The sequence below is a fragment of the Macrotis lagotis genome, chromosome X, assembly GCF_037893015.1.
Source record: "Macrotis lagotis isolate mMagLag1 chromosome X, bilby.v1.9.chrom.fasta, whole genome shotgun sequence".
Taxonomy (NCBI): domain Eukaryota; kingdom Metazoa; phylum Chordata; class Mammalia; order Peramelemorphia; family Peramelidae; genus Macrotis; species Macrotis lagotis.
In genome coordinates, this window is record NC_133666.1 from 485,832,840 (window position 1) to 485,977,018 (window position 144,179).

The window sequence follows — 144,179 nt, forward strand, 5'->3', positions numbered from 1 at the left end:
TTATTTTGGATTTTAAACCATTGTTCCCTCAGCATTTATCTTTTAGTATCCATTCCTTCATGGGATCCAGATTCTTCCTTCTCAAGGAATAGTATAAGGGTATGGGGATTCTCAAAATGAAACAATCTATTTTTATGAACAATCAATTATGGCCTCTATGCTTTGTGATCTATTCCCTGTTCTCCCTGAAACTCTACCTTCAGTATTTCTTTTCTATTTGGAGCTATTTTATTCACATAAGGGAGTCAATGTGGCACATACTTGAGAGGTATGGCCCAGCATTGGGAACTTTTAGCAAATTATTTAATTTCCTTAGGTTTCAGTTTCCTCATATGCAAAAGATGAGGTTGAATTAAATTTAGGATTTTTAAAGTCATAAAAATTTTACATATCTTAAAAATTAAATCACACCTTCACTTTGAATTTTCAGTGATTGTTATAAAACAATTTAATATACCAAACCATTGTACACATCATTGTATACATCATTATCAAATAGGGACACACATCTCCCCACCAAATAACATTTGAAATGTATATGTGTGATGGAAATAAAGGAAAATCTATATAAATTTGTAACTAATGATCCAAATTATGGAGAGGAGAAGAGTCTTCAAACAACAATTATATGAATATGAATAAATATTCAAGTATATTAATAAAATTAACTTTTCCACTTAAATATGATTGCCACAATTCATTATCATATGGAGATTCTCAAAGCCCATCCCACCTGATTTGAAAGGCTGGAAAGGGTTCTGTATCTTTCTGGTTGAGTCTAGAAGAGGTCCTCTACCAGAGAGTTGGTTAACATGTGATTAATTCTTTTCTCTTACAACAACTCAATGATGATTGTAGCAAATTGGCAACAATTGTGTCAAAAAAACTGTGACCTTATAAAGTGTTGAACTAAGTAAATATTAGAGGTGTTAGACTGGATATTGAGGTCGTAGGAAATGTAGTAAAAATTCTTTCTTTATATATATATATATATATATATATATATATATATATAAATATATATAATTCTGGATCTGGTTAATAATAAAACCTTGTAATAATACTCTACCAGTTGTTAACAATACTTTTAGATATCACCTGACAGAGCGACCAATGTATATTGATTGTAATGCATAATAGACCAGTAAATGTTCAGCATACATATTATTCTATTTTCCTCAAACTATATTATTGACTATTATTGCAATATGAGAGAACTGAAGATAGGCATAAAAAAAGTACAGGGATGTAAACAAATAGCTAAATCAATGAACTGGCATGAATGACCCACCACTAAATTTAAGCCTACAATTTTAAAATTCTAGATTGGAAATGAAGGAAAGAACAAACCAAAATTTCTGCTCATAGAAAATACTAAATAGTAAAAATAGAGAAAGAAAAAATTGTGAGAAGTCTTTCAGAGATTGTGTAATAAATGACTTTTAGGTTTTGAAGTTAGCCAAAAAAAAACCTTATTTGACTAATAATGTGGTTGAAAAAAGCTACCAATACCCCAGGAGAAGAACCAAAACAACAAAAATGAGCAAAAAAACTAAAAGAGTGCTCACTATAGTAAACTACTTTACAGACAAAGATGATAATAATGCCATATCAAAAGTAGAAATCAATAAAAAATCACAGGAAAAGTCTCAAAACAGTTTGCGAATTCAAAAGTTCATAGAAGATCTTCAAAAAGAATTTAAAAATCAAAGAAGAGAGGAAGAAATAAAATGGAAAAAAAGAAATGAGAGTCATGCAGGAAAATTATGAAAAATTGACTAGAGAATTCAACTCCTTTGAAAAGAAAACACAAAAAGGTAATTGAAGAAAATAAAATCCTAAAAATTAGAATTGAACAAATAGAAACCAATGAATCTATAAGATGACATAATTCCATTAGACAGAATAAAACTCTTGGAGAAATTGAAGAAAACATAAAGTACCTTTTAGGAAAAACAAACGACCTGGAAAATAAATCCAGGAAAGATAATCAATGAATCATCAGACTACTAGAAAGTCTAGATCAAAAAAGAACCTGGAAAACAAAATGCAGGAAATTATTAGTGCAAACTGTCCAAATCTGCTAAAACAAGAAGACTATATAACCATTGAAAGAATACACAGAACCCCTTTGGAAAGAGACCCCAGAATAAAAACCCCAATGGCTGTTATAGTCAAATTCCAGAAATCTCAAATAAAGGAGGAAATACTACAAACTGCAAAAAAGGAAACAATTTAAACACAAAGGAAACACAATCAGACTCATATAGGACCTATCAGCCCCAACATTGAAGGACCAGAAGATCTGGAATACCATATATCAGAGGGCAATGAATGTGGAATTGCAACCAAGAATTTACCACCCTGCAAAATTCAACATCTACTGTCAGGAAAAAAGATGAATGTTCAATGAAATAGAGGACTTTTAGAATTTCCTTACACAAAGACCAGAACTAAACAGAGAATTCAATCAGCAAATATACAGCTCAAGAGATTCATAAAATGATAAAGAAAATGGGAAAGAAAAAAGCAAACAAAACAAAACAAATGTTAATCAAGACCATCAAATTGTATACAATCCTAAAAGGGTAGATAAAACACTTCTAACTCTTGATAATTTTACTTCTCTTAGGATAATTAAAGGGTCAAATATAATTGAAGAGATTGGATTTAGAAGATATGGAAATAGTTATTGGATTTTGTCTCTCCATTGGAGAGGTCCAAGTTGACATCACTATGTTTGAGACAAAAAGCCCTGATAAAAAACAAAGGTGTTAACTCCAAACTTAAGTGTCTTTCCTTTGACCTACTTTAATTCTGTTGTGCTCTTGATGAGGGCATCATAAACTGGGCAGTCCTGACTCAGTGTCTCCCATGGTTTTCAATCATTTGCAAAGTTCTCAAGTGAGACCTTCAGACCCTCCCAGTACTTAGAGCCCTTTAAGATTCTCGTAATTGGGGCAGCTAGGTGGCACAGTGGATAGACCACCAGTCCTGGAGTCAGGTGGACCTGAGTTCAAATCCAGTCTCAGACACAATAATTACCTGGCTGGAGTGACCTTGAGCAAGTCACTTAATCACACTGCCTTGCAAAAACTAAAAAAAAAAATTCTTATTATTAATTAAATCAGGGTTTGGGTTAATCCTTTCTTCACCTTAAGAAGGGGTTAAGTACCCTGGGTGAGGAGGTGGGTGGAAAAATGTGAGAGAAAATACTCCCTCCCAGGGAAGAGATCCAAATAGTTCAAAAAATTATTTGACTTTGGATGATACTTTGGTTCATGAGGATTGTGTGTGTGTGTCCTTGCAAGCTACTTGAAAAGGGGTCAAGGAAAAAAAATTATTATAATTTAATGTAAATCAGGACTCTTGAAAAGTGTACTTCTAATGAGACAGAAGAAGTAAGGGTACTTAGTGACTTTGAGGCAATGCTGCTTATCAAAGAATCAAGCAATCAATCAATCAGTGACAGTACTTTGATAATACTTGAGCTTATCAAGTATCAATTGATAAAATGATTAATCAATTGATTAAGGTGTGATTGATGATACATAATTAATAATACCTGAGTGATAAACAACACCAGGTAATGCAGCACAAAGATTTTTAATTTTGGAGGGAAAGAGGGTAAGATGTGAATACTAAGTAAATTCTATTCAATAGATTTGGCCCAGAGAGGGAATAAAAATTCATTCCAACTTATTTTCCAACTTTACATTTATAAATATATAGATATAGATATAGGTAGATAGATAGATAGATCATATATATATGTATATATATATATATATATATATATGATACATTCAACTTATATTCCAACTTTATATTTCTAAATGCTTTTGTAAAAATCTATCCTATACTACAAAGAAGTGGGAGGGGGTAAGGGGAAGGGAAAGACAAAGGAAGAAGGGACTGATAGAAGGGAATGTAGAGGTATAAGTGAAAATAAACTGAAAATTAAATTTTAAAAGAAAAGTAAAAAGGGGAAATGGAGAAAACCTTTGGTGAGGAGGAATAAGAGGAAAGGAAAGAGAAAAATTCAAAGGGGAAACATAGCCAGTAGAGAAAATACAAAATTACTAATCTTAACTGTAAATGTGAATGGAATGAACTAGCCCCTAAAACAGACACAGATAGCAGAAAGGATTAAAGACCAGAATCCTACAATATGTTGTTTACAAGAAACACATTTGAAGCAGAGAGATACAGACAGGGTAAAGATAAAAGAATGGAGCAAAATATGCTATGCTTCAGCTAAAATAAAAAAATCAGGGGTAGTGATCCTGATCTCAGATAAAGCAAAGTCTAAAATTGATCTCATTAAAAGGGATAAGGAAGGAAACTATATATTCTTAAAAGGCACCATAGGTAATGAAGCTATATCATTATTAAAGGTATATGCACCTAGTGGTATAGTATTCAGATTCCTAGAGGAAAAGTTGAGTAAATAACAAGGAGACATAGGCAGCAAAACTTTAATAATGGGGGACCTCAACCTCCCTCTTTCAGAACTAGATAAATATAACCACAAAATAAACTAGAAGGAAGTTAAGAAGGTGAATGAAATCTTAGAAAACTTAGATATGATAGACCTCTAGAGAAAACTTAATGGGGATAGAAAAGAATATACCTTTTTCTCATGGTACCTATACCAAAACTGGCCATGTCCTTGGGCATAAAAACTTTTTAATCAAATACAGAAAGGCAGAAATGATAAATACATACTTCTCAGACCATGATGCAATAAAAATTACTTGTAATAAAGGGTCATAGAAAGAGAAACTAAAAACTAATTGGAAACTAAAAAACTTAATTTGAAGTAATGATCGTATCAAATAACAAATCATAGAAATAATCGATAATTATATCCAAGAAAATGATGATGATGAGACATCATACCAAAATTTATGGTATGCAACCATAGTAATTTTGAGGGAAAACTATATTTCTAAATGCTTATATAAATAAAATAGAAAAACAAAAAAAAGAAGAAAATCATGTCTCCCATCACTCAGTCCTCAGCTTCCAGAAAAGTAAAAACATAAAGTTAGGCCTGATAACAGATAAGATCCCTGGTACAGTTTCAGTTTTTTGGTAATATTTTCTCTCCTTGCCACTTAGTCTTTTGAATTTCAATTCTAGGGCTATCAGATTTTACCTGAGTTTAAAAGTGTTGCCTAACTAATTGAAAGTAGCAGTATCTGACCAGGTACAACTACAGTGTCCCCAAAGTCTTAATGTTTAAGACTTGTTTTAAAAAGTTTAAAACTATTAGAGTTTAAAATCACACTACAACTTTTGACCTATCCTGATGGTGAAAAAAAAAATTGTACAATATGTTATGAAAAAGCAAAAACTTGTATATACCAGAACCATGGATATTTTGTTGTCTCCATGTTGAAAATGACTTCCATAGTTTCAATCTCTATTCTCTTCTCCAGTCTAGGTATTCCTGGGTATTTAATCATGAAGGTAATTATGTGTTTTATGTCTTTTTAGTGGTGATCAAATTTACTATATTCAAATATCTTTCCAGGTTAAGTTTTTCCTGAAATAATGCTGCTCTTTACATTGTTTTTCACTAAAATAGAATATCATGAAAATTGGGGATATTGTAGGACACAGCAAGAGAGAAGATTTTGAAAATGAGGAAAGTGTTAGGAAATTGTAAAAGGATGAACTAATGTGTAATAAAAACATTGAAATAATTAGCCAACAATAGTATTTTTAGATTTGTTTGATGTGTTATATAAATGACATATTTAATTTATATCATATTTATATATTTATATGTTTATATTTTAACTATTATTCTTAAATTATTTATATATTATATTTTGTAATTATATATTATTTTATATAATCAAAATAGAAATATTTAAATATTTGTTGAATAGAACAAAAAGTACTATGGAACCAGATTCTGAATGAATAATGATGCAACCTATTTATTCAAAGGGGATTTACAGAGCACCTAATATAGTCCTACTATACTAGACTATGAGAAATGAAACCTTTTTTTAATCTTTTAAGAGACTAATTATTGAATTTTCAAGCAATAATTTGAAGTTTACAATAAGAGGGGGAGTTAAAGAGTAACTAAATAGGCAGCCTTGGTGTCAGGAGGACTTGGGTTTAAATTCTACATCTGACGTATTCTGGATTTGTAACTGTGGGCAAGTTTGCCTAAATTTTCCTAAATTTCTTTAAACTGTAAGCTACAGAAAGTTTCTGAGTTGCATCAAGGAAGGGAATTTCCACCAAGAGATTGGTGAAATCACAGGTCCCAACCAAAATGTCTAAGAATTAGTGCATAATTTAAAAAATAATAAGCATTTCAAAGATTTTAACATGTGTTATTTTAGTTAATTATTCCATGCCAAAAACATGTAGAAAAAATAAATCAATGTTAATCAATGTAATTAAATGTGCTATCAATAATACTTCTGGGGAGGGCATAACACAAATTATTATAGTTTAAGGAGACTTTATTCCATAAATTATTTTTTTCTGAACAAAATAATGGCAAATTTCAACTGATTATGAAATAACATTATTAGGATTTCATTAGTAATGAGAATTTTTTCTTAATAAGGTTCTACTTACTGAACTCAAATGTTTTTTCTAAGGATTGCCTTTTTTTGAATAAGTTGTAGTAATAAGAGTATCTATATTCAGGAGAGTCTAGAACTAGACGTTTAATCATAGAATAGTCAAACCTTTCCATTTCATTGTTGGAACATTTTTAAATATGTCATGGAGTTGAGGTTTAAATATGTCAAGGAGTAAGACTGAAGAATGTATCTGAATACTGAATTATGAAAGGTTGTTCAAAGGTAATCTTTGCTTACTCTCCCATCCCCTAAAAAAAACAACATGGTGGGGTAAGCTATAACAGGAGAAAGAATGAAGAATTTAAGTGAGGAAGGAGAGTGATTTTATTTTTTAAGACAAATCTTAATTCTCAGTTCCCTTTCTAACATGAAGTTTTATTTATATAATAGGACTTGAAACCTCAGTACTACCTATAGATTAATAAGAAACTACCTGTAGAAAAAGAAGAAATGGGTAGCTTACTAGGAAAGCTTTTGGGTTCAATGTGTAAAAATTATGGACTAAGCTATAGTAAGCAATTCAAAAGTTGATAATTTTAATGTCAACTTTATCATTAATTCTTTTGAAAGATCTAACAGTTACCCAAGGTTTTCAACTGAGAAATTGTGATTTACTAAGTTATCTCAAAGGATTATAATTTTATAATGTTATTATTATATTATATTATATTCCTTCATTTATTTTTTCATTCATTCCATCTATTCTTTAAGTACTTTTTGAGTATTTATATATGCTAGACATAGCTGAAATGCTTTTAAAAAGAATGAATTTTAATAAAATTAAGATGTTGAAATTATGTATTACTCTACCAAAAATAAGTTGTTTCTCATAGCAGTCAATATTAACAAAGAAGCATCTATGGAACAATTGAAAGTATATTCAACTTGGAGTCAGATATTTGTTTAAATCCTGGCTTAGTCATTTACTATCCTTGTGCCTGTGTTGGAACTTCAGCCTCTGCATCTCTAGAATAGGAACAATAATATTTGTACTATCCATTTCACAGGATTGTTGTGAGAAAAGACATTTGAAAACTTTAAGGATAAAGTTGAAAGAAAATTTTCATCACTGTCACCCCACTCTACCTTGATTTAAATTAATACATGTAATCCATTCTGTTTGCTAATTAAGAGTTTAGAGTTATTATGATTGGACTCTCAATTTTTTTTTACCTCCCTAAAATAGTAGAGGAGGGAACCATAAAGTCCTAAAGGGTTATGTATTCCCTAGGCTTTTAAAAAAACAAATTATTGTAATTTTCTTTAATAAATATTCTATTTGTTTTAATAAATGTTCTTTAATAATGTTCTATTATAATTTGCATTAATAAATGTTCTGTGAAAATGAGAAAATTATGTTTTGTGATTATGACTCCAACTGATAAAGGAGAGAGGGAGTTAGAAAGAGAAAGATGGGAGGAGTAAGAGGGAGAAAGCTCCAATGAATAATGATATATATCAGTGAAATATATTTAGTGGAATGTTGTCTGCAGAAGTAGGAAGCTGAAAGTCAAGATCCTTCTGATTATATTATTATTTAAATGAAATAAATTAATTTTATTCCAGTTTTTAGGAAATGACCAAAAAATTAGTTATCTTACAATTAAGTGGAGCAGTTAGGTAGTGCAGTAGATAGAACACTGGCCCTGGAGTCAGGAAGACCTGAATACAAATCCTGCCTCAGATACTTAATAATTAATTAGCTCTGTGACCTTGGGTAAGTCACTTGACTCCATTGCCTTACAAAACCTGAAAAAAATGCAAACAATTAAGTACCGTGCTTATTCAATTGATTAATTGAGAAATTCAGTTAATTCAGAAATTTTCCTGTGTAGGAATAATGTTTTGTTAACCCTAATTTTTTGGTGACAGTACTTCTTTCAAAAATTCAGATGCAACCTCCCCTGACACTTTGAAAAGAGAATTCATGATTTGCTATGACTAAAAAGAAATTTACCACATAGTGGTCATCTTTCTGGAGATGAAACTCAGAAAATAGACGAAGGGTTTTAAGGCTCTTCCTGGAAGTCATATAGGAGTTTGAGTTTTCTTTTCAAACCCTTTAAGAATCCAGGGTCAGTTCCATGCCATGTTGCATAATAAGAAGCCTTTGGTTAAGATTAAAAAATAAATTCGAAGAAAATCAAACAGACTCATACTTTGTTCTAAGCATCATGAAAATGGTTTAAGCAGAGACCTTTTTTTTAATCTAAAATATCCCAAAAGGGCTTCATTCTTTATTGAAATATTTAGAAATTTAATAGAAAAAAAGAAAAAAGAAAAAGAGCATCAATGAAAATGTTTCTTTTAAATACACAGAAGAGAGAAGAAGTAAGTTCAGGAGACAGAGCAGTAAGGTAATTTTGTTGCTACCATGTTAAATTTAATATATCCTTTAAAATCTATAGATAAGTTCATAGCTTCACATACAACCTTCTTTTCTGTAATTATTTGCAAGTTGTAAAAACATATAAATTAAGTTCTGTATTGGTCTTGTCCAGCTACTCTTCCCAATTTCAACTTCTTGAGCACCATTTCCATGTGCACTGACTAATGGACTGACTAATGAGGTATTAGAGTCCAAATGTGGTAGTTTCATAATCCTTGATTATAAAATAGATTAGTATAAAAATGCTATGAGCTGTCTCATTTTTTATTTTATTTGTTATCTTTCCCATTTTCCTATAAATTCCTATAAATTCATGATAAAAACTCTTGTGATGGTCTGGCTTACTTGACTATCATGTCAATCTTTCTTCAGACTGGTTTTCCTCTCCAATGTTCATCATTGTTTTTTGTGAAGTGATGTTGCTTATAATTTTCCACCGTCTTCCTTCAAAATATTTTGCTATTAATTTTTAAACTGGTTTTTGCTTGGCAGTTATATCTCTTGATTTGGAAAAGAAAAGTCTTTGTTAGGTAAACTTATTCTTTAGTCTCTTTGTTATGATAATTAGTTTAAATTACATTAGTTATCTTTTGTAAAACATCATGAAGATTCTTGTCTTTCTTTCCTTTACAAAGAAAATTAAAAGACAATCCCTGATCTCTAGGAGCTTACAGTTAAATTAACTATGTACAAACAGGCCTTATGCATGATAAGTTACAACTATTAAACAGAGAGAAGGCATTAAGAAGAATTAGGAGGGATCAGGAAACGTTTCTTGTAATAGGTGGGATTTTAATTGGGGCTTAAAGGAAGTATGAAGTGTCTTTATCATTTCTTTCAACTTGATGTAGATATTGACTGTAAGTGATGTCTGATAAGAAATGTGATGTGACTCAAGTAAAGGGGTTCAATTTTCTTAATTTTAAAACTAAAGTTTTGAACTGGAGGGCATCTAGGTGGCACAGTAGATAGAACAAGGGCCCTGGAGTCAAGAGGACCTGAGTTCAAATTCTGCCTCACACACTTCACAATTGCCTAATTGTGTGTCTTTGGGCAAGTCACTTAACCCCATTGCCTTAAATAAATAAAATTTTTAAAAAAGTGTTTAACTAAATGATCTTTAAATTCCTTTTTAGCACTTCCAATCATGCATGAGATTTCTGTAATGTGCCACTAAAGAAACAACTTCTTAGTTTAATAATAGTTGATATTTATATAATGTCACAAGACTTATAAAGCATTTTACATACATACTCAAAATGACCTTAGATTACAGATGAAGCAACTGACACTTCATTAGGAGATCTGCTTATAAAATTAGTGATGATGTTTGTCCATTCTCAAAGAAGACTGTGACATTAGAGAAGTGATGTCATGACAAGGATGTGAATTGGATTTGAGTGAGGGGATGCTGTGCTAAGTCAGCAACCTCACTTTTTCCTCCAAAGTCATGTGGGTTCAGGGACCAGATACAAATCAGGACAACTTCAAATGACCCTGAACATGAGACAATCAGGGTTAAATGATTTGCCCAAGATCCCACAGTTAGTCAAGTGTCAAGTGTCTGAAGTTGGATTTGAACTCGGATCCTCCTGACTCCAGAGTCGGTGCTCTATTCAGTGCTTTCTATTAGAAATAGTAAATATTGAAGCAGTTAAGCCCATGTCTGCCTTGATTACAAGACCAACAGCTTTTCCAAACAACATTCTGCATCTCAGTAAAAGCATTATTCTCATGTAATAGTCACAACTTAAACAAGGACTCTTGATTATGTTTCCATAAGAAAAAATGCAACATTAAATCTCAGTCTCTACTAATAAATGGGAGGACTTAACTTTTCTTTCTTTTTTTTCTTTCCAGAAAATTAATTTGTAAGGATTAAATAAAGAGTTAAGAAATTGGATCAAAGAAGACAGGAATCTTTTTTGAAATCAGAATGTGGAACAATTTGCCAGATTCTGATTAGAAAAATTCATTCATCCATTTGTTCATTCATTCATCAAATATATACTGAACACTTGCTATGTAAGAAACAACATGTTTGGCATCTGAGAGTTTCAAAAATAGATACGGGCATATTTACTTTGTTGATGGGGCTTGTTTTGTAGAAGAGAGGATATGTAGAAAATAACTACAGTGTAGTATGGAAAAATAAAACAGAAGATGCATAAAGTGATGTGTTAATCTAAAGGAGGAAGGTATTTCTTCTTACAAGGAGGAAAGGCGAAAGTTTTTTGGGAAAGAGTATATTTCTACTTGAAGAAAGAGTGGAATGGGCAGGTGGACTTGGTAATAGAGCAAAGGACTGACTGCACCTTACTTGATTCCAAGCTTGCTTTGTAATAGAGATTGTACTTGATTCTCAGCCCATAGTGAATGCTTGGGTACAAACAGCTCTGATTGTACTGTTCATTCTCTGATATATATAAAGTTACAAATTTCTCTAATGCAATAATGGCATCATGCCTGGGCTATGGTGTTTAAATAATAAGAAGAATAATTACAATAATAACTCATTTATACAGTGTGTTCAGGTTTACAGAGTACTTGTTAAAAAACATAAATTCTTGAACATTAAAATATGACATCTAAGATATGACAATTTTTAAAAAATTTTAGATTGATGTCTTATTCTTGATGAATATAGAGATATGATTTTTGAACATTTTGAAAGTTTTTTACTTAAATTTTAATCTTATAGATTGATTGTATGCTTAGGACTAGATAGATTCAAGATGTTATTTATCTGTTCACTTGAGTCAAGATTTGAAAATTTTAACTCTTCCCCTACTTTTGACAATAAGATCTGGTATGTGTATTATCTCTCAGATGTTTTTGACCAGTAACATAAGGAATTCAATATGTCATGGGGTATAAGATTGTCTGGAATTAAAAATATATGCACGTATAAACATTTTTTAAATTAACTATTTTATACTCCATGTGGCCACTTATTTTTCCTACTGAACTGAGAATCATAGTAGTAACAGCTGCCATTTGCTTTTTCTTTGCAAATGAGACAATGAATTTTTTTTTTTTGCTGAGAAGGATAAACAGTAATTGAAATCAGGTTAAGCCTATATCTATAATACTTTACTTTTTCTGTTAATTTTTTTATTGAATGAATGTAGACATGAAGGTCATAAAACTTAAATGGGTTTTTAAGCATTGGATGACAAAATCAGTATCCAAAAAGACCTCTTCAGCAGACAAGTCAAATCTGGGGGGGGGGGGGGGCGTAACAACGACTTAATTTACCAGAAAGAAATGTAAAGATGGTTAATAGTGAGGAAAACATGTGAATGGTGGTTGAGAGAATTATTCTTGTCATCTATTTTGCTATTGTGCTCCATCTGGTAAAAAAAAAAAATTACATCTGAAGGGGCTCATGAGCTATGGTTTTAAGTGGATATTGACAATTTAAATATATGCCATCATATTCATCAAACATAGAATAATTTTAGGTGCACCTATATGGGGGGGGGGGGCACAAGTACTATATGAAAATGAAGAAACCCAGAAAGGTTAAGTGATTTGCTCAATGAGACAAAATTAGTATGTAGCATAGCCAGAATGTCAGGTGTCACAAGATAATGAATGACTAATAATAATGTCATACCTCCCATATTAATTCTTATAGAAGCCAAAGTACCAAGGTAAAGGAATGAAATTCCTGATCAGCTATCAGTTAATTGGTAAGGCATTTGAAGTTTAGGTAAGAACTTCTCAGTATTACTGAAGCACACCTCCACAAAAGGCCAACTAGGTAGGAGGATTCTATATATTAAGAAGATTCCCATTTGGATGAACTACAAATTCTTTTAGGAAGAAATTCTAAGACACTGATTCCATCTATTCTTGACACTATTGTTTAGCCTATCCAAAGGGGAATGGTTCCATATAAGACATTAACGCCTTTGAATCATGGCAACCCTTTGCTGTGACATTTCTCCTTTGTTTGTAGTATAGAGTTCCAGGGAGCTTAGAGATGAGCAGAATAAAAGATTAGACATTTGAAAAGATAAAGGGAGGTCTTTCTCATTTCAGTAGGAACTTTCTATGTGTTCTGAAGTTAGAAATAGATATTTTTCACTACATATAATCCAGGAACTTCTACTTTCATCAAATGTTATTCAGTAATCATTTCTTAAATACCTACTATACACAAGATGCAGAGGATATAAAGATGAAAACCAATCCAGCCCTAGACTTCATAGAATTTATAATCTAATAAGATGATTGATATATGCAAAATAAATATGATGTAAAATAAATTGAATGAATGAATGAATGAATGAACAAAGAAGTAGATAGTGAGTTCTTAATATGTTCAAAGTACTGGGAATATAAATACAAGATAGTTTTTTATTCTAAAGGAACTTACATTATAGAATTATATGTCTTACATATATTTACACATAGAATTTTATAATTTAGAGTTGTGAAGGTCCTATCAAGTTCAATCCCTCATTTTATAGAAAAGAAAATAAAGGGTGAGAGGAAAAATAACCTGGGTAAGAACTCAGCTAGTATGAGGTAGAATCTGAATAAAGGGCTGACTCCCAAGTAAAGCATGCTAACTACTGTTCCACCTAATTAATAAGGAAAACAACACATAAAGGACATTTCTACTGCAATTTAGATGAAAAGGACCAATGATTGTAGGATACAGTGAAAAAGTTATTGGTAATAACAATAATAATAATAATAATAATTAACATTTCTATAGTCCTCAGTAGGTTCCAGGTATTGTGCTAAATGCTTTATTAATATTATACCATTTGATCCCCACCATAATCCTGCTATTCCATTTTACAGAGTTGGAAACTGTGGCAAACACATTAAGTAACTCACCTATGAGCATACAGTTAATGTCTGAGCCCAGCTTTGAGCTTGTCTTCCTGATTCTAAGCCCAAAACTCTATTCACTCACTTTAAAAAATTATACCTGCTTCTACTATTGGATCATTTGATAGTAGCAAAGATTTTGGTATCAAGTGCTTTATTTTGCAATTTTCTTTTTCAACCTGGCTACAGCTACTGAAAAGGCAACTGCAGAGACAGTTTGCTGGGTTTCATTCTTACTTTGAATGATGGTTGGCACGGTGGGTCAATGAAGGCTTTTTTAAGGATGAGGGATGGTGTTTGTATTGGACTCCCAGTTCTACTGTAAAGTTAAAAAACTATGCCTGGGAGATTTCATACATTCAGTCTGGAATACTACCCCCAACCCAGAATCTATATTGCTCTGAATCTCAAACATCTCACATTGTACCTATAAATTTATATTTATAAAAATTCTCATTGAAGCAAATCAATCCTTTTTAATCCTAAAGAGTTTTCTATTCCATTGTTCGCAATGACTGTTTCAAATCTTTTCTTCTTTTCTTTATTATCCCAAAGTGTACCCTCCCTTATAAAGGAGATAATTTCATCTACTTTATTCAAAAAATCAAGTGTCCTCTTTTCCTTATCTATCAACTCACATACCTCTTGATATTATTATTATTTATATCATTGATATTCCCTGTTTTACTCCACTCTCTTATGAAGAAGTAGCTTTTCTCTTTACTAAAACTAACCTCTCCTCATGTACCCTTGATTCTATTCCTTCCAATCTTCTCTAGCAGATTGTTCCCAAATCATTTTTCCTCTCTCTAATCTTCGGTCTCTTCCTATCTACTGGTTTCTTCCATGTCTGCAAACATTCCCAAGTCTTTCTCCATCTCCAAAAACTTTTCATTTAAATTCCATCATTCCTGCTAGTTACCATCCTTTATCCTCACTTTTTCAGCCAAACTTAGCTTCTACTTCCCTCTTGTTATTCTCTCTTTTTTATATTTTTAACATTTTACTTGTTTTCCAATTAAATACAATAGTAATATGTACCCATCATTTTTTGCAAGGCTCTGAATTCTACAATTTCCCCCCTCCTCCCTTCCCCCGCCCAAGAAAGTTATCTGACAGTTTTTTCCTACATTGTTTCCATGCCATACATTGATGTAAATTGAATGTTATAAGAATAAGCATAACCCCCCCCAAGAAAATGAGAAACCTCAAGGATAGAAAGAGAGAGAGAAAAAATTTGTACTTCAGTCTGTGTTCGGATTTCAATGGCTCTGTCTCTGAGGTGAGTTGCTTTCTTGATCTTAAATCCACCAGAGAAGTTGCTTCAATATTTTTCCCTCAGTTGCTATTACTAGCTGTACCTCCACTCTATTTCTCTCCACTCTTATTTATTCTATTCTCTCTTTCTTTCATCCTGGCCCTGTCCAAAATTGTGTTGAATCTGAATACCTTCTCCCTCAATCTTCCCTCTCTTGTATCACTTATTTCCTCTCTTCCCTCCCCTCATTCCTCCTTATCCCATCCCCTTCTTCTCATTTTTCTCTAGGGTAAGATAGATTTCCTCACCCTATTAAGTGTGTATGTTAATTCCTCTCTGAGCCATTTCTGATGAGAATAAAGGCTCATTCATCCCCCCTTACCTTCCCCCTTTCCACTACATTGAAAAAAACTTTTTCTTGACTCTTATGTGATTTTATTAGTTTCTTCTTCCCTTCTTTCCCTTACTCCCAGTACTTACCTTTATCACCCACTGACTTCACCTTTTTACTATATTATACCATTATATTCCTCTCAATGTCCTGTCTATATATGCTCCTTCTAACAGCTCTTATAAATGAGAAAGTTCATATGAATTATCAATGTCTTCTTCTCAGGCAGGAATACAAACAGTTCAATATCATCAAGTTCCTCATAGTTAGTCCCTCTCTTCCACTCCCTCTATGGTTCACCGGAGTCCAGAACTTGGAGATCAAACTATCTGTTCAACTCTTGTCATCTCAATAGGAAAGACTGAAAGTCTCCTGTTTCATTGAAAGTCCATCTTTTCTCCTGAAAGAGGATGTTCAATTTTGCTGGGTAGTTTTATTCTCGGCCGGAATATAATATTCCAATCCCTATGAGCCCTTAATGTGGATATTGCTAGATCCTGTGTAATCCTGACTATGGAGCCTTGATAGTTGACTTGTTTGTTTCTGGCAGCTTTTAGAATTTTCTCTTTGATTTGGGAGTTTTTGAATTTTGCTATAATATTCCTGGAAGTTTTTCTTTTGGGATCTCTTTTAGGAGGTGATTATGAATTCTCTCAATTTCTATTTTACCCTCAGCTTCTAGGATCTCAGGGCAATTTTGCTGTATTATTTCTTGAAAAATGAAGTCTAGGCTCCTCTCCTGATTGTGGCTTTCAGATAGCCCAATTAATTTTCAAATTATTTCTTCTGGATCTCTTTTCAAGGTTGGTTGTTGCTCCAATGAGATATTTCACATTTTCTTTGAATTTTTTACTTTTTTTGGCAGAGTTTTATTTCTTCCTGATTTTTTGCAAAGTCATCACCTTCCTTTAGTTCCATTTTGCATTTGAAGGAGTTACCTTCTTCAGAGAGCTTTTTTATCTCCTTTCCCAGCCGGCTAATTCTGCTTTTTAAGGTATTCTTCTCCTAATTTACCTTTTGTTTTTCTTTTTCCATTAGGCCTAAACTGGTTTTTAACATATTATTTTCTTCATTTTTTTTTGTGTATTTTCACCAAGCTTTTGATTTGGTTTAATGATTTTTCTACATCACTCTCATTTCTCCTCCCAATTTTGCTCCACCTCCCTTAATTGTTTTTCAAAGTCTTTTTTTTTTTTGAGCTTCTCCATAGTCTGAGCCCATTTTTTATTTCTCTTGGAGGTTTTGGATACAGAAGCTTTGATTTTGTCATCATCTGAATATGTGTTTTGATCTTCCATGGGACTAAAGTAATTCTCTATGGTCAGATTCTTCTTTTTCTGTTGTTTACTCGTTTCCTCAACCCAAAACTAATTTACAGAACTTCCAAGGTTTTGGGTTTTTTTTTGGGGGGGGGACACCCCACTGGGACCTTTATTCCTCCAAGGTCTTATGCTCTTTTGCCTGTGCTTTGATATGTAGATGAGCCCCACATTTCCTCTACCCTGGGGTTATAAGGAGGGATCCAGCTATCTTAGTATGGAAGCCCAAACTGCAATATCTGAGTGTAGGCAAACAGCAGAGTTCTACAGCAGGGAGAGCAGAAAAATCTCTGCAGTCTTCCCTGACCCTTTATGGTCTCTGGGGGTGCAGGCTGCTTTCTCCAGATTCTCACTGCAGGTTCTGTGGCCGGGTGCTCCCTCACTCCACACTCATTCTGGTGGAGCAGAGTTCTCTCCCCACCCCTTTAAGCTGTTGCCAGTGATCTCTAGTCTGCACTGGGCTGGTCTGGGCTGGTATGGGCTGCACTGCAGCTTTTTTTTCCAACCCCACTCCTGGTGAAACATACCTTTCCTACGGAACTTCTAAGTTATCTTGGACTGGGAAAATGTATCACTCAATCTTTTTGTGGGTTCTGCCTCTCTAAATTTTGGCTAGATCCACCCTTTGTTTTTTTTTGGTTTGGGGGGGGGTTGGAGTTCTCAGGAAGCTGCCTTCACACTGCCATCTTGGCTCCACCACCCCCCACCCTGTTATTCTCTTCCAAATCATTTACAATCTTTCTTCGAAATTCATCATTAAACTGAAACTTCTTTTTCTTCAAACTTACTAGTGATCCCAATTGCTCATACTTCTTGACCTTTCAATAACATTTGACTTTTGGCTACCCTTTCCTCCTGGATACTCTCTCTTCTCTTGGTTTTTTCAGTATTCTCCTGGTTTCTTCTTTTTTACCTGATTAGTCCATCTCAGATTCCTAAATTCATTCATCATCCATGTCATGCTTCCTAACTGTAAATATAGCCCAAGGTTCTATCCTAATCCCTTCTTTTGTTATCTCTGCAATGTTTCCCTTGTGGATTTCATCAACTCCCATGGTTTCTACTCTATTTGGATAATTTTCATGTCTATAGATACAGTTTTAGCTTCTTTCCTGAATTTTAATCCCTCAGCACTAGCTTTTAATTGGACATTTGAGACTGGATATCAACTCGGCATCTAAAGAATATGGAAAACAGATCATTATCTCACACTTCCTACCTCCATCCAGCCTTCTTCTGAACTTCCTTATTTCTTTGGACTGTAACACCATTCTTTCAGTCACTCAGGTTTTTGAAAACTTGATATCATCCTTAGCCTCCTCATACTGATTTACTCACTAAGGTGCTAAATTTTGTAATTTCTACTTCAAGATTATGTCTTATATAACCCCTTCTTATTACTCCCATAGTCACCTCTCTTAGTTTAGACCCCTAATCATTTCTTGTTTGGCTGGAGCAGTAGCCTCCTATTTGAAGAATCTCCCCTCTTCAATCCACACAATCTTTGAAGTGATTTTCCTAAAGTACAGGTGTGACCATGTCATCATCTTTCAGTAAATTCCAATGGCTTCCCAATACTTACAGGATCAAAAATCAACTCTTCTTTTTGACATTTAAATCCTATAACAACTAAGACCATTTTAAGTTTTCAAGTCTTCCTATTAGTCTTCACCCCACCCCACCCCACCATGTGTGTGGCCCGACACACACACACACACACACACACACACACACACACACACACACACACTTCACACACTTCTATCCCAAATTCTGCTTGAGCCATAATAAGCTTATTCTTCTGCCCACACAACAATATTTCTGTACACTTTCTGTCCTCTCACTATTTGGTACATCCTCCCTTCTCACCTTTGATTTTAGAAATACCTAATTTGCTTCCAAACTTACCTTTCTTGGTACTCCTAGTTGCTAATGCAGTTCCTTATGAAACTACTTTGTAATCATCTTTAAATATTATGTATATATTCATATATGTTGTTTCCCTCATTAAAATTTAATATTATTTAGGATAGTACTTTTCCACCTTTTTTTTAGCATCCCCAGGGTTTATCATAGTGTCTGGCACAGGATAAGTGTTTAATAATGATGTCTACCATCTTCAGCTTGCCACTGTCATGCTTCACTTGAAACCCCAGCCAACCCCACTGCCAATCCTGTACTTTATTCCCTTTTTTTTCTAGTTATGGAATCATTATCAAATCAGTATTGCCATTTACTACTGGAAAAAGTATGTCAATCCACTCCACTATGGTTACATTCAGAATTCCTGATCCAAGTAAAATATCCTTTCCTAAGTATAACCTTATTTATGTTTTCTTTCAGTATTTGGATTTTAAATTCACTAAGGATTGAAACTATCTTGACTTTTGTATTAACAGTACTTAGCCCTTTGTTTAAAACATAGTAAAAACTAATAAATGCTTTTTTTATTCATTTGAGATTGTAGAAAATGAATCAATAAACTGGAGATTAGACTAGTAGGGGAGATAATTATGGAAGCAGTCTGCTACAGGAGATAGGAAATGATAGGGTTATGTTAAGGAAGATGTCCTTGATGAGGAAGTTAACTTCATTAGAGCATGGCAAAGAGGAAGGAATGTAGCTTCACTGGGTGAATAATGGTGTTTAAAAAAAAAAGACAGGCTTTTTGTGGTAGGAGCAGCTTGAGATCCTCTTAAGTACTTCCTAATTTCTCAAATGCAATTGAGGTAATTTTCTTTTTTCTATTCAATTTTAGGCTCTGCTTATTGTCCTGAGATACCTGCCTAAGATATTTGATGGTAGACTAACTCAATTGGCTGTCCATCTAGCCACATGTCACAATCTGGACAATTATTATACTTTATGAAAAATTCTTTTTCCTGTGTGGATTTCTAAATCAATCTCTTTTGAGTGACTATGGATCTTATTGGGGGAAGTTCTATGGTATTCTGAATTTAAAGGAAATCTGCAGAATATCATCTGCAAACGAGAGCAATGAGAATGCTTTGGTATCAGGGAATTCCTCTTCAATTTGTGTTAGGTATGCAATAGGACATCTTCCAAGAGTTCAGTACTTTTTAACAAAATTTTCTTTAATTTATTTACACATTACTAAAATATTCTTGTTGTAAAAGTAAACATAATGCCCCTCCCCCACAAAAATATAAAACCTCATGAGAAATAAAGTGAAAGAAAGAGGAAAAAAATGTGTTTCAGTCTATGTTCTGATACCATTGGGTCTGTCTCTGGTGGATCACATTCTTTATCATAAGTCCATCAAAGAAGTTACTTCCATATTTTTCCACAGTTGCTGTTGTTGATTATAATTCCCTCCATCCATTCCTCCCCACTACCATCTGTTATATTTTCTCTCTCCTTTCACTCTGTCCCTCTTCAAAAATGTGCTGTGGGGTAGCAAGTGGTACAACAGAGAGAGCAGCAGCCCTGGGGTCAAGAAGCCCCAAGCTTACATCTCACCCCCAGGGACCCAGCAACCACCCTGCCCTGTGGTGCCAGACAGGCCACCCAATCGCACCACCTTGCAAAAAAGTAAAAAAGAAAATGTGTTATATCTGGCTATCTTCTCCTATGATTTATCCTCTCCTCTATCACTGACATCCCCCCATCCCCCATCTCTCCATTTTCTTGTAGATTTCTATACCCTATTGAGTATGTGTGCTATTTTCTCTCTGCACCATTTCTGATGAGAATGAAGGTTCCCTTGTTCTCCCTGACCTTCCTCCCTTCCATACCATTTCAAAAGCTATTTCTTGACTCTTTTACATGAAATGTCTTACCTATTCTACCTCTCCTTTTCCTTATTCCCAGTACATTTACCTTTCCCTATTGACTCCATTCTTACAATATATTATACCTTCAAATTCAACTCTCTCTTGTGCCTTATCTATAAAAGCTCCTTCTACCTATTCTATTAAATGAGAAGGTTCATATGAGTATTATCAATATCATCTTCCTGTGTAGGAATACACGAAGTTCACCATCAGCAAATCCCTCATAATTTACCCTTCTTGTCCACCCTCCAGTACTTGAAGATCAAACTTTCTGTTCAGCTCTGGTTATTTCAACAGAAACATCTGAAATTCCCATTTCATTGAAAGTCCATTTTTCCCTTGGAATAGGATGTTCAGTTTTGTTGGGTAGTTAATTGTTGGGTAGTTGCATTCCAAGCTCTTTTGCCATCCAGAATATTATATTCCAAGCCCTATGAGCCCTTAATGTAATTGCTGCCAAGTCCTGTGGATCCTGACTATAGTTCTACAATATTTGAATTGTTTCCTTCTGGTTACTTGTAATATTTTTTTTTCACTTGGGAGTTCTGGAACTTGGCTATAATATTCCTGGGGATTGGTTTTTTTTTTTTGGATCTCTTTCCAGGGAAGATTGGTGGGTTCTTTCAATTTCTATTTTGCCCTCTGTTTTTAGGATATCAGGGCAATTTTCCTATAGAAATTCTTTAAAAATAAGGTCAAGGTTCTTTTCCTGATCATGACTTTAAGGTAGCCCAATAATTGTTAAATTAACTCTTCTGGATCTGTTTTCCAAGTCAGTTGTTTTTTTAATGAGATAGTTCATATTTTCTTCTATTTTTTCATTCTTTGGGGGTTGAATAATTAATTGTGTCTTGATTTCTTGCAAAGTCATCAATTTATTTTAGCTCCATTCTACATTTGAAGGATTTATTTTCCTCAGAGAACTTTCTTATCTCCTTTTCCAGCTGGTCAATCCTGCTTTTTAAAGCATTCTTCTCCTCATTAACTTTTTGAACTGTTTTATCCATTTGACCTAAATTGATTTTTAATATATTATTTTCTTCAGCATTTTTTTGGATCACCTTGACTTAGCTGCTGACTTGGTTTTCATGTTTTTCCTGCATCTTTCCCATTTCTCTTCCCAATTTTTCTTCTACCTCCCTTACTTGATTTTCAATTTTTTTTTGAGCTCTATCATAGCCTGAGCCCAACTTCTATATTTTTTGGATGCAGAAGTTTACATTATCTCATCTTCAGAGGGACCAAACTAATTGTCTATGGTCATGTTCCTTTTTTTACCTGTTTACTCATTTCCTCAGTCTGTGCCTGGTTTTTGGGGTGCTACCTGAACTTTTGAGTATTATTGGGACACCCCTGCAAGGACCTCATTTCCTTCAAGCTCTTTTTGGGAGGCTCTGACTGCTCTCCTGGTCAGTGAATGACCACTGCCCTGGGGCTGTGAGGAAGATCCCTGCTCTATTGGGGCCGTAGACTGAGACCAGGGTCTGAATATGGTCAAAGTCTCAGAGTCCTGTCCCAGGGACAGAGGAGAGAACTCAACAATCTCCCTCCACCCCATTACCTTTCTTTGGCTGAGCTCTCTGGAAGCAGCTGCCTGGTGGCTCCCTGCTGGGCGACTCCTCAGGCCTACTTTTGTTTCCTGGGATCTGGGCTGCACTGAGGGCTGCAGCCACACTGAGGAGGGTCAGGCTGGCCTGGGTTTCATGCTTGCTCTGGCAGAGGTCTCTCTGTTGATCTTCCAAGTTGTGCTTGGTGCTCTCTGGGGTGGCAGGTCAGGAAATTGTTTCTGCTGTCAGGACCCGGGGCTCCCAGGGACCCAGGCGCCCTTCCCAGAAGGCTGAAGCTCCTTCCCTCTAGTGCTCTGTTACCCCTTCAACCTGGTGGAACAGAGCCTTCCCATTATTTTCCAGGTTACCTTGGGCTGGAGAATTGCCTCACTGGATCTTTCTGTGGGTTCTCTCACTTGAAAATTTAGTTAGAGTCATAATTTTAAGGTTTTTGAAATATTTTGAAGAGAGCACCTAAGAAAGGCTGTTCTGCTGCCATCTTGGCTCCACCTCCAAATATGGTGCTTTGATTGTAGTTTGTCTCTCTGTTTTTCTGCCTTGTTTAACAGGATTATTGAACAAAGCTATCTCTGTGATTACTTCTAACAAATAATCATGTAGGATCTTAGCATATGTATGGGAAATACTTTAGTGGAGGTAAAGGCAACATTTTTCTCTAAAAAACTAACTAACTAAATAAAAATTGGAAGATCTTGTATTCATTATTAGTCTTAGTCAGTGATATAAATATTGTTTGCTGTAGAAAATTCACTGAATTTACTATCCCCTCTTATATTTCTATTAAGGATACCCTCCTCAAAAAGATTTTAGTGAGGTGAGAGTATAAGCCAGTAAGCAGTAATTGGTAGATATGTAGTATAGGGTAGTGATGTCCATTTAAGAAGAGAACCCACTAAACTGTACATAAGGATCCTGTGGACAGCATATTTAGTTTGAAAATAATTTTTTATTACATTGCAATTATCTTTATTTTAATATAATTTATCTTAATAAATTTTTTTTTAGGATTTTTGCAAGGCAAATGGGGTTAAGTGGCTTGCCCAAGGCCACACAGCTAGGTAATTATTAAGTGTTTGAGACCGGATTTGAACCCAGGTAGTCCTGACTCCAGGGCCGGTGCTTTATCCACTGTACCACCTAGCTGCCCCTTAATATAATTTTTTAAAAATATTATTTATTTTTAATATTCTTTCCTTTTTAAATTTTGAGTTCCAAATTCTCTCCCTTCCTCTCATTCCCTTCTGCACAGACTGAGAAGGTAAACAATATATCAATTATAAAAGTGAAATCACATGCAAAATATACTTCATATCAGTAATATTTTTAAAGCAAGAAAAAATAAAGAAAATTATACTTCAATTCAGTTTGTCAGTTCTCTCTCTGGTGGTGAAAGGCATTTTTTTAAATCATGGAATTGTCTTGTATCACTGTATTGAACAGAATAATCAAGTTTTTCATAGATGATAATCATTACAACATTACTATTACTCTGCACAATGATCTACTGGTTTTTCTCACTTCACTTTCTATCAGTTCATATAGATGTTGCCATGTTTTTCTAAAATGCTTGCCTTGTCATTTCTCACAGCTCAATAATACTAGGTTACAATCATGTGCTGGAACTTGTTAATCATTCCCCAATTAATGAATATTCTCTTGGTTTTTAATTCTTTACCACCACAAAAAGAGCTACTAGAAATGTTTTTGTACATATAGGTCCTTTTCCTTTTATCTCTTTGTGATATGATCTAATAGGGGTATTAATAGATCAAAGGATATGCACAGTTTAAAAGCCCTTTGGTTCTAGTTCCAAATTGTTCTCCAGAAGTGGTTGGATCAGTTCACTACTCCAGCAACAATCCATTAGGTTACCTATTTTTCACTCATCTCTCCTAGCATTTGTCACTTCTGTTGGGTATGAGTTGGTCTTATATGTATATGAGATTATGGACAGCTTCAATTTCTTCTCCTAAAAACTGGCTATTTGTAACCTTTGATTATATACCAATTGGAAAATGGCTCTTATTCTTATAAATTTGACTCAGTTCTATAATCAGTATATATTTGAGAAATAAGACTTTTATAAGAACATTGCTTTAAAAAAAATTTATATTGCTTCATTGTCTATGATACTTTTTAGCAAAATGTAGTTTTCCTGATTGTTTCTTTTAATTAAATTTATTTTTGTACTTACTTTCCTGACTGCTGCCCCTGCCTTTTTTTAGTTCAGTTGAAGGATATTAGATTTTGCACTACCCATTTACTTTAGTGGGTCTTTCTAAATACTATATTGTTGAATTCTGTTTTCTAATCCATTCTCCTATCTACTTCTGTTTTATGGGGGAGCTCATCCCATTCATATTGACAATTATGACCACTGTGCTATTCCTTCCATCACATTTTCTTCTCTTTCTTCTTCTTCTGTTTTTATCCTGTCCCTTCTCAAAAGTCTCTTTACTTCTAAGTGCTTCCTTCCCTAATCTGTCCTTCCTTCTATCATTCCTCAGCCCCTTTCTCTTATTTCTTTCCCCTCCAATTTCCCCAATTGGCTAAGTAATATATTTTTTTAATACAGTTGAGTATGTGTGTGTGTCTGTATAGTTCCCCCCCATCTTTGAACCACTTTCAAATGAGAGTGAAGTTCAAGCACTGTCTATCCCTGCTCTCCCATTATCCACTTTAATGTAAAGGTTCTTTCTTGTATACCTCTTTTAAATAAAAATTTCTTCATTCTAGCTCTCTTGTTCCACTTCTTTCAGTTCCTCCTTCCTTTTTTACTCCTTCCTTTTTTCTTATTTTTATAAAATATTTTATTTTTCATAGGTTATATGTAAAAACAAATTTGAATATTCACTTTTAAAACTTTGAATTGAATTTTCTCCCTTCTTCCCACCTCACTTCCCTAATGAGAAAGTGAGTTATTTGATATCTGTTAAAAATGTGTAGTGATGCAAAACATTTCCATAATAGTCATGTTGTAAAAGTAAACATAGACCCATACCCTCCAAAAAAAAGATGCCTCAAGAAAAATAAAGCTTAAAAAATATGTTCCAATTTATATTCAGCTGTTTCTCTGGGGATGGATAATTTTCTTTTCTTTTTTTAAGTTTTTTCAAGGCTAATGGGGTTAAGTGACTTGCCCAAGGCCACACAGCTAAGTAATTATTAAGTGTTTGAGGCTGTATTTGAACACTCAGGTACTTCTGACTCCAGGGCGGGTCCTCTATCCACTGCATCACCTAGCCACCTCATGAAAGATAGATTTCTATACCCAAATAAGCCTATGTGTTATTCTCTTTCGGAGTCAATTTCAATGAGAGTAAAGTTCGCTAACTTCATTTCACCCTTCTTCCACTCTACTGCAAAATCTCTTATGTGAAATAACATACCCCATTTCACCTCCCCCTTTCCCTTTTCCCCAGCATGTTCCTTTCTTATTCTGTAACTTCAATGAAATATATATATATATGTATATATAAATTTTAATATATTATCCCTTCATTTTCAACTCCTTTCTGTGCCCTATCTATATATATTACTTCCAACTGCCCTAAGAAATGAAAAAAGTTCTTTTGAGTTATCAGTATCATCTTCCTTAGTAGAAATATAAGCAATTCAACATCCTTAAGTCCCTTATGATTTATCTTTCCTTTTTTTAATGCTTCACATAAATCTTTTATTTGAAGATCAAATTTTCTGGTCATTTCATTAGGAAAATTTGAAATTCCCCTATTTCTTTGAATAGTCATCTTTTCCCCTGAAAAAGTATGCTCAACTTTGCTGGGTAGTTGATTCTTGGTTATTATCCAACCTCTTTTGCCTTCCAGAATATCATATTCCAAGCTGCATGATTCTTAATGTAGAAGCTGCTAAATTTTGTGCTAGCCTGACTGTGGCTCCACAATAACTGAATTCTTTCTTTCTGGCTGCTTGCAATATTTTCTCCCTGACCTGGGAGCTTTGAAAGTTGGCTATAATATTGCTGCAGTTTTTAATTGGGGATCTCTTTGAGGAAGTGATCAGCAGATTCTTTCAATTTCTATTTTAACCCTGGTTCTAGAATATCAGGACAGGTTTTCTTGATAACTTCTTGAGAGATGATGTCTAGGATATATTTTTTTTTGATCCTGGCTTTCAAGGAATCCAATAATTTTAAAATTATCTCTTCTGGATCTATTTGCCAGGTCAATTGTTTATCTAATGAGATATTTCACATTTTCTTTTAGTTTTCCATTCTTCTGGCTTTGTTCTATTGTTTCTTGATTTCTCATAGTCATTGACTTCCCTTTGTTCAAGTCTACATTTTAAAGAATTATTTTCTTCAGTGAGCTTTTATATCTCCTTTCCATTTAGTCAATTCTGCTTTTTTTTTTTAAAGGCATTCTTCTTTGCATTGGCTTTTTGAACCTCTTTTTCTAATTTGCCCACTCTGGCTTTTAATGTATCATTTTCTTTAGTATTTTTTTTGTGTGTCTTCTTCACTAAACTGCTGTCTTGGTTTTCATGATTTTCCCACATTTCTCTTATTTCTATTCTCAATTTTTTTTTCTGCCTTCCATACTTGATTTTCAAAATCTTTTTGAGCTCTTCCATGGCCTGAGACCTATTCATATTTTTCTTAGAGACTTTGTAATCTTCTTCTGAGTGTGTGTTTTGATCTTCCTTATCATGATAGTAAATTTTTATGGAAAGATTATTTTCTTCTGTTGTTTGCTCATTTTTCCAGCCTATTGATTCATTTTAACTTTTTTGTTAAGGTAGAGTTCTGCTTCCTGCGTGGAGGATGCACTCTCCCAAACTTTTTGGGTTTTATTTTCAGAGATACTTCAAGTTTTCAGTTCTTCCAAGGTGGTATGATCTAAGGAGAGGTATTTACTACTCTCCTGGCCTGTGCTCTGGTCTGTCGATAACTATAAGCACTCCCTTCTACCTTTGAATTGTGAGATGAGTCCTTGCTTCCCTGCTTCAGCAAGTTACTGCTCCTTCCTGGGTCTGTGATCCAGTCTGAGTATGGATAAAGGAATCTCTATTCCTGCTTCAGTAACAAAGGGACCTTGGCAATCTTCTGACCCTCTAAACATCTGTTGATAGTTGCTGCTTCTACTGATTCAATGGTTCCCAAGGACAGCTCCTGGTCCACTGATTCTGCATCTGCTGAGGCCTACTACATTCTTATCCTGGCAACAAATTTTTCCTGTTGACTTTCCAAGTTGTCTTTTGTAATCTCTGGGCTGAGAGGTCTGGAAACCACCACCACTACCACTGACCTAGTTACCCTGCTGCCTGTTCCTGAATTGCCCACACTGCACAGCATTCCTCTCTTATCCTGGTGTAATAGAGTCCCTTCATTTTTTTTTTAGAAGAACATTCAAGCATGATCAACTCATAGTCATACCTCCTCTTTATATAAACTTCCTTTAACTTCCCTTAATAATGATAAAGTTCTTAGGAATTACATTTACCATCTTCTCATGTAGGAATGTAAAATTTAATTTTATCAGAGACCTTATATTTTATATTTGCCTTTTTTATGCTTCCTTTGAGTCTTGTGTTTGAATGTCAAATTTTCTATTCAGCTCTGGACTTTTTATGTTTGAAAGTTCTCCATTTCTTTAAATATGCATTTTTTTAACTGTGAAGTATTAATACTGTTTTTCTGGGTGTATTATTCCTGATTATAAAAATTGTTCCTTTGTCTTCTACAGTATCACAATCTAAGATCATTATTCCTTTAAACTGGAAGCTATAACATCTTGTATAGCCCTAACTATGGCTCCACAATATTTGAATTGTTTCTTTCTGATTGTTTGCAGCATTTTCTCTTCCTAGGAGGTTTTTATTTTGCTATCTCTTTCAGGAACTGAATAATTCCATTTTAGTCTTTGGATCTAAGACTTGGGGAAAGTTTTCTTGAAAAAATTTTCAAATAAAACTATCTGGGTTGCCCATTTCCTTTATAAAAATTCTTTTGGCTCCATGTGATTGCTTCTTGATGTTTCACAGAGTCAGCTTCTACTTGCTCAATTCTAATTTTTAAGGAGTTATTTTATTCACTAATACTCTGTGCCTCTTTTCCCATTTGGTCAATTCTGTTTTTTTAAAGTATTATTTCCTTTGGTGAATTTTTGTCTTTTTTTTTTAACATTTGGCAAATTCTGATTTTTTGCATTATTTTTGGTACTTTGTGTTTCTTTTGTCAAGTTATTCTTTTCATAATTTTCTTAGACCACTTTTATTTCTCTTCCCAATTTTTCCTCTACAACTTATTTCTTTCTTGAAGTCTTCCAGGAAATATTGTTGGACTTGGGTTCAATTAGCATTTTTCTTTGAGGTTTTTTTTTGCAGCTGTTGTCACATTTTTGTCATTTTTCTGAATTTGTTTTGAGAAATATGTTGTAAAGTGAGTTGCAAACCTTAAAGTGTTATGAAGATAATGTTATCAGTTTTTATTCTGTCTTTTGAAATTTGTATCAATTTTTTTCACAGCACATTGCCTATATCCTTGCATTTATTTCCTTATATCATAATAGTGAATTTCTTCCTTCCTACATTCTCTTTCCTCTTAATCCTTTTATCTTTGTAATTCAAGCACTTTAATTAGTGGGTCTCCAATGCTTGATTTATGTTTGTTGGATTGAGTTGAATGTTCCTTGTTATTTCAATCACATATCAAAGGCCTTTATCCTAGGCACTTAATCCTCTTCCAAAAGTCTGGAAAGGTCAACACAATATAAGTATGGTAGTTGTTATAATATTTACTAGTCATTTCAGCAATTTCTATAATCATCACTCTCTATTCCATCCTGTAGTTCCTCATTCTATTGGGAGTAGAGAATGAAGTTTGCAAGAAATGGAAAGAAAAGACTATCACTCTGTTTAATCTTTCAAACAGATCCTAATCAACAAATTATAATAACAGGTATTGGTTTATCACTAAATTAAATCAATGTCCAACCTTTAAGTGAAAAATAGTGACTAAGGTTTATTTGAAAACACCAATCATTACTAAAAGGGACAGTGATCAATTTAATGATTCAGAGAAATCTGTTTGCTTAGTGGTGGTCCAATCAAATTAATTCTATATAAATTACTTAGTGTGGTTTACAAACACTGATTTAAAGGTTTATCTCTTTTATAATTTTAAACATCATTATATTTTCAGAGTACTCTGCACTATTGGTTTATTAAGCAAGAATAAATTAGACAATTTAAAAAATTACCAACTCCAGTACAAATGCCTCATTTTATACAATCATTAGTATTTTACATAATCTCAATTCCAATAGAAATGCCTCATTTTATACAATCATTAATGTTTTACATAATCTCAAGCCATTCGAGTAAATATAAAAATCAATAATTCCTCAAGATAAATTTGAACAATTCATTTTTCATTTCTTTAATTAGAACCGTAATATCATCTTATTTATTCTTATCGACACCTCACAAAAAGAGACCAATGGAGATTTGCCATGACTGTATACATACTAGGAGTTCCCAGAAGAAATAGATGAACAGTTAAGAAAAGAAAGAAGAAAATAAATAACAAAAACATTAGGAAAAAAATCTATTGTTACCCTTGTGGAGGGTTGATCATTATTTAAATGGCTCTTAACTACTAAATTAACGGTAAGTGTAAGGGAAAAGGCTGGGTACATAAAGATCAAGCACCCGCAGAAGCAAAAGGGCCTCTATTCTGGGGCAGGGGCCGAGTGAAGTTTACAATTGTGATTCAGTCAGGGGATGGGGCGACATCCATCTGTAAAAGTGTTTTCCTATAGAGCTCTTCCAAAATAGCAAAACAAAGCAATAATACACGGGGCAGGAGAAATCAGTAAATTTGCTTCAACCAGGAAACTAAGAAAAACTACGAACTAAGCTCCCGGGGTGGGGAAAGCCTCTTTGAGCAGTGGCAGCCCGTTTCGCAAAGTACACAGTGTGCAAGTTGTCTTGCTCTCCCGCTCCTCCTCGCTTAGCCTTCTCTCCCGACCCAGGCGGTCCGTCCTGCCCGCCGCAGCCCGAGCAGGTTCACACGCCGGCCGCCGGGGCTCGGGGCTGGGCAGCGGCCGCCTCCGGGGGAGTCTGGGCAAGGTGCGCCGACCTTGGCCCCGCCGGCCCGGGTGGCTCCCGGCGGCTGGAGGTGAGGGGAAAGGGCGCGGCAGGTGAGGCAGGAAGGAAGTTGGAGCTGGCAGATGGGCCGAGGAGGACTTTTCCCCTTTCTCGGTGGAGCTGAGAGTAAATCCAAGAGCGGAGAGTGGCCGGAGGTAAGCAGTAGGAGAGGATAAGGACGGCTACCCAGGGGGCTGGGGGCCTCGCGCGCGAGGCGGGCCGCTCCCGGCTGGCCTCGAGGAAGGGGCCGGCGCTTGGCTCCCCCGCTCCCCGCGCCCTCCCCGGCGGCCGGGCCGCGCGCGCCTCCCCCCGGCCGGGGCCGTCCTCTTCCTCGTCCCCGGGCCGCGTGCCCGTGAGTGCTCGCGCCCCGCCGTGGGAGGCGGCTGCGGGCTGCCTGCCTGCGTGCCCCCCGCGCCCCTCGGGAGCGGAGGACGAGGGCCGGGAGGAGAGGAGGAGGAGCGGCGGCGGCGGCGGCGGCAGCTCGGGGCGCGGAGCCGGAGCAGGGAGCCGGGCCCCGGAGCCGGGCCCCGCCGCAGGGTGAGTGTCCTCCGCGCGACTGCAGGAGCGGGGCCGGGAGGGCCGCCGGCCGCCGCCGAGGGTGGGCCGGGGCCAGGGCGGGCCGCGGGTCGGGAGGGCCACCCCGAGCCTCGGCCCTGCCCCGGGCGGCCCGCCGCTTCCGCCGTTTGTTCGGGGCTCGCCCCCTTCCTGCCGGGCTCTCCCCGAGGCCGCCCGCGGGGCCCGGCCCGGCCCGGCCCGGCCCGCCGCCGCCGCCTTTGTGGCCGGCGCGTGTGGGTCTGCGCGTGGCCCGCAGGGCCCTAGGAGAGGCCGGGGCCTCGGTGCGGCCTCCGGGCCGGAGCGGGCGCCGCGGAGCCCGGGCGGAGAGGCTGCGAGCGAGGGGGAGCCGGAGGAGAAGGGGCAAACTCCGGGGTCCCCGCGCCCCCCCCGCCGCCGCCCCATTCCCGGGGGGCCCGGGGAGCTGCGCAAAGTGGACTGTAGGGAGGTCTCCGCGCGCCTCCCCCCGCACCTGCCCCCCATCTCACGAGACGCCCCCGCCCTCCCCATCTCCCTTGCCTCGGGGGGACTGACGCCCCCCATGACACACACCCACTGGAGCCACTTTGTGGATCCTGTTCCTAGTGCCCAGGTGGAACTGGCTGGGGAGGCGGCCCTGACCACGCCGACCCATTCCCCCCCCAGGCCCCCGAGGGCACCGGCCCGGCCTCTGGAGCCCGGCTAGCTGAGGGGAGCCGCGGCGGAGGCCCCCCGGGCGGCGCTAAAGTTTGTTTTATTATCCCATGTGTACTTGAAATGTTGATGAAGGACTTGGTACCTGTGTGTATACCAACCAGCGCTGTTAGGCCCTCTGTCAAATCAGTGTTCCTCTTACCCTCTGATAGGATCTAAGAGAAGAGGAAGCACAAGTTAGTTGGGCAGAGCTGTAAGAAAAAGTGAACTATCATCCATCCGTGGAGTCTTAGGCAGAGACTTAGAGATAATTAGCACCTATTCGCAAAGGGAGAGTCCATTTATTGTGCTGTGTTGTTGTATTTATTATTTAGGGTGCTTCTTGGTTGTCTTAGCTTCCTTTATAGCCATAAGTGACATCAGAACAGTACCAGGTTTTAAAATATTTATAACTCAGAAAACCAGTTTCCTAGTTTCACTTGCAGATTTAGCTTTCAACTACTGGTATTTGTTAGATTCAGTCACATTGCCAAACCTGGCATCTTGCCCTCAACCCTTTCCTACTAGCACCTTCATCCTAATCCTTTCTTTGCCGCTGAAACTAGGATCTCATTGTTAGATTCGTTGTCACGCTGAGTCATCAAAACATGTTGTGATCATAAGGGGAAAGTTGACAAAGTTGATAGATTACTGTGATTTCATTCTATTTAAGAGTACTTCTTTTACTCGCTCATACTCCATAGAGCTGATAAGAAATACTTACCTATATTTTAGCATCTGAGACAAAATGCATCCGCCCTTTAAATACTTGAACAGGCTTTTAGAATAGGTATAGTGATTCCTAGCAGATCCCATCTATTATGATGAGCCTGAGGCAGAGGAGCTAAGGATATCTGGAAATTACTTTCCACCTTATCAGTAGGTATTAAGACTAACTTTTTCAGTCGACTAGGACTGACCCACACCCAGGAAGCAAATACATGGCTAGATTGCTATTGATTAAATCCAAAGAAGTGTGGGATGCATGCTTCAGGAATCCCTAACTTTTCTTCTCCTGAGGAGCTATTTCTTAACTGAAGGTCTTTCTGGAGGAGGAGGAGATAACATAAGAGGAAGTGCTGCCTACATTTCAGTAAACCAGGAATGAGGAAGGTGGAATAGGTGGAAACTGCTTTTTATGCCTCCTATGGAGTAATAACATTTTTGATGGCATAGTGAACCACTAGGGTCACCCTTTTCTACAGCCAGGGCAGGAGCAGGGGTGGGGAAGGAGTCTTATAATACTTGCTCAAGATTGACCAGTTGGAGATAATCTGCTTTATGATGGTATATGTAGGTTATTCTCCTCTACCTCACCCTCCTTTCCCCACCTTCCCACTTTTTCTTCTTTTTTTTTAGTTTTTTTTGGCAAGGCAGTGGGGTTAAGTGACTTGCCTAAGGTCACACAGCTAGGCAATCATTAAGTGTCTGAGGCTGGATTTGAACTCAGGTTCTCCTGACTCCAGGGCCGGTGGCACTATTCACTGTGTCACCTGACTGCCCCCTACTGTTTCTCTATGCTATACATTTTGCTTTAGAATTTGAGAAGAAATATCTTCAATCAGATATTTATTTGAAGAGTTATTTTTTTTAATATAGCAGTATTAAGGTACTTAGGTTATGTAACACCAGCTATACATACATTTTCTATCAGGATCTTTTTAGGTAAATAGGGAGAATATTATTTCCAGGAACAGGAAACTGAAGCTAAGAGAGGTTAAGTGGACTGTCTAAGTTTATGTCTCTCTATGCAGCTAATGGTACAGTGAGTATATAAGTCCTCTAGTCTTGGAAACTCGAAGACCAGAGTTCAAAATGGTCTTAAGACACTTATTAGCTTCACAGTACCTCCCTCCCAGGTCTTTGTGAGGCTCATTTTTGTTGGGACTGCCTCTTTGTGACCCTGTTGGAGTTATATCTGAGCAGTTTGTCATTTCCTTTTCATTTTACAAGTGAGAAAACTGAGGCCATCCAGGTTAAGTGACTTGCCCAGGATCACACAGCTAGTAAGTGAATCTGCATTTGAACTCTAGAATATGAGTCTTCCTGTTTCCAGGTCCTGGCACTCCAGGATCCACCTAGCTAGATCATATGAGATAGTACTCTTAGCCCAGTGTTTGGCACATTGGAAGTGCTACATAAAAGTTAGCTACTTTTAGAAGCAGCAGTAGTAGTAGATGTTATTATCAGAGTCAGGGTTTGAACTGAGGCTTATAATAGTCCTCTTTCTACCCTGCTGGACTGCCTATGTGTTTTGGAAGATAAAAATTAGAACTTTCTACCTTTTCAAAAATCTTTTTGAATTTCCTTATTCTCAGAGAAAAGTAAAACAGTGTTACTACCATGCTACATATGAGAAAATTAGTTTTTCATAAGTGTATTCAAGTTGGCATGTTATTTTGCTCAGTTCAATCTTTAATGTATCAACATAATAACAATAGTAAAAAATTATATATGTATACATTCTTTGAAAAAAACTAAAGTGTTTTAGTTTGCAAAGAGTTTGGGAAAATTTTTCCACAGTGTTTATTTAGGAATATTTGAAAGTGAGATATTTGTAAAGTGGTTAGTATAGTCAGAAACATAATAAATGCTTGCTCTCTTCCCTTCCCTCCTTCCTATTAAGGAATTGGCAATATTCTTGCTATATTAATCCAATTTGTAATAAGTTGTTGTAAATAAGAAATAATAAGGTATTGACTAGCCAAGAGAAGAAGCTTAAACTTCTAATAATGAACATTTATTTGGTATTTTTGCAGTTTATAGAATGATTTCTTCACAGTGCAGTGCAAATCAAGGTAGTCAACTGACCTGCAGCTAATACTTTACTCTCCATTTTGCTGCTCTCTGAATGGAGAAGAGAAGTATGTGGGGCAGCGTATCTATTTCAGATTGCCCATCTTTCTGTATTGTCTTAACCCCTCCCCTATAAATACATATGTCATTCAGCCATTTTTAAATTGTATCCAATTCTTCATGGTTTTCTTGGCAAAGATATTGGTATGGTTTGTCATTCCTTCTCCAGTTCATTTTACAGATGAGGAAACTGAGAGAAACAGGATTAAATGGCTTGGCCAGGGTCACCTAGGTGTTTAAGTATCTGAGGCCTGATTTGAACTTGGGTCTTCCTGACTCTAGGCCCTGTGCTTTATCTAGTGTGCAGTCTAACTGCCCTTTCAGTTTGTGTCTTTGTGTGTGTGTGTGTGTGTGTGTGTGTGTGTGTGTGTGTGTGTGTGTGTCGGTGTAGGTGATGTGCCTATATACACATTTTTTTTTTAAAGGGAGCTAGGTTGGACTTGTTTTTGCAATTAACTTAAGGGAAACTTTCTCACATCAACAGCTTATTTTGGTTATTCCCTTTGAATTATAAGAGAACTAGGGATTGGGTATCTTGGTTTGTAATCACAAGTGGAATTATCATGAACATTTTGAAAGATTTACTTCATTTAGTTGCCTAAAACGATGGGTAGTAGAGGTAGGTAGTAGAGGTCTGAAAAGACACATTTTACTTTGAACTCATTTCATGTTCTTTATTGTTAGACAAAACAAAAAAAAGTTGGGACGATTTTAAAATAAGTAGTTTTTATGAGTATTTGTATTCTTCAGAATTTAGCTCTTAGACTCAGTGTTTTTATATCAGTGTTTCTATTATATTACAATTAGACGTTCTTATCTAGTGCTTTATTTTTTTTTTTTTAGGTTTTTGCAAGGCAGACAGGGTTAAGGGGCTTGCCCAAGGCCACACAGCTAGGTAATTAAGTGTCTGAGACCAGATTTGAACCCAGATACTCCTGACTCCAGGGCCAGTGCTTTATCCAATAGCCACCTAGCCACCCCTTATCTAGGGCTTTTAAGATTTCACTTTCCATGTAAAATGTCATAGGGTTTTTTTTTCATAGAGTTGACCATGAGTGTTTGGGTAGTTTTGAGTTTTTGTTGGTTTATCTGAGTCTAAGGGGTCCTAGTGATAGCTAATGAAGCCAAAGTTATCTCCATAAGGATAGTTAGTTTAATCTCAGTTATATAGAACCCCATCCTGAAGGTTATGGTATCTTGGGTAGCCATGAATTTATCAACAAGATAAAAATCAACCCCCTCTATTGCCTCCCCTTCCTCTTCCCTCCTCCAAATCCTTCATAACTAAGGAAATACAATTGAGCTCAAAACTTCTAGAAGGTAGCCAAGAGAAGTCTGAAGACTGGAAATGAGCACTTTAACTGATTGTACCAATAATAATTTATCCTTTTTTGTGTGAAAGCTAAGATGACAAGTATAAGCTGCAGAAGGCAGAAGATAAGAGATAAGGAAATATGGGGAAAGGCAGGATATAGCTGCAGACAGCAAGAAGGCTGGTGAAAGCAGCATAGGCTGTATATGAATATGACTTTGGGGGACATTTCCAATAGCAAAGAAGACAACAACACAGAGAAGATGGACGAATTCTGAGGTTTGAGGATAGAGGTTGGAGTTGACCAATAGCCTCCTCCATTTAGTAATCTTTAGGACATAATTTATCAGACTGAAGGTAAACTAGCCAAGACAATTTATTTAGCTGTTTGTAGTGATGTTCATTGTACTCTATAATTTAGTGATAAACTCAGGAATTATCTTTACTTTATATTGTTTATGTTCTATTACTATGGGGAGACAGGAAAATTGTCACATACTTGAAACATTTCCTTTAAAAAAATAGGAATGAATTTAGAATGTAGGAGATAATACCCTAAGCTACACAGCTGTATATTCCTTGATAACTTTATAATAGGAGTCTAGTGCCATTTTCATATGAACATGGACATTTCATTTAATTATTCTAGTTTTTTCCTTATTACCTAGGCTACTTTTAGAAACTCATGATTTAGAGTGGTGTTTCTTAGCTTTTGAACCACAATGAATTATTACCCCTCCATACTTTTTAGTTTTGTTTTTTTTTTTTGCTGTCAAGGGTACTGTACTTCTTGAAACTATGTGCACCTCTTCCTCCTCTTCACTCCCTAGATTTCTTCTTTCACCCTGGTTCTCAGTACTCTCCCTTGGCTTCTATCAGTACTCTCAGTTTACTGGAGGACTGAAAGATAAACCAAAAAATCTCCTTCCACCTCCTCTTTTTTTATAGAGACTTCAAAGTATTAGCTACATTTTCATTTGCCTGTAGCAGCTTTGCCATCATATCCCTTAGGCTGGCATTCCTCTTCTCTTCCGCCATCCCCTTTAACTTCCTTTTATGTATTGTCTTGTCCGTTATATTGTAAGCTTCTTGAGGTCAGGAATTGCCTTTCTTATTTGTTTCTCCAGTGCTTGGAATCCTGCCTGGTACATAGCAGTTGCCCATTTTGTAACCCATATGCAAGACTCTGCAGGAAGAGAGGAGACCTGGAGTAGATAATTTTGATATTTTGCTGTCTTACCATGTGATCTGGGTTGGGAAATGCTGATTTAGAGGAAATGAATAGCAAGTAATGTTGCACATAGTAGATTTTTCAATAAGGGTAGAGTTGACTTAAATAGTGTACATTAGGGGTGGCTAGGTGGCGTAGTGGATAAAGCACCGGCCCTGGAGTCAGGAGTACCTGGGTTCAAATCCTGTCTCAGACACTTAATAATTACCTAACTGTGTGGCCTTGGGCAAGCCACTTAAGCCCGTTTGCCTTGCAAAAACCTAAAAAAAGAAATAGTGTACATTGGAGAGAATGCTGGCGCTATCACTTATTTAAATCCTGCCTCTGATAACCTATTTTGTGACTAGTTTCCTCATTTGTAAAATGAGTGGGTTGACTCCAGATTGGTGATCCTATGAACCTATCTTTGATACAAAAATCTCAATTTTTGATGCCCTTGAAAGTCTTTCATGTGTGGGTGAAGGGAGGCACTACACATATCTCTGTACTCCCTTAGAAGTATACTACAGTGAAGTTACATAAGTGATTATGGATAGGGGTGCAGTAAAATTCATTTCTTTGGCTGCAGCATTTCAGTGACAAGCTAAAAATATATACTAGTTTTTTTTTAGGAAGACTTCCATCAATTTAGTTTCATTCATTCAGCAAACATTTGTATCAGCACTTGTCACGTGCCAGTGTTGAGAAACAAAGGTAAAAGAAATGTCTTCTAGGGCACTTATGTTTTGTTGGGGGCGGCATTAATGAAAAGTTGAGTAGTTATGGTCATTAAAATTAATCCTCAGAGATCCTCTAGTCCCTGGGTTCTTTAACCTGGTATTTCATGAACTTTTTTTTTTTTTTAATATTTTTATAACTGCAATTCAATGTGTAATGGGTTTCCATTTAAAACCATTATTCTGAAAAGGGATCCATAACTGTCATCAGACTGCCATGGTGAAGATGGAGGGGAAGTTCTGGTTTAATCTAGCCCCATTATTTTACAGAAGAAACTGAGTCCTAGAGAAGAAGAGAAATCACCTGTTTAATCTTAAACAGTGAATTTCTAGTAGAGGAAGGCTTAGAACTCAGGCTTGGAACTCCTACCTTAGTTCTCAATATTTCCTAGTCCTTTGTTCTCTATCATGATCCTTATGTATTTAATATTACATTTTCCATTAATAGTTTCATTCATTCAAAAAAGATTTAAGGGTCTCTGCTATTTGAAGAACACTTTAGTCAACTGCTTTGGAAAATGCAAAATTTAGATTTCTGGATCATAGATTTAGAACTAGAATGGACTACAGATGTCAGTTCATTTGTTTTATTTTACATTTTAATTCTAGTATTTGAGAGGGAGGACAGTATATCAGAATAAATAATCTTCCTTTAAGTGAAGACTTGGATTCAGGTCCAACTTTTGCCACATGAGTTTTGTGAGATTAAGCAAGTTACTTAATTTCTCTATGTGTTACATCACTCTCTTAAGGCTTTACATTTCTTGAACAAATGTAGATCTGCATTAGTAGGAGGAGTTTGCTCAAGAAGAAACCTAAAGAAGATTTTTAGAGTTTGGCCCTAGAACCCTAGGGGTACCCATGATTCTTTCAAGGGATCCATGGTGTTGAAATTATATTTGCCTAATAAAAAACAAAGATATTTTCATTTCTAATATTGTAAATCTTGATGGATATTAGTTTTGGGGAGATAGTTCCTCAGTAATTTTTAGGAGAGAAAATGGTTCTGAGACAAAAGTTTGGGAAGCTGTCCTAAAGCAATGAAATTAAAAATTCAAACCCTCTAACCATAGGCTGTTTGGAAAATTATTTTTTTCGTAGTTTTATTCTAAGAAATTTTTTTCTTTCTAATTCCTAAAGTGGTAGCTAGGTGGCGCAGTGGATAGAACACTGGTCTTGGAGTCAGGAATTTGGGAGTTCTAATCCAGCTTCAGACACTTGGCATTTACTGTGTGACCTTGGACAAGTCACTTAATCCTGATTGCCTCCCATTCAGGACCATCTCCAGTCATCCTGATTCATATCTGGCCAGTGGATCCAGATGATTCTGAAGGAGAAAATGAGACTGGTGACTTAGCCCAGCACCTCCTCACTCAAATCCAATTCATGTGCTTGTCATGGCATCACCCCACTGATGTCATAATATTTGGGAACAAAGGACAAACATCATCATCATCATCATCACATGTAGTTATGGTATGATATATGCTATCTGACTATTGCAATAAAATACTATACAACTTCAGCATTAGGAAAAAATTTGTATTCTTGAAAGGAGAATAGACAATAACAATTAGAATTTTGTGTTATTTTGCATAATTTACCTCTTTTAGTTTTATTTTTAGTTACATTGAGGGAGTTTTACATCAGGAATTCCCTTAACTATTGAAATCATAGGTTCAGTCCGTTCTCCCCAACCTTCCCCCTCTCCCCAATTTCTTTTTTCTTTTTCAAATTAAAGTAAGAAAGTTAACATAAAAATCAGCATAGCTTTTCTGAAACTCTAAGGAACTTTGTTTTGCCTAATTCATAAATTCTGAGATATCCCTTCCATTGCATATGTATGTACTAGCACTAATTCATAATGATACAAGAAAATTTTGTTTCAGACTTGGGAAAATTTTATAAGATTTTCTTTATTAGTCTGTCCCTCCCTCTATGGGTCTCAATCCTCTCCAGCTGAGCAAAAAAAAAAGTTTGAAAATGAAGTCCTTAATAAACAGCTTGCATAGTCTAGAAAAAATAAATTTCCACATTGTCTAAGCTGAAGTGTGTGTGTGTATTTTATATATATATATATATATATATATATATATATATATATATATATATATATATGTATATATATATATATATTTGCATTTTTAAATTCATCATCTATCAGATAGTGACTGGTGTGTGTTTCATTCTCATTCTTTTGGATCTGTTTGCCATCATGTTGATCAGAGTTCTTATGAAGTCTTGCAAGGTTGTTTTTCTCTATGCTGTAGTTAATTATAAAAATTATTCTCCTAGTTTTGCTCACTTTGCCTTTCATCTATTCACAAAAATCTCCCCAATTTTTTCCTGAAACTGCCTAATTTCAGTATTTATTATGGCACAATATATTCTGTTAAATAAATACACCAGTTTATTGATACATTCTTCATTAGGGAACTCCTGTAGTTTCCAATTTTGGCCACCATGAAAAGAGGTTCTTTAAATATTTTTGTGCATATAGATCCTTTTCCTCTGAATTGAAGAATATGCATATCATAGTTAATTTTTGGTTATAGTTTCAGATTACTTTTTTAGAATGACTGTTCCATTTCATAACTTCATTATGAGTGCAGTACCATACCTGTTTTCTTATAGTCCTTCCAACATTTATTACTTTCATCTTTTGTCTTCTTTTGGCAATCTGATAGATTTCAGGTAGAAATTGTTTTAAGTTCCATTTTTCTAGTGATTTAGAACTTTATAAAAATGTGAATGTTGATAGCTTGAATTTCTTTCTTTAAAAAATATCTTTATTTTTATATTTGAAATGGAGTGAAATTGAGGCACGGAAAATATTAAATGATTTGCCTAAGGTCACATAACTAACTGGGATTGATCCAGAATTAGGTTTCAATCTCTTAAATCTCTTTTGGTTGGTTGCTTTTCTTCTCTTTTCCCCCCTTAGGATCTCTGATAAGAGATTGGTATCTGAACTGTATAAAAAGTTAACATCTCTATGCATGTGATATCTATATCTATACCTATCTATATCTATATCTATATATCTATATCTATATATGTGTGTGTGTGTGTGTGTGTGTGTGTGACATACACACACAGATGTATATGACTAACAGTCATACCCAAGTAGATAAGTGGTCAAAAGATATGAACAATTACTTCCGAAAAGAAAGATTCAAAAGTTTTCACAGCCACATGAGAGAAAGCTCCCAAAATCACTAATAAGAAAAATGAAAATTGATTCAACTCACTTTACATTCTGTAAATTGGCAAAAATGACAAAAATGTTGGAAGAGTTGTACAGAGATACACATACTTGGTACATTTTTGGTCGAACTCTGACTTAGGATAATCATTTTGGAAAGTAGTTTACTTTTTGACCCTGTGATTCCATTTTAGAGCTTTTACTCCAAGAAATTCATTGAACAGAAGGCCCCTTATGCAGCACCAAAGCAATAATTGTAGTAGCCCTTTTTGTGACAGTAAAGTATCAGAAACAGATTAAATGCCCTTTGATTGGGGAATGGCTAAACAAATTATAATGCTTATGTGCAATAGTAGAACATTATTCTGTAGTATGTAAGAAATGATGCAATTCATGAATTCAGAGAACTATAGGAAGATATGTAGGGAGGAGGATGGGAGATCCATTGGTGTTGTGCATTGATTGCATGTTTTTAGACTTTCAGTATATTGATTAGCGGTGATTTTTAAAAATCTTTTTTGTCTTTTACTGTTTGTCATATGGGATTGCTCTTAGGAAGAGAGGGGGAAGGTTATAGGGAAACGCAATATGAAGTAAGAAACAAAAGACATGAAGTTAAAAAGTAGTGCTGGGCTAAAGCCAAGGTGATGACTTTGAAGTCAGAAGACTTTTATTATTTTGGAGGCAAATTGTTCTAGACTTTTTTACTTTAATGTATGGACTGTAACAGAAATCAGGAATTGTGTTTTATTATTTTACTTGATGGGGACTCTAGGTTCCTTAGCTTCCAAGGTATGACTTCTATAAAAAGTGGGAGGAAATCTTCAGTGAGCTTTCATTATAGGACTTCCCTATCCTCCTTCATATTATTTAAAAGTAAATTATTTCTTTATTCTTTATCTTTTCTTGAAGCCATTAGATGAGAACATGGTTAGTCAACAATTTTAATATTTTCTCCATCTTAAATAGCAGCCTTTTCATTGTTTCCTTTCCTATATCCATGCCATCTTAATATTCTGAGTGAGCTATGATCTTATCAATTCTTGAATTCCTTTCTTTTCTTTTTGCAAGGCATTGGGGTGACACAGCTAGGTAATTAAGTGTCTGAGGCTGGATTTGAACTCAGGTACTCCTGACTCCAGGTCTGGTGCTGTATCCACTGCGCCACCTAGCCACCCCTTTGTCCACTTCGCCACCTAGCCAACCCTTTGAATTCCTTTCAAAGACGCAAATCACAATCCATGCTTGTGGTTGAAGTCTTACTCACTTTTTTCCCACAGTGCAAGAGAATCACTGTAGTCCTTTAACTTTTTATCTGTCATTCTTCATTCTTTCCATCTTGTCATCTCTTTTTGACATTTTTCTTAAATTGTTTTTCTTTAAACTATGTATAAGATGATTTGGTATAATCTTATTTAAGCACACCTAAATATGAAAACAAAAGGCAAATAAATTAGAGAATGATAATTTCATTTATAAATGAATTTGTACAGTATTCTTATAATTTTCTCATCCTTTTTACAGGAATATTTGCATTGTAATAATGGATTTGTGATTCATCACGTGGGTATCTTCTTTAATAATTTATAACATATATATATATATCTCCACTCTATATCATATACATATTCTATACATTCTCATTTTATGTCCTCCCATAAATTTGCCATTGAAATCCTCCCTTAGAGTGCTGAGGAGTTTCTTGATTTGGTTATATGATCAACCCATCTTTTTTTATTGTGCTTTTTGAATATGATCCTTTATCTCACTTCTTCTAGTTACTTCCTTGTTTGTAATGTGGTAGTATCTGTTCATGCCAAATGTGCACCTTTACATTACCTTGAGCTTCAAGACTTTGAAGCTTATAGTTTTATATGATTCAGGTATATGACATTTCTGCAAGGATATACATGAAGAATATTATTTTGTTTCAAGAAGACTGGAATCACAAAAGACCTTTGCAAGTTTCTCAAGGCAGATTTTTTTTTTCTGGATTGCTTTTGGGAGAGAGATATAGAGCATTGTGAAAAACCCTTTGAAAAATCTCATATACAATTTATTTCCTTTTAATTTAACTTTTAGGTTTTATATATGTATTTTTAATATTATTTAGTTATAGAACATTAGAGTTTAGATGGGACCTTTGAAATCATCTATCTCATTTTTGTGGAAAAAAAGGCTCAAGAAAAATATAAATTATTTGCTCAAGTTCACACAGCAAATTTTGAAATTAGAACTCCTCTTAGTCAATTGCTTTTTCTCTTGTATTTATTCTTTTTATAAAATTTTCCCATCATCAACTTTTTTTCACTCTAAGACTATTTGGAAGGTTTACTACCATTTTTTTAAGCACATTTTGTAGACTGTCTAGAAAAATTTAAAGACCTTTTAACTTTATTACCTTTTATTCACATAGTTTCATTGTTCTTCCTCCATCTCTGCTTATTATTTATAGTTTTTTTGAATGAGAAGGACCAGTTCTCCTGTTGGTGAAGTACCTTTTAAAAATAAGACTACTTAATTACCATTTTAAATCCCAATGAATGATTTTAACCAGTTGGACAGAGAGATACACAGAGAGGAGACAGCAGGACTTATTGCTGAAAAGTACCATACTTCTCAGACTTGAATTGAGGATCAAAAAAATGGTAGGGAACTTTTCTTTGTCAGTCACTTACAGTATGACTTTTCTCATGTGAAATGAAGAAGACAAAAATGATTTTCTATAAGTTTAATATTTCTACTATTGTAATGGGAAGAGCACTGGGCTTTTTTTTTCCCTCAGGGTTTTTATAAAGTGAACTCTTTGCAAACAATATAAATTTGTTCACAAAGTAATAATTATGACCATGATAATACTTCTGAACTCATACTTGTTTCACTGAGGAATTGAAAGTCGGAGAACTTTTATAAACTTGCTGTTCTTTTCATTCCAATAAAGTGATTAAGGTTCCAGGAACGGGAACATTTTCCTTCACTTTCCTTCCCTAGAAAAGTGAAATTTCAGCAGTTATAATAGTAATAGAAACTTACAGTCATCTTAAAACTTTGCAATTGCAAATCATTTTGCATGTATTATTTCATTTTATTCCTACAATAACCATCTGAAGTAGATAAGAATCATTATTATTTACATATTAAATAAATAAACAGAAGTTAAGTGATTTGCCACAGTCTTACTTATTCAGATGAATCAAGTCATTTGACTTCAGATTCATATGAAGAGGCATAGTTGTTGAGGTTTTATTTTATTTTTATTTTATTCAGCTAGTCACCTTTTTATCTCACTCCTTTGACCTGCACTGTTTCCCACTTTGGCCAGTTGGCTCCTTCTTAGGCAGCCTGGTGGCCTCCTGTTTCTTAGAGATGACCACATGGGTCATCTTATAGCCACTGGTCCAGCTGTGGTTTAGTTTCTGCTCAGAACTCCTGAGAATTCATAAACAAGCTCAGCTTCCCTGGTAGCAGGGATTGTAATAGGTGTTTGCTACTATGCCTGTCTTTTAATCTTGATGGAATTATGTCTGAAGATAAACTAAAACGAATCTGACTATGGAATCATATGATGCTATTTAGGAAATAATTGGAAAATTTTAGAGCTTCTGTTCATTGAAGAAGTAGCAGGTAAATTTGATAAAACAAAACACTACATTCACTTTTTAAAAAATATCTCATGTATTTCTTTCCCTTAATCCTATTTCCTTATACCAAAAATGACTCATCCATAAACATGTTTAACACAAATGTACAATGTTGACCTGACTCTTTGCTGCTGAGGGGAGGGGAGTGGGAAGGAAGGGTGGAAGGAAAATTTGTAACTTAAAACTATGCATATGCATATGGATGAACGTTGAAAAACTTTCATGACATGAATTTGGAAAAATAAAAATATCAATTAAAAAAGATAAATTTGAAAAGAGAATGCATATTGTCATAAAGATTAACGATTAAGACAAAATTCAGTACCATTTTATTACATTTTCCCCTATTTTAAAAATACCCAATAACTGCATTGGAGCTTAAAGGCTTGCACAGTGTTCCACATTTTTATTTCATGTTTCTCACAACTACTCTATGAAAGTATTAACTTAGGCTAGGAGAAGTTTAGTGATTTGGCTTAGGATTTCACAACTAATGTTTTTCTTAAGGAGGATTTGGACTTGGGTTTTCCTGATTCCCCAAGTCCAACACTGTGGCGACTTGATGCCTATTTTTTTAGCATCGTTTTGAGTTTTACCATATATTTCTGCATCGTTTACTGTAGAGTAATTCTGTTAGCCTACTTTCATTTTCATTTATTTGGGTGGGTGGATTGATAATATAAACAACTATGTGTGAATTAATCTTAAGTAGAATTTATTTTTATATTTTTAGGTATTTTTGCAAGGCAATGGGGTTAAGTGGCTTGCCCAAGGCCACATGGCTAGATAATTATTAAGTGTCTGAGGCCAGATTTGAACTCAGGTACTCCTGACTCCAGGGCTGGTGCTCTATCCACTACGCTACCTAGCCGCCCCCTTCAATAGAATTTATAAAAGAATCATGGAGAGCCACCCAGTTAGAGTGGATGAAATCAGAAAGACTTGAGTTCCAGTCCTTCTTCAGAGACTTACTAAGTTGTGTAACTTTGTGAAAGTCACTTTAGCTTCTTTGAGCCACGGTTTCTTTATCTATAAAATGGGGTTGATAATACCTACTTAATGGGGTTTTTGTGATTTGCAAAACCCTTCTTTAAATATTAAGAGCACTGTATAGATGTGAGCTGTTATTCTTTTGGTTTCTAGATGTAAAAGCCAAATGATTATTTTGTTGGACAGTTAGTGACATATTGCCAGAAACCTTTCTCTGCTCTGGTCAAAGGAAAGGCAAAAGACAGTCCCTGCTTTCAGGGATTTCACAATATAAAAGGGAAGTACCATGTAACTGAATATTTACAAAAAAAGCTATATGCCAGATAAAAAGGAAGTAATTAATAGAGGGAAGACATTAGAATTAAGAGGGATTGGGACAGGCTTCCCAGAGGGTAGGGTCTTATCTGGGACTTTACAGAGAATCCAAAAAAGTGGAAATAAGGAAGAACATTGCCAAAATCACTAGAAATGAGGCTATTGCATGTAACAAGATTTAGAAAGTTAGGGAGTTAAGATTATATTAAATGTCAGAAGATTTTATTTTATTTTTTTTAAAGAAAGATTTTATTTGTTTTGAGTTTTACAATTTTCCCCCTAGTCTTGCTTCCCTCCCCCATTGATCTAAGGTGAATGTGATGAGAGAGAAATCATATCCTTAAGGAAGAAAAATAAAGTATAAGAGATAACAAAATATATAATAAGATACATAATATTATACATAATATTATATAATTACATAAAATAATATATTACATAATATGTAATATTATTCATAATATTATACATAATAAGATGGCTATTTTACCCCCTACATTGAAGGTAATAGTCTTTGTTCAAACTCTACAACTCTTTCTCTGGATACAGATGGTATTCTCCATTGCAGATACCCTAATATTGTCCCTGATGGAATAAGCAAGTCCGTCAAGGTTGATCATTATCCCCATGTTGCCATTAGGGTATACAGTGTTTTTGTGGTTCATCTCACTCAGCATCAGTTCATGCAAATCCTTCCAGGCTTCCCTGAATTCCCATCCCTCCTGGTTTCTAATAGAACAATAGTGTTCCATCACAGACATATAGCATAGTTTGTTAAGCCATTCCCCAATTGAAGGACATTCACTTAATTTCCAATTCTTTGCCACCTCAAACAGGGCTGTTATGAATAAATTTGTATAAGTGATCGGAGGATTTTATATTTGATTCTCAAGGGGTGATAAGGAGTTATTGGAATTTATTGAATGGGGAGTGGAACTAGTGTTCATGGTAATATGGTCAGACTTGAGCTTTAGGATTACTTTTGCATGACTGAATCACACTGCGCTGACTGAAGTGAGGAGAGATTTGTTGCAGACAAATTGACCAGCAAAATATTTTCATATTCTAGGAGAGAAGAGATATGGGCTTTGCCATGGTGGTGGCAATGTTAGAAAGAGGAGAGGGACTTTATTAGACAAAATTGATAGGACTTGGACACAGATTAGAAATGGGAGGGTGATAGAAATTGAAGAGTAAAGGATCATATCTAGGTTGTGAGCCTGGTTAACTGGGTGAATTGTGGTATTAGAGAAATTAGGAGGAGGCGCAGATTTAGAGGGGAAATTATTGAGCTCAATTTTGCATATGTTGAGTTTAATATATATAGTGGACATTCAATTTGAGATATCCTATTAGGCAGTTGGGAGATAAAGACTGGAGGTTGGTAGAGAAGTAAGGACTGGATGGGTAGATTTCTTGAAAATCATCACCATAGAGGAAATAATTGAATCTATGGAAGCTGATGAGATCACCAAGTGAATTAGAGGAAGAAAAGAAGAGTACCCAGAACAGTGTTTTTGTAGGACACATTTGGCTAATATCTAGTAGCTGGATGAAGATTCAATAAAAGAAAACAGAGATGGAGTGTGAGATAGGTAGAGAAACTGAACCTGAAAAGAGTAGTATCATCATAGACAAAGGAGAAGAGAATATCAGGGATAAGAAGATGATTGGCAGTTTCAAGAGCTGCAGAGAGCTCCAGAAGGATGAGATTTGAGAAAAACACATTAGATTTGGCAATTAAGAGATCATTAAAGACTTTGGAGAGAGCAGTTTCAATTGAATGAGGTTGATATTAAATTCTTTTCATATTAGAAATACTTATACATAAAGTCTTAAATGTTTCATAGCATTTTCTCATCATATTTTATTCTTTCACCTTATTTTATTCTCTCAACCCCATTTGTCAATATTGAGAAATAAATTAGGTTAAACAGCTTGGTCTAAAGAAGAGAGATTTACATATTCTGTCTGTAAAAGAAAGTTGGAATTTCCAGAAATACCACTTATCTCTACTTTTCAAAGGGAAATGGATGCTTGACTTAGTCCTATCCTGTATCAATTAACACCAAGAAAACACAGATTCTACATCACTTAGCACCACAACCATCCATATATGGAACCATCAGTTGCTGCAAATGGAGAAGTTTTGAATGCTGTGAATAAGTTCAATTATTTTGGGATTGATTTCTAGGGATTGATAATGAAGTTGGCACATACATTTCCAGAGCTAGCGCAGTGTTTGGGAGACTGAAGGAAAGTATGGAAGAAAAGAGGTATTAGACTGCCTACCAAACTAAAAGTCCACAAAGCCATTATGCAAACCTCACTGATGTATACCTGAAACTTGAGTCAAATCTGGTTTCAGCCACTTACTAGCTGTGTGACCCTGGGCAAGTTGTTTAACTCTGTTTGCCTTAGTTTCCTCATCTGTCAGATGAACTGGAGGAGGAAATGACAAATTACTCCGGTATCTTTGCCAAGAAAACTCTAAAAGGGGCCATGAAAAGTCACACAGGACTGAAAAACAACTTAACAAATAACTGGTGAAAGACTACATCTATTATTATTATTATTATTATTATTATTATTATTATTATTTTCAGAAGAAACTGAATTCTGGTTTGTTATAGGGTTAATTAGTTGAATTAGATTAAAATTATGTTCCTGACTCTTGTGCTTAAACACTATTCCACATTTTTTTCTTTTTAATGATGAAATTCACATACCCTGGCTTTATATCTACTAAGAAAAATTATAATTATAGAAGTTGATTTCAAAAACTAAAGCAGGCCTGACATTTTCTTTTTTGTTATCAAATATTTTATCATTGGGTAATGAAATGTAGAATTAGATCTGGTATTTGATGTAATTCTAACTGAATTCGGAGATTTCCCATAAGTCTTAGAGCAGTATATGTTATTACTGATGATACTGAAAGAAGTATCAGGATATTAAGATGCCCCCTCAGTAGCTGATTTGACTGAAATTTTTCCAACTAGGTAAAAGGAGTAAGAGCTATCCCTGAGGGAGATCTTTGCCATGAGGACCTAGCCAAAATAAAGCCTTTCATATAATAATAATTAACCAAATAGATATTTAATTCATCAAACATTAAATACCAATTATATGCAAGGACCTGAGATACAGAAATGAAAAGTGAACAATCCCTGTTATAAAAGGAAGAAGATTTTGCTTTGTTATTATTAAAAGAGTACGAGGAATCCATTTGAAGTATAAACTAGAAAGGAACCAAATTATGAAGGACTTTAAATGCCAATTGAAAAAGTATATATATTTTATTTGTTAATTGTGAAGCCACTCAAGTTTATTTGAGTCTGGTATTGAATTTTCCAGACCTGTACATTAAGGATATTTGATATTGAGCAATGTGAAGGCCAAATTGGAGGAGTAAGAGTCTGTTAGGAGGCTATTATTGCTGTTGTGAATAGTAGTGAATGAACACCTGAACTCCAAAACATTATCAATGGGAGTGGAAAAGAGAGGAACATTCTATGGAGGTAGAGCAGGTGACAGAAAAAGCATTTATTCTTTGTGCTAAGACCTGTAGTTACACAGCAATATTGTGCACTGTTGTACTTTGATCAACTGTGAATAACTTAGGTATGCTCAGCAATACAGTGATCCATGACAGTTCTGAAGAACTTATGATGAAAAATGCTTCTCATCTCAAACTGAGTCTGGATGCATATTGAAGTATGCTTTTTTAAAACTGTCTTTATTATTCTAAGTTTTTTTTATTCTGCATTTTCTTTTGCAACATGGCTAATATGAAAATATTTGAATGACTGTACATGTATGAAATAGTTTGTCTTAAGGAGGAAGGAGGACGTAAGAAAAAGAATTTGGAACTCAAAATTTTAAAATGTTAAAAAAATACTGTTTACATCTAAGTGAGAAAAATTCATTTTTAAAAGAGCCATGATAACAGATAAAAGCAAATTACTTTCCCCAAGGAACTTATATTCAAATAAGGGAAGACAACACATAAAGGGGAACCAGAGCTGGAAATGGGTAGGAATTCAAATTGCAGTAGGTTGGAGGAGGGGGGTAGTCAGATAGCAAATAAAATGGTTTGGAAATGGTTAAAAAGTGACTTTTGTGACAGGGAGAATGGAGCTGCCACCCACAGAAATGTTAAGTCAATTCTGAGAGAAGGAAGAGATGAGTTCAGTTTGTGGTGTGTAGGATATAGATTTGAAAATGACTAGACTGTAGTTGCAAATATGAATGAGATAAGAGAGCTACGAAAAACTGTGGGTGTGACTCTCTTTCAAACTTGGGAAATGTTGCATAGTTTATACAATAAAATATTCTTAGGCTGTTATAGTGTGGAATAAAGATTGAAAACAATGTGTTTTCATTTTGAAAAATTGTACCCTTTTCAATTGATGGTGATAATGATGTTTGTCCTTTGTTCTTGAAGAAGACAATGATATCAGGGAGGTGATGTCATGAGAAGCTCGTGAATTGGATTTGAGTGAGGGATACTGTGCTAAGTCACCAGCTTCATGTTCTCCTCCAGAGACATCTGGGTCCAGTGACCAGATATGGATCAGGATGACTTCTGATGGCCCTGAATGTGAGACAGTTTGCCCAAGGATACACAGCTGGTACATGACAAGTGTCTGAGGCAGGATTTGAACTCAGGTCCTCTTGACTCCATGGCTAGTGATCTGTCCACAGTACCAGATAAAGTAGTTTTAATTTTAGTCAAATCCCATGTGCATTCTGGGACGTACATTAAATGTACCATACGATTAAAAGTGTTTAGTAATGATTGTGAGATTACAGTTGAACTTTGAGGGTATTTTCCAAGCATAGTTTGAGATTATGTACAGAGATATGTCAGGAAATCTTAAGAATGATTATTTATATTTGATTGGGTTCAGCAAAACCAAGGAAAGAAATACCTGCGGTTTAGTTTATTTCTGTTTCATAAAATATTTTACTTAAATGTGATATGTTGGATGACATGAAAATTTCTAGGTGAAAAGTATTATTCAGTCTATTTGGAGAATTTTTCAAAATTGAGAGGCAGCCCAATAATAATAAATCTTTATATCAAAGATGACTTTTTTCGGAGGGAATACTCAGATAAATGAAGAGAAACTCTACATGTAGGATTGATCTTTAAACAAAAAAAATGAATAGAACACTGACTCTAAAGTCTATAAGATAGTACTTCAACTTCTTTCTCTACCACCTATTAGGCATGTGATCATGTGAGCAAGTCACTTAAACTCTCAGGACCCCAAGGAACGTTCTAAAACTATAAATGATCATTAAGATATTGATCTGTATTCCTGGAAGGTATTTTCATACATTGTCCCCCACATTGATGAGGTTAAAGATTTCTAACCTCTCAACCCCCACACTCCTGATAGAGATGTCTGTATTTCTTTTTCAAATATTTGTATTATTGTAGTTTATTTAGAATAATTGAAAACTGTTATGTTGTTATGCAATTTTTCCATCTTTTATACTTTATTTTTCTTCCTTAAGGACATGATTTCTCTCTCATCACATTCAACTTAGATCAGTGTATACCATGGAAACAATGTAATTGTGTGGGGGTTGGGGGGAGGGGAAGTAAGATTGGGGGGAAATTATAAAACTCTAAAAATGTTTCTTTAAAAAAAGAATAATTGAATTTTTTTTCTATACTCTGTACTACAGATACACCTTTTTGTTTTGTTTTGTTTTGTTTTTGCAAGGCAGTGGGTAAAGTAACTTGCCCAAAGTCACACAGCTAGGTGATTATTAAATGTCTGAGGTTGGATTTAAACTCAGGTCCTCCTGACTCCAGGACCAAGTGCTCTATCCATTGTGCCACCCAGATGCCCGCACCTTGTAGCATTGGTAATTCTGTTCATTATTCTGTACACAATTGTATTTATGTACCATGTTATTCTTTGTAGATAACATATCAGGAAGAAGAACCCTAGATATTTTAGCACATTTCACATAGTAGACAAAGGAATGAGGTAGAACTTAGATGAAACAGTCATCTAAAAAGAGTCATTACACAAAGCATACATAAAACCAGTCTTTCAACTTTGTAGTCATCTGTTCTGCAAAACTCATGTTTTAAACATTTATTAAATATTTTCTGTTTATGTGGAAACTATTGTGTATCCTTCAAAGACAAAAAAAAAAAAGAAAGAATCTTTCCTCAAGGAGCTTATGTTTTACCACAAACACAGGACTCAATCTCTAGTTATGATTTCTAGACTTAGTGACCTGAAGAATATTTTTAGCTACTTGGTAGCCAGTATTTCAGACAAATCTTCTCTACCCACAGTGTCACAGTCAAGACACTCACTCAGCCTCTAAATCTAAGTTTTATATTGCCCCCCCCATTTCTATTGCCCTACAAATGATAGCTTAACCCAGCAACAATAAAATAGTAATGATAATAACAAGAATGGTGCTGTTAACTAGCATTTCAGTGGTGCTTTAAGGTTACAAAGTGCTTTATTATCTCATTTTATCCTAGTAACAACCCCTTGAAGTAGATGCTGTTGTTATGCTATTTTTAGTGTTCCCATTTTACAAATGAGGAATCGTAGATATACAGGATTAATTGTCAGCTCCCCCCCACCCCATCACAATGCTAGTGTCTTCACTATGGGACCAGCACTGTATCAATACCAGTCAGTAACACATACATTTAATTGAATTCTCAAAAACTAAATAAATACCCAGATTCCATCAAGGGAAAAATTTTCTGGCAATTAAATATGTGTAAACATGCATATAAAGAGAATAAATAATCTTTAAAAGTTTCTTTGCTATGTGCATGTCACTTGAACCCTGTGCTTGTTATACCAAAGCACTTATCTACTATTTCTAGTCCTAATTTTACCTCCCAGGAAATATAAGTTGTTACCTGCATCTGGTATTTTGTAGATTTAATGTTCTGGTAGTACAAATACATTAGCTACTTATCTGATCCAGATAACTAACTCCATTTCTTTTGGTGTACAATTTGTTCCTTAGGATTTTTTCAAAAAAAGCCATGTTTTGTCAACCATTACTACATCTGGAAGTCAAAGTGTTTATTAAGCTCTTACTTATGGACAAGGCATAGTACTAAGTTCTGTGAACACAAAACAAAGCCTCCCCTCGAGGAGCTCTCTGTTTGCAAATCCCATTCCCTTAAAGGTAGTCCTAATTCTGTGAAGAGAGGAATAAAGTAGTTTATAGTATTACTAGGATTATATTATAAAGGATTTATAGTATAACTTGGAAAATGTATTCCCTAGCTCTTTACTTTTTTCTTACTTAATATTACATAAATGCAGTAAAGTTTGTTGATATTTTAATTGATGGATCTCTTCACAGATTTTTTCACTTTTCAGGAAGAGTATAATTTATAAACTTAATATTTTTCCCTCAGATGTTACAATTTCTATATGGGAATTAAATATAGGAATTATGTATTAAATAGATAATATTAAATATATAATTAAATATAGGAATTTTAAAAATTAAATAAGAAAATTTGTGCTTTGAAGACACATTTTCTGTCAGTACTAATCAAGATAGCCACTTAAATGAAAATTTTTTCATTTGCCTTTTATATATGTTTGAGATATGTATAAATTCAGACTTTTAAATTAGAAAAGCATTAAAAGTCTTGATTACATTAGAAGTCTTGATTAGCACAAGACACTAACCCTATTAAAAAGACACTATATTTCTACAAAATATACAAACAAAAACACAATTTAAGCTATTTCAAATAACCTTTTGATGCTCTGAAAAAGCAAGGAATAAAGTTCATGATGAAAGTCCTAATAGAGAACATTGTATCATTTTAATATCTAGTATTCTAGAAACAGCCCATTTTATTTCTTGATAAATATTTGCTCATACTACATATGAATTCTGAATCAGAAAGTGAATAATTCCTCAATAGTTACTTAATCTATTATTAAATTGTGAGTGTGTGTCTGCCTACATGGAGAACTAGACTTAATTTATTAATATGTGTAAGTTGTAGGAGAAGTAGGGGAAATAAATACATTTTAGTCATTTAGGTCACAATGCAGATAGTTATCAACAGATCTTTTTTTTTTTAATTACACTAACCTCTAATAGTTGTTTGTGAAGTACCACTGCAAAAGTTTCCATTTACTCCTACGGCTGATCCTAGCCAAAAGTGTCAAGTCCTCAAGTTTTATGTTTTTGTTTTGCTTTCATCCTTCTGTCATTCACTAACAAGCACAAAATACTTTGTACCTGATGATGATGTTTGTCCTTCATTCTCAAGAGGACCATGATGTCAGGGAGGTGATGCCGTGACACACACATGAATTGTCTTTTTGAGTAAGGGGATGCTGTGCTAAGTCACCAGCCTCATTTTTTCCTCCAGAGCCATCTGGGGCCAGTGGCCAGATATGGATCAGGACACCTGGAAATGGTCCTGGGTACAAGGCAACTAGGGTTAAGTGACTTGCCCAGGGGCACAGATCTAGTAAGTGTCAAATATATGAGACTATCTATCCACTGCATCACCACCCATTATCTATTCTTCATTTGGAACCACCTTCCCCCATTTCCTACTTCACTGGGATCACATGACTGCCTAGGGATTTACTGTCATTATTACTTTAGGGTGGTAAGGCATAAGACTACAAAGCTGTTCTCCTGTTTATTAATTTGTTTATTAATTTGTTCTGAGTCTTATTTGCTCATCTTTTGAACAAAGTGTTAGATTCTGACTTCTGGTTTTCCTTTTAGATTTTATCTTTTTGTGTTTATACCTTATTCAGGCCTGCCTTTCTCACTGTTTTATGCTTGGAATCTGTTTTGTTCCATGAAAACTTAAATATCTCTTCTCCTCACTCCCTTTTTTTTTTAAAGCTACTTATTCTCACACCTGTAAGATTTTTTATTTTTTTATTCTGAACTCCTGCATGTTTTTTACAGAAACATTCTATCAAAGTAATTCTTAGTTTTTATTTTATTTGAATAAGGTTAATATTTTATTTCTGTATTATCTGTATATTTTATTTCTGTATTATCTGTATCAGAAATCTGCCAGATGGGGTGGCTAGGTGGAGCAGTGGATAAAGCACCAGCCCTGGAGTCAGGACTACCTGGGTTCAAATCTGGTCTCAAACACTTAATAATTACCTAGCTGTGTGGCCTTGGGCAAGCCACTTAACTCCATTTGCCTTGCAAAAATCTAAAAAAAAAAAAAAAGAAAAAGAAAAAGGAATCTGCCAGAGTTGGAAGGGACTTTAGGAGATTATCTAGTCCAGACTCTGCCACTAGACAAGTAAGGTATGATAGAAACAGTGAAACCCAATTTTAATAGGAAGAGACAATTACTGATAATTATTGGAAACTTCCTAATAATTATAACTATCAAAAAGTGAAATGGTGTTGCCTTTGGAGAGGAAGGCATTGTCCCCTTACAGAGATTTTTTTCAAACTTGAACTGGATGACTACTCAGATGTGTTAGAAGGAAGATTATAGATTATTCTGCTGATGTCCCCTTCCAATTTTGAAATTCTCGGATTCTCTAAATAGACACAGAGGTTGCATAGTTCAGGGATGTCCAAACTTTTAACTCCTCTGGGCTGCAATACCCAACAAAAATTTGGACCCACCAGGTGGTGGATAAAGTGTGGGACTTGGAATCAAGAAGACTCAGAGTTCAGTACTGCATTGATCACTTACTTATCATGTGTGGACAGGTTAAAACCTCTTAGGACCTCAGTTTTCTTCCTCTCTAAATGAATGAGTTGTACTTGTCCCTTCTGTTTCTAAATCTTTAATTCTTATGTAGACAATTTCTTTGTACTTAATCAGATTATTCTTAATTTGTCCTTGGATTACTGTTTTAGGGTCAGATTTTCTACTAGGGCTAATTGGATTAAGATGCTGAGAAGTGATCCTGCTACAGTATAATTTTTGTATTAATAATTTGTATTTAACAGGAGTTTCAGTATCTTAATATACAAAAGAGATTGAAAGTGGGAATTTTGGACCTTAGTAAATCTAAGTCACTTTGGGGGGCATGGTCTTTTGTATTTCTTTGACGCATAACACACAGACTGCTTCTTATTCTGTCTGTGAACCAAACTTATCCTGAATGCATGTATGTGTATGCACATGTACCCACATGCACTAGGGCTCTATTGGTAAAATATTCTATTTCTTCAACATTTTGAATATGATTGATTATTTTTTAAAACTTTTGATGAGCATATTTTTAACTGTATCCTTATCTGCCATTTTCCATGGTTGTAATTGCAGTGATTGCTCTGCTTAATTCAGTGATTTCTAAATTGTATTTCGTAATGTCTCTCCTAAATCTCATTTAAAAAAAACCCCACAATTGTCACAGGTTTCAGCACTGTTTAAAAACTTTTTATTTTTTATTATGAACCCCACACACTTTTTTCCAGAAACAAATCTATGAAAATAATTCTTAACTCCAGGTTTTTTTTAATAAAGTTAGCAATTTATTTGACTTTTCATAGCAATCAAATTTTAAACACAGTAACATAGGATATGCAAATCTTTATTGATAATTCCTTCACACTTTAAATGTAGATAAGAACACAACATTAAAAATAGTCACAATAATATTAATGTGATAAATGAACTTTGAGGGTAGTTCCTCAAATAGTGGTTGTATTGATAGTACTGCTTATAATTTTTTTCAGTATCTAATTAAAACTGATATTTTTATAATAGTTGCAAGAAACCCCATTTCATACAAGTACTGTTTAAAATGTTAATAACATTTATGCCACTTTATTAAATCAGAGTATAATGATGTTTGTCCATCGTTCTCAAAGAAGATCATGACATCAGGGAGGTGATGCTATGATTAGCACATGAATTGGATTTGAGTGGAGGGTGATGTGCTAAGTCACCAGCTTCACTTTCTCTAAAACCATCTGGGTCCAGGGGCCATATATCAATCAGGATAAATGGAGATGGCCCTGAATGTGAGGCAGTTGGGTTTAAATGACTTGCCCAAGGTCACACAGCTAGTAAATGTCAAGTTTCTGTTGCTGATTTGAACTCTGGTTCTCCTAACTCCAAGGCCAGTGCTCTATCCATTGAGCCACTTTACTGCCTTGTTCCTTTGGTTAACACAAAATAAGATGTATTTAGATTTTAAAATCCTGTTTCAGCATAATAGCTGTCACAAGGAAAATCTATTATTATTCTTTTTCAGATGGAATAAGAGCAAATGTATTAAATTTATTCATCAGAAATAACTATGTTTTAAAAAGAAAAGATGAGAATTACCTCTGTAGATTGGTCAAGTGATTAATAAGCTGGCCTTTACCATATTTTTGCCATATTTTCAGGTTAAGCATTTTTAGAATTGGAATTTTTGTATGTGTAGCTCTTTTATAATTTAAATCTCTTTATTTTTTTGATGAATTTGTGGACTTGGCATTACTTTATTTAGAAATATATATTTTTTATTTTGAGCTTATACATAAAAAAACTATGTAGATAAGAACACAAAAGGTTTCTCTATGGAACTTGGAATTTCCATTTCCTACTTTTTAAAAAAAAAGTTCATAAATTATATATATTATTTTCAAAGCTGCCCTTATCTTTCCTGCTTAATTACTTATTTTCTTTGTGTTTTAAAAAAGGTTTCAGTAGTTCTCTTACAAATCCTCTTTCTTTTCCACTGCCACCCTCAATCAAAAACAACAAACAAGCATAGTCAAGAAAAATGAATCTACAAAGTGAGTATATCTAAAATATATGTTCTCTTTTCACTTTATGACTGTTTACCTCAAGCTGAAGTCAGTCAGTCCCTATCTGAAGCTCCAACTGAAAAAAAGAAGTTTTTGAATGCCATTAGGCTCCTTTCAAGTGACAGTGCCCCTAGTGATGATTTTATTCCAGCTGAGATCCACAAGGTAGGGGTCCATTGCTCATCCAAAAACTGACTGAAATTTTCCAGATTATGTAGCCTGAAGAGGGTATCCTCCAATAATTCAAGAATACCTCCATTATCTATCTCTGTAAAGGTAAAGGGACTATTGTCCTACGACAATCACAGGAATATTTCTCTTTTAGTCATTGCTGCTAAGATTCTTGCCAGTCCTTCTCAATAGACCATCTGGAAGATGGTCATCTTCCTGAGAGCCAGTGTGGCTTCAGAAAGGGTAGAAGAACAGTCTATATATTGTTTGCTGTCTGATAACTCCAGGAAAAATGCCAGGACCAGAACAGAGATCTGTATACAACATTTGTAGCTCTCACCAAGGCCTTTGATATTGTTAGTCATGAGAGTTTATGAAAAATTATGTCAAAATTTGGTTTTCTAGAGAAGTTCATCAGTATCATACAACTATTTCATGAAGGCCTGTATGCCCAGGTTCTGGATAGTGGACAATGCTTTTGAGATTTCTCAGTCACCAGTGGAGTTAATCAAGGATGTGTCTTTGCTCCCATACTTTTTAGCATGATGTTTTCAGCATGTTATCAAATGCCTTCAATGAGGATGAATATGGCCTCAAGGTCAGCTTCCACACTGATGACAAATTGTTCAACTTGAAAACCAAAGTGGAGGGAATGTTGGTGCTTGATCTTCTGTTTGCCGATGATTGTGCACTCTATGCAGCCTCTGAAGCTGAGATGCACGAAGTATGGATCAATTCTCTGCTGCTTGTGCTAATTTTGGCCTGACAAACACCAAGAAAACTCAGGTGCTCCTTCAGCCAGCACCACACCATCCATAGATGGAAACATCGATTACAGCAAGTGGAGAAGTTTTGAATACTATGGACAAATTAACTTATCTTGGCAGTGTCCTTTCCAGGGAGGAACACATGGACAATGAGTTGATACTCACATTACCAGAGCCAGTTCAGTATTTGGGAGACTCCAAAAGAAAGCGTGGGAGAGATGTATTAGATTGATTACTAAACTGAAGGTCTACAGAACGGTTGTGCTGACCTTATTGCTGTATGCCTGTGAAACCTGGACAATCTACCTGCAACATGTCAGAAAACTGAATCACTTCTATTTAAATTGTCTTAGGAAGATTCTGAAGATTACCTGGCAGGAGAAGAGACCAGACACTGAGGTCCTTTCTCGAACTAAAACTGCCTAACATTCCAACATTACTTCAGAGAGTGCAACTATGATGGACTGGACACATTGTTAGAATGCCAGATGTACATTTGCTAAAAATACTATTTTATGGAGAACTCACACAGGACAAGCATTCACAAGGGGGTCAGAAGAAGTGATACTGAGACACTCAGAAGGTTTCATTGAAAAACATTGGAATTGGTTGTACAGTATGTGAGACATTGGCACAGGAGTGCCTGGCATGGTGTGCCCTCATCAGTGAGGGTGCTGCACTCTATGAGGAATGCAGAATTACAGTAGCTCAAAGGAAACATGACATGTGTAAGTTTAAAATACCCACCCCAGTTGTTCACATGGACTATTTGTTCCCAACCTGTGGTAAAGCATTCCAAGCTCATGTTGGTCTGATCAGCCACAGCCAGACACACTATAATTTGTCCCAAACATAGTGATATCATAAGGATAGGACAAGAACTAACCAACTTTAAGTCTGTCACCTCTCTCAAGGAGGTAAATAACATTCTTTATCATTGGGCTTTAGGAGATGTGGTTGATTATTGCTTTGGTCAGTTATTAGGATTTTTCAAAGTTTTCTTTTACTTTGTAATGCTGCTTTTTTTATATTATTTTTATTTTTTTTGGTTCTGCTTCCTTCACTTTGCCTTTATTTATATTACCCAAGATTTTCTAAAATTGTCTATTCTTATAGCACAATTTCTTTCTTCTTTTCTTTCCATACTTGCAGGTATTCTGCCCAAAGACCTGGTAAAATTTCTTGGGATTTACTGGCTCCAAATCACTCCAGCACTGCTTGATTGACTCTCAGGTTAAACACACTTGGTCGTTATTTTGACCCTGATTGGTTTAGGATGCAAATAGCAAATGTCCTATTTTGACCAGAAATCCCGAAGGTCTTCCCTTCACATTTTTTTTGGGGGGGGGGATAATGCAAAAGAGACTGTTCTAAGCTTTTTTTTCCCCTTGTCTTAATCCCTGTCTCTGCTCCCCCCCCCCAAAAAAAAATCCTTCCCCCTTTTCTTTTTTGGAAGTCGAAGTTCTTGGCCTTTTTGCCTCCTCCCTCTCTTACTTAAAACTTAATGACTGAGTGGTCACTGCCTCAGTCAGATTTGGGAAAAACCTGTTTTAAAAAGCCAAGGTCTCCCACTGTATCCAGTGCCATTTTCAGGTGTCCTGATCCACACTTGACCTCCCGACTCAAATGGCTGCAGAAGACAAAGTGAAGCTGGTGACTTCGCAAAGTATCCCCCTCACTCAAATCCAGTTCTCTTGCATGTCATCACCTCCCTGACATCATTGCCTCCCAGAGGTCATTGTGACATCGCCTCCCTGATGTCATGGTCTTCTTCCAGAATGAAGGACAAACAATAGCACAATAATAGTCCATTACATTCCTGTATCACAGTTTCCATCTTTCCCCAATTGTCTAAGAGGCAATCTTAAGACAATCTCTTAGAGTTTAGTTCCTTTCTTGACTTTCTTCCTTTTAATACCTTCTTTAGGATAGGAAGCTTCTTTGACTTGTGACTAATCCCTCCCTGGTATTTACTGTCCTCTTAGACCTGTTAAGTTGTTTTTGTGTTTTCATTCTATTTTTGTTCATTTTATTTTTCCCCTGTTTTTTATTTAGTTTTTATTTTTTTTCCCAGTTACATGTAAAAGTGATTTTTTTAACATTGGTTTTTAAAATTTGGAGTTCCAAATTCTTTTCCTTCCTCTTCCCATCCGCTCTCATTGAGAAGAGTAGCAACTCGATTTTGCTTATATATGTGTAGTCAAGAAAAATATTTCCATAATAGTCATGTTGTGAAAGAAAACAGATGAAAAAAACTTAAAGAAAAATAAGTATTAAAAGTATTCTTTTGTCTGTATTTTGGAAATGGATAGCATTTTTCTTCATAAGTCCTCAGAGCTGTCTTGAATTTTTGTATTACTGAGAATAACTAAGTTATTCACAGCTGTTAATCTTATAATATTCCTGTTACTATTTGTACACAGTACATTTCACTTTGCATCAATTCATGTAAGTCTTTTGAGGTTTTCTGAGAGTATCTTGCTCATCATTCCTCCACAGCAGAATCACATATGACAAATTTTTCAGCTATTTCCCAATTGATAGGTATCCCCACAATTTTCAACTTTCTGTCACCTGCTATAAATAGTTTTGTACTCTAGGTCATTTTCTTTTTTTTGGTCATTTGTCTCTTTGGGGATACAGGCTTAATAGCATTGCTAGGTCAAAGGGTATGTATGATTTCACAGCCCTTTGGGCATAGTTCCAAATTGTTTCATAGAATGATTGAATCAGTTTCACAACTCTACCAACAGTGAATTAATTTCTCATTTTTTTACCACATCTCCTCTGACATTTGTCATCTTCCTTTTCTTTCCTTATTAGCCTATCTGAGAAGTATGAGAATAATACCTCAGAATTGTTTTAATTTGCATTTCTCCAGTCAATAAGGAGTTAGAGCATTTTTTCATGACTATAGATAGATAGCCTTGATTGTTTCATCTGAAAATTTAAGTATCTTTTGATTATTTATATAAGTACCCTATGATTTCTCTTTCTTTTGTGTATTTCTCTTGAGTCCTGTATTTGAAAGTCACATTTTCTATTCAGCTCTTGTCTTTTCATCAGGAATGCTTTAAAGTTCTTTATTTTTTGAATGTCTGTTTTTTCTCCTGAAGGATTATACTCACTTTTTTCTGATTAGGTAATTCTTGGTTGTAATCCTAGTTCCTTTGCCCTCTGGAATATCATATTCTAAGACCCCCCCCCCCCCACTTCACCCCCTTAATGTAGATTAAGCTGCTAAATCTTGTGTTACCCTGTTTGTGGTTCCATAATACTTGAATTGTTTCAGATTCTTGCAACATTTTTTTCCTTGACCTGGGAGCTTTGGAATTTAGGTCTCTTTCAGGAGGTAATTGGTAGATTCTTTCAATTTCTTTTTTTTTTTTAATTTAATATTCTCATTTTGTACAAATAATGTTGTTTTTGTACGTTAATAAAATATTCTTGTTTAAGAGTAATCAAAATACCCCCTCCCCCATAAATATAGACTTGCTTGAGCAATAAAGGGGAGAGAAAAAATTAAAATTTAAAAAAAATTAAAAAAATAATAGTAATAAATTGTAGGTATGGCCAGATGTCACAATGGACGGAGCACCAGCCCTGGAGCCATGAGCACCTGAGCCCACATCCAGCCCTGTACACCCAACAATCACTCAGCCGTGTGACATGCAAGCCACCCGAACCCCACTGCCCTGGAAAAAACAAAAAAAAAAGACCCAAAATAAAATAAAATAGTAATAATAGTAGGGGTGGTTGGGTGGTGGACAGAACATTGGCCCTTGAGCCAGGAGCACCCTGGTCCAAATTCGGCCTCAGACACCCAAAGATCACCCTGCTATGTGGCCCCAGGCAGGCTATGCGGCCCCAGGCAGGCCATCCAGCCCCATTTGCCCTTCACCCCCCCAAAATAATAATAATAAAAAATGTGCTTCAGTCTTTGTTCCAACACCAACAACTCTGTTGCGGGTGGATCACATTCTTTATAAGTTCATCGAAAAAGTTACTTCCATATTTTTCCACCGTTGCTGATCGCAACTCCTTCCTTTAGTATTTCTCCACTACCATGTATTCTATTTTCTCTCTCCTTTCACTCTGACTCTGCTGTAGGGTAGCTGAGTGGTGCAGCAGACAGATCCCTGGTCCTGGGTCCAAGAGGCCCGGAGCCCCCCTACCACCCCTTAGGCCCAGCATCCACCTGGCCCTATGGTCCCGGACAGGCCATCCACTCCCAGCCCCTTGCAAGAAGTAAAAAAGAAAATGTGTTATATCTGACTACTCTCCCCCCATGGTCCATCCTCTCCTCCATCACTCACATCATCTTGCTTCCCCCTGTCCCCCCTCTCTCCTTCTTACTCCAGATGCCTATACCCCATTGAGTATACATGCTGTTTCCTCTCCTAACCACCTCTGATGAAAGCGAAGATTCCCTCATTCTCCCTTGCCTTAGCCCCTTCCATATCATTGCAATAGCTTACTGTAATAAAGAAAAATCTTATTATATGAAATATCTTGGCCTATTTCCCCCTCTCCTTTTTCTTTCTCCCATTACATTTCCCTTTTTTCTATTGACTCCATTTTTACACCATATTTTTTCTTCAAATTCAGTTTTCTCCTGTGCTTCGACTATAAAAGCTCCTTCTACCTGCTCTATTAACTGAGAAGATTCATATGAGTGTTATCAGTGTCATTTTTCTATGCAGGAATACATGCAGTTCATCCTCATTAAGTCCCTCATATTTTCCCCTTCTCCTCCAATCTCTATGCTTCACCTGAGTCCTGTATCTGAAGACAAAACCTGTTCAGCTCTGGCCATTCCAACAGGAACATTTGAAATTCCCCTGGTTCGTTGCAAGTCCATCTTTTTCCCTGGAAGAGGACATTCAGCCTTGCTGGGTAGTGGATTCTTGGTTGCGTTCTAAGCTCTCTTGCCTTCTGGTATATTATATTCCAAGCCCTATGAGCTTCCAATGTAGTTGCTGCTAAGTCCTGTGTGATCCTGACTGCATCTCCATGATATTTGAACTGTGTCCTTCTGGCTGCTTGTAATATTTTCTCTTTGACTTGGGAGTTCTGGAACTTGTCTATAATATGCCTGGGGGTTGGTTTTTTGGGATCTCTTTCTTGGGGGGATGGGTGGATTCTCTCCATTTCTATTTTGTCCCCTGCTTCTAGAATATCAGGGCAATTTTCCTGTAGTAATTCTTTGAAAATGATGTCAAGGATCTTTTCCTGATCATGACTTTCAGGTATTCCAGTAATTTTTAAATTATCGGATGTTTCACATTTTCTTCTAATTTTTCATTTTTTTGGTTTTGAAGTATTGAGTCCTGGTTTCTTGTAAATTCATCAATCTCCCTGAGTTCTATTCTTTGTCTGAAGGATTTGTTCTCCTCAGAGAGTTTTCTTATCTCCTTTTCCATCTGGCCAATTTTGCTTTTTTAAAGCATTCTTCTCCTCCATAACTTTTTTAAACTATTTTATCCATTTGACCTAAGCTGGTTTTTAGCATGCTATTCAGCATTTTTTTTTGCATTTCCTTGACTAGGCTGCTGACTTCATTTTCATGGTTTTCCTGCATCTCTCTCATTTCTTTTCCCCATTTTTCTTCTAACTCCCTCATTTGATTTTCAAAGTCTTTTTTGAGCTCTGTCATAGCCTGAGCCCAATTTCTGTTTTTCTTGGAGTCTTTAGATGCAGGAGCTTGTGCTTCCTCATGTTCAGACTGAGTATTTTGATCCTTCTTGGGCTCATATGTAAAATATTTCTCAATGGTGTTCCTCTTTTTTCTCTGCTTGCTCATTTTCCCAGCCTAAGCCTGTTTTGGGGGTGCTTCCTGAGCTTTTGGGACACTCCCACAAGGGTCTCAGTGTGTGAGGCTCTGTCCTCCCTCCTGGTCTGTGAATGACCATAAGCGCCCCCTCTGCCACGGGGATGAGGTGGGGGGGGGCCCTAGACTGCGTTCAGGATCAGCATGTGGTCAGAGCCCCAGAGTCCTGTTCCTGGGGCAGAGGACAGAGCTCTGCAGTCTCTCTTCACTCCCCTCCCTCAGCTCAATGGGCTCATGCCCTGGGGGCTCCTGCTTACTGGCTCCGCCTGCTTCTGTTTCCTGGAACTTGGCTGGGCTGCTTGCTGTGTGCCCCAAGGGCTGGGCTCCAAGTGCTCGCTTTGGCAGAGGTCCCCCGCTGTTCCCCCACTTTGTGCCTGGTGCTCCCCGGGGTGCACCTCAGAGACTCCCCCACTGCTGTGAGCATGGCTCCCAGCGCCCTGGGGCTGCCTCCAGGAGGCTGAAGTTCTTTGGCTCTAGCAGGCCACCCCTCTGGCAGGCCGCCCCTCCGATCCTGGGGAACAGAGCCTTTCTGCACTTTTCCAGGTTACCTTGAGTAGGAGAACTGCCTCAATGGGTCCCTTTGTGGGTTCTGTCTCTTGAAAATTTAGAGTCCTTAGCTGATGAGTTTTATGAGAGAGAGCCTAAGACAGGATTCCTTCCTGTTGCCATCTTGGCTCCACCCCCCCCCAATTCTTTCAATTTCTATTTTATCCTCTGATTCTGTAATATCAGCCATTTTCCTTGATAATTTCTTGAAAGGTGATTTCTGATTTTTTCATCAGTAGTGCTTGAAAGTCCACTGTTTGATTTGTGAGGAACATGTGGGTGTGTTTGGGTTCCACTAGAATGTGAAGGGTGATTGTTAATATACATTACAAAGACTGGGGTCTGCTGCTTTGGGTGTCTATGGACAGGTATGTGAGTGTAAGACAAGACAGCCTCAGTCTGATCAAAACCTGAGATTAGATCAGGTCTGTGTCTTCCTCTGTTGTGTGTGCTCACGGACATTACTGTTCCCTCTCCTGTGCTCATTAGTATAATGAACTGGGTGGGGAAAAAACGTGGGGGTGAATGTGTCAATTGGATTGTGACCCCAGGCAATGATTGGGGAGAAAGGGAGGAACTAGTTTTTCAAAATGCCTGTAAGACCTAGAATTTCCAGGATTTGGTGCCCCTCTTTCTTTTAGAGAGAGGTGATCCTTTTACTAAGATGCCTTAATAAAAGACCCTTTTAATCACTCTAGACTAAGTATTCATGAGCCATTTATAACATCTTAAAAATCCACCTTTCCTCCATAGGATTATTCTTAGCTTTGCAGGTAAGTTATTCTTAATTGTAACCCTTAATATTTCTTGCTTTGAGGAATATTGATTTTCTTTGGTAACTAGTAGGTGACGGGTTTTGTGTATTCTTTAGTATTTAGCTCTTTGGCACTTGAACTACTTTCTGGATACATGTAGTAATTTTCCTCTATGGAAGTTCTAGATTTTGGTTTTGATATTCTTGAGAGTTTCCATTTTAAGCTCCCTTTGGGAAATAATTGGTTGATACTTTCTGTCTTTATTTTGCCCTCTGGCTTTATCTGGGTAGTTTTCACTCATAATTTCTTGAAATAAAGTAGTCAGACTTTTTATTTCTTTTAAGTCATGGTTTTCAGAGAGTTCAGTGATTAAATTTTAAACTATACCTCCTGGACGTGTTTTTTTTTGCAGGTCAGATTTACATTTTGTATTTTTTCAATATTTTGCTTTTTGTTCTAATATTTCTTACTATGTAATGGAATCATTGATTTCTCTTTTGTCTTTTCAAATTTTTAGAAAATCAATTTCTTGAGTAAAGTTTGGCATTTTATATTTCTTTAAAATAAATTTTTGACATCTTTAGTTTGGGTCTAGATTTTCTTTTATATATCCCTCTAGAAAACCATTTTATGTAATAAAGAATTCTCATAGCTCTTCTTTGGGGCCATACTTCTTTGTAGTTTTTACAATATTGAGTTTCTTTTTAAATGTCTAATAGGTAGACGTTGTGAAAAATATTTTTTTTTGTGAAAAATGCATTTTTTTTTTGTTCAACTTGTAGTTGTTTTGATGCAGGGAGTTATTGGAAGTAAGACATGTTGTGATTTTAGGCCTGTCTGAGGGCTCCCTACTGTTCAAATTATCTCTGTTATTAAATGTAAATTCGCCAAGATGGGAGTGGTCTCAACTCCTTCCCTACTCCTCTAACTTACAGCTTACAGCTTCTAGGCTTTACCTGCTCTTGGCTATGCTGTCATTGATGGGTCAAATTTAGGCATTTCCACAGGAAATGACTTGTTGGACTCAAAGGTCATGCACTTTGGAATAGAAAAGACCAGCACATTGCTTGCCTAATTGGAGAATATCTGGAGCTAGGTGCTGGACCACTCTCCCAAGTGCCACCCCCTTGCCCAATACACTGCAGAGGATATTTAAGTTCGTCAGGAATAGAAGCCTCCTTCTTCACCTTACTTTTACTCTGCAAGGATGGCGATCTCTCCCTTTCTCTAAGATAGTACCACCCGGCCTAGACCTGCAAAGGAAACATGGGCCTCTCTGCTGGGTGACCAGATTCCCTTGAGTCTAAGCCAGTTTTTTACCCTCTCACACTCAGGGGGCAGATTTAAAAATTCCAGGGCTATTAATTAGAATGATTTCTTTCACTTGTGAGAACTCTCAAATCTAAATTGGGACACCAATCTTCTGGCAACAGTTAGAGAGTTCATTCCTTATTTTGGGATGCCTCGATTTGTAATATTCTTTGATACTAGTCATTTTAATCACTCTCCCAAATTATCTGAATCTATTCTGAATAGAACCCAGATTATTCCCCTTGATTTGTTCTTAGATAAGGGGATATGGGTAGTTAGCCTTGTTTGGTTTCAGCCTTTTGTCCCCTGACTTCTTGTGATCACCTCTAAATCTCAGAATTCACTCTTCACCATCTTCCTCCCACCCCCTTAGATCTTTGAGATTCACATGATTGGATTCCATAAGCTCTAGGAGCACCCTGTTACCTTCAGCAGTTCTAATGTAATTGTGAGCATTAAATCTTTTTTTGTTTGTTTGTTTTATTTTGTTTTGCAAGGCAGTGGAGTTAAGTGACTTGCCCAAAGCCGCACAGCTAGGTAATTATTAAGTGTCTGAGGCTGGATTTGAACTCAGGTCCTCCTGACTCCAGGGCCAGTGCTCTATCCACTACACCACCTAGCTGCCCCAGAGCATTAAAACTTATAATAGTTGTAAAATATTTTGAAAGTGCTTTATAAAGGTCATTATCATTGTTATTATTCTGATGTTCAAAGCCCTTTTTAATCCCTCTTACATTTTCCTGGAATTCTCTTTTTTCCTCTTTGCCTCCTGGCTTCTTTGAATTCAGGTTCTAGCTAAAGCCTACAATAAATCTTCCTGACAATCTTTAATAGTAGTTTTTTGCATCTTTGTTGATTATTTCCTGTTTATCTTGTACATACAGTGGTACCTAGTTCCCATTAACTTCATAATTTGTCAAACTCATTACTTGTCAAAATTTGATGAGAAAAAACATTTTAGTAGTCTGTGCAACAGGCTTGCATACTTGCTATAACTTGTATGAGGCTCTCTGTGCCTTCCTTTGAAACAGAGGTCAACACCTTTGGCTCAGGAACAGTGCAGTGCCCCAGGCTAAACCTACTTGCTCATTGTTTGGGCCTTGTTTGGGTTTAGAGTGAATGTAAATAGCAATTGTTTCTGTTTTGGCCAGAAACCCTGAGGTTCCTTCCTTTCCAGATAGATTTTTTTATTATTTTTTTATTTTTTGGACTGTGAAAAAGAGGTTATTCTTTGCAACCTTATCTGCCTTTATCACTGAGAAACCCTGAGGGTCTTGCTCTCCCATTGTAATTAATTAAATTTTGGGGGCTAAGCAAAAGTGGCCATCCTTGGCCTCTTTCTCTCATCTGCTCTCTTACCGATCCTTAATCACTGAATGGCCTTTGCCTCAGTCTGTGTAAGGGAAATACCTTAGCTTATAAAGGCCAAGGTCTCCCCATGCAACTAGGACCATCTTCAGTCAGTCATATTGATCTGTATCTGGCCAATGGATGCAGATGTTTCCCCTCACTTAAATCCAATTCATTTATATTCATGACATCCTCTCCCATGGCATCCGAGGTCTGCATCAAGAACAAAGAGCAAACAACAACTCATTATGCCAGGAACCTGTACCTCTGTACAGGTATTTTTATTTGATTAATTGTTTTTTTAATTCATGTCTATTTAGTTTTAATATTACAGAACAGCCTCGTTACTTAATATTAACCCAGCAAAATGTGAAAGTTCTGGGGCTTTCAAGAATAATTTTAAATTGCTTTATATCTTATGGAAAAAATTTGTTCCCCACTCATAGGGAGTTCTGAAGATAGGGAAAAAATGAACTTTAAGAACTCACCAATCTCTGACTCAGGGAGGTAAAAAAGGCTTGGACTTTAGTTCAAAACTTGTACAAATGGTTTTCAAATTACTACAAAAAGTACAGAAATTAATCCAAAAACTAGGTCCTTTGGAGAAGCAGTTAGATAATGAGCATCTTAAAGGAAATAGTAGTTTCTAGGAAGGTAATAAAGTTAAGCAAAAGAAACAATTGAGAGAGAATAGCAAAGGTATAGTCATTTTAAACAGATAGTTACAATCTGAGAAAGGAGGTGATGTTTTGGCTTTCATTCTGGAAGAAGACCATGTCATATCAGGGAGGTGATGCTCTGACAAGTATGTGAATTGGATCTGAGTGAAGGGGGACTATCCTAAGTCACAAACCTCACTTTCTTTCTCCTCCAGAGCCATCAGGGTCCAGGGACCAGATAGGAATCAAGACAACTGGTGATGGCCCTGGATGTGTGCAATCAAGGGTAAGTGACTTACCCAGGGTCACACAGCTGGGAAGTATCCAAGGTCAGATTTGAACTCCTATTCTTTCTGACTCCAAGTCCAGTGTTCCACTGCACCACCTAGCTGCTCCTGTTTGTCATTTATTTCATTGGTAGAGGAACTGGTAGGTAGTAAGAAAATTCCCTCTTTTAATGCACATGAGCAAATGTTTGGCAATTTATATTCTTAGAGGGTCATCTGCTGCCTTCAGAAATTAAGTGACTGGCCGGTAGTCACATAGCCAGTATGTGTCAGAGGCAAACCTTAGATTTAAGTCTTCTCAAGGTTCTAAGAACTCCCACAGAACCAAAGTACCAAGTATTTACTTTATATAGATTTATATGTGAGCATGATGTTTTCTGCCAATAAAATAAAAGCTCAAAATCAGACTCTTTCATTTTTTTTGTTTTTGTAATCCCAGAATCTAGTACAGTGCTTGTTATATAGCACATATCTAGAAATATATTTGTTGATTGTTAGATTTGCCCTATAAACTTATACTAATGCTATATTTACTCTCATCAATGAGTTATATAGCTGTTATAGAATGCTAATATAGAAAACTTCTGCTTTACTTTTTAAAAGAGATTCACTTTCCTTTGGAATTGTCTAAATTTTCATTAGATTGAATGTCAATGGAAGGAGAAAGTAAACTAGATTCTTTTCCTATAGGAAACATCAAGATCAGAAGCAGTGAATGACAATATATAATATATTTTCATGACTGGAGGAAAAATATCTGTATTTGTATAAATGTATATATGTATATTAACACATATTTATATGTACAATATGCATTATATGTATCTATATAGATATGTACACTTAAAATGGATATTTTATCTACCAATATTTAACCTGTAATTTCATTAATATGGTTATTTCCTTCAATAGATTATAGATTGACAAAAAGAGATGGTAGAAAGAGACAATAGCAAAAGGGGTAGTCAAGTTTAAAAAAGGAAAGAGGATGTACACTTTTCCCCAAAAATTTGGGGTTTAAAAACTGAGAGCATCTTGTACAGGGGTTGTAGATTTTTTTACTTGCATTTCCTGTTCTTTCACTTATTGTTTTTGTGCTCATTGTTTCACATTTATTACCACTACATTAGGTTACATTTTGCCATGTTCTGCCCAGAAATGACTCAGAAAAAATTTTCGAATTTTAAATCCATAATACATGTTGCACTTCTTAACATCACTCAAGATATCTTATCCACCAAATATGTAATTTTTAAAAAAGGTTAAAATAACCCAGTTCTGAATTCAAATTCAAAGTGATCCAGTTTGCAGAAATGAATGGAAGTTGTGTTGATTGGAAGTTTGGTCCTTCTCCAACTGAGAAAACAATCCAAGACTGGCTAGAAGAAGAAATTGACTGGAAGAAAAAACCCTCTTGAAAATGCCCTGGCAGAAGAAGACATGAGAGGCAAGTCAGCTAAAGGGCCTGATGTAGAGAGGGAATTGAAGAGATGGATTGAAGAGCAAAGGGCCATTGGAATTCCTGTGTCCACAAAGATAGTTCAGCAGGAGGCTAGAAGAATTGCTAAAGAAAAAGAAGTGACTGATTTCAAAGGAGGACACAATTGGTACTTCAGATTCATGAAAAGGAATGAAATAAGCATGTGACCATGCACCAGACTTGCCCAGGGAGTGCTTGTGGTCAACCCCAGAGCACAGGCAGGAGAGCAGTCAGAACCTCCCCTAAGACAGTGATTTGTCATCAAACACAGATGAGGATGAGCTAATGGATGGGAGTTTACAGTGAAGAGGAATTGTATGAATTTCATGATCAATAGAACTTGAGTTCAATAACTTTACGTAAGTTTTTTTTCAAATTTTGGGCCCCCAAATTAAGGTGCATCTTATACATGGGAGTGTCTTTTACATGGAGAAATATGGTAAATCAACCTAGTCCAGCTGCATGAAGTTGGGGCCATTTTAGTCCAGTAGCTTTAGAAGGAGCATGTGGATCCAACTTAGAGAAAGAAAGAGAAGGGAGAAGCAGTAACAACCCAGCCCAGTCAATGGGGAAAAAAGAGATCCAACGTGGGCAGAACCTTGGAAATATGTTTCAAGGGCAGTACTTGAGGAATGGTTTAGTATCAGGCTTCAGGTATTATCCGATGCGTATGCCAGAAGGGTGGTCCCCCAGGAGTGGTTAATTTAGCCTGTTAGAAGACAGGACTTACTGACCATAGGCAGTATTCATTGGGACACCCCAAAGGGTATGACCAAGGTCAGCCTTACTAATGAACACCCAACAGTACAGAAAAGTTTCCAATACAAAAAGATGACATTTTTCTATGCCCAGAGTTCCTATGCTTTAGTTCCAGAGCAAATTAACAACTGACAAGGTACCACTGTAGTTTGTACATGCTTATGGACATGATGTCTTAATACCATCCACTTATGACTTCTTTTAGCAATGACTGCCTTTTACCTTTCATTCTATGCCTAGCACTTAGAAGTAGCCTAAAACCTAGTAAAAATTGAAAAGACAGCCTGAAAATGTACCTCTAGAACCAGATACATTGTTAGAAAAATCAAAAGTAATACCTTTTAATGAGCAGAACTAAAGAAGTACTTGTGATTCCTAATGATAAATATGGTGATATATTTTCAGATTTGAACTTTCTATTTTTTACTTCCCTATTTACTTAAAATTAACCTTAATGTTTTTTGCTTATATAATTTCAGCTGTTCTAGTGGATTTTCTTTTTAGTATAGTTTTGTATTTTTCCATTGTAAAGGTATGTTATTTTGTTTTAAAAATTAAAAACAAAAGATCAAAGGCAAATTTAAATTTGCTTGAGTAATATTTCAGACAATCATCATTTTGGGGTTATTTTAGCCTTTTTTAAAAATTACATATTTGGTGGATAAGATATCTTGAGTGATGTTAAGAAGTGCAACAAGTATTATGGATTTAAAATACCCTTTTGAAGATCATTTAACTTTGAATTTACTCTTTTCATGATCAAATTCAGCAAAGTAGAGTGATGGCAAAATTCATCTGTGTCATGAACCTATGTTGATACTGGCAGATTACACTTATGACAATTCAGTTTTGACCTTGTTTGTTTATACAATGTTAAACAATCAATCACTAAACCACACTTACTACTAATTGGAATGAATTCAGTTGTTAAGTTCAGTTTTCTGGACTTTGACTTGAACTTGATTTTAAATGAAAAATATATATCAATATATATGTGAGTTATATAGAAAATATCTAATTTTGACAATATCCACTTTAGAAAGTCTAGCTCTTCCCCCAGTTTTGGAAATTTTGGCTTAAAGATTGCTATAAAAATATCAATACTGTGATTTATCAACCCTGCATATGCATTTCCTCCGAGCTGTGAAATAATCTGAGAATGTTTTATTTTAGGTTAAGGGTTTACAGTAAGCAAACAATTTTATTGTCTTTAAATTAATTGATACATTCTTTATCATTTATTATTATTTTAAACTAAGCCAAAAGAGAGATTCATGTTTGCCAAAATGTTATGTAAAAATGAGAACAACCAAAACCTTTACTCTCAGGTTTAGAAAGGATTAGAATCTACAAACTTGGATTTAGCTATAATATACAATTTAGATATTAAACTTGCTTTTCTTTTTGCTTCATTAAATCTATAATTTCATTGATAGAGATGTCCTATATAAGAAATTCCCTCTACAATGCAGATTTGGTACTTTCTTTGCAACTTATTGACTTAAAGCACTAAATTGAGAGATTCAGTGACTTTTCCAGGGTTGTATAACTGGTATGTCAGTGGAAAAACTTGCACCTAGATCTTCTAGACTCTAAGATTGACTATAACCATCATGTTTAGAGGCCTTGACTTATGTTAGAAAACTTCTTTTTTTAAAAATGAGTTTTTAATTAATATTATCTATTTATTATACTAATGTGTATCCCATATTTCTCTCCCTTTCTCTCTCTCCCTAAGAACCATCCTGTATGAAAAATAGGTTTCCTTTGGAGTTGAAAAAAAAATCAGTACATTTGATCAGTACTTGAGAGTCTGAAAAGCTGCAATATATAACCCATGTGGACCTCCCAGCTTCAGGAAGGAGTGGTTGGGAATTATCTTCTCATATCTTATTTGAATTCCACTTGATCCTTATAATTTTGTTACCTTTACTTTTTATTTTAATGTATCATTCTTTCTATTTATATTATTGGTCACCATATTTGCTGCTGCTATTGTTTTTGCTCTGCTTACTTTATTCTGCTTAAGTTCATATAGATCTTTCTATGCTTCTACGGATTTATCATATAAATCTTTTCTTACAGCATAGTAATACTCTATTATATTCATGTACCACAATTATTTTTATACATTTTTACACATTTACACATTCCCCAGGTGATAGGCTTCTACTTGGTTTCCAGTTTTTAGCTTTTACAAAAAATTCTGCCATAAATATTTTTGGAGTATATGGGAACTTTTTTCTTATTTGTGTCTTCCTTGGGGTATCAGCAGTGGAGTCTTAGATTCAGAGGGACATTTTAGTCATTTTATTTGCATAATTCCAAATTACTTTCCAAAATGGTTGTACATTGTCACATTCCCCCCAACATGGCATTAGTGTGCTTATCTTTCCATAGCTATTAATTGTTTATATATCTTGGATACCAAACACTTGTCAGAGGAATTGGATGCAGTTTTTTTTTCTAATTTGATCACTTCCCTTCTATCATAGGTATGATAATTTTGTTTGTGCAGAAGCATTTAAGTTTTAATAAGTTCTGCTGTAAACACAGTATTATGTTCCTTTTGTTACTTGAATCTTTTAATTAGGTGACTGTGTTTGGACTGTTTGTTTTTTTGCTCTCTCTCTTGTTTGATATTTGCCCTTTCTCTCCTCCCTTCTATAAGTCCTAATCTTAGATTTTAACTTTTATTTTTTGTGCCCCTTTCTACTCACTTCATTGTCTGTCTTCTATTTATGTTTTCACCAGGCCTTCATTCTCTGATTCATGATCCTTATAATTATCTGATCTCTCTTTTCTCTTTATTCTTCATAAAATCAAAACTTCTTAAGGATGTTGTTCTAGAACTCTACCTTTGAGGCTTTTTTTGCCTACCTTGTAAGGCTTGTGCCATGTATTCCCATTTCCATTGTGCTTCATTTCAAGAATACTGCATTTGTCAGAGAGGATACTACCCAATGACAGGACTATTTCCCCTACACATCCCTTATTACTCAGCCCATTAAATATCTATATTTTCTCTTTTTGGCCTTTCCACCCTTCTACATTTTCCTGGGAATCTCATTTTGTTGCATGTTCTCCCATTTTTCCAGGTGCCAGTTATACTCTCCCTCCCAGGATAAGTAGGCTTTTTATGAACCAAATCCATTTTTCAGTATAAAAGGTCTTCTCCCTTCACCAAAGAGCTCTCTTCACTCATAAGAGTATTCATCAGTGGAACTCCCTCCCACCTCCAAAGAAGGCCTTGTTTCCTTGTTTTTCTTTTCAAACCCTTCCAACTCCTCCTCACTACTCTCTATGACCCTGCTCCACTCCACTCTCCCTGCTAGGTTCTATCCTTAATACTGCCTCTTTATTGTTACCTTTACCAGATTTCTACCTTCACCCCTGTTTACTTGTGTACAATTAGAAAAAAGTCTCATTGGTTTCTCTGTCATCACCTTTTTTTGCTGTTAACTGTTCTTGCTTGTCTTCTATATTTTATTCACTCCTCCTGCATTTCTGTTGTTTGGGATGTTTGAGAGGCACATAATCTCTGGTACTGGTACTAGTACTGGTACTGGTTTTTGTTGTAAGATATTTTCAACTCTTATGTATTATTGAGTGTTCATTTTTTCCTCTATGATTAGGTTCAGATTTTCAGGAAAGATCATCCTAAACTGTATCTGAAGCTCCAGTACTTTTCAGAACACATTATTCCATTCCCTACTCTCTTTTTTCTAGTGGGTATGGAATAGTCTTGTGTTATTTAGATGTCTTTTTTTTTTAAATTTGAAGACCTTCTGATGATTTACAGAACTGTTTCTCAATTGAATTGTTAAATTTAACCACTATGTATCTTGGACTTTGCAGCTTTGAGGTTTTGTTTTTTCTGGAGGCAATCTGTGAATTCTTTCCATTTGAATTTCATTTTCTATATTTAGAAGATCTGGGCAATTCTCTTCTATTCTTTCCTTCATTATGATGTTAAGATTTTTAAAAAATTTTTCATGTGTATTTCTGGGAAGCCTATTCCTTAGGTTATCTTGAGTTCAGTATGTTTTCCTAGCATAGTGAACATATGTATTTTTTAATGTGTTATGTTTTCTACTTCTCTTCTTGTATGTTATTCTTCATTTCTGCATAGTTATGTTCCCAGTCTTTTATTTTCTGTTTTCTTTGATGAGGTTTGCCATTGCAGATTGAAGGTTTTCCTCTGCTGTTCTTAATTTTGCTGTGAAAGACATTAATTTTGCTCTCATAAATCTCATTTCTCTTTATTTTTATTTATTTATTTAGGTTTTTTAAGGCAGTGGGGTTAAGTAGCTTGCCTGAGGCCACACAGCTAGGTAATTATTAAGTGTTTGAGGCTGGATTTGAATTCAGGTACTCCCGACTCCAGGGTGGGTACTCTATCCACTGTGCTACCTAGCTGCCCCATAAATCTTGTTTCTCTTTGAATATCATTTAAGAATAGTGTGTTATGGTCCCATAGTTGCTTCAAATTTCCAAGGACCTCTGTTTCCTCAAGTATTATTCATTTTCCTTTATTTTGCAATATGTGTTTATAGATGGCTGTACTCTTTTTTACTAAATCTAGAGATCACATTTCCATGTTTTGCTACTGTTTTTCCTATTATTTTATCTGTTTATCATGCAAAGTCTTTGATTTTCCTTCTTCCTAGAATCTTTGGTATCTTTAAGTCTTTTACCTCCTTATTTTCCTTATCATTCACTTCCTTACTCCTTCCCCTATGATGGTGCTCTCCTTAGGGGCTGGATTTCAAAGGATCTCAACCTTCCCCCATACTGGATGTTTCATGGTTCATCAACTTAGATATACTGTGCTCTTTTCTTCAGATTTGATGGAATGCTGCACAACCCCCTCACTCCCTGTATTCCTTAATTCTCTGACCAGACTCTGGAAATTCAATTTTGCAGCACTGGTACTTGCGTATTCCAGCCCCTTGAAGGTGTTTGTTCCTTAAAGGTTGTGCCCAAAGTGGCAGTCAAGACCCAAGCAGACCTATATAGCCTAGAGCTGGAAAGAAGGAGGAGTATTCAGGTTGCAAGGGTGAGTTTTGATATAAGCTTGTGTCATGCCCTCGGGTCTTCTGCTATAACCTCTATTATTTCTTCTCCCACCATGAGAGGTGGGAGAGAGGTGCCAAGTGAACTCAGGGTGAGTGAGCATCAGTTCCTAGATTGTGTTTTTTAAACCTTTTGGAGTCTACCCTAGACTAGAGAAATAGATGATGTTGTCTTATTTTTGGTGCATAATTTTTATTGTGGAGAGATTTGATTGTGGGAAATCATAGAAAATTCCTAGGCTACACTCTTGTTGCTCATGTGATTTAAAAATCCTGACAACTTAATTATTTTTTTTTTGTAAGGCAAACGGGGTTAAGTGGCTTGCCCAAGGCCACACAGCTAGGTAACTATTAAGTGTCTGAGACTGTATTTGAACCCAGGTACTCCTGACTCCAGGGCCAGTGCTTTATCCACTGTGCCACCTAGCCGCCCCATGACAACTTATTTTCAATGTAAAAAATAGATTCATCTCAAGGTATGTGAGACTATAATTACTACTATTTCCTTCACATTTACTTATATGATTAAATGAGACTGGTTGGTCACATAAAAACATTATATTCATACTCTTTGGGATAAAGGTAGAATCATGAAAAATAAATCTTTGTGTAGACAGTTCTCAACTTTTTCTTATATACTTTTATGGCAGTAGTTGCTGCATGATAGTAAATATGATAGGCTTGTTATCTTTTGTAATGTAATCCTGATTAAGAAATAGCTTCATGGTTCAACCATTTTGTACACTTTAGGCATCCAGTTCAATGATGTTCTCCTTTTTTTATACCTTTACAATAGCAAGGCCTTGTTAAGTGTTGAATTTTTTAAGAAACCTAGGAGGGTAAATAATATGTACATACATAACCACAAGTCAATATACGGAAAATGTGATATGAAAGGTTGAGACCAAATTCCATAAATGTTCAAAGGAAGAAAAACGTGCTTCTAGTTAAGTTAGTCATTACATTTTATTGACATCATGAGGATTGCAGTGATGCCAAAAGCTAGCCTATCATTTATTTTTCATTCTTACTATATGATTATTCTCTTTTTTTTTAATCATACCTTTATTTTATGGCATGATTTACACCATCTTTCTTGCATAATTCCTTTTTTTGTAATGTGTTATGACCTGTTCATGCCCATCATCTACTATTCATCATCTTTGGGTTATTCTCAACTTCATTTCTATAGAGAATGTAGCTTTCTACACTCTCACAGCTAACCAATAGCACCAGAAATGTCAGTGTTAAAAAGGATGAGCTTTTGTTTTCTTAGTGAAGTTTTGGGTTACAGAAAAACGAACTTGGCCAGTTCTCAAATGACAATCCTTTCTGTTCTTTTCTTCCTCCTATGCAGTTGTAAGCCAAATTTATTATCCATTTACAGTGCCTGATGAACTCTGTTCTAGGACTTGGAATTACCATATTCTCTCCATTAGGAGGGTCTGGAGGATCTCAGCTAGATAGAATCTTTTTAACTTGAATTATATGCTGGATATGTTCCATGACAGTAGGGAACATGTTTGGCGAACATCCATCTCGCTTTTATATTTTGTTTGTTATTAATAATCACCAGCAGGCTGACCACTTGATGGTGGATTCTTTGAGTGTGGGCAACCTATGAAAAAAAAGGAAAAAGAAAAGCAATCCTAAGTCTTTTTTTTTTTTTTTTTGCTATTACAGTGACAGTGGCAGATGGGTGGGAAGGGGGGCCAGAAGGGACAGTTTTTAGATCATCTATAAATATTATAGCTGTTGGTATTATAAATGTGAGAGAGATCCTTGTTCAAAGAGCAGTGATTGAGCAAGCTATGGGAGGAACTTAATCATAACATTCTTGGCATAACTTTAAATGAAACCAGAACACAAAAGGAAGTTGCAGACAAATGAAAAGAAGGCTCCCAGGTTCTCCTGGGACAGAGATAAAGAGTTGATGGACTTATTATTGGGTGAGGGGAGGTATTTTGAGAATTTAATCTTATACATTTTCATGGAATATATTTGCATAAGGATAATTAGAGAAATACTTACAGCTTGTGTATTTGTTGCAGATGAAGAAGGGGTAGAAAAACTTTATAAAGAATTTGAAATGACCTTCCAAGTTAAATCAATATTGTCTGTGTGATACTTAGAAAATTCAGAGATTGTCATGGAAAGAATGACAAAGATATTTGAAACTATGATTTAGGAGTAAGATACAGAGAAAAACTCTATAGACTATACAGTTAGATTCCTCATACCTGTGTATCTTGACTACTTTGAGAAAAGAATTAGAAGGCTCTTGATTAATAATACCACAGAAGTGGAATTGATTATAATTTATCAAATAGAAAACAACTCTACCAATATGATAGTTATTCCTGAATGGTCCCCATATTTAGATCACCAACTAATTAAGATTAATAGTAAACATAAATAGAAATTTTTAAAAAAAGATAACTTGCAATTAAAATAATTCCTATCTGACTTATAAAATATGTTATTGAAGGAAACAAAGATAGGAAAAGCAACTGGATTGGACCCAGTATATACAAAGGAATTCCATGTAAGAGGTAACAAAATTATGAGGGTGGTTAAGGATTGATTGTTAAGGTATCTGAAATGGGAAGATACTAAAGAATTGGCTGGGGATTTTTTTATCTTTTTATATTGGAAATAATTTCTAGAAGAATATCAATAACTGCCAACCCATATACTTTTTTTTCATGAAAATAATGTACATAGAATTGAGGGCATCCTTGATAAGGATATTAGAAGGAAATAGTCTTTTAAAAGTGACATTCAATAAGTCACTAAGCTCTCTTTAGGAACTTAAAATGTGTCAGATGCTGTATATAGCTATAACTTAACTGGCATACAATTGACTAAAAGATATAGATAATTTAAAAGATCTTACTGTACTTAATATAATTATAGCACATATTAACTCTGGGAACAATTATCTCAATTCCTGCTGACATTGTTGAGTCAGGTCCCCAGGATACTCTCCCTTTTAGGATGATAGGGACTGCTGTATTTCAAATGCTCATGAATCTTTGTTCTTCCCCATGAGTATCAGTTGATTGCAATTAGCCAATTTTAATTAACTTAAAAAACTTTTGTCTTACTACAGTGGAATAGTAAGAATACAAGACACTGCCTCATAAATTTATGACACATTTTTTCACCACTTCATATAAAATCCATGGAATATTAGACTCAGATTTAGAGTTCTTGTGGCAAAGGGTTAAATCACAGTACCTGGTTGTTCCTCTCAGTGTAGGTGTGAATTTCCCCTTAGGTATAATATAGCTTCTCTATTGCATCTCACTTAGAGCATTGAATCTGCCTTTCTTTCTTTTTTTTTTTCCTAAGGTTTTTGCAAGGCAAATGGAGTTATGAGGCTTGCCCTAGGCCACACAGTTAGGTAATTATTGTGTCTGAGGCTGGATTTGAACTCAGGTACTCCCAACTCCAAGCCTGTGCTCTATCCACTGTGCCACCTAGCCGCCCCCTCTGCCTTTCTTTGTAGTAACTAGCCTTTTTTGTTTCCAAATGTATTCAGTGCTGCCAACTGTTGTGGTCCTGAGGACACTACTAGGATATGAGGGTTAGCTAGGTGGCACAATGGATAAAGCACTGGCCTTGGAGTCAGGAGGATGGGAGTTTGAATCCAGCCTCGGACACTTGACGCTTCCTAGTTGTGTGACCTTGGGCAAGTCAGTTAACCCTGATTGCCTCATATCCAGGGTCATCTCCAGGTGTCTTGATTACTATCTGGTCACTGGACCCAGATGGCTCTGGAGGAGAAAGTGATGGTGGTACTCCTGGGTTACTCAGCAAAATTTCAGAAATACTATAATACTTCACTTATCTTTAGGTTATATGCTTGGCAACCTCAACTAGGAAGAACTCAAATGAAGCAGTAGTCAAAACTGACATAAAAACCTGGAATGAATCCCCTTATTCTTATATTTAGTCTATTCCTAGACTCTAGGACTTAGCACAGCAGTCCCCTCACTCAAATCTAATTCATGTGCTTGTCATGGTATCACCTCCCTGATGTTATGGTCTTCTTTGAGAATGAAGGACAAACATCATCATCATCATCATCATCATCACCAGGTGAAAAGTTCAAATCCTTTATGCTTCTAGTCTTTCAAAGTGCTTGAGATAACTTTTCTATAAAGGTAGGGAAGATGGAAAATAGAAGGTTCTCTCTCCCCAGTTCCATCTGATGAATTTGGCTGGAATATTTTCTCCTACCTCATCACTTGTTCAAATTCATTATTCCACTTTGCTCAATAATTTGTAGAAGTCTCAGAGAATGTGTCCAAGCTCTTTAGCTAATATGAACAGACTTTTGTCACATAGGGAGATGTTCAGATTATGTTCAGTCTAGTGAATGATCAAGGTGTGCTTTCATCTGATAAATTTATCAGGGCTAAGTGAGGTGGGGTGATTTTGATCTCATTCTTATGCATATTGTTTTTTTTAAAAGTATTTGATTTAATAGAGCAAAAGCAAACTTTGAAGAGTCACCTAAAAAGGTGACTTTTTATGGCATCCCTTAATATATATGTTAAAACTATAAATACAATTAAAACCTTGTTTGAATGACTTTTAATAACAAAGAAGTTTGAACTTTATTTGGAAGGAAATAGCCATTGAAAATTTTTGAGCACTGGAGGGACATGATCAAGTCTATGAATAGGAAAAATAAATGGCATTAGCATGGCATACAGTTTAAAAGGGGAAATAAAAGGCTGTAGATAGCCATGCTACATAGGATTTGAACACGGGAGACTGAATGATGGTACCTCTGACAGAAATAATGTCAAAAGAAGGAGCAGGTTTTAGGATTTTCAGCTGAGCTTCTAGTGATAACTTCATATACCTATATTTTCTGAAATTCAAAATATCTGGAGGTCAGTAGAAAAGGATATTTGAAAAATATATTCCTTGTATTCTGAGAAATGGCTGGGTAGTTATGCTGCTATATATAATGAGCATGATTGTTTCATGTTGGTTCTTGAGTACAAGTTTAATTACTTAAAGTGAAAGAATGATTAATTTCAATTCCAGCATAGTTAGCTGTTACCCTAGGAAATTCCTTAGATATTGTTTGCCTCTTCATTTTGTATACTTAGCAATTTACTTGCTAAGTAGAGTAGTACCTATTTATGTCTGGAAGGAGTTATACATTTAATCAGAGCTCTCAGTAACTGAAGTTTTAGCTTGGACTCCTTTTAAGAATCCAGACTGTTTAATCCTTTCAGATCACTGTCATTATAAAAAGTACTATAAGCTTACTTGCCTACCTTCCTAAATAGAATACTGGACATAACAAGAGTCATTACTATTTACAATAATGATTAAACCCTGTGATACTCTGAGACTGAAATATAGAATTATTGCTACAACAAAACACCTTCGCCATTATACATTTTGAATTTGTTGTCTACTGTAGTTGTCTCCCCTTCCCCTGCCCCCACAGTTTCTTTTTTTTAAACCTTCTTTGGACTTTAGAATTAGATAATCATTGCCTTTGAGAATTTTATGGGGGGGGGAAGAAATAGGCTCTAAATACAAGAATAAAGGGATTCATTTAAGGTTTTTAATGTCAGTTTTGACTACTGCTTCATTTGAATTCTTCTAGTTGAGGTTGCCAAGAAAATTTTGCTGAGTAACCCAAAGGTATTGAAATAATTTTATATTTTTCATGGAGAAGACTTAGATTTGCTTAGGTATTAAAGCACAAGTAGAATTTAAAGAATTGAAAGTATTGCAAATTTTTTGATGAATAGTGTGAACAGAGATTGGAAATTATGAGACTTTTTTGGGGGGGAAAGGTGAATAGACTAATTTGGGTGAATGGAGTGCATTTATGAAGGGAAATGTGAGAAAGGTTGATTGTATAGAAATTTGAATGCTTAGATAAGGAGATTGGACTTAATTTGATAGTTAATAGAAAATCATTAATGGTTAGTTATTTAGGAGATACATGGAACTAGAGTCTGGAAAAACAATTCAAATTTAGTGTCAGACACTTAATAATTATTGTGATTCTGGTCAGGGTATCATTTGTATGGTTATTGACTCATCTGCAAAATGGGGATAACAGAAGTGCCCATCTCCTAAGGTTATTGTGAGGATAAGACAATATTTGTAAAGCATTTTTCAAGCCTTAAAGTACAAGACAAAGTTCTAGCAGTTATGGATAGCATTATCAAGCAAAGGAGTAATGAAATGAGACACTGCTCTTCAGCATGTGATGTTTGAATTAGGAGCCAGGAGAATGAATGAGTTAGTAGGCTATAATAACATTAGGCCAATAGGCATCTTAGCAGTGATGAGAGGTTTAAACCAAGTTTAGTAGCAGAAGAGGATGGGATAGGGGTAGGATTTTTAAGGTATAGTTAATATAATTATATATATTATATTATATAATATATAAATATATATTATATTATATAATAATAAGCTTTAAAGACTAAGACTTTGATTACTGAGGGAATGGAGGTTCCAGAAATAAAGAATTCAGAGGTAAGAGTAGGTTTTAAGAGCAAAGTGATAAGTTTGATTTAGCGCATAATGAATCTGAAAGTTGCTGGCAGAGATGGTCAGTGGTCAAAAAAGCAATTTGAAATGTGATTCAAAGATAAAAAGAGCACTTGAAAAACAATATAAACAATGACTATAACAAGGAGAGTAGAAAGAAGGTAGGTAGTGCAGTGGATAAAATGCTGGGAATTGGAATCAGAAATAACCAAATTCAAATTTGGACTTAGACACTTGCTACTGTGTGATTATGGTCAAGTCACATAACCTCTTGCCTCAATTTCTTCAGCTTTAAAATGGGGAAAATAATAACATCTCTCTTAAGTGGTTGTGACCATAAAATGAAATTAATAATAATAATATGCTGATTAGCACAGTGCTTGAAACAATTGGTATAATAATGACCAAACAGAAAAGTTGAGAAAATGCTACTCTCTCTGAACAAAGTTGAGGAATTATGAGTGTAAAATGTTACTGTATTATCAGACATGATGCTTGATTTTTGTTAAAATGCTTTCTTTCTCCTTTTTTTAATGTTTGTCAGAAGGGATAACTTGTTCAATGGGGGAGCAGAAAAATTTTTATCTAAAAATGTCATGAGGGCAGCTAGGTGGCACAGTAGGTAGAGCACCAGCCCTGGAGTCAGGAGGACTTGAATTCAAATATGGCCTCTCAGACACTTAATAATTGCCTAGCTGTGTGATCTTGGGCAATTCACTTAATTCCATTGCCTTAAATAAAATTTTTAAAATTGTCATCAGCAACATACGGAATCAATCAAAAAAGAATCCTGAGACAACTCAGAAGAAAAGTTGAGTGGATGTGAAAATTTGGGTATAGAGGATACCTTTGGAGCATTTGTTAAGCTATATACACATGCTAAACATTTAATATGCTAATAGAATTGAATTGAAAGTTGAACTCTCCAAAAGGAGAAAGTGTTGAGATTAAGTTGAAGAGGGGACCAAAGACAAATCTTGGGGTTACAATTAACTTTAAAGAGGAAGGTGAAGAGGAACCAAATGAATATTCAGAAGAAATGATTAGAGAAATAGAAAGGGAATCATAAAAGTATATTGCTATTGAAACCAAGAAAGTATATGAGGGAAGAAGAATGTTAGTAATGTATTTTGATTCAGAGATATCACTCCAGGAGAAATGGGATTGGAAAAAGGCCAATGAATTTAGTAATGAGGAAATGATTTGTGACCTTTGAGGGGAAATGATAAGAAGTTTGGGATCCACATAGATCCTCTCTTGCAAGTGTTTCAAATCCTTCCTCAGACACTTAATAATTACCTAGCTGTGTGATCTTCTTAACCCAGTTGCTTGCAAAAACCTTAAAAAATGTATAGCAAAGAGAGGAGAGTGTTTAGGACAAAACTTTGACAGAAAGTGCTGATGTTTGTCTTTCGATCTTGAGGAAGACCATGACAGGGAGGTCCTGGTAATGCTATGACCAGCAAGTGAATTAGAATTGAGTGAGAATCCAGTGGCCAGATATGAACCAGGATGACTGGAGATGCCCTGGATTTGAAGCAGTCAGGGTTAAGTGACTTTCCCAAGGTCACACAGTTAGGAGATACTAAGTGACTCAGGTTGCATTTGTACTCAGGTCCTCTTGACTTAGGGGCTGGTTCTCTATTCACTGTGCCACCTAGCTGACAGGAGGAATAGAAGATGAGGGGCAGCCAGGTACTATCCCTTTGTCGCAGCTTCTCAGATAAGCTGAGTGATTATGATAGCCTGAAAAAAGAGAACCCATTCTTCTTTTCCTCTTAAGAGTACAAAAAGAATAAAGCTAAAGGATTCTGACCCATTTTAGTTTATGAGGAAAGTGGTCAGTCAGAAGTTACTTTTTGTTTAGTACCTTCTATGCACCAGAGTGTTGATCTTTGATGATAGAAATATGAAAAGCCCCATATTTCCTGCCTTTAAGGAGCTTTAAATTCTACTAGTCAAGACTAAAAAAAGAACTTTACCTAGGTGTCTCATAAACAGTTAATGTATTTCCCCATGTATAAGATGCACCTTAATTTTGGGGCCCAAAATGTGAAAAAAAATGCTTTACATAGCGTCATTAAACTCAAGGTTTTTTCATCATGAAATTTAAGGACCTTCTGCTCTTAGCTTTCAGGCATCTTTTGAGTAAGTCTGGTGCCTGGAAACATGCTTAGTTCATTCTACTTCATGAACCTGAAGCACCAGTTGTGTCCTCCTTTAAAATTAGTCATTTCTTTTTCATCAGCAATTCTTGCCTTCTGCTGAACCATCTTTGTGGACACAGGAATTCCAATTGCTCTTTGTTCTTCAATCCATCTCTTCAATTCACTCTATAAATTTGGCCATTTTGCTGATTTGCCTCTCATAGCCTTCTTCAGCCAGGGAGTTTTTTTTTTTGTTTGTTTTGTTTTTTAGTTTTTGCAAGGCAATGGGGTTAAGTGGCTTGCCCAAGGCCACACAGCTAGGTAATTATTATGTGTCTGAGGGGGGGATTTGAACTCAGATACTCCTGATTCCAGGCCCGGTGCTCTATCCACAGCGCCACCTAGCCGCCCCTGCCAGGGAGTTTTCAAGAGGGTTTCTTCCTCCTGTCGCCAGTCTCAGATTGTTTTCTAAGTTGGAGAAGGATCAAACTTATATTCGGCAGCATGATTTCCATTCACTTTTGCAAACTGGATCACTTTGAACTTGAATTCAGCACTGTATGAAAATCTTTTCTGAACCACTTCTGGGCAGAATGTGGCAAAATGTGACCTAATATACTGGTAATAAATGTGAAACAATGAACACAAAGACAACAATCGCAAAAAAAAACCCCCTGGAAAATGCAAAAAAAATCCACTGTATGATACTCTACCAGTTTTTAGACCCCAAATTTTTTGAAAAGGGGTGCATCTTATATATGGGGAAATACGGAATACTATTCAGTTAACACAAATTTGCTTAGCATAAGGTTATAAGAGATGAAAGTACTTCATCATTTAACTGGTATCCTTCATCAACTTAAAACTTTTGTCCCTAGATTGCCTAGGTGTTTCTGATGCTTGTTATGTGGCACCAGCTGAACTTTCATTTCATTAAAATGTAATTTTTTTTTGTTTTTAGTCATGTCTCTAGTTAGGCAGAAGGAACAATCAACAAGAAGGTATAAGGCATAAAAAGCTAGCCCTGAAGTCTGATAGACAGGGTTGTATCCTGCTTCTGACACATTTTTATGTTACCTCAGGGCCACTCCTAAATTTTGCTCTTTTTCTTTTACTAGGCTTTTTTATAAAGTTAATGAATTATTTCTTTCTCATGATTCTTGTCTGAATAAATTGTAAAAAATCATATTGTCAAGGGATATTAAAATGTCAAATTTGATTTAAAATGTTTAAATTGTACACATTCAAAAAGTCAGACTTACGAAAGTATTTGCTTTATAGAATTTTTTATTAAAATAGAATTTGTTATATCTGTATTGGCAAACAGGGTATATGAGTAGTCGACCAGCACATGGAAAATAATAGCTTTGTTATTAAAACTGGGCATTATAATTGTGCTTGTGAAAACAGTATTATACCTAAATATGAAAACATGATATTAGCATAACAGATTTACTTCTAGATCGAAAATTAGATTTGGAAAAAATACTGTGGATTCATCTAGAATACATTACTTCATACTTCTTTTTCACTTTCTTTTTAAGTAGTAGATTAAGGTGCTTTATCCAGTGCTTTAATGGCAACATCTGGATTTATACATTGCATTTAAGTTGCTTAGATTTTTTTTGCATTTCAGAGTCTGGAATAAAAGCAGTCCAGGAAGCAAGAAAAACAAGAAATACTAGAGCCAAGAGAAGATTGAGTAAAATGCTTATTTGATTCTGTTTACTGGGGTACAGGATGTATGTGGAGCAGGGTAGATGGTTGTGATAATATGGAATTGCAATCATATGAACAAACCTTAGGGTCCTCTGATTGTGAGAGATGAAAAGAGGTGTTGATCCATTAGTTAACCCATTTTCTCTATATAATTGCCACCTTGGGAGTTTGAATGTCTGGTTGGTTATAAGTAAGACCTCTATGCAAAGAAGTTCCCCCAACAACCCGAGGAAGTTTGATTCCATCTGACCAAACGATGTGTGCACAACAGTACTAAATAAAACTGTCAACTTTGCTAATTATGAATCATTTAAAAAAGCATTAAAATTTGATTTTGTAGGTGAATTGAAAGATGAGGCATTTTGTAAATTATAAGCCTACTACCTATATATTAGCCACTGTTTATAAAAAAGTTTTTTATAGTTCATTTCTTTGAAAAGGAATAGATATAATTATTGCATGGTTAAATTTTTTTAAGTGATTAAGTTTCAATAAACTAAGCTACAGGAAAAATAACTATAGGGGTTATGAATATGTTGGCAATTTTTTAGAAGAAATTATAAAGATAGAGCCTCTCATTTTGAAAAACTTCATTCTTATTTTTACAATATGACTTAGATACTTGGAGAATTAAGTAAAGTTTAAGTAGATGCAGAACACAGCCATTTTCTTACTCTTGTTTTTTTCTGTATTGCTAGAAATTTTATAAAGTGTGTTTGAGTTTAATCCTGATATCTTGCACTTTTTGTTATTGTTTTGAGTCAAGTCTCTGTTGAAGCAGATGTTAACAACCAGCAAGAGAAGATGTATAATACATAAAAAGTTTTCCCTGGAGTCTGCAAGACAAGAGTTCGTATCCTGTCTCTGACACACATATTGTATGCCCTTAGGACAAGTTAACTTTAGAAATAGTACTGTCAAGCTCAAATAGTAATAGTTTGATATGGACCTCATGTTGTATTTATTTTGTTAAACAGTTTCCACTACATTTTAACTTGGTTTAGGCAACACTAGAGAGTTTGGGGGGCTTTGATTTTGGCACCTTTGTTTTAGACTGTCTTCTAAGAATAAATTCAGAACAGGTGCTATCTTTGTTGGTAGAGTCAGTTTGATCTGACTCTTTTAGTAAAATTTCAGCTTTATTAGGTCAGTTTTAGTAAGTTTAGTATTTTTTCCTTGAAATTGGATATATTTCATTTGTATTGGTAATTACAGAAGTGATTAAATACCTCTGACTAATAATGCTTTCCTAAGAATCTTAAGCACTCAGTATGTGTGGAACTAGATAAAATTTCTTAAAAAATGAAAGATAATAGACTTCAGTATAAAGGACTACTTTTGTGTTATCAGGCATATGTTCTTTGCCATTAAATTGGGTAAAAAAAATCCTAAAATCTCTCCCCCCTCTATTGACTCCTTTCTATCTTTGCAGTCTTATATACCTTACTCTTCCACATACTCAGCAGTCCACTGAAGTTATTATTTTCCTAACATGTCAATGTTCACCAATGTGCCCTATGCCTGGAAATACTCTTTTCTCCTCATCTCCTTCTCCTGGCTTCCCAAACCTTCAAGGCTTCTTCTGCAAGAAGCTTTGTTTTTGGTTTTCTTTGATTATAGTGCCTTCCCACTGTTGATTTTATCCAACTCATTTCTCCAACTTATATTGTCTCTTTTTTAAATGTTGCCTCCTCCTGTGAGCTTTATTGGGGGGGGGGTGTAAGGCATTGGGGTTAAGTGACTTGCCCAAGGTCACATGGCTAGGTAGAATTATTAAGTGTCTGAGACCAGAATTGAACTTGGGTCCTCCTGACTCCAGGGCTGGTCTCTATCCACTATGTCCCATCCTGTGAACTTTTTGAAAGCTAGAGCATTTTATACTTTTTTTTTGTGTACCTAGCCTTTACCTTAGTTCTTAACATATAACCAACATTTAACAAATGCTAGCTGACTGAGTTAGTTGCAGCTTCCATTCTCTTTCCAATAATTTAAGTATATTTTAAAACTTACATCTCCCAGTTTTTTGAATTTTTGCAATTTTTCAATACGTCTGCAGGATTGTATTAGGTATTTATATAATTTGATAATTTTTAAAAAATAAATTTTCACAATAAAATTGATTGTATTAAATTTTAAACTTTTTGAAAATGAAAAAAGTTCTCAGAAGCAATGCCAAATGTAGAATTACATTGTTTTTGATGAAGATTTCTTTACTTATTTGAGGCAATATAGTATAGTAGAAAGAGCATAATTCTGGAGTTAAAGAATCTCAATTCAAATCTTGTTTAAAGGATTAAATTGTATTTTTATTTATTTTGTTTAAACATTTGGGTCGATTTGACACCTATTTTACATTTTGCAAAATACAAATAGCATTAAATGCTCTTTAATTTTTAGGAACACCTTTTAAACTTAAGCATCAGATTTATTATTTGACCTTTCTTGGTTTTTTAGCTGTCATGATTTTTAGTTTTCTTTCATTCTTTAGCTTAAATCAATAAGCATTTATTATGTTAAGCATTGTGCTAAGACAGGGGGAAACAAAGAAAAGCAAAATGAGAGTTATTGCTCTCAAGTTGCTTGCAGTCTACCAGGAAAATGATATGTACAAACAAGATATGTGCCAGGAATAAAATCCTTGGTACATATCCTGAGTTTAATTAAACAATAATCAAACACCTAGTTGTGAGGGACCCCTATCTTTGACTCCTAGTTCTATAACTTAGAGATTTATAACTGTAACATTAGGAGTTAATCTTGGTGTCACAACCTTGATTTCTTTGCCTCCTGGTTTGTTTTTTTTTGTATTACAAATTTATTTTCTTCAGTTACCAGAACAAAGCAAGCATTTCCTTAACACAGCACAATAAAAAAAAGATATCACCTGAAACTGCAAATCTACTGTGTACAACTTGCTATTCACTCTAACAGTTATCATGTAAAATTCTTTTTTCTTCCCCTCCCTCCCTTCCTCTTTGTCTCTCCTTCCCCTGCCTCCCCCTAGAAATGGCTCTCATTAGACCCATTCATTCATGTAAGTTTTTCCAGGTTTTTCTGAAATCTGCCTGCTCATCATTTCTAATAGCACAGTAAAGTCTTCCATTACATTCATATATCACATGTCCAGGCATTCTCCAATTGATGGTCATCCCCTTAATTTCCAGTTTTTAGCCACCACTAAAAGAGCTGTGATAACTATTTTTGTAGATGTGGGTTCTTCCCTTTTTTTATGATCTCTTTGGGTTACATACCTAGTAGTGATATTGCTGTGTCCGAAGATTTATAGAGTATGATTGCCCTTGGGGCATATTTCCAACTTGCTCTCCAGAATGGATGAATCAGTTCACAACTCCAATAATACATTAGGTCCCAATTTTCCAACATTTGGGAATTTCTCCTTTTCTGTCATATTAGTCAGTCTGATGGATATAAGGTGGTACCTCAGAGTTGTTTTTGTATTTCTGTAATCAATAATGATTTAGAGCATTTTTTCATAAGACTATATAATTTTGATTTCTTCATCTGAAAAATGCCTGTTCATTAGCCAGTTGTCAATTGAGGAATGACTTGTATTCTTTTTTTTTGAATAGCATCTTTATTTTATTTTCATCCATATGCACATGTATATTTTTAAGTTCCCAAGTTTCCTTTCACCCTCCCTTCCCATCCCCCACCCCCTCCCTTTAGCATTGAACAGTGAGGTTAGCATTATTATACATACACATTTTTTATAAACATGTACCATAGCAGATTAGTCATTTTCAGTATGAGGAATTAGGATTAAGGAAGAGAGATAGTTTTTATAGTGTTCATCAGATTCCGAAGGGCTGGGGTTTTTTTTGTTTTGTTTTGTTTTTTTTCTTCCTTGGATGGGGATAACATTGCCCATAGCCGGTCTAATACAATTGTCCTAACTCTCTGAATTGCTGGGAGCTGCTTCCATCAAGGTTGATCATCTCACAGTCTTGTTAATGTGTACAGTTGTTCTCTTGGTTCTATTCCCTTAGCTCAGCATCAGATCTCATAAGTCATTCCAGGCTTCTCTAAGGTCTGACCATTTATGGTTTCTTATAGAACAGTAATATTACATTGTATTCATGTACCTTAACTTGTTTAGATATTCCTCAGTTGATGGGCATCCCCTCAATTTCTAGTTCTTTGCCACTACAAAAAAAGCTACTATGACTATTTGGGAATATGTGGGACTTTTCCCATTTTTTATGATTTTTTTCTGGATATAAGTATAGAATTGGAATTGCTGGGTCAAAGGGAATGCTCTTTGGGCATAATCTCATATTTCTCTCCAGAAAGATTGGATCCATTCACAACTCCATCAGCAATGAATTAATGTCCCCATCCTCCCACAACCTCTCCAACACTGATCATTTTTCCCTTATTATCATCTTGATCAATCTGATAGGTGTGAGGAGTTGTTTTAATTTGCATTTCTCTAATCAGTAATGATTTAGAGCAGTTTTTCATATGCTTACACATAACTTTAATTTCTTCAGTTAATTAAAAACTGTTCATATCTTTTGACCATTTATCAGTTGGGGAATGATTTGTAAATCTATAAATTTGATGTAGTTCTCTATATATTTTAGAAATGAGACCTTTATCAGAACTCCTAGTATGAAGATTCTTTCCTAGTTTTCTACTTTGCTTCTAATTTTGGCAGCATTGATTTTATTAGTGCAAAAACTTTAATATAGTCAAAATCATTCATGTTGTAGTTTACAATGTACTCTATCTTGTTTGGTCATAAATTTTTCCCCTTTCCATAGATCTGATAGAGTATTTCTTGGTCTATTAACTTACATATGGTGTCACCCTTTATGTCTAAATTCTGTACCCATTTTGACCTTGGTATAGGGTATAAGATGTGGATCTCTGTCTAGTTTTTGCCATACTGTTTTCCAGTTTTCCCAACAATTTTTGACAAATACTGAGTTCTTATCCCAGATGCTGATGTCTTTGGGTTTGTCAAAAAGTAGATTGCTGTAGTAGTTTACTGTGGTTTCTTTTGAGCCTCTCTTAATCCACTGATCTATTACTCTTTTATTTCTTAACCAGTACCAGGCAGTTTTGATGACTGCTGCTTTATAGTACAGTTTTAGATCTGTTAGAGCTAGGCCACCTTCCTATGACTTGTAGTCTTATAAATTTGATGCCATTCTCTATATAGTTTAAAAATGTGTCCTTTTTCAGCAAAACTGACTGTGAAATTTTCCCCCCAGTTTTCTGCTTTCCTTCTCGTCTTGGTTATAACAGTTTTATTTGTGCAAAAAGCTTTTTAGTTTAATACACTCAAAATTTTCCATTTTGTAATGCTCTCTATTCAAAGTCATTTAAAAAATAATGTTGTTGCTCTTGGTGTCCTTTTGCTTCTGTTCATTTTGCTTTTCATCTATTTGTGCAAGCCTTTCTAAGATTAGTGAGCTCATCATTTCTTATAGCACAGCAGGATTTTATCACAACTATATGCTACAACTTATTTAGCCATTTCCCAATTGATGTCATCCCTGCATTTTCCAGTCCTTTGCCTCCACAAAGAGTATTACTATGAACATTTCATATTCAAAATTATAATTATTATTTGTGAAATTCCCATTATCTTATTTTTACTCACTGTTTTCATTCTGTGTTTTCTTTTACCTGATTGCTGTGACCTTATCTTCTCCTTTGACTTTCCTACTCCTCTACTTCACCCACTCCCGTTCTTTCCACCCAGTTCCAATCCATGAACCATTTTAAGTTTCCTTTTCCCTACTGTGCCCTCCAGGTTTCTTATCTTTCTACAGGTTTACTAGACTTATACACTCTTTCAGATGTATATATTGTTTCCTCTTCAGTCCAGATAAGAATGAGTTCCTACTGTTACTAGCTCTTCACCCCTATCTGCTTCCTCTGTATTAGTTTTTTCTTTTCTTTTATAACATTGGAAGTACAAAGACAAAGATAAAATTTGATATTAATATTTTTTATTTTTATAATGTAATTGCTTTCTTTTACCCTTCCCTGTCAGTTCTAATTTTTACAATATGCCATCATACACATCTTAGCCCCAACCTTTCTTTCAAACTTAAGAATACTGATAACATTTGCATAAATATAAGTACATAGTTTGACTTTTATGAGTGTTTTATAATTAGTTTTTAATGTTTTTCCTTATGATTTTTGAGGATCTTTAATAATAAAATTTCCATTGAATTCTTTTTTGTTGTTAAGAATAAGTCTTTCGTTTGTGAAATTTCCACTTTTTTTTTCATTTAGGATTATACTCAATATCATTTCAAGTCTTGCTGATACACCTGTGTTATCTTAGGCAAGTCTTAGAGATCCCTTCCAGCTCTTGAGCTGTTGTCTTATAAAGTACTTATAAAGAACCTATAAAAATCATGTACTTGACATTGGAAGTACAAAGACAAAGATAAAAATAAAATTAACTCATATATATTGTAATCATACAGTGTAATCAAATTGATTATATTTATGTCAAAATAAAAGTATTTTCTCTTACTCTTTCTCCATTGCCTTTTGATAGACAGGATATAGAATTCCATGCTTATGGAGAAAATAGCTTCCTATAGTTTCCTAAGAAACATTTACATGCCCATCATGTACCAGGCACTTAGCTGTTGTTGTTGTTTGTCCTTTGTTCTCAAAGAAGACCATGACATCAGGGAGGTGATGCATGATAAACTCTTGAATTGGATTTGAGTGAGGGGGTACAAAATCTTCAGCCTCACTTTCTCCTCCAGAGTCATCTGGGTTTGTAGCCAGATGTGAATCAGGAGACTGGACATAGTCCTGGATGTAAGATAAACAGGGTTAAATGATTTGCCTAGGGTCACACATCTTATTAATTGTGCCAGGTGTCTAAGACTGGTTTTGAACTCGGGTCTTCCTGACTCCATGCATAGATCTCTAGTCATTGCACCATTTAGCTGCCTCATGTTAGAGAGTAATGGTTACTTTGACAAGCAGAAACAAACTCAAGCTAATTTTAAGATAGAAGTCTCAAAAAAAAAAGATAGAAGTCTTACTTTCTTTGACTTTTAGCTCTTGGCAAAGACACTGGATCTATAATTTTTTTAATTAGATGCTTTTCCTTTAACTTAATGAACCCAGAATAATAAAATGATAATTAGCATTTATATAGTGCTTTAAGTTTTGCTGAGTACTTTTCATATATAAATTTTTTGAAGTCTGTGTGGATGTTACTTCTACTATAATAGGCTACATGGCTCTCCTATGCCTTAGTAACACATTTAATAGGTTGCTGATCCTCCCCCCCTAACTATTTTTCCCCTCCCAAATTCTTCATCCAGTAGATAACCCTTCTGAAATTTGGAGGATGGGGGAATGGTCTGGGCAACATTACAGGACCCATGCTCAAAACCTTGGGTTGGAACTAAAGAATATGTCTGTGATACTTCCAATAGGAACTTCCCATACTGGTATAGTTCTTTCTTTATAGAGAAGATGGATTTTTATCTTATGTATGGAATGCGTTTTGGGATCTTTTTTTGAGAATTAGGCAAGGATTTATCTGATATTTCTCACATTATATCATTACATTTTTTAATGGTTTGATCTTTAATATTCAAGTCACAGAACCATGTTAAGTGTTTTGTGTCATTATTTGTTGGTCCAGCATAGTTTCAACTGGATCAATTTGCATTTTTCCCCAATAATTTTTGGCAGTGGTGTTTCCTTTGAAATTCTAGGTCAGAATCTAGAAATGTTTTTGTTTTGTTGACCCCCTGGGCACTCTCTTGAAGACATTGAACCAGTTCTCAAAGTAATGTTTTTAGATGTATAAAATAAAATATATATGGAATTTTAAAGGAAATCAAGTATGTTGAAATAAAATTTTAATTTTTTCCCACCTAATGTCATATTCCTTCAGATAAATCTTACTAGTTAGTCTAATAATAAAAGCATTTATATAGCAATTTAAAGTTTACAAACTGCTTTATTTTATTTTATTTCTTTTGAACTTCATAAATATCCTGTGAGACAGATTTCATTGTTATCTTTATTTTACTAGTGAGGAAACTGAGTCTAAGAAAGGTTGAAATGAACTTGCTCATAGCTTAGCAAGTGCCTGAGGCAAGATTTTAATTCATATTTTTCTTATGTGAAGTTCAGCATACTATATCAACCTACCTATCTTAGTTCTGTAAAGTAATTCCTTTGGTAGTTTCATTTACCTGCTCCCTAAAACTTGAAACCCATACATTATCTCTTCCATATCACAACAATTAGGATTTCAAGTGACCCCATGGTCTCGAAAAATCCTCATAAATCCTCATAAAATTTTTTGTCCCTCATTTTCTTTTTTTATGGGATGTTTTGAATAGCTTATTGTAAAATTTGATCTGATATTATATAATACTACACATATATTTTATGTATTTCTGTGTCATATACTGGCCTTTACGTTTCACCTGTGGCTTCTGCAAAACTTCCTCCAAATTCCCATTTAATTTTCAGGGTTTTTTAAAATTTTATTTTCATTTAAGGCAATGGGGTTAAATGACTTGCCCAAGGTCATGCAGGTAGGTAGTTATTAAATGTCTGCGGACAGATTTGAACTCAGGTCCTCCTGACTCCGGGGCTGGTGCTCTATCCACTGTGCCACCTAACTGCCCCCCCCCCCCATTTAATTTTCTATTTTGACTGTTGAAGTCACGATGTGGAAGTGATAACTGTAGCTAAAACTTTATAGGATTCAGACCTGAAAAAGGATATTAAAAGTCTTCTTATCCATCCTTTTTATTTATAAATCAGAAGTATGAGAGCAGGGAGATAACTTAGCTTCAGATTTTAGGAGCAGGGCTAGGATTCAAACTCAGGTGTTTGCTAGTTTCAAAATTAGTGCCTTTGGGGGGAGGGGGGAGGGTAAGGGGGGTAGGTAATCTCTTTGCCTGGCCATCATAGGTGTATTCAAATTTTCTTATTTCAAAATCTGCTCCTTCCCTTGATTTTACTATCTTTTCTCTGAATTGTTGTAATAATTTCTTAGTTGATTTGCTAAAACTATATTAGTCTTTCACTTTCCGGTCTACTCTTCTTATACCTACCAAATTGATACTTCGAAAGCACCATGTATTTCTCTGTTCAAGAAGTTTCAGTGCTTCCCTTTTGCTTCTTATACAAAATATATACTGGCAGCAATGTGGCACTAAACCAATCCACTTGCTATTTTCCTTCTGTTTAATTCTTTCTCTTGCCTCTCAGTCCTTAGCTCAGTTAGTGCATATTCTCTTTTAAGCCCTGAGGATGCAAATACAATAAAGAAAGACCTTGTGTTCAAGGAGCTCACAGTCTAATGGGGAAGAAGACTCCCCCCCCCGCACATGCCAACACACACAAGACCCCCCCCCACAAGAACACACACACACACACACACACACACACACACCACCAAGGCTGATGCAACCTTGAAAGATGATGAGGTTCCTGATGAAGGTCCCGCTCCCTTCGAGTTTCAGTTCAGGTGCCAAGTGTAACTTCCTACAAGAGATGTTCATGCTTTTCCTAGTTATTAATGTTCACTTCTCCTCAAATCCCTTTGTTTTTTGTCAAACACCAGCATACTGAACTAGTTATACAGTGATTGTGCTGCTGTTTGGTATTTTGCAAAGTTCAGAATGATACCTTAAATTCACCTCCTGACTCTAACCCTAACCCTATTGAGAATATAATATTGCCACAGATGCAATACAATATTAGAATGAATACATATGCACAAATTTGCTTAGAAAAGAAAGCATATCATTGTTCAACTAAGATGAGTGATAGGGAAGAAATCTTGCATGTGAGATAACTTTCAAAATATCATTTCAAAATTAGTGTTTAGTTTTAGGACATTTTCATTTCAGAGTATGGGAAGAGGCAAAAAAAGTAGATAGTAAAAATCTTCAAATATAGTATCCTGATCTGCCTTGTTTCAGATTCTAAATATAATCCAGTTATGGCTACAAATATATAATGTGATGAATCTAGTTCTAGAAAGGACCTATCCTATCTCATATAATTTGAGGTCCAGAGAGGTTGCCAAGCCATTCCATGTAGTGATTCATCATTAGAAGCTGGATTTTAAACTACATCCTCTGACCCAGTCCTTTTTTCATAGTTACAACACTACTTCCTGAAAGAAAGGATGACAGATTTTACTTATGCATCCAGAGAGAGAGAGAGAGAGAGAGAGAGAGAGAGAGAGAGAGAGAGAGAGAAGAGATTTTGATGTTTGATGTTTAAAGAAAAGATTTTCTTTCTCAACTAGTGAATGAACAAAGAACAGGAAAAGATATTAGAGGGGTAAATGTGTAAATACAGGCTATAATTAGGAATGGGAGAAAGGCATTCATATACAAAACTGCGTAACAAATAATAACAGATCACTGGTGTTTTACATAGTATTGTAAGGTTTGCAAAGCACTCTAAAGATATTATCATTTAATTCTCAAAATAGCCCTGAAATAGGATGTAGCATAGGATGTGCTGAATTTCGAACATACAAAAGCATCTTAATGGATGGATCATTTAAAAAAATGAGTAAATGATGGTTAGAAAAAATTGTGAAATTAACTTTCTTTTTGTTTTAAATTTCTTTATAGGAAATGATTCTGAAAGTTAAATGAAGCCAAGAAAATATATGAATAGAGTGTTGCTACAAATTCTGGGAAGAGCTTATCAGAAAATAATTGATCAACTGGATTTGGTAACCAGTCATAATGAAGAAAATTAGTCTTAAGACCATTCGGAAGTCTTTTAACTTGAATAAAAGTAAAGAAGAGAATGATTTCGTTGTGGTACAACAACCATCACTAACCACTGACTTTGGAAAAGATGATTCCTTGTTTAGTAGCTGCTATGGTAAAGATTTGGCCAGCTGTGAAATCAGCAGTGAAGATGAGAAAAGTGGGAAAAATCGATCCAAAAGTGAAAGCTTAATGGGTACATTAAAAAGGCGACTTTCAGCAAAACAAAAGCAGAAAGGCAAGGGCAGTCCGCCATCTGTGAATTCTGCAGATGAGGACACCTTCTCCTCTTCATCAGCTCCCATTGTCTTTAAAGATGTAAGAGCTCAGAGACCATTGAGGTCAACATCCCTTCGTAGTCATCATTATAGTCCTACTCCATGGCCTCTTCGTCCAACAAACTCAGAGGAGACCTGTATTAAAATGGAAGTAAGAGTCAAGGCTTTGGTTCACTCCTCTAATCCAAGTCCAGCACTGAATGGTGTTCGAAAAGATTTTCATGATTTGCAGTCAGACAGTGTGTTTCAGGATCAAAACAATGCATTAAAAAGTACAGAATCTCAAAATGGAGACCTGCATCTTCACATTGATGAACATGTGCCTGTAGTTATTGGACTTATGCCTCAGGACTACATTCAGTATACTGTGCCTTTAGATGAGGGAATGTATCCTTTGGAAGGATCACGTAGTTATTGTCTGGACAGTTCCTCTCCCATGGAAGTTTCAGCTGTTCCTTCTCAAGTGGGAAGGAACTCATTCCATGAGGATGAGAGCCAGGTAGACCAAGACATAGTAGTTTCTCCAGATATCTTTGTGGATCAGGCAGTTAATGGCTTGTTGATTGGCACCACAGGAGTCATGTTGCAAAGCCCAAGGGTGAATAATCATAATGATGTCCCTCCACTCTCACCATTGCTACCTCCAATGCAGAATAATCAAATCCAAAGGAACTTTAGTGGACTGAATGGCACAGATGCACATGTGTCTGAAAGTATGCGTTGCCATTTGAATTTTGATCCTAACACTGCTCCTGGAGTTGGAAGAGTTTATGACTCTGTACAAAATAGTGGCCCTATGGTTGTGACAAGTCTCACAGAGGAACTGAAAAAACTTGCAAAACAGGGATGGTACTGGGGACCAATTACACGCTGGGAGGCAGAAGGAAAGCTGGCAAATGTGCCCGATGGTTCTTTTCTTGTTCGTGATAGTTCTGATGACCGATATCTTTTAAGCTTGAGCTTTCGCTCCCATGGTAAAACACTTCATACTAGAATTGAACATTCAAATGGTAGGTTTAGCTTTTATGAACAACCAGATGTAGAAGGGCATACTTCTATAGTTGATCTAATTGAACATTCAATCAGGGACTCTGAAAATGGAGCTTTTTGCTATTCACGGTCTCGGTTGCCTGGATCTGCAACCTACCCAGTCAGATTGACCAATCCTGTATCACGGTTCATGCAGGTACGTTCATTGCAGTACCTGTGTCGTTTTGTTATACGTCAATACACCAGAATAGACTTGATTCAAAAACTGCCTTTGCCAAACAAAATGAAGGATTATTTACAAGAAAAGCACTACTGAAAGCTTATGGGAATCTTGCATCTTGCACTTTGGGAACAAGAAAAAGAGATTGAAATACAGTTTACAAATTTTTATTGCTATCAGAATCTTTTGCTGCCATAATTATTTCAGTTTTATGTGTAAAACAAGAGTAATACATTGTTTTGTTTGGTAATGGGGAGGTGTTGGCAAGGTGTCTTAAGTTTATTTTTTTCTTTTTAAAGGAAAAATCTTGAGGTTTTTAGAAGTGTGAAATCTTTCATCAATGTGCAGAATAATCACAATGTGAATTATCAGATTACACTTGTTTTCCCCAAAAATCCTTTGCTGCTATCCACTGTGATTTTTATGTGTTAAAAGCACATTTCATATGTATTCACCCATAATCTCTTCAAAAAGTCCCATTTTCAAAAGATAATCCTTAAGTTTATAAAAAATGAAAATTGGTATAAGTATCATTTTATGATTTTAAAAAGTACTCTAATTTGAAGTATATAAAATTATATAACTTTAGGTAAATGTAAATGGAACATAGACAATGCAGCATATCTTTTGAAACAGTCATTGTTTTTTTAATTATCTCTTGAGTTTTTAATTTGTTTTTTGATTCCATTTAAGTTAAATACTTCATTGCTTCCATTTTTATCTTATGGTTTTCTTGGCTGCCAAAAATGGCATTGCTTTTAAAAATCTTGAAAAATATGTACTCACTGTATAGCATCCAAAGCCTTTTTTTCCTTAAACATGGGTACAAATTGGCCTAACATAAATTTCACCATGAAAGTAGATCTATTAAGTGAAAAAATACAGCATGATAATAGATCATATAAGGATATTCTTTGCCAGCATCCATTTTTAATGCTACTTATGTTGCCCTCAGGCAAAAATGTTTTATATGTGATTTAATTTGTTTTACATTTTCTTGGTTAAAACTTGATTGTGTAAATTATTCTCATTAATTTGATTATATTTCAACTCTAAAACTGATAAAATTATAAAATGTACCATTTTATATTTGAAACTAAGTTGATTTTTTTTTCATATGGGATTATGGAAAGGTTTACACTGAATTTCATTAGATGATAAATTGTGGGAAATATGGAGTTTATGTATTTAAGAATTAGCAAGCCCATATCAGGAGTACTGAATTCCTAAGGCTTCCCATTTCTAACTGCCATTCGGAAAATGGTTTGTAAATTCAGCAAATTTGGCTCAAAAGAATTCAGCATTTGCTAGTCAATGAAATATTTCTTCCATGGACCCTATACTACTCTGATGTAAAATTTATACAGTTTTTAAAGAACATCAGAACATAATTATGTTATATGGTTGTGTTTTAATTTGAGAAGTTCATCCTTTTATAGATATTTTAATGTCCAGTTCATAGCATGTCAAATAATTTTCATTTTTCTTAGTGGTGAGGAATTCTTTCCCTTCTAACTCTCCTTCCCTCAGTTTGTAATGTCTTATTATTTTATCATTACTTGGCATTATAATGCACTGTTCTGGAATTGCTTAGAATAAAGTTAATTTCTTTTTCCGTGTTAAAAGAAGTTAAAGGAAACAACCCATTATCAGATAAAGATTTCTAATCTTTTTCCTTGTTATCAAGCTGTTATTTTCCCCCCATTCCACATTTACTGTCAAACTTGCTGACTTTATTGGTCAGATGTATTTATGTATACTTGCATCCTCATTTTTTTCTTTGCTTTTGGGAATTAAGAGCTGCAAAGATATTACCTAGAAAAGACACTCATTTTATATGACTTGGAGAGAGAAGAATGATATTTCATTTTTATGGAATTGTACCTTGTTGGAAAGAAACCTTTTAATTTTCTTTACTTTAAAATGTATTTTATTTAATAAAATGGAGTAGATTTTAAAAAATTCAAATATTTACAATTAGCAATTTGAATTAAAAATAATACAAAGTAATTGAATTCATGCATGATACTATTATAATGTATTGTTTTCTCCCTGGGGACTGATTTTTAAGCATCACATTTAGATTGATGCTCAAGGTCTGGTGCTAAATTCCTATTAATGATGGATATTACTTGAGAGAGAATGCTAAGAAATTCTTTGGAAAAATTTTGGCAATGCCTTCCTCTTAAAGAAAACATATATGCTCATCCTACTTCAAAGATGCTAGTTTATCAGGCCCCTTCAGCAGAAGTGCCTGGTGACTTTTAGATCACCCTGTATTTCAAAATGGTCAAATGAAATAATTTTGGACATAGTCTGAGGCCTGCATTTTGAAAAGATTTCATAAATTTGTGTTTGAGATCTGGTCATTGAATTCTGAATTAAGCTTATATTATTATTTTTTTGGTTTGCCTAAATGTTTTTATAGTCCTCCTTCATGTTTTTGGAATACAAATAGTAATAGTCTTCTAATTCATATTGCCACTTGTTGATGTGCTTTCACATGTGTCCTTAATATAAAATATTTAAAGTAGTTATTTCCCTAAAACTGGCCTAATTTGAAATTACTGTAACCTTTCCTCAAAATTAAAAAAAAAAGCAAACATGTGCCAAGAAATTAGTATGTAATCATAAACATAATGGGAGATTTTCAGTGCATTGCAACTATTCAGTCATAGTAGGATGAGGTAGTACAAATATAACTAGGAAGATTGTGTCTGTGATGTTAAATGAGGCTGGCTGAAAATGGTAAGACATAGCCATCATTTACCAATTAGCAGATTTGTATGATGCAATTTGATTGGTTTTTTCCCACCTTTCCCTAAACTAACTGACTTTTGGAGAACTGTATCAAATGATGACTTGGGTGTCATTTAGACATAGCCCAAATCTGTGCTAACAAAATCTTTGCTTATGAGAAGGAAGTAAATAAGAAAGTTTGTCAGTTTTTGTCATTAATAATAGATGAGGAAAATGAATCTTCATAAAACATGTTAAATGACAAAAGCTATTTTCACACTTCCAGTACACACTACTGTGTAAAATGAAGAATAACAGAATACTATTGAAAGTACTTGAAGATGTCTTAAAAAAACAAACAAATCACAAAGGAAAAATTGTCCTCATTCTACTGGTGCAATACTCTTGAAGTTTGGAAGGAAAACCCTTAGGTTAGGAATTGACTACAGAATGAAAAATAATTTTTAAATCTAGAATTTCTGAACCAGCCATTTAGATCAGCCATCTTGCTCTTAAAGAAAACATTGTGCCAAAAGGCCAAATTATTGGAATATGATGAATATCATAAATTATACATTAAGCATTACTTTATTATTGCTGAGCCAGTATTATTAAAACAGGATGGAAATTAGTAAAGTCTTAAGTAGGGAATGAATATGCAATGTCTCGAATTTTGCTGGTGCCACAAAAGTCTAAGTATTTTTCTTAAGATCATTGCTTTCAGAAATGCCAATTTTAAAATATTGTATATTTCATAGTTTTCATGATAAGAGATATTACTTTATGACTGATTCAGAAGAATAATTTTTATTTTAATCCTAACTGCATTTCATAGTATGTGAATTATGAATTTGAAAATGGAATCACACTACCAGCAATAGATAGTATTATTGAATACACTAATAAGGAACAATCCCCTGTTCCAGGAATAACTTTTAAATCCTAAACTAAAATTATTGGTACGGTAGTAATCGCAAATTTGGTTTCTTTTAATACTTTTTTAATCCTGTAAAGAATGCTTTTATAAACATCCTTTTTATTAATAGTTAATCATAACATGGAAAAATGTTGTGTAGTTGCTGTTTCTGAAAAGTGTTCCAAACTCTACACCCACAGATCATGAAAAATTCTTATAGAATTTTGTATTAAGTATACATATTGGGTTAAAGAAATTTTATAGTGGTGATGGAGTGCCATGAAATTAATACTTGCAATCCAGATTGCTGTAGTTTACACTTTTCTGTATGTTTCAAACCAGGTGTGTACCATTTGTACTGAACACACCACAGAATGAGAATTATCCAAAGTCCATTGATTTTAATATGTGTTTTGGTTTGTAAACAAAATTATAGTAATTTCTTGCACATTTTTGGAAAATAATTGTATAAAAACTTATGTATCTGCTTCTAGATACGATGTGTAAATAAAAATTTCATTCACAAAATAATCTGCTTAGTATTCTATACTTAGTAATCTGAATGAAGCAAATTTTAAATTTAATTTTTGTGTTGTCCTAATTATTTCTGAATGCATCCTGATCAGGAAACTAAAAGTCAAGAGATGAAGTGTAATCAACTGTATTTTTATTTCTTATTTGTTTATCTCTAGTTAGTAGAAAATTAGATAAAAAGGAATAATTAGATCAATGTAAGTAAAGCTTATTATTGCTGTCTTCCATAGCTATGTTTTAAAAACTCCAAAACATTTTATAACTTCTTTTCATTTATTAGAAAAGAATAAAATCACAATTGAAACTTTTTTAAAAAAAGGAGAATCATATTCACTAAAAGAAAAAAAGGAATTAGTTGTTTTACAGAGAGACTTGAAGAATATTTATAAGCCAAAAGAATTGAGAACTAGTTGGACTTTCTCTTATTTTTATGTCTTCTACCACTGTGGCCCCCTTGGGTGAGAAGTGAGCAAAAGGGTGAGGCTGATAATAAATTTTAAAAACATCTATTTAGCAAAATCCTCCATGATTAAGGAAAAACAGAATGGATGCTAGCCTGAAAAAGTGTGAATTACAGAACATTACAACCTGTTGTCAAATATAAGCTTACAAAGATGACAAGCAGTTGCCCTCATAATGATCTTACAGTCTAAATAAAGGTAGAAGAAATATTAAAATAAAAATGATAGCAAGGAGTAAAAGTCCCAAAAAATTTGTGGAGGGTTACTTTTAGAAAGATAATCACATAGCTTTATGAAATAGCTCAAACACTGGGCAAAGCGTTTTTATATGAGAACAGTGTTTATACTACCATCCTATGTGGTAAAAAATAATACTCCCATGTCATAGATAAGGAAATGAAAACTCAGAGAAATTAACTTGAACTTGGGGATCATACAGTAAAAGTAATAAAGTTGAGATTAGAACCTAAATCATCTAGCCATAGATCCTATATATATCAGGAATTTTTAACTTGAGGTCTGTGAACTTATTTTGATGACTTTACACAATTCATTTCCTTTGTAATTCTGTATATCTTATGTGTTTAGTCAATAAGCATTAAGCTTCTCTTTTGTGTCATGCATGGTAGTAGTAAGTCCTGGGGATACAAAGAAAATCAAAAGATAATTCTGCCCTTGGGAAAGAAACTCAGTGTTATGAGGGAGACAACATACAAACAAATATGTAGAAATAAGCAACATGGCAGGATGAATGGGGGGTATTTAACCAAGAGAAGGAATCAAGAAAGGCATTTTGTAGAATTTGGGATTTTAGTTTAGACTTAAAGCCAGGAAATCCAGGAAGCAGAAATAATGAGAGCATTCCAAGCAGGAAGGCACCCAGGGAAGATGCCTGGAGCCAAAAGATGGGATGTCTTACTCAAGGAACAGCAAGAAGTCATTGGATCTTTGAGATCTATACCCTTCATCAAACAAGTGAAGAGCCCAGAATACAAAAATGTTAACAACCCCTGCTCTCTATACACCATCATGTCCTCCCTAGGAGTCTTTCCAGTCCATTGACGTCTCTGAATTGACTGTGAGTATTAATATTGCATAAACCAAAAGGTTTTTTTTTTATGGGTGAATCATCCATTTACATGCTATGGTGAGTTTAAATTTTACTCCTTGAAGTCTGTCATTTCTGCTTCCTCTTCTAGAGCTAGATGAAAAATCATACACATTTAGATCTATTGTGTTTTACCCATACCTTACTGATAAAGTGAGCTAAACTCATATATAACAACCACTTACCCATTCTCATCAATTGCCCTCACCTATTTTACTGTGAAGATAAATGAACTCCATGTTAGATTATTACTCAAAACCTCTATTCTTTTCTCCTGTAGGCAAAGTGGTTGTTGCAAAAGCCAACTTCTCTGATAGTGCTCTTAATTATAGTTTAGCCCTTCTATCAACCTCTAATTGATTATCATTTCCATCACTCTCATCCTTAAAAACTTTCACTTAGTGAAACTATATCTCGGCCCACATTCCATCCTAAATAAATAAATAAAAATCACTTTAGCTCCGAGGTTTCCTCTCCTTTTCTTCTTATCATAGTTTTATTTTTGTCTTCTTACTCCCCAGTCTACCAAAACTGTTCCATCCAGGTTTAATAATGTTGATGATGATGTTTGTCTTTCATTCTCAAAGAAGACCATGACATCAGGGGAGGTAATGATATGACCAGCAGATGAATTACATTTGAATGAGGGGTTGCTGTGCTAAGTCACCAGCCTCACTTTTCCCTCCAGAGCCATCTGGGTCCAGTGGTCAGATAGGAATCATGATGATTGAAGATGGTCCTGAATGGGAGGCAATCGGGTTAAGTGATTTGCCCAAAGTCACACAGCTAGTAAATGGCAATAGCTGGATTAGAACTTCTGTCTTGTACCATCTAGTAGCCCAAGGTTTACTAATTACATTTAAATTGCAAAATCCAATAGACTAATCAGCCTCTATACTCCCTGGGTACTTAAGCTTTCGTGATCTACTTCATCTTAACTTTTCTTGGGTTATATCCTTCTCTGGTTTGAGGATTGGTATCCCCCCAAAGTTCTGTTCTGGGTCCTTTTTTTCTTTCAATATGCTCTTGTGGGGAAACACATCAATTCCACAGATTCAACTATGTTTGTGTAAATTATTCCAGAATTTATCCAGCTCTAGTTCCTCTAGAGCTAGTATTGCTTCTAGCATTGCCTCTTCAACTTCTTGCTGGCCACCTTGATAACTCACAGAGAACTCAAACTCAAGCATGTACAGAGCAGAAATTAGCTTTCTCCTAAACCCACCCCTTTCCCCAACTTCCCTATTTTTGTTGAAGATGCTACTACCTTTGTCTCAAAGGTTCATGATCTCAATGACTTTGAAAATGAGTTGAGTAAGTAGCTAATAATTGATTCAGTTTTGCTAGAACATAATATTAAAGAAAAGGAGTAATATGAAATAAGGAAAATCAGATTGTCGAGTACCTTGTGTGCCAGACAAAGGAATCACTACTTTAGAATGAAGGACCACAGACTTTAAAAATTAGGCTTTTTTATTTATTTAAGGCAGTGGGGTTAAGTGACTTGCCCAAGGTCACATCGCTAGGCAACTATTAAGTGTCTGAGGTTGGATTTAAACTCAGTCCTCCTGACTCCAGGGCCTGAGCCAGTGTACCACCTAGCTGCCCCTGGGGCCACAGACTTGACATTAAACACCCATAAGTTAAATTTTTTCAAAAAAAAAATCATGTAATTTGTACACTTGTCTATATGTGTGTGTGTACATGAATATGCCTCAATATGTGTAGACTTCTTTATTTTAAAAAATTACACATAAATATTTAGAGAGGCAAAGTAATAGAACCAACCTTAAAGGACAGGAGACAGCTTCAAGTTCATCTCTGATACAGTCTGATTGTGTGGTCCTAGATAAGTCATAACATCTGTGTTCTGGGCAACTCTAAAATTCTAAGTCACACAGAAGGTTGTCTTCATTAGTGGAAGAAATTCATCTGAGATTTCTCTATGCTGATGAAATCACTATTTCTATTTAAGAACAATTATACCTATACATTTTATATATATATATATATATATATATATATATATATATGACATATATAAAGAGAAAATAAAGACAATAAGAATAAAATACATTTGATCCTAAAGTTGATAGGGAACCCCAGGAGCTTATTGAGTAGGGAGTGATAAGGCCAGGACTATGCTGTTGGGAAATTCCTTAGACAACTATGATGAAGTTGAATTAGAGTAGTGAAAGTTTGAGGCAGGGAGCCCAATTCAGAAACTCCTGTAATAGTCCCAGAGTTATTGAAGGTCTGCACTAGGTGCTAGTTGTATAAATGAAGAGAAGGAAACAGGTTGGACAGATGGAGAGGTAGGAAGATTTTTTGCCTCAAATATGTGGGGTGAGACAGGAATCAAGCATTACATTGAGGTGGATTGTCAATCTTAGGGCCTGGAATGATGGTAGTGTCTGAAAATTGTTTAGGAAAGTTTGACTGAAAGTAGAAAAAACAAACATTATTGAGATTTTCCATTTGCTATAACTTCTATGCTGGCTTATCCTACCCTACTTATTATGTCCTTCCCAAAATGAAAAGGGAAGAGGAAGAGACTCTCACTTTGGAGAGCTTACCTCTCACTCCTTCCCATCTCCCTCTTCCCCATTGAAAAAGTAAGAAAATCAAAATCCCTGTTAGAAGTGTATATATAATTAAGCAAAATAAATTTCTTCATTTTCTATGTCAAAAAATAATATATAATACAATTTGTACTTGGTCCATCACTTCTCTATCAGGAGGTGAGTAGACTGTTTCACCATGAATCCTCTGGAATTCTGTTTTTATCAGAGTTTCTAAGTTCTTTTAAAAATTTTTCAAATACTTTTTTTGTTACATTTTAGATTCCAGACTGTCTCCTTCCCTCCTTTCTCACCCCATACTACAGATAGCCATTATATGACATAGATAAAAAATTGGTTAGGGGTGGCTAGGTGGCATAGTGGATAAAGCACGGGTCCTGGAGTCAGGAGTACCTGGGTTCAAATCCGGTCTCAGACACTTACTAATTACCTAGCTTTGTGGCCTTGGGCAAGCCACTTAACCCCATTTGCCTTGCAAAAAACCTAAAAAAAAATTGATTGGTTGGTTCTTGAACTTCATTATTGAAGGAGACCAAAATAACATCATTATATTTGAGACAAATTATAGTGTGCCTGACTGACTGATCAGACCAATATAAGCTCAAAATGCTCTACTACAAATAGTCCATGTGAACACCTGGTTTGCTTATTCTAGACTTACTTATGTCAGGTTTTGTAAGGGACTGTTGTGTGTGGGAGTAATTTAAGCCTTCATCACCTGGTGTCCTCTAGCAGCACCAGAGCATTATTGAAGGTTGATTGAAGAGTGCCACGGGAGCGGGAGCGGACCAGGACTGGGGAGCATATTTAAGTTCTTGTATTTGCTCTAATAAATGGAGATCTAGGAGATCTTGGAGAATTTTCCATCCTTGTCTCCTGCCCCTTCATCGTTCACCTGGGTAAGGATAGGCTAGCCAGCAGGGACCGAACACTTCCTGAGCAGGTAGTCTAACAGGAATCTAACAATGTTTCCTTTGAGCTGCTTCAATCCTGCCTTCCTCATAGAGTGCAGTACTCTGACTGAGGAGGGCATGCCATGCTGGGCGGCCCTGTGCCAATGTCTCCCATGCTGTACAACCAAATCTAAAGCTCTTAAGAAAGACTCCAGGGTGTTCCTGTATCTCTTCTTCTGGCTCCCTTGTGAGTTCTCCAGTATTTTTGACAAGCCTATATCTGGCTTTCTAACAATGTGCCCAATCCATCATAGTTGCACTCTCCGTAGTAATGTTAGAATGTTAGGTAGTGTAGACCTCAGTCTGGTATCTTCTCCTTCTAGGTGATCTTCAAAATCTTCCTAAGACAATTTAAATGGAAGTGATTCAGTTTCCTGACATGGCACTGATAGATTGCCCAGGTTTCACAGGCATATAGCAATGAGATCATCATAAAGACTGTAGACCTGCAGTTTGGTAGTCAGTCTAACCTCTTCTCTCCTGCACTTTCTTTTGGAGTCTTCCAAATACTGAGCTTGCTCTGGCAATGTGTGTGTCAATGTCATCATCCATGTTTACCTCACTGGAAAGGACACTACTAAGGTAAGTGAACTTGTCCACGGTACTCAAAACCTCTTGTTGTAATTGATGTGTGGTCCACACATGGATAGTGTGGTACTAGCTGATGGAGCACCTGAGTTTTCTTGATTTTAATTGTTAGACTAAAATTTGGTTGCCAGAGAAGTTCATCAGTATTTTACGTCTGTTGTATGATGACATGCTTGCCCAGGTTCTGGATAGAGGATGATGCTCTCGAGATTTTCAATGGAATGAAACAAGGATATATTCTTGCTTCCATACTTTTTAACATGATGTTTTCAGCCATGTTATCAAATACTTTCACTGAGGACAAACATGGTCTCAAGGTCAGCTGCCACGCTAATGGCACATTCTTCAATTTGGAAAGGCTACGAGCCAAGACCAAAGTGGAGGGAATGTTGGTGCATGATCTTCTTGCTTGCAAATGATTGTGTACTCTATGTAACCTCTGAAGCTGAGATGATACAAAGTATGAATCGATTCTTTTCTGCTTGTGCTAATTTTTTTTAAAATAAGAGATTACATAAATACAGACCCTAATGGTTGAATTGCTGGGTCAAATGAATACATAGTTTTACAATTCTTCAGGCATAATTCCAGATTGCTCTCCAAAATGATTAGATCAATTCACAGTTCCACCAATGGTGTTTTAGTGACCTAGTTGCCTGTGTTCTAAATGCCACTTTCTACAATGGGATTGTGAATTCTCTTGGCTGCTGGGTCATCATCTGCCACCACAAAAATTATCCTGTTTACTCTGGATACATTTTACATAAATGTGTTTCCTCTCATTAAAAATATAAGCTCCTTGAAGTCAGAAACTATTTCATATTTGTTTTTTATCTCCAGCACCTAGCACAGCACCTAGAATATAGTAGGTACTTAATATTTATTGATATGCAAAAGTTGTTTTTCTTTTCTGCCTTCATCAAAAACTTTTAAACATAAAGAAGATCCTGTCTTATTTAATTTTTTTATTTATGACAGTGGAGTTAAGTGACTTGCCCAAGGTCACACAGCTAGGCACTTATTAAGTGTCTGAGGTCAAATTTGAACTCAGATCTTCCTGACTCCAGAGCCAATGCTCTATCTATCCACTGTGCCACCTAGCTGTCAGAAGACCCTTATTAATCTCCCCACACTGCCACTAAACTTTTGATTTTCTATATTTTGGGAATTGATGAGGTTTTCCTATCATTGATTATAGAGCCTTGTCTTCTTCAGTCTGAGTGCTAATGCTATATAAGTAGCAGAACATGGTGAGTACCACACTCTTTGATATCATAAGCCAAATTCCCTTGTGATTAATTTCAAATGGCTTATTTTTAAGGGGACATCAGAGAAAATGTGTGTGTGTGTGTGTGTGTGTGTGTGTGTGTGTGTGTATTCATATATATATTCTTTTGTCTTTCTAACATTTATGTTTTACTCAAAATGTTAAAAATCCTTTGTAATATTATAAAAGAAATATCCTCTATTCATGTTAATTCTTCTCTAAATGTATCATAACCTATAGACTTTAGTCATTTTTGTGAAAAGAATTGAATTCTTTTAATGTATCTTTTTTTTTCTTGCCAGAATGAACTATTTCAATTGATTTTTTTTCTTTTAAACTAAATGGCTTCTTTCTCATTTGCCTTGAAAGCCAAGATAATAGGATTTTACCATGATGACCTATGCTCTATAAAACATGACCTGCCTGGGGATATTTTTTTTTCTTTTGGGCAAGAGTAGAACAAAGAAAAGTCTTTGAACTACAATAGTTACAAGATAAATACTACAAGAGTTACAAGATAAATAAAACAATGTGAATCTCTGACCAGGGCTCAGCAATTTCATTATAATGAAGTTTTTGTTGTTAGAATATTTGTTGCAATAGAATTAATCTTTTATTCAAGGCATGACACTTGGTACCTTGAGTGTTTCCTAATTTTAGTGAAGACTACATTGCTCCTTGAATAAATCAGTTAATCTTAGTTTCTCACCTGTGAAATAAAAAACTTTGTCTATATAGTCCTTTTCAGTTCTAAATCCTGTATGATTCATTGAATTGCTATTTGTTTTATTGCCTGTGGTTTTATTAAAGGATGACACTGATTTTTAGGAAAAAAATCCTATCCTGATGAATAATTTTAGATTGTTTTATATGAATAAATGTCATAGTTCATGTATTGTAGAAATGATAAGAAAATATAATTGCATGGTAAGTTAAAAAATCAAGAAGAAGTCAGTAGTAAATACTTTATGCTAGTGATATAGGGAAGACTGGAGTCACTCAGTCTTGTATCAAATATAATGTAGCTAGAATAATGAATCCAATCATTGGATAACAACTTGATTTGGAGCTGGATGGGACAATAGAGATCCTCGATCCAAGTATCTCATTTGACAAATGAAAAAACCTGGGGTTCAGAGTTGTTGAATGCTTTGTCCAATGCCACATTTATAGTAAATAGCAGAACAAAGATTTGGCCCTGAACTTTCTGACTCCAAATACTCTTCCCAGGATACTTCATTTCCTTGAGGTTGAGTTGAAGGGGAGATAAGGGTATAACGGTAATGAAACATTTTTGTTTCTACATTTTCAATTTGGAAGATTTGCAAGAATATTTTACAGGACAAAAATGAATCAACTACTTCATTTTGAGAGCATTTTATTAGAATGATCTCTATGCCTAACATCTCTGAGAAAGAGCTATTCTGGGCCCATAGTATGTGCTCTTTGACTTCTTTATTTTTTTATTTAAATTTGTATTTATTTTATTTTTAATTCATGGAATTGAAAAAAATTTCTGTAACAGTATAATAAAAAAGGATTGCACAAAAAACTGCAAGTCTATTAAGTAAAATTTACTAATTCTTTTTAAATACATGGTCGTTATATAAATTTCTTAATTTTCTTTTTTCTTCCCTCCCCACTCTTCCTTAAAGACCACTACCATAAGACACAAATAGGTGTACACACACACACACACACACACACACACACACACACACTTCAATTTATCAGTTCTTTCTCTGTGTGCAGATAATATCTTCCTTCATAGGTCCTTTGTAGTTAATTTAGGTATTTATAATAGTCAAAATAACTTATTCACTCAAAACTGTTCTTAAAACAATTTTGCTATTACTGTATTAATATTCTTACTTTTGATCATTTCATTCTTCATTGTTTTATGCAAGCCTATCCATGTTTTTCTAAGATCATTTCTTACAGCACAATAGTACTTCTTCATAATCATATTTCACGACTTGTTCAACCATTCCCCAGTTGATGGACATGCCCTCAATTTTCAGTCCTTTGCCACCACAAACTGAGTTGCCATAAATATTTTAAAACATGGGTTCTTTTCCTTTTTCCCCAATCATCTTGGGAAATAGACCTAGTAAGTAGTCTTGCTGAGTCACAGGGTGTATGTGCATAGACTACTTCTCTTACTTCATTAAAATGTAGCAAAGTGAGTGCCTTTTAACTATAGCAACTGACAAATATATGAGAAAACATACTCTTTCAGGTATGAAAGCTTTTTATTTACACTGTCTCCTGTTGTTCCTTACAACAACCCATAGGGACTACAATGACCCCAGCCATTGGAGACAGAATATGAACATAGCATATCCTGGCTTGAATTGTAGTACTCATATTATACTGTCACACAGCCTTAAATTTGAACTAACATTTGCAATGTTGTGCTTATTTTTAGTTTGTATATTGTTTCAGCATATTTGGATCTAAACATTTGCTTAATGGCTTCCCCCTATGGAAAAAAATACTGAAGAGTTCCACGAGCTCCCTCTCTTCCTCCTGAAAGAGGAGTTTTGCCAAGTTTGTGTCCAAATGCCTATATATCAGGTTTTTCTTATGACACGGTAAGGCATGATTTTTGAAAGAGAACTTTGACATAGAGAAGGAAAGAAATGGTGAACTTGCAAGAATCAGTTAGATGGACTTTAATAGTCAGGTAGTGCTATTTTCCTTTGGGGAAAACTCAACCTCCCAAGACTTTTGTGAAAATGAGATAAGATAATAATATATGCTAAATACTTTATAAATAACATCTCATTTGATTCTCACAATAGCCTTGGAAGGTTGGTGCTATTATTATCTTCATTTTACAGGGACATGTACTCAGGGAAGGCAACCTGAAAAGTTAAAGAATAATGATAAACTGAAATAAATATTAATACTTGCTCACTGATCTATGTTTTACATGTATATGTAAAATTTCTGTATGATTCTAGTCATTTTCATAGACAAAAACAGCTGAATTTTCATATTTTAGACTCAAATACAGGGAAAGATGCCAGATGAGGTGATATCATACAAATCCTTTTTTTTTTTTTGCAAGTCAGTGGAGGTTAAGTGATTTGCCCAAAGTCATGCAGCTAGGTAATTATTAAGTGTCTGAGGCTCGATTTGAACTCAGGTCCTCCTGACTCCAGGGCTAGTGCTCTATGCACTGCCACACCTAGCTGCCCCATACCATGCAAATCCTGACTTTGATGCCTCCCCAGTCATGTCACCACTGCATGTCACTGCCATTTTACAGTTGAGGAAATGGAGACAGACAGATATTAGGTGACTTGTCCAGGGTCACACAGCAATTAAGTGTCTGAGATCCTATTTGATCTTGGATCTTTCTGTCTTCAGGCAAAACACTCTATTCCCTGCTGCATAGATTGCCTCTGATGACAAAGATACTGAGAGACACATAAACCTGATCTCATGCAAGACAGAAAAGATACAGAACTGGGGAGAAGTGAAACTGACTGGATGAAATTCATGTATGTCCTCCAGTTAGTCATTCAACAGACATATTAATTATCACCTATATGTAGCATATTTGCTAGGTATTGCAGATAGAATGACAAGAATGAAACAGAATGAAAGAATCTCTGCCATGCAGATATTCTATTGGGGGGAAAACAGCATACACACAAATAAATACATATGAAACATGTATGAAGTCTATACAAAATAATTCAAAATATTATAACTAAGAATCATCCAAAGGTCAAGAAAGGTACATGATGATTATGAGTAGGCTATAGTACATTACAAAGAATTTCTTAGGATTATTGATTTAAGATATGAAAGAAATATATATAATTTTAAAAAAGCTAATTATGTGACAGAAATGAAGAGGAAACCAATAGTCAAACTTAAGGCTCTATTGGTAACCTGACAATATGAAGAAATTGTGAGAAAAATCTTTTGTGACTAATTGAGAGAAAAACATAAAATGGGATTCCCAGAAATCAGACAAAACTAAGTGCATTGGAATATGCATCCAAATGCATACTGAAATCCTAAGTTCATTGGAATATTGGAGGAAATGCAAAGTAATTATGTGTGTGTGGAAAGGTGGAAAAGGCTTTAGAGTAAGAGATTGAACTTGTATTTAGCCTTAAAAGAAAGTAGGGATTCCAATTTGAGGACGATGGACAAAGAGAGCTATGCATATTTAAGAGATGGAGAGATAATTAAATTTGATTGGAACATTGAACTCGAAGGGACTGTTTGGAAAGACAAATTTGTGATTGCAAAGGACTTTAAGTGCCTGATGAATCTGTAGCGATAGGGAACTGAAACTTAATAGTGACATAGTCTTGTTGGTATTTTTTGAAGATCAGTTTTGCAGTTGTAGTGAAACAAATTAGGAGGTTATTACCAAAAAACTAATGAGCTCCTAAGCTGGAGTGGTGGCCATTTCAGCAATGAAAAAAGCATAGATGCAAAAGACATTACAGAGGTAAATGTCTGGATATAAGAAGAGGGCTTTGAGGGAAAAGTTGTGATGACCCTGTTGACTGAAAGGCTTGGGCCTGCTAGAGAAAATTCTCTAGAAAGAAGGGTGAATTTAGGGTTTTGGGGAAACTATGAGTTTTATTTTGGACACAGTGAATTTGAGTTGTCTTTGGGAACTTGGATAGAAATGTACAACTAGAAGGCGGTAATGTCAGACTTGGATCTCAGATATGTAGATATGAGAATCTTCTGCAATTTAATCTATAAGAGATAATGAAATCAGCAATGGTATATATATATATATATATATATATATACAGATAAAATTGAAGGGCTCTAGGTAGAGTTTTAGGGGACAGCTCCAATTAGGATGTGGGATTTGAATGATGATTTGGCAAAGGAGCCTGAGAAAAAAACATTTGGAAGAAATGCAAGATGCTATATTTTTCCTGAATTTTCCTGGATTAATTAGTGCCTCAGATAAACACATCTCTCCTTCATGTGATTTTAGGTATACAGATCTGGAGTAGCGGATAGAGCATTGGACTAGGAGTCAAAAAGACCTGGGTTCAAATCCCAGTTTAACAGTGTAATCTTGGCAAAGAAACTTCAATTTTCTCATTGTCAAGTTTCCTCATCTCCAAAATGAGGGGTTTGGGCTGGGTATCCTTTAAAATCCCTTCCAGATCTAAATCTGTGATCCTTTCATCTTTTAATACTTCAGACTCTTTAGTACTGCAATAAAAACTTTTGGATTTCCCCGAAGGGAGATGGGTTGCTTGGTTATCAAAGGCCCCAGAACTATGCTCTGACCCTGAACATATTCAGTCTGATTTTGGGGGGCTTTGACTCAGGGTTGTGTCATTTTGGGGCTTATTATTATGTCTCTTGAGATTGAGGAACTACTAAAAATAAGCTTTTATGAAGAGGAAAGTACTCAGTCTCTGTGGATTCCACTTAAAATTTCCTTCAAAAAATAAAAGGTAAAAATATATAATTCAAATGATTGAACTTTTATATTAAGATTTTAAAACATTTTTCCCTCCTTATGCACAGATATCACAGAAACAGTCCCCAAATGAATAAGATAAACTAAGAAACAAAGCCAAAAATTTACCTATTTTCTCTGATTGCTAGGTCTCCCTAAATCATTTACTAAATAGCTTTTAAAGGCTTTGATAGCTGAGCTATTGAAGATGCAAGGGTATTTTCCAGCCATTTCTTTTGGTGGGCACTCTATTCCCATATTGTGTCATAAGGATATGTTTGCTGAAGTTCACAAAGATATGAACTTAAACTGTATGCAAATATAATTCCCTTGATGGAGAGTGTAATTTTTGGAACCTTCAACAAAAAAGTACTCTAAATGTGTATGACTATATCTATCTATATTGAGTCACACTGTAATGATTTCTACACCCTGACCCTTTTCACTCAGTGGTTATTATCTCAACATTCTAACCAGACTTTCTCAAGTAATGGTGGTTGGTATGTAAGTACTTTTAGAAAAGTTGTTTAGTTTCCTTTATTTTCCTACCTACTGAGGAAATAATTTCTCATTGTTTAGTTTTTAAAACAATTGGTGGAATCCAGAAATATAGCAAATGCTAAATGGAGGGGAAAATTTGAGCTTTTTTTTTTCAGACAATTGAACCAGATATTGATTTTTCCCCTTTTAAATCTTATTTACTGAGCTATGCACATACTTTTTTTTGTTTCTAGTCACGCAACACATTTCATGGGGATAATGTATATTGACTTAAAGTAATTCAGCATGAATTTAATTCATTTAATTCTTTTTTCAGTCTAGAATTATGAAGTCAAGGATACAAATAAGTGTTGTTCTATTTTCTTTATAATTCAAATTTATAACCTGTATTGATATTATTTGATTTCTGAATCTTTCACTTAATTTCTGAATTTTCTCAATATGGCAAACCAGGATAAACGAAGGAAACTTATAGTTTAATTGTTATCAGTATAAACTGACATTATTCAAGCATACTATCAAATGAGTCCAGTGGAAAGGTGGCCCTTCTCTATAAAATAAAACTAAAACTTTTGGAGGGTGAGAGTACATTGCTATTGTTCTTAGAGGAAATGAAAATTTAAGACAGACCCTAAATGCATATATAACTAAAAATGAATTGAAAATTCTGATAGTAGAAGTAAGAGAAATTCGTTGCTCCTCAGTTCATTCCCATATTGACTCATAACTCCATATTCCATCTTACGATGTCAGGTGTTTGTCATACAGATACAGGTAATAGGAGCTAATAGGTTTGGGACCCAGACCTCTCCTCGATTGGGCATATATTGAAAAGGTCTATAAGGATATCAATCTTTCCTCTCCCCTTCCTCCAATTGCATCACCTCCTTATCCTCTGGTTCATGACTAATTCCTTCTCAGTATACAACTCTGATTTTGAGAAAATTCCCTAAGGTTCTAGGACTTTGTCTAAGACATACTCAGTGGCTACTTTGAGTATTCCAGGGAGATTCGTGAAGTGGTGCCAGCATTCAATATCAAAATCCCACAGAGATGACGGAATCATTTTTTACTTCCCTTCCAAATACTTGAAGTGACTGCCAGAAATCTTGCCCTGCTCTCGTCTCAGAGGAATGTCTTGTGCAGGCCTCCAGGAAGGCTGGCAACAGGATGCTTGTCACCATGGGAAAGAACTGGGAAAAGCCAAGATTGTTGATTGTGGAGTAGAAGAGAGAGAGAGAGAGAGAGAGAGAGAGAGAGAGAGAGAGAGAGAGAGAGAGAGAGAGAGAGAGAGAAAGCCAAAAACTGTTGAGGGAAGTTGGAGGTAACTTATCCTGGTCTGATTATGTATCAGTCTCTTAGTAGTAGAATATTTTAATAGATATTTGACTTTCTTTTCATTTTTTTTTAGATATCTCTCTACTTTTGTAATCTGTGGTGTCAATGTAGATAAATCTTCTGAACTTCAAGACTTTACTCAAATCATTTCATTTCCTTTGTGTTTTGGCTGGAGAATAAGATTAAAACCAGAACCTCAGCAAAAAGCAGATGGTGTGTTTGATCTGAGCTTTCCTGGATGAAAGAAATTAAGATTTCTCTCCTCCCACTTAGTGAACTCCACACAATGATGCCTTATGTCAGATCTGTATAAACAACTGAATACTCTGCATGGAGCTGAAGCAGAATGCATCCTTGCTCACAGAACTACCTCTTCCCTGAAAAAATGAATATTTTGAGTATTAATTTGTGTGGGAAAAGACTAGGTAGGGCTAATATCTTCATCATAGCCCAATTGGGTTATAATGGATAAAAAGATTAATCTAGCAAGATCTAGGATGAAATTCTGCCTAATACTTGTTAGTTCTCTGACCATAAACAAATCACTTCACTTGTCTGATCCTAGGAATCTAATAATGGACATAATAAGTATAGTGCCTAAGAGCTCTTGTGAGGCTCTAATGAGATAATATACATAAAATGCTTCACAATTATAAGGTACATAAAGTGCTTTACAATATATACACATGTACATTTGTTAGTTATTAATATTATTAGTCAGAGGCAGTAATGGGAAGTGGATAGAAAGTCATCTTGAAAGACAAAGAAACATAAGTTCAGAGTCTGCTTTTGGCATATACCGGCTTTGTGACCATAGACCCTCTCTAAGATGGTAAATTGCAGAATACTTTTCTATATTAATAGAAGGAGTCTCCTCAGATTTCCCAAATCAATAAAATCACAAGATCCAGACAAATATAAAATGCTGTTATATTATAATCTGATTGTTTAATATTTTAATTTTTGGATCACACTGTACCAACTCCTACTTTCTGGTTATTATCTATCTGTCCTACTCTGGTTATTATCTGCAACTCTTTGAACTATACTACCTCTAAAATACACTGACACTATGTTTTTGCTCATTCTTGAAATGCCTTTCTTTCCTCCTTTCTCTGTAAATTACTCTTCCTTGTTTAAGTCCACCTTAAATCACAAGTGTTTTATGTTCAGTGAGGCCTTCCCCAAATACTCCAACCCTTGTGAATCTCCAGTGAATTCCTATAGCACTTAATATCTTTATCAATCATCTTGACACTTAATCCTATTGTTACTTAGCATTTTCCTTTGTGTGAGTCTAGTTTCCTCTACTACATTGTAAATGCCTATGAAAGAACCACATCTATCCTCTTCCACACAGAGGATACAACAACTTTCCCTCTGGCATTAAAGAGCCGATCATTCAAAAATAATGTCTTGAATTAGAAGACAAACCTTTTGAAATTTATAGTTCTAAATTCATTGTTCTCTCATATCATTGAATCAAAGAATCACCAACTTCTAATGGAGGGAGGAGCCAGAGAGATCTTTTTAAATGGTTTCAAGACACCAAAGACTTAAAATGGGCATTTTGATGTCCAGGTCAGGGAGTACACAGCATGGCAACACCAGACAATAATAGATTTAGTGTCAAAGGGGCAAATTGAGTCTTGCATTTTTTGTGGTTGGGGAACCTGAGGGACCAAGAAATTAAAATTATTTCCTTAGAGTCACATAACAAATAAGGGTTTGAGGCAGAATTCAAATTCAGGTCTTCCTGAATTCAAGTTTAGTGCCTTATCAACTCTACCATCTACGTGTCAATTGCTTCTAATTCAGTACAAGAGTAATTCAAGGGTCAGAAATAACTCAAAGACTTTGGAAAGAGTTTGAAACAGTATTGGATGGGGAAGGGGAAAAGTATAGGATCATTTTTAATGACTACTTCCCCACTAATATACCAATAATTTAATGGCATAAAAAATATGAAACTCTATTCTCTGTTCTCTTAAAATCCCTATGCTTTCTGGTACCATTGTACAGCTTAATTCGATCTGATTTTGTATTACATATATTTTATATATTCTTAAATATGTATGTTCCCCAATAGAATGTAATCTTTTTGAAGAAAGGAACTTTTACTTTTGATTTTTTTCATCCCCAACACATAGTCAGTGCTTAATAAATGCTTGTTGGTTGATTTTTATACGAGAAATTATTCTGTTTTCTTGTTGTGTATAGGTAGTTGTGTCTTTTTAATTGATGTTGTGTTTCTCCTGGTTATCCTGATTATAGCTACAATCCTTTTAGTTCAATGTATTTAAGCTATATGCAATAATTTTTGAGTTTTAAGAAATCATAAGATAATAGATTAGAGTTATTAGAGATCTCAGAGGTCATTTTATCCATTCATAGATAAGGAAACTGTGGCCCAGAAATGTTAAGTGACTAAGTTTTGACTATGAGAAAATCACATTCTAATGGGGGGAATGGACAATCTACTCATAATTATACCAAGGACTTACAGTGAGGACAACAGGTGAGGCAGAACTAAGTTTCACCTGCTGTCCCTTCACTGCAGGTTCTTGAATAATATGGACAATGAAAAATGGAGAGAAGACACTAGCAGTGGTAGGGTGGAAGGGGGGGAATTTCCTATAGCGGACAAGAATTTGTTGTTCTTTGTCCTTTGTTGTCAAAGAAGACCATGACATCAGGGAGGTGCTGCCATGACATGCAAGTGAGTTGGATTTAAGTGAAGGGGTGCTGTGCAAAGTAATTTTCCTCCAGAGCCACCTGGGTCCAGTGGCCAGATCTGGATCAAGAATGACTAGAGGGGCAGGAATTTACTAGAGCACTGAAGGAAACCAGGGAAGCCAGGAAGCAGAAGTATTGAGATTAAGTATTTCAGGACAGGCAGAACAAAGGTAGAGTAGGGAAGAGTGAGGTTTTTGTGAAACAATCACAGTCTCAGTATCATAGAGGCTGTGGAGGAAAGTAAATTGTATTAAGTAAGACCTGAAAAGTAGGAAGAGATGAGGTTGAACAGGGTTTTAAATGCCAAATGGAACATTTTTATATTTGATCCTGGAGTTAAGTGGCTCTGTGGAGCAATTAGAGTTCATCAAGGGGTTGGAGTGTATTTATGACAGGGTCAGATTTGAGCTTTAGACTAGGAAGATGGTGATCCCCTTGATACAAATAGGAAAGCTAGGAAGAAAAGGAAGGTTTGGTTGGGAAGAGATAATGAGTTCTGTCTGGGAGATGTTAAGTTTGATTATTCTTAGTTTTTTCCACCTCTAAATCTATGATCCTGGAGGTCAGATATGGGAGAGGGTAACAATTGAGTTATCAGGTCTCTATAGATAAAGAAAGAATCTTTTCACCAAATTTCAAGATTTTGCATAAGAAAATTTCCCCAACTATATTAAAAACAAAGGACAAATTACAAATACATAAAATTGCAGACTGCTTTTAGTTTTTAAATTATTGTTGGGATTTTTATTTTTCTCTTTCATTTTCTTTATCAGTGGCATGTTTATGAGACGGGCTTGGTGTTGACACACTGGGTGGCATCAGGTAGGGAGTTTTCTATTCTTGATATTGGTGGTGGTGGTGATGTGACCAGCAGATTAGAAATTCTCCAAATCTTGGAATCTGAGATTCTTTTATGTAAGGATTATGGCAAAAAAGCATTTTTTTCTTTATTCTTCACTGATGTTAAAAGGTACTTAATAGTTGTTGTGATTTATCTGTCCAGTTTATTTGTTTTTAATGCCATGGTTTGAGGAATTAGTTTTAGTCTGGGGAAAAATGTGCAAAGTATAGAAAAATAACAGCAGTAGAAAGAAAAGAAGGGAAACCTATGGAGATTACTTTCCCTTTGTTGACAAAAACTTAAGTCATTTGGCATTTATTGTGAACAATTTTCAGTGGGAATTGTTTACTATAATAGTTTTTTTTTTCTTCTTGAGAAAGCTTTTGTCTAGGTCAGTTTTTCTTATTTTATTGCCAACAAGGTGTCTTCTATGAAAGTAAATTTCCTATCAGCCTCACACAACAAAGAATACAAAGAATAATAATATACATTCTCTCTAACATTTAATTAAAGATTTTTGATTTTTGAAAGCAATAAAACTATACATGGAAGAAGAAATGTGAAAAAAAAGATTGAGAAGATGCCAGGGGAAATGAGGGTCAGAAGCTGGAAAAGTACATCTTATAGTTCTCTCTGTTCAAGACCACTATTTTCTAACTTGTTTGTGGTTTTCCAAAAAATCCTGTCTCTATTGTCAGCTTCTGCCCTAAGGATAAAACTCCTGTGGTGGTTCTTGCCAATGAGCCCTGTACTCTTCCCATTCTTTTCATTCAATTGATTTAGAGTTCTCCAGATTTATCTCAGCTTCTAACAATTATAGGTAGCAGCTAAGGTGAATTTTCTCCCTAGAGACATCACAATATAGAATGTTTGACCTGGATTAAGAAAAAGCTGATTTAGGGACTTTTGAATTGTGTGAACCTGGATCAATTTTACCTCTCTGGGTCTCAATTTCTTCCTCTGTAAAATGAAGGGTTAGGCTGTGTCTCTAATGTTCCGTTTAGAGCTGACTGAGATCGTATTCAGCATCCTATTTAGTCATCCTAGCACTATTTTTGATCTTATTAGATTTTCTCTCTTATTTTAGTAGTATTGTAGCTTGAATTTAAAAAGCACTTTGCAATGCTTTTCAATAATTAGTAGGATGTTATTCCCCTTTTGAGATGAAGAAAGTGGGGTTCAGAAAGGTTAATTTACTTGCCCATGAATGTTAAGTGACAGGGTCAGGACAGGGACCCAAGGTTTTTGATTGCATCTAGCCACTTATTTACAAAATAATAAATCTTCAGTGTGGGGTTTAGAGTCAGGAGATAGTGTATGTAGCATTAGTCTTCTAAATAATCACTTGGTTTTCCTTTTAATGTGAAAAATATCTAGTATCCTTTTATATTTATGGACGGATACCCCCAGTATCTAGCAATGGGTGATTGATAAATGTTGCTGATTGATTGTTAATGGTTTTCAGAAAAAAATGGTTAGGATCAAATAGTACACATTGGGCTTTGCCACACCCACTCATGTGCTCTTTTTCTACCAATTTCTGCCCTTTTCTTGACACTGTTGTCTGTCATTCAGGGCTTGGATCATAGGCACGGTAAAAGAGATGTTGGAAATAGGTCCTTAGAAATAGTTGACTATCTGTGGACTAACTGGAGAGAACTGAATGCAGAGAAAACCTTAACATGGACATTGTTGTATAACGACTAGTTTTTAATACAATAAAATTTATTCTTAAAAGCACATTGCTAAATCATAGATTTGATTAACTGTCTCTTTTATATATTGTGATATATAGTGCATCAGCATGTAGCAGGGAACCATTATAGCAGTAAATAAAAGTGAGTCTTAGCCTTGCACATTATAGTAAGGGAATGTTTTCTCAGAATTAAGAAGTGAGCCATGCTCCCTTTTTCGCCCGTCCAGCCATCGTGGTGGAAGCTCAGCTGTCATCTCATCATCATGTCCTCTCATAAAACATTCAGAATCAAGAGGTTCCTGGCCAAGAAACAGAAGGGTCCCATTACCCAGTGGATTCGGATGAAAACTGGCAATAAGATCAGGTACAGCTCAAATAGGAGAGGAGAAGGACCAAGCTCGGGCTATAAAGAATGGCCAGGGAAATGAAAGACATTCTACACCAAGACCACCTCCCCCTCCCTACCATTGCATCCATCCATCCATACATCCATCACTTAAATCGCCTCATTGCCCCCAATAAGAAGTAACTACTACTGCTGCCACTCCCATTTTGGAAACCTGTCTGCCAAAGTGCAGACGTCAAAGAAAACCCCCAGCAAAGTATTCGACTTGTCTTGCCCTTGAATGTCTTCATCTCTTGCATCCATTCGTTCGGTAAACTGTGTATGGTGATATAGTTTAAATTACTGTTCTCTCCATCTCTGTGTGGCATTTGTCTGTTTGAGGTTATGCTTAAGAGGCAGAGATCATCCCGCAACAAGTTATTCCTGTCAAGAAAAACCAAGCTCCAGCCCTGCCTCAAACAAGCCTTCACAATAACCTCTCTATGTTTTGTTTTGTGTTCTAAGGAGTTAGAAGAGAGCACCTACCTCACAGGGTTGTTGTGGGGATCTAAGATTTGCAAGCCTTCAGGGGAAGCCTCCAGTGCTGCTAATCCGGAGCTGTCTCAGCCAGATTACGCGCAGCTGACTGTGTTCATTTCTGTAACTCACAGTCAGAGAAGTAGCCTGTTTGACCCCCTGCTTATTTCACACAATAAACCTTCTTCATTCCTTGTTGGGAGGTGGTAAATTAAGTGTTGGCGACTTTCTTAAAAGTTGCCGGTTATTTGTGTGTTTGGGAAAGCCCAACCTTTTTGTTAGGAACTAGACCTGGTCCAGGTGAATGGCTTCATAATTTTCTGAAGATGCAATTCTGCTAATAAAGGGCTTCTACAAAAAAAAAGTGAGCCATTTTAAAATGGTACTCATTTGCAAATTAAGGATATATTCCTAGACTATAGCAAAATAGTAAAACAAATGAAAAGAAAGATTTGAGATTTTTTTTTAAAGAGCTAATTAACATTAGGAAGTAAGAGCATTAGCAACAAAAGTCAAAGAAAAAAGGTTAATGCCTCCACCTAAGTAAAATTTACCAGTTGACAGTTACCGGTCTAATAGGCAAAACACAAAACAAAAGTCCAAATGAGACAAAAAACTTAAATTGAACAAAGCAGACTTTTAAATGGATTTTTAAAAAAGTGATTTTAGCTGCAACAAATATAAAATATGTAAGTTTTCCTTTGGTACTTCATAATAATAATAATAGCAGTATATTGGAAAGGAAATTTACAGAATATACAAAGTCATTAATCTTCTCTTGACCACTTTCATTTTGTAATGCTTTCTAATAAAAAAATAAATTTTAAGCAAAAAACGAAAGGAAGACTGGTTATCTTTTTTTCCTCAACTTAGTAACACTATTTATATTTCAAATATACAACATAAAAAAAAAAACATCACCTTTGGCTGACCAAAGCATTTATTAGAGTCATGTACTTATAGAATTAGAGCTTCAAAAGAATTTGTAGAACATCCAATTTAACACTCCCATTATCTAGATGTGGAGATTAAAACATTAAATGACTTCCCAAAGGTTATAAAGGTAGTAAGAACTGGAAATCAAACCTGAATCCATTGACTTCAAAGCTAGCACTAAAAAATATTTAATTATATAAATGGACTAATAGCAAAACAACAAGCATACTACTATTGCTACCACAGAGAAGAATTCAAAGCATAAACTGGAACTATGCTACCCATATGGCATTGAAAGAACCCTAGTTGTAAAGTATCTACTTTTCTGTTTGGACTGATAGTCTCTCTCAAATGATAATTACCTGAAGAATACCTTCATAACCATCCAGGAGTCCAACTTTCCTGTCTCTGTAGACATATCCCCTCTGCATGAATCAGATTCTAGGTCAAGTTTCACCTAGATCAATGGCCTAACAACTTAAGTTGTTAAGTTTCATATTGGCCATTTGACTTAGCAACTTTACCAGTTCAATGTGCAACTGATTTGTGGTAGTACTCCTAAAAGCTATGGCAACAACCAATTGATCCTTTCTAACCTTTTACTTTACCTATTTTTTTTAATATTTATTTTTTTATTTTTATTTTTTGTACAAATGGTTTTTTATATATTACTAAAATATTCTTGTTTAAGAGTAAACATAATACCCCTTCCCCCAAAAAATATAGACAAGTAAAGGAAAGAGTAAAAATAAAAATAATGATAATAATAATAATAATAATAATAATAGGGGCAGCCAGGTGGCACAGTGCATGGAGCACTGGCCCTGGAGCCAGGAGCACCTGAGCCCAAATCCGGCCCCAGACATCCAATAATCACCCAGCTGTGTGACCCTTGGCAAGCCACCCAGCCCCACTTGTCCTGCAACCCTCTTCAAAATAATAATAATAATAATAATAATAATAATAATAATAATAATAATAATAATAATAATGATAATGATAATAAATGTGCTTCAGTCTGTGTTCCAACACCTCCAGCTCTGTTGCAAGTAGATCACATTCTTTATGATAAGTCCATCACAAAAATTACTTCTATATTTTTCCACTGTTGCTATTGCTGATCTCAACTCCCTCCATTCGTAATTACCCACTATCATATACTATATTTTCTTTTTCCTTTCACTCTGTCCCTCTTCTTAAATGTTCTGTAGAGTGGCTGAGTGGTGCAGCAGACACATCACCAGCCCTGGGGTCAAGAGGCTCCAAGCTCACATACCACCCCCCCAAGGCCCAACAACCACCTGGCCCTGTGGTCCTGGACAGGCCATCCAATCCCAGTCCCTTGCAAGAAGTAAAAAAGAAAATGTGTTATATCTGACCACTCTTCTTCATGGTCCACCCTCTCTTCCATCACTCACATCCCCTCCTTCCCCCTGTCCCCCTTCTCTCCTTCTTACTTTAGATGTCTATACCCTATTGAGTATATATGCTGTTTCCTCTCCTAGCCACCTGTGATGAGAGCAAAGTCTCCCTCATTCCCCCTTGCCTCCCCCCTTCCATATCATTGCAATAGCTCATTGTAATAAAAAAAATCTTATATGAAATATCTTAGCCTATTCCACCTCTCCTTTCTCTTACTCCCATTACCTTTCCCTTTTAGCCATTGACTCCATTTTTACAATATATTATATCTTCAAATTCAGCTCTCTCCTGTGCTTCATCTATAAAAGCTCCTTCTACTGGCTCTATTAAATGAGAAGTTTCTCATGAGTGTTATCAGTACCATTTTTCTATGCAGGAATACATGCAGTTCATCATCAAGTCCCTCATATTTTACCCTTCTCCTCCACTCTTTATGCTTCACCTGAGTCCTATATTTGAAGATCAAACTTTCTATTCAGCTCTGGCCATTTCAACAGGAACATTTGAAATTCCCCTGGTTCATTGAAAGTCCATCTTTTTCCCCCTGGAAGAGGACTTTCAGTTTTGCTGGTTAGTTGATTCTTGGTTACATTAAGAGCTCTTTTGCCTTGTAGATTATTATATTCTAAGCCCTACGAGCCCTTAATATAGTTGCTGCTAAATCCTGTGTGATCCTGACTGCAGCTCCATGATATTTGAATTGTGTCCTTCTGGCTGCTTGTAATATTTGCTCTTTGACTTGGGAGTTCTGGAATTTGGCTATAATATTCCTGGGGGTTATTTTTTTTAAATCCCTTTCTGGGGGAGATTGGTGGATGCTCTCAATTTCTATTTTGCCCTCTGCTTCTAGGATATCTGGGCAATTTTCCTGTACGAATTCTTTATAAATGAGTTCAAGGCTCTTTAACTGATCATGACTTTCAGGTATCCCAATAATTTTTTAAATTTTCTTTCCTGAATCTGTTTTCCAGATCAGTTGTTTTTTCAATGAGATGTTTTTCACATTTTCTAATTTTTCATTCTTTTGATTTTGAAATGTTGTGTCTTGATTTCTCGTAAAGTCATCAGCTTCCCTCAGTTTCATTCTACAATTTGAAGGTCAGAGAGCTTTCTTATTTCTTTTTCCATCTGGCTAATTCTTCTTTTTAAAACATTCTTCTATTCAATAACTTTTTGAACTGTTTTATCCATTTGACCTATGTTATTTTCTTTAGCATTCTTTTGGATCTCCTTGACTAAACTTCTGACTTCTTTTTCATGTTTTTCCTGCATATCTCTCTCTCATTTCTTTTCCCAATTTTTCTGTCTTCCACACTTGATTTTCAAAATATTTTTAGGCTCTGTCATAGCCTGAACCCAATTTCCATTTTCCTTGCAGTCTTTAGATGCAGAAGCTTGTACTTCTTCATCTTCAGAATGAGTATTTTGATCCTTCTTGGGATAATAGGCAATGTATTTCTCAATGGTGTTCCTCTTTTTTCTCTGTTTACTCATTTCCCCAGACCTGTGCCTGGTCTTGGGGTGCTTCCTGAGCTTTTGAGTATTATTGGGACACTCCTGCCACAAGGATCTCCATGTGTGAGGTTCTGTCTTCCCTCCTGGTCTGTGAATAACCACAAATGTACCCATCTGCCATGGGGCTGAGGTGGGGGGGCCCTGCTGTTCTGTGGGGGTCCTAGACTGTGATCAGGATCTGAATGTGTTTAGAGCCCTAGAGTCCTGTTCCAGGTACACAGGACAGACCTTGGAAGTCTCTTTCCACTCCCCTTCCTAGGCTGAATACTCAAGGCTCAGTTGCCTGGAGGCTCTTTCTTACTACTCAACCTGATTCTGGTTCCTGTATCTGGGCTGCTGTGAGGGCCACACTGCTCCCTGAATGCCCTGAGGGCTGGGCTTCACAGGTTCGCTCTGGCAGAGACCCCCCAGGATCCCTCTATGGGTTCTGTCTCTTGAAAATTTGTTTAGGGTCCTTATTTTATGGGTTTTGAAATATTAGAGAGAGAGAGAGAGAGAGAGCAACTAAGAGATGCTCTTCTCCTGTTGTCATCTTGGCTCTGCCCTAATTTATCTATTATTAAGAGTGGTGAAATATCCTACTTCGGCAGCTGACTGAATTCATGATTTTACTTTTTACTCCCTCCCAAGCAATTCATACCTGTTCCAATGTAATCAGTCTCCAAAACCTAGAATGTTGTCATATGCTCTACTACTAAGGACCAGCAGTCCATCATGGAAAGGGAGATGGATGGGAAATGGCATTTCCAATTTAGAGAATGATAAGTGGTTCACTTTGTCTGGAACAGATTTCAGTGAGATTTAAATGCTAAGCTAAGAAGATTTTACTAGAACCAATAGGGAGCCATTAAAGATATTTGAGAAGAGGAATAATATACATTTTAGGACTATTAATTTGGCAGTTGTATGGAAGATAGATTAGTGAGGAGGGAGCCAGTAGCAGGGAGACAAATTAAGATTCCTTTGCAATAGTCAAGAGAAAAGGTGATGAGAGTCTGAATTAAAAGCAGGAGCTAAATAAATGAAAGAAAAGAGATGGAGATGAAAGATGTGGTAGAGAATTTTTTTTAAATGACACTATGGGAATTGATTGTATATGAGGAGTGAAGAACAGGGAAGAGTTAATAACGACTAAGGATTTGAAAAAAGGTAACTAGAAAAATGGTGATAACTTCAACAGAAATGAGGAAATTTTAAAGAGGGATTCTATTTTGAGAAAACATAATGAATTCCTTTTTAAACATTAAGTTTGAAATATAAATGATATAGCCATTGTAGACTCTTGGCAATGTGATATTAGAGCTCAGGTAAGATTTTAAGACCAGATATGTAGATTTTGGAGTACCACTTTAAAATGTTTTAAATATTGTTCAACACTAAAAATAAAGAGATGATATTTGAATTCAGTGACTGATGAAATATTTGAAAGATTGTAGAAAGAAAAGAGGTCTCAGAATAGAACTTTGATAATCTGACATTTGATGAGTCAAAATTGTATTATGATCAAGCAAAGAAGAATGAAAGAAAATGAGAGGGGGGAGAGAGAGAGAGAGAGAGAGAGAGAGAGAGAGAGAGAGAGAGAGAGAGAGAGAGAGAGAGAGAGAGGAGTGAGCAATATTTAAAGGTAGAGATATAGTTGAATGAGGTAAAACTATTATATTGAGTAACCTAGGATCACAGATCTGAGCTGACATTGGAAGTTGTCAATTACTTATTTTACAGATGAAGAAAATGAGACCAGGAAAGTGAGAGAGGTTAAATAACTTTCCTAGAGTCACACAACTAGTGTCTTGAGATGGAATTCAAAGCCCATCTTGATTCCAGGTTGAGAACTCCAGTCACTATATACACTATGCTGCCTTTTATAATAGTTAAGTGATTTTTGGTAACCATGGTGAGAGAACTTTCAGTTGCATGGTAGGATTGGGAGTGAGATTGCAAAGGGTTGAGAAGTGAGTGGGAGGTGAAGAGAGGGAAGTAATGAGTACAGATCCTTTTTAGTGGTTTGGCTGTGAAAAGGAAAAGAAATATACTCATGAGGTAATGGTAGGGTCAAATAAACTTTATTTTTCTTTTCTTTTTATTTTTTAAGACCAAAGGAGACTTGTGTACAACAAAGGAGAAGAGGAGAGCCAGTAGAAGAGAGATTGAAGATAACTGAAATTCAAGAGAAGAAATAACTGAGGGAGAAGGCTCCCAGAAGTTTGGGAGGAGAGATGTGGTCAAACACACACACCTAAATTAAAAAGGTTATCTCCTCCTAGAGAATAGAGCAAAGAGGAGAAAATTAGGAATTATGCAAAGGGATTTTGAAGTGTGAAATAAGAGGGGAGGTGACTTGAAAGAAAGAGCTGTCTTCTCTGTAAAGTAGGAGATGAGGTCCTATGTTGAAATGGGAAGGACTTGAGAGAGGTTTTTTGAATAGCCACTGTGAAGAGGGTAAAAGAGGGTCAATCATGGAATAATAAAGAAATTATCATGTAGTCCAATTGAGAGCTGTCACATGACTGTCTCTAACCATTTTCTTCAAAGGCAGGAGGCATTGACTGAGAAAGGTTTGGGGAATCAGCATTCTATCCAGACCAATCTCTTTAAGGAAACTTGAAATTCAGTATATCATCTGTGCCTTTTTTAGATTTCTGGTTTGGCTTGCCTATAGACAGAAAGGGGTGAGGTTTCTGGCAGAATAATACAGGTACTCAACCTAGGTGATGGATCCCTTTGTCCTCTGTGATCCTGAGTAAAGTACTAAATACAGTTAAGTTATTCTTGTGTGTTTGTGTTGGTGTAACTTCTATTCCACTAAAATAAAGCAGAACAAGGAAGAGGGTGAAGTTTTTCCCACTGAATGGGGGCATGAACCATAAGAGTCTAATTGGATGAATTCATACATATCACAGCCCTAGATTAGTAGGATGAGGGTGCTACAATACACAAAAAGAGCAGACTTAGAGATGAAAAGAAACTTAGAAATCAAGTAGTTCAACATCCATGACTTGTCCAGGTTCACACTGGTGAGTAAATAGTGGAGGAGGCACTTTTCAAATTGCAAATCCAGAATTTTTTCCTTTGGACTGGCATATAGCACATCAATTTATGGCAACTAATTATGATGATCTTATGATCACTGATAGTTGTGCCACCCTTGAACTCTGATTTTTTTGTCTTCCCATCTCTCAGTTCCTTTGTTTCACATTCACTGTAAATGCCCACAATTCTATCAGATGCACTGTCTGACTGACATCAACAATGTTTCAAGCAACAATGATATATTATTTTTAGTATTAATAGAGGCTTTTTGTTTTTTTAACAAGGAAATTGAGGGTAAGTGACTTGTCCAAGATCACACAGTGAGGAAATTGTTACATGTTTGAGGTCAAATTTGAACTCCGGTCCTCCTGACTCCAGGGCTGGTGCTCTATCCACTGCACCACCTAGCTTCCCCAAGAACAGTTAATTCTTAACACATAGCACTCTACATATTATTTCATTTGACTAAGCATCTTGAGAAATATGTTCTATTATTATTCCCATTTTATAGATGAGGAAACTAAAGTTGAAAGATGTTAAGAAATTTGCCCAGGGTCACATAGCCAGTAAGTGTTTGAGAAAGAATCCATATTCAAGTCTTCCTGACTCTACATGTAGCCTTCTATCCACTGTGCTACCTAGTTATACCATTTATTATGTACCTACTATTATACCAGTTGCTGAGGAGTCAAATAGAAAAAATAAAATAGTTCTGTTCTTAATGATACATAATATGCATGTAAAGATTTCATCCTGTTTTCTCATCTATAAAATAGGAATAATAAAATCTACTTCCCCATTGTGAGAATCAAATGATAATTGGAATAATAATTGTAAAGTGCTTAGGTTGGTGTCTGGCACATAAATAAGTGCAATATAAATGTTAACTAATGTTATTCGTTTTTTAGTATTCTAAAGATATATGTAGAGTCTTGAGCTAGAAAAGTATAGATTATAGTGGTTGCTTTATTGTAGCTTTCCAATGAAAACATGCTGGGGTCCCTTTCAGATTTTCAAAAAAGATATCAATTAGTAACAATAAATGTTTATTAAGCACCTACTTTGTGCCAAGCACTTTATGCCAGTCATAACCCCTGACAAAAATGCTCTTTTATTAAAATCATTTCCCCCTTTTTAACTTGTCCTATTTGCTACTTAGAAAAGGATACTGCATTCAAAATAAAAGAGAAATAATTTGTAAAAGAGATGACTTGAACAAGCACATCAAGTTGGGCAGTTGTCCATTTACATGGAAGATAAAAGAGGATAAGCACAGGAAAAATTATGGAGATTGGATTTTAATGAGAAAAATGTCCCTCAGTCTTGTTCCAAAGTTGCCTTCATGGAATTGAGACTTGCTCTCTGGGAGCAGTAAGGTCAACTTAGTCTGAAAGGACTAGTTGTTATGAAAAACTACTGCAGGAGAGCAACATTTAGCATGTTCTTTGAGCAAATCTAACCTGGTTGTGTTTATGAACTGAGAAAATCATCCTCAATTGAACTTCATTATACATTAGAGTGACAGGAATAGGTTCCACATCAGATTTATTTACATAATTTGTTCCTTTAAAATGAGCAATGTGAGACATGCTCTCTGCTTTACATTAGCTGAGTCTTTAGTTTTCAGGTATAATGATTCATGTTCTTTCAGATTGTGTCATCACACTATCTCCAGACCATAAAATCAGAGGGATTGATATAGTCAACATTTTGTTCCAGTTAGGTGCAAAAGTCATTTGGTAGTGTGATTGATAGTGGAGCAGTGAAATATTTCATAAATATAATGTCTTTCATCTTAGACTATATTATGTTAAACTGAGAGAAAAACTCTTCTCAATGCTTCTCCCTATCCCTCACCCCAACCCTCATGTGTATAATGAGACAGGGGTCAATGTGTGTAGGGATTAGGGTCAATTAATAAGGGTCTGGAGAAATTGATTCCTTCTCACCCCTACTGAAAAAAAAAGATGAAAAATAAAAAAGTTAAAGAGTCACAAAATTTGAGAGTTGGAAGGAATCTTAGTGGCCATCTACTCCAACCTATACAAGAAAAGAATCTTCACTTTAATGTGTCCAGCAAGGGATCCAATCTCTGCTTGAAGACTGAAGGAAGAGCAAGGAAGCATTTCTTGAGGCAGACCATTTCATATTTGAACAGCTCTTAATTATTAGGAAGTTTTTCCAAATCTCAAGCATACATTGGCTTCTAAACTCTTTAGAGTTTAATATTACCATTCAATGACTCTTCAAATACTTAAAGGCAACTATCTTGTCCCATCTGAGTTTTTTCCAGTCCAGGTCAAGCATGTTTACTTTCTTCAATTGATCTTATATGTCATGGACCATCCTGATTGTCCTCAAGACATTTTCAAGTCTATTAATTTCTTTTTTAACCTCTAGCAATTGCAATCCTTTAGCAAAACAGAGTTTTGTGCCTTGGATAATAAGATTAGTTAAAATGGGAAGCTAATAGATGACAGATTGAGGAAAATGCTAACCCAGCTAGTTCCCCCAAAGAAAAGTGTCCCTCATCTGTAACTTTATTCCTGTTGGTCCAGGTATAAAAATTTCTTGTTACATCTCTAACATCCTCTCCTGGATATCTCTTGACTAGAAAAATGGGAAGACTACAAACTCATTGTGTAGTAAAGTTGTTTCCATAAAATAAAATCTCCATAAAAATGTGCTTTAAGCAAAAAAAAAAATCCTGTTTAATAATTCAAAATTTACTCTTTCTCATATTAGAAACGTCTTTATTAGTTCTAGACATTCTCTTGATCTCTTAAAGTCAGCCTTTCTTTCTTTCACATGGTGACAGCTGATTTGTAAGAACTGGTTACTTATTAAGTGTTGGCACTTGTCATCAGAGACTGAAAGCCTCCACCATCTGTTAGCAACTGGATGTTTGCTTGAACCAAGTTGCTGGTTATGGTTGATTCTCCAGAGAGTGATTGGTACATCACTGGCAACAGGGAAGCAAAGGCAAATTTGAAAGTGTACCAAAATATCTTGCAGTATGTTTTAAGTTTAAATATTTTATTCAAGATCTTTTGAAATGAAAAGAATACAATGTAGATCTAACAATATAAATTAATTCTCCAAATACCAAATGAATTGCTCAGCTAAATAAGCAGTGCCACACTATACAGATATCTGAGCACAAAGGCAGGTTGACAATAAATTCCTAAAGAAATTTCCTTTAAAAGGTACAGGTATATGACTAATGAAGGTTTTATAATACCTCACCTTTGCTCTTAGTAGTGTAAGCCCTTTTTAAAAAAAGATCATCTTTGCAAGAGTACACTAATAAAGCACTTCTAGTTAGAGGGAAGAAAACAGTTTGGTATTCTCCCTGATATGTTGCTCTGGTAACCAGTAAGTTTGTTTGAAAAAAACAAAAGCTTTTATTGGTGGCTAGTGTTTTTACACTACCGCTTGAATTTCATGGGTAGAACTTTAGTCCTGTTCTCTTTCCTCCTCAAATATGAGCAAACATACATATATAAATATATATATAGTCATACATATGTCTATATATACACTGAGGAAAAAATGTATTTGGACTTAGTTCATCTTTTCTCTTTCCTCTCCACTCCTCATACATCCAGTTTAATTCTTGCCTTGTATTTCTTGTCTTTATTTTTTAACTTCCAGAATATTTATCTAAAGTAATTATATATCATGGTAGCTCAAGTAATGATTTTGTGATTTGTTATACAAATGTCATCTTCTGCCTGCCTCTTAATTATAAAGCCAGACTTTTTAGGTGGGGTGGGTTCACTATCAATCCATTAGAAAGCCACTCCACCGTTGTTAACTCTCAACAAGAGTCCCAATTGTTTATAGCCATAGTAGTCCTTAAATTGATCAGTTATAAACATTCTTCCCAGTCCTCAGAGCCTTCGACAATCATCCCACACTTCTGGATAATCTTGTGGATGATATACTCATGACAGTGAGCAACAGTGACTCCAAGAAAGACAGTAACTGTTCTGTGGGTTGTTTTCTTAATGTGAAATTACTATTCTGCCTTGAGTATTGACTAATTTTTCAGACACTGGCAACTGCCAGGATAGTTGTGTGTTCTGTTTCTTTATACATAGGGTCCCTACTAATTTACTTGTCTAGTTAAAATGCAGGATATATTTCTCTGAAAGAAAAAATTTTTTTAAAAAACCTCTAGTTTGGTTTTCCTTCCCAAACTGTTTTGTTTTCATATAGTGACAAAGTTGTTAATATAATTGTTAATGTAGTGACAGAAAATTATTAATAGTAATAGCAATATGCACTACCTAAATCTCTTAGACTTTAAGACAATATCAAAATTCCAGTTATGTCCTTACAGTCCTACCCTTAAGATAATGAGAATAGGTTGAGTTAAAACCACATTCTAGGGTCTCCCGTGCAGGGATGTTGATTTGAGGGGAGTGCAATTCAAACTAGACCTTAGCTTCTAGTGTCCTGGCCCCCCTTCCATTGGGGTTCATGACATGAAAGGTAAAATAGCCAGAATAAAGTGACTTTTCTTGACCTGATTGCCAAGGACTGCTGGGGTCTCCTGACCTTGTCTGTTCATCTCTTATATCTCTCCCCCCCCCTTTCTAAAACTATATGAAGTTTTTCATAGGTCTCTTTGATTAGGAAGTCCACTGGACATCTTTCAGGGTGGCAGGTTTGCTACCCTGTTATCTATGTTAAAGGCATTTTTTTAAATTCTTCAACTCATGGTTTTGATTTATTTCAGGATGTGACAGGACATAGTACATCAGAGGAGCACCAACAAAATTCCAGAAGGAAACAAGATTAAGAGATTTTAGTGAGATTTACTCAGGAAGTGATCTTGGAAAACAAGAAACTATGTAAATAATAGCTGGTAATGTTCTCTGATACCTCTTGTGTCTGTGCCAGGGCCTCTTTCATTGGTGGTAATGACTGATGATATAGAAAACCTCTATGCCTCATCTTTTTCTTAATGCAGAATGGAAGATGGAAGCTTCCTGATCTTAAATAGCAACAATGGAAAGAGACCTGGGCATGCAGTTCAGAAAGATCTGACCTTAAATCCAGGTTCTGATACATATGGGGCAAATCACTTGACCATTGTTTGCCTTGGTTTTCTCATATGTAAAAAAAGAGGATAGTAATAGTGCCTGCCTCCCATTGTTGTAATGATCAACTGAGATAATTGTCAAGTGCTTAGCATGGTGTCTGTCACATAGTAAACATTATTAAATGTTAGTTGTGATGATTATTGTAAATTATTACATAAAGGATAATTTTCCATAGACTTATTAACTTAAGCAAGCAATATGTCACCCCTATGGCTACTCTCAGGCCCATGTGACTTTTGATAAATAAGTACTCAACCACAAGATTGAGCACTCTGTTTGCTAGGTACACCAGCAAATGCAATTCAATTGGAAAGCATTTAATTAAATATTTAAACACAAATAACTAAGAATGAAGGAAATAAGCCTTTTCTTATTAAGCATTTTTATGGACTAAACATTATGCTATATCCTGAGCATATAAATTCAAACAAAAAGAAAGACTGAGTTTATCTTCAGGAGGCTTACTTTCTAATGAGGGAAGATAATTTATAAAAAAAGGAGTGTGTGTGTGTGTGTGTGTGTGTGTGTGTGTGTGTGTGTGTGTGATGAAAGTACACGATTTGAGGGTCTGGTTTTGAAATTTAAAGGAAGTGACAAACCTGACAGGGAGAAGAATGAAGGCAGGCCATGCTCATTCTCTCCACAAAATGAGAATCCAGGTTGAACTTACTACTGGGAGAAGAGGACCATGCCTTGAGTCCTTCACAGGCTGATCTATGTTACTCATACTGTGTATCATAGGCTGTTTCTAGGTGAGAAGATGGCAGATACTGAGACACATTCCAGGATGAGCCAGAAGCACAGTGGCCATGGTTTTAAAGTACAGAGGAAGTCAGAAACAGGGTTAGGAGAAGAATGAAGAATTGAAAAGAAGGAAAGAAGGAAATGAAATAGCAAAATATTCTTTGCATCCATTCACAAGAGGATGCAACTCTCCTATATTTCCATGGGAATTATAATTCATTTGTTTCAATCATGTTCAACTCTGTGACCCTATTTGGGTTTTCTTGGCAAAGATACTGGGGCCTTTTGCCATTTCCCTCTCTAGCTCACTGTACAGATGAAAAAATTGAGGCAAACAATGTTAAGTGACTTGTCCCCAGTCACATAGCTAGTGTCTAAGACTAAATTTGAACTTAAGTCTTCTTGACTTCAGGTCTGGTAACATATTCTTTGTATCACTTAACTACCCAGTTAGAATTAGTTAAAATATAATTACCTTTTAATCTCTCTAATTTTCCAGTAGCAGTTATACTGCAATACTTAAACTTAGAAATGGAAATTTAGATTGTAGCTATCTGCTTCATAGAATCCTTAAGACAGGCTAGACAATTAATGAAAGTTTTTGCCTTGGAACCCATGATCATAATCAGGGGAGGTTCTAGACACCATAACTATTGTTTCACATGCTTGTCTTCATTTTCTCTGTCTGATGGCAACTCAGTAACTTGTGGTTGCCATCTGATTTTTCCCTGTAGCTCATGAATTACTTTTTAAAAGTTTATTGCCCAGACTTCCAGGGCAGTGTCAAGATGGTGGCTTGAAGCCTTTCCCTACCTTTCCCTACATGAAGCCTCTACTCTGACATGCACACACTACAGATCCCAACAAGAAAAAAAGAAGATTCAAAGAAATTTTCAACTGCAGACATTGTGGGTGATCTTCAGTGAAGGTCTGTCTCTTTGGGAGGAAAGGGGAAGAAAAGTCCAGGAAATGGGAGAGCGAGGAAAGCCAGCAAGAGGCTTTTAGCCATAGTGAAATCCAGGTCCCCACAGCTTAATAATAACAGAGGTCCCAGCAGCTGGAAAGCAAGCCAGAAGGGAGGATCCCAATGCCAAACAAAGTCTGAACCCAAAAGCAACGGGATAGAAGACAGGACTGAGTTGGGAATAGTCCTCTGTTAAGTCAGAACCTGGACATAAAAGGCGGGGGGGGGGGGGGGGGGACCTCTGCAAAGGTAAGGCCTGCACCCTATAGGTAACATTTTGGCCAACAAGCCAGGGATCAGACCCCAGCCCCAGCAAAATAAAAGCTTGAATCTATACTCCATATACTCCAGGAGCAGAACTACAACAACAAAGATGAGCAAAAAGAGCTAAAAGAGCACTCGCCATAGAAAATACTTCACAGATTAATATGACAGCAATGATATGTCTGAAGAAAACTGAAACATTACTTACAGGAGAAGTATCAAAACAGTCTATAAATTGGACTCAAATACAAAAGCTCATCAAAGAGCTTCAAAAAGAATTTAAAAACCAAAGAAGAGAAGAAGAAAAATGGTAAAAAGAAATGAAAGTCATGAAGGAAAATTGTGAAAAGTTGACCAGAGAATTCAACACTTTTAAAAAGGAAACACAAAAGGTAATTGAAGAAAATAAAATCCTAAAAACTAGAGTAGAGCAGTTAGAAACCAATGAATCTACAAGAGTACAAGATTCCATCAAGCAAAATAAAAAGGCTGAAAAAAACTGAAGAAAATGTAAAGTATCTTTTAGGGAAAACTAATGACTTGGAAAATAGATTCAGGAAAGACAATCTATAAATTATTACTACTAGAAAGCCTGGACCAACAGAAAAACATGGAAAACATCATGCAGGAAATTATAAGGGAAAATTGCCCCAATCTACTAGAATAAGATAATGATATGACAATCTAAAGAATCCACAGAACCCCTCCAGAAAGAGACCCCAGGATAAAAACTCCAAGGGCTGCAATAGCCAAATTCCAGAACCCTCAAGTAAAAGAGAGAATATTGCAAACCGCAAAAGGAAAACAATGCAAATACAAGGGGAACACAACCAGAATAACACAGGACTTATCAGCCTCAACATTGAAGGATTGCAAGAACTGGAATAAGATATTTTGGAAAATTCAACATATATTGTCAGGGAAAAAAAATGGATGTTCAATGAAATACAGAACTTCCAGAATTTAGTGACCTAAAGACCAGAACTGAACAGAGAATTCAATTGCCAAATACATGACTGAAGAGTTATATAAAAAAGGTAAATGAAAAAAGGGGACTGAAAAAGCAAAATAGTTTTAAACAAATGTTGGTCCCTAAAAGGGAAGATATTAACACTTTTTACCTCATTACTTTACTTCTCTAAGGATAATTAGAGGGTAGAATATAATTGAAGAGAATGATTTTAAGGGATATAGGTTTAATTGGGTCCCTCAGTTGTAGAGGTCCAAGATCACATCATTGTATTTGAGATAAAAACCCCCAGAAAAAAGCAGGAGTGTCAACTTTAACTTAAGTATCTCATTATACTCTGACTGGCTTTAATCACAAAGTACTAAGCACCTTTTTTAATGAGGACATCATTACAATCATTTGTAAAGTTCTCAGTGAGACCTCCACAGCCTCCCTGTACTTAGAGATCTTCAAGATACTTTTAGTTAATTAGATATGGATACTTTACTTATCAAGGGGTTAAGTACCCTGGGTGGGATGGGTGGGGGTAAAGTTGAAGAGAGAGACAGACAGAGACACAAAGGACCTTATTTCCTTTAACAAGTTGTTAAGTATCCTGGGTGGGGAAGGGGTGGGGGGAGGTAAAGTGGGAAAGAAAATGGCCAGCGGGAGGAGCACAAATAGTTCAAGAAATGATATGGCTTTGGAGAATATTTAGGCTTGTGAAGAGGATTGTGTGTACTTGAAAGATACTTGAAATGGGGGTAATGTAAAAAAGTGATTATAATTATAATTTGAGTCTTTGCTGCTTATCAAACAATCAAGTAAACAATCTGTGATGATATCTTGATAACAGTAGGAGCTTATCAAGTATATTAGAGCACCGAAGGGTGAGGCACAAAGATTTATAATTTTAGAGGGAAAGAAAGGAGACTCTGAATGTTTAGATTTAATCCAGTGAGGAAATAAAATACATTCCAACTTGGGTTTAAAAATCTAACTTCATCTACAGGGAAGGGGGGAAGACTGGGAAACAGAAAGATAAGGGAAGAAGGGACTAATAAAAGGGAAAGAGTGAATAAGTGAAAATAAACTGAAATTTAAATTTTTTAAAAAATAAATCAAACGGAGAAAGGTAGTAAAATTTTAGTGAGGAGCAATAAGAGAAAAGGAAAGTGATAAATATAAATGTAGAAAGAACATAGAGGGAAATACAGAATTGATAATCTTTTTTTAAAAAAATTTTTAGGGCTTTTTTTTGCAAGGCTAATGGGGTTAAATGGCTTTCCCAAGACCACACATTTAGGTAATTATTAAGTGTCTGAGGTCATATTTGAACTCGGGTACTCCTGACTCCAGGGTCCGTGCTCTATCCACTGCGCCACCTAGCCACCCTAGAATTAATAATCTTAATTGTAAATGTGAATGGAATGAGCTGTCCCATAAAACAGAAACAGGTAGCAGAATGGATTAAAAACCAGAATCCTACAATATGTTGTTTACAAGAAACATATTTGAAGCAGAAAGATATACACAGGGTAAAGGTAAAGGTTGGAGCAAAATATATTATGCCTCAGCTGAAGTAAAAAAAAAAATCTGGGGTAGTGATTCTAATCTCAGACTAAGTAAAAAACAAAAATCAATCTCATTAAAAGGGATAAGGGATAAGGAAGGAAACTACATCTTTTTAAAAGGTACCATTAGAAATGAAGCTATATCATTACTAACATGTATGCACCTAGTGGGATAGTGTCCAGATTCCTAGAGGAAAAGTTGAGTGAATTACAAGGAGAAATAGAGAGCAAAACTTTAATAATGGCAGACCTCAATCTCCCTCTCTCAGAATCAGATAAATAACAAAATAACCAAGAGAGTTAAGAAGGTGAATGAAATCTTAGAAAACTTAAATATGATGAAATACTAGAGAAAATTTAATGGGGACCAAAAAGAATATACCTTTTTCTTGACAGTCCATGGCACCTTCACCAAAACTGATCATGGCACAAAAACCTTAAAATAAAATGCAGAAAGGCAGAAATAATAAATATAAACTTCTCAGATCATGATACAATAAAACAACTACATGTAATAAAGGGTCAGGGAAAGATAAGTCAAGAACTAATTGGAAATTAAATAACTTTATCTTAAATAATGAGTGGATCAAACAGCAAATAATAGAAATAATCAATAATTATATACAAGAAAATGATAATAATGAGAAATCATACTAAAATTTATGGGATGCAGCCTTTATGAATAAAGTAGAGAAAGAGGGGATCAATGAATTGGATACATAACTTAAAAAACTAGAAAAAGAACAAATTAAACATCCCCAATTAAATGCCAAACTAGAATTCTGAAAATCAAGGGAAAGATTAATAAAATAGAAAGCCAAAAACCATTGATCTCATAAAGAAATCTGAGAGTTGGTTTTATGAAAAGTCCAATAAAATAGACAAACCTCTAGTTAATCCGATTTTTAAAAAGAGATAAAATAACCAAATTACCAGTTTTAAAAATGAAAAGGGTGAACTAATCATCAATGAAGAGGAAATTAAAGAGATAATTAGGTGCCGGCAGCTAGGTGGCGCAGTGGATAAAGCACCGGCCCTGGAGTCAGGAGTACCTGGGTTCAGATCTCATCTTAGACACTTAATAATTATCTAGCAGTGTGGCCTTGGGCAAGCCACTTAACCCCATTTGCCTTGCAAAAACCTAAAAAAGCAAAACAAAACAAAAAACAAACAAACAAGAGATAATTAGGTGCTACTTTGCCAAACTATATGCCAATAAATTGGACAACTTGAGTGAAATGGATGAATATTTAAAAAAATACCAATAGCCCAGATTAACAGAAGAGGAAATAAATTACTTAACTAACCCCATTTCAGAAAAAAAAAATTGGAAGAAACCATCAATAAGCTCCCTAAGAAAAAAGTCTCCAGATCCAGATGGACTTACAAGTGAATTCTACCTAACATTTAAGGAACAATTAATTCCTATTCTACATAAATTATTTTAAAAAATAGGAGAGAACTCCTTCTATAATGCCAACAAGGTGCTGATATCTAAACAAGAAAGAAACAAAACAGACAAAGAAAATTATAGACCAATCTCCCTAATGAATATTGATGCAAAAATCTTAAAGAAAAATTTAGCAATGAGACTATAGCAAGTTATTACCAGGATAATATACCATGATCAGGTTGGATTTAAGAAAACATTAGGAAAAAACATTAGGATAACATACAACATAATTAAACATGTCAATAGTAAAGCGAACAGAAACCAAATGATTATTTCAATAGATGCTTAAAAAGCCTTTGATAAAATACAGCATCCATTCCTACTACAAAGACTAGAAAGTATAGGAATAAATAGAGTTTTCCTTAAAATAATAAATCTTATCTATCTAAAACCATCAACAAATATAATATTTAATGGGGATAAACTTAGAGCAATTCCAGTAAATTCAGGGGTGAAACAAGGATGCCCACTATCACCATTATTATTCAATATGAGTGAGATATTCCCTCTTAAGAGTTAATATTCCTAGTGAAGTCCTCTCAGCATTAAAAATCATTAAAACAAAGACAAGACTATTACTCTTAGGCTATCCTTAGAAGAAAGAGGGAGAGAGAACTTGTATTCCAAGTCAGGCACCCTCCCAATTCTGTTGGGGGGTGGGGGGAATAGTGGACTATTTCCAGTGAGACCTTGCATTTTTAGTTAGTTATCTATTTGATGATAAAACTATCTTAACTGGGAGAACAGTAGACTGTTTCCATGAGAAAAACCTTGCATTCCAATGAAGCTCATAAGACTCTTCTTGTTTGATGATAAGTAGACTGCTACTTCAATAAGATAGCTACAATCCCAAAGGTTATTCTTACCATCTGGAGGGTAAGGTAATATTTTATGAAAACCTTTCATTCTTTTCTTTGTTGCTGGGGTAGATTTTCAAAAGTAGAATATAAATCTGAAGACTAACTAATGAGTCAACAGAGAGGGATGATAAGAAGGAGGAGGGGGTTGGTCAGGCCATACAATTTTGCTTGACTGTCAATTTGGGGCAGCTCCTTGATCTTCACTACCTTTGTGAAACTTGGAGTGTGCCCTTTTCTCATGAAAAGCCAAAATAAACTTTCTTTTATGTTCAAAGGAGTCTCTATATTTTTTAAGTGAATCTTTATCCTACATGGTTTGGTTCCCTGACTGGGAATTAATCCCCTCCTTAAGATTCTCTTGGACACACACACACAAGCAGGCACCATGCTGGAAATTGTCAGCAGCTTGTGATTTAGTGCCCAGGCAGACCCCTTGAGGAGCAAGGGAAGAATCCCAAAGAGAGACTTAGCTTGAGCAAAACTGAAAGCCAGAGGACCTCCGGAGGCAGCACTACAAGAGATGGGTCCCACCATAGGAGGAGACCCAGAGATGGTGCCATGGTCCATAAGTTTGTGTACACAAGTCCAAGTGTAGCCCTGGGTGATGGACCCTTGCCACTCCCACATCAGATCAAATCTGCAGGTTGATCTAATAAGAGCAAAAAAATAAAGGGCAGGGGAGGAAATACTCCCAAGCAATTAATACAGTTTGCAGGGAGAGATTCCAAGAAGTCCAAGAGGCTGTCAGGACAAGACAGAAGGGTCCAGAAGTGCCAGCTGAGAGCTCTAGGGTCTAGACTTAATAATGGGGAAGAAATCCAAAGTAAAAAGGGAAAAGTGTAGAAAATAAAATGCTGTTGGCTTTTTCTCTTCCTTGCTTCTTCACTGTGATTCTGTGTTTCCAGAATGCTTTCGCCTCCCACCCCCCCAGCTTCTTTTCTCCAGGGTGTTTTTTGGAGGGGGGGTTGTTATCTCTCGACCTTGGTAGGAAAATGGGAGCAAAAAGGGATTTTATTAAGAAAAAGGACTAAATAATAGAGAGAATTGATTCATGAAGACTTAGTAAAATAAGTGTTAAAAGGGACCTTATTTTGAAGTTAAAGAGACAGGAAAGAGACAATGAAAATTACCAATATGTTAAATAGAGAAATCACAGAAAAAAATGTTATTTTAATTTGAAAAAGTTTTGGGGAAGTAAATTCCAGAAAGTCAAGAGAGTCAGGTTAATTCTAAAGTATATAATTTGTTTACACAGAAATGCCAGAAAAGGGAGACTAAATAGTTAATCGTTTACCAGAATGATATGGTAACATTATAGTTTCAGGAATTTATTAGTATAGATTCTGGTAATGTTAGTTATTTACAGAGAGTAATGGAATAAGTGGGGACCTAAGAACAGAAGAGCCCCCGAGAAAGATTTTAGACCTCCTCCTTATGAGAAAAATTATGTGGTGGAGTCTGTCTGAAGAGGGAAGCAGGTGATATTTCTATTAGGCTGTGAGATTTTTTTTTTAAACTAGCTGTTTGCCTTCTCTAAAGTTTTACCAGTTAAAATTAAGAAGTGTT

General features: G+C 35.5%; 1 protein-coding gene and 1 long non-coding RNA gene across 6 annotated transcripts; both read left to right on the forward strand.

The window, feature by feature from the left end:
- The first annotated feature begins 30,312 nt into the window (after positions 1–30,312).
- On the forward strand, positions 30,313–106,951 carry SOCS6 (suppressor of cytokine signaling 6). 5 transcript variants are annotated; one of them, XM_074207700.1, is made up of 3 exons: positions 30,313–30,448; positions 69,157–69,227; positions 97,577–106,951. In XM_074207700.1, exon 3 carries the CDS (start codon positions 97,694–97,696, stop codon positions 99,302–99,304), a length of 1,611 nt encoding a protein of 536 aa, XP_074063801.1. In that variant the 5' UTR covers positions 30,313–30,448; positions 69,157–69,227; positions 97,577–97,693; the 3' UTR covers positions 99,305–106,951. The 5 variants fall into 5 exon arrangements, with proteins under 5 accessions (XP_074063801.1, XP_074063803.1, XP_074063800.1 ...); XM_074207699.1 differs by lacking the exon at positions 30,313–30,448 and adding an exon at positions 30,674–30,830; XM_074207702.1 differs by lacking the exon at positions 69,157–69,227.
- LOC141502920 (uncharacterized) lies at positions 31,520–64,290 on the forward strand. Its single transcript, XR_012472718.1, has 3 exons — positions 31,520–39,108; positions 42,362–42,400; positions 57,445–64,290. It is a non-coding gene; the product is annotated as an uncharacterized LOC141502920 (long non-coding RNA).
- Positions 106,952–144,179: the final 37,228 nt, after the last annotated feature.

Coding starts and splice junctions, on each gene's coding strand:
- SOCS6 (XM_074207700.1), top strand. CDS start 97,694: ATGAAGAAAATTAGTCTTAAGACCATTCGGAAGTCTTTTAACTTGAAT.